The 144,179-nt window shown below is 45.5% G+C and overlaps 1 protein-coding gene across 1 annotated transcript; it reads right to left on the bottom strand.

The window, feature by feature from the left end:
• Positions 1–28,746: 28,746 nt before the first annotated feature.
• Positions 28,747–109,876, bottom strand: MELK (maternal embryonic leucine zipper kinase). The gene is made up of 18 exons (XM_073549657.1): positions 109,722–109,876; positions 106,744–106,836; positions 104,290–104,375; positions 88,277–88,393; positions 81,254–81,397; positions 81,071–81,139; positions 75,995–76,087; positions 73,989–74,087; positions 73,835–73,903; positions 73,533–73,631; positions 73,174–73,260; positions 59,315–59,443; positions 56,925–57,062; positions 56,248–56,464; positions 48,046–48,130; positions 30,700–30,868; positions 30,471–30,574; positions 28,747–29,160 (listed from the first exon to the last, which is right to left on the bottom strand). The coding sequence occupies exons 2-18, from the start codon at positions 106,805–106,807 to the stop codon at positions 28,974–28,976; spliced, it is 1,956 nt and encodes a 651-aa protein (XP_073405758.1). The 5' UTR covers positions 106,808–106,836; positions 109,722–109,876; the 3' UTR covers positions 28,747–28,973.
• Positions 109,877–144,179: the final 34,303 nt, after the last annotated feature.

Here is a 144,179-nt window from a genome sequence, read left to right as displayed (position 1 = left end):
GCCACACTGCACTCTTCCTACTTTGGCAGACATTTTGCGGCCTAGCACGCTGTGATATTTTGACCCTCTAGACAAGCTGTCCAGCAACTCTTTTGATTTTTGGAACCTGTCTTTGGAGTGCTCCGGGCCTGCCAGATAACAGCTGTTGCAATGTCGATGTCTGCTGTGGATGCTCCTCATCTGAGCTATTGGAAGCAGCACCCTCTTCCCCCAATGGATGCCAATCTGGGTCAACAACTGGGTCATCCATCAGCTCCTCTTCAATGTCATGTGCACCTTCCTCTGTGTCACCGTGTATGGTGGTATAGTGTGCGGGAAGGGGCACCTGAGTCTCATCAGGGTCAGAATCTGGCTCTGTACACTGCGAGGACAATGTAGTGCTCTGAGTGAATGTACCAGCAGAATCATCTATCAGCGGCTGTGCATCAGTGCACTCCATGTCAGATTCATCTTGGCCTGGGTAATTCACCATTTCACTTGATAATCCAGGCATGGTATGTGAAAACAGCTCCATGGAGTAATCAGTAGTATGGCCTGCATCATCCTTCAATCTTGGTTGGGGTGAAGGACATAAGGAAAGGTGTGGTTCATGAACATGAGCCTCCAATGACGACTCAGTGCTTTTTTTTTTACAACTTCAGAAGAGGAGGCGATAGAGCTGGAGGCTGAGTCAGCAATGTAAGACAAAACTTTTTCCTGAAGCTCTGGCTTTAAAAGCGGTTTGCCAACTCCTAGAAAACTAAGCCTTCGAGGCCTTGTGGAGCCAGACGATGACGCAGGCTCAACACCTCCTGCATTCGGTCCTATTTTGCTTTTGCCACTACCATCAGATCCACCACCAACACCATCATTACCAGCTGCCAACCCCCGCCCAATTCCACGGCCTCTTCCACCAGCCTTCCTCATTTTTGGTAGAAATGTAGACAAAATCCAACAAACTATATAGTAATGTAAAACAAGGTACAAGGTGTCTATAGGACAGGGGAGATTTTGAATTTCTGCAGACACTTGTGGACACTGGACACTTTTGGATTGTGAGGCCCACTGAATATCAGAGCGCTATGTCACTGGCTCGATGTCGCAGGTGTGAAAAATGGCACTAGAGGATAACGGAGATTTTGAATTTCTGCACACACTTGTAGACACTGGACACTTTTGGATTGTGTGAGGCCCACTGAATATCAGAGCGCTATGTCACAGGCTCGATGGCACAGGTGTGAAAAAAGTGACTACAGGATAAGGGAGATTTTGAATTTCTGCACACACTAGTGGACACTGGACACTTTTGGATTGTGTGAGGCCCACTGAATATCAGAGCGCTATGTCACAGGCTCGATGGCATAGGTGTGAAAAAAGTGACTACAGGATAAGGGAGATTTTGAATTTCTGCACACACTAGTGGACACTGGACACTTTTGGATTGTGTGAGGCCCACTGAATATCAGAGCGCTATGTCACAGGCTCGATGGCACAGGTGTGAAAAAAGTGACTACAGGATAAGGGAGATTTTGAATTTCTGCACACACTAGTGGACACTGGACACTTTTGGATTGTGTGAGGCCCACTGAATATCAGAGCGCTATGTCACAGGCTCGATGGCACAGGTGTGAAAAAAGTGACTACAGGATAAGGGAGATTTTGAATTTCTGCACACACTAGTGGACACTGGACACTTTTGGATTGTGTGAGGCCCACTGAATATCAGAGCGCTATGTCACAGGCTCGATGGCACAGGTGTGAAAAAAGTGACTACAGGATAAGGGAGATTTTGAATTTCAGCACACACTAGTGGACACTGGACATTTTTGGATTGTGTGAGGCCCACTGAATATCAGAGCGCTATGTCACAGGTTCGATGGCACAGGTGTGAAAAAAGTGACTACAGGATAAGGGAGATTTTGAATTTCTGCACACACTAGTGGACACTGGACACTTTTGGATTGTGTGAGGCCCACTGAATATCAGAGCGCTATGTCACAGCCAGAAATTGGCTAGTGTATCACAAACTACAAGGTGTATGTAGAATTGGGCAGAATAGGAATCTCCCTAGAGTGTAGGTCTGTAAGAACGGAACAAGTCCTCCACTTATCCTTCCACAGTGACACACAGATAGCTTCACTGTGGCCGTGATAACAGCCGTTACACGGTACTGAGAGGAGCGTGCACGTACACAGCTGTCCGGTGTACGTAAAATTGTCAAGCTCCGTGTTTTTTAAGTATACGGACTGACACACGCTGTCACTCTATAGTTTTCAATGTGATCAAACAGCAAATATATTTAACTGTTTGAAAGCTAGACAAAACTAGTAGGTGCAGGTCTGTAAGAACGGAACATGTCCTCGACTTATTCTCACAGAGTGACACACAGATAGCTTCACTGTGGCTGTGATAACAGCCGTTACACGGTACTGTGTGAGGAGCGTACACCGCTGTATGGTGAAAAAAAATGCACGCTCAGTACCTCAGCAGGACAAAAAAAAAAAATTGGGATTGCTTTTAAAAAAAGCAGTTTGCAGAGCAGTGGGTAAACAGCAATGCAGCTGTCAGGAAGCCTTAGAAGGCAGCCTAACAACCAACACCGCTGATCCACCACAATATAGCCTCCCCTTGCACTGCACACACAGTGACTGGTGTGTTGTACAGGCAAAATCGCTAGCAGCAGAAGCAGTTTTTTTTTCTTCTTCCCTGCCTAACGCTCTCCCTAAAGAATCAGCAGCAGCAACCTCTCCCTATGCTAAGATCGGCAGAAGTAAGATGGCGGTCGGCGTGCACGCCCTTTTATAACCCCTGTGATGCCCACCAAAGCAAGCCAATCACTTGCATGCCCTTCTGAAAGATGGTGGTGACCCCTGCCTATGTCATCACATTGCCCACAGTGTCCGTGGATCCTGATTGGCTGAAAAAGAGCGCAAAACAAACTTTTGAAAAGCGACTTTGGCGCGTAAGTCACCGACCTAGTGGCCGACCTCATCCTAGGGTCGGGTTTCGTTTCATGAAACCCGACTTTGCCAAAAGTCAGCGACTTTTGAAATTTTTCGACCCGTTTCTCTCAACTCTACACCTTTGTATTTGTAAGATGACATCAGGAGAGCATTAGGATCCTGCTGCTGCATGCCTGGTCCGAGAGTAAAACCCAGGAAACTGTGTGCTGGGGCCTAGTGTCTTCTGTATAGGACGCTGGGAAGTGATGATTCTAGAATCAGAGAGACTGCCATGTGAGACGCTGTGTGTGAGGCAGCTGATAAGAAGGGAGGACTCTGGACTCTGTAAAGACTGTTTGCTGTCAGCGTGTATGTGACGGTGTTAACCCCTTCCTCTTGGGAACCTGTGGTTCTACTGTGGAACAAATATGGAGCATTCATGAGTAGTGTTGAGCATTCCGATACCGCAAGTATCGGGTATCGGCCGATACTTGCTGTATCGGAATTCCGATACCGACTTCCGATATTTTTTCAATATCGGAATTCGGCATCGGAATCGGAAGTTCAGTTGATTGACGGCCTGACGTCATCATGATGCGCGGTGTGTGCGCATCATGATGCGCCGTCATTTCGGGCCTTCCGGGGGTCTCTGCCGGCCTGCCGGGGGGCTGTGCCGGCCTGCCGGGGGGCTGTGTGGACTGCCCGGGGTCTGTACCGGCCTGCCGGGGGGCTGTGCCGGCCTGCCGGTGGTCTGTGCACCCTGTGGGGGTCTGTACCGGCCTGCCGGGGGGCTGTGCCGGCCTGCCGGGGGGCTGTGCTGATGTCCGGGGGTCTGTGCAAGCATCGTCCGATGGGACTACAAGTCCCATCGGGCGATGCCTGCTACCATGACAGTGATTGACACATTAGCCAATGATGGGACAGTAGTAGTCCCATCATCCGGCTAATGTGTTAAATGTTAAAAAAAAAAAAAAAAAAATACTACATACATACTACATGCATGCTACATACATACTACATGCATGCTACATACATACTACATGCATGCTACATACATACTACATATATACTACATACATACTACATACTACATACATACTACATACTACATACATACTGCATGCTACATACATACTACATATATACTACATACATACTACATATATACTACATACATACTACATACATACTACATGCATGCTACATACATACTACATACATACTACATGCATGCTACATACATACTACATACATACTACATGCATGCTACATACATACTACATACATACTACATGCATGCTACATACATACTACATATATACTACATACATACTACATACATGCTACATACATACTGCATGCTACATACATACTACATACATACTACATACATACTACATGCATGCTACATACATACTACATATATACTACATGCATGCTACATACATACTACATATATACTACATGCATGCTACATACATACTACATGCTACATACATACTACATATATACTACATACATACTACATACATGCTACATACATACTGCATGCTACATACATACTACATACATACATACTACATACATACTACATGCATGCTACATACATACTACATGCATGCTACATACATACTACATGCATGCTACATACATACCACATACATACTACATGCTACATACATACCACATATATACTACATACATACAATACATTCATACAATACATACATAGACATACAGTACATATAACATAGAGTAACATACTTACCAATACTTGTCACATTGTTCCCCGAAGCCATTGTCTTTTCCGGGATAAATATTAACATAACAAACCACAAAAATACTCACCCACGATCCGAAGCAGTCCACGAGTGTGTCCCACGACGATCTTGGGTAGAGAACTGCAGCATCAGATGATGCTGCCGTTCTCTACGGGCTGCAGGAATCCAATGACGGAAGGTAGGTATCCTTCCGCACTGTATTCCTCCGCCACTTAAAAAAAAAAAAGTCCCTAGTCTCACTTTATGCCATTGCTGTGTGGGAATTTCCCACACAGCAATGGCATAAAGTGAGACTAGGGACTTTTTTTTTTTTAAGTGGCGGAGGAATACAGTGCGGAAGGATACCTACCTTCCGTCATTGGATTCCTGCAGCCCGTAGAGAACGGCAGCATCATCTGATGCTGCAGTTCTCTACCCAAGATCGTCGTGGGACACACTCGTGGACTGCTTCGGATCGTGGGTGAGTATTTTTGTGGTTTGTTATGTTAATATTTATCCCGGAAAAGACAATGGCTTCGGGGAACAATGTGACAAGTATTGGTAAGTATGTTACTCTATGTTATATGTACTGTATGTCTATGTATGTATTGTATGAATGTATTGTATGTATGTAGTATATATGTGGTATGCATGTAGCATGCATGTAGTATGTATGTAGCATGCATGTAGTATGTATGTAGCATGCATGTAGTATGTATGTAGCATGCATGTAGTATGTATGTAGTATATATGTAGTATGTAGTATGAATGTAGTATATATGTAGTATGTATGTAGCATGTAGTATGTAGCATGCATGTAGTATATATGTAGTATGTATGTAGCATGTAGTATGTATGTAGCATGCATGTAGTATATATGTAGTATTTATGTAGCATGTAGTATGTATGTAGCATGCATGTAGTATATATGTAGTATTTATGTAGCATGTAGTATGTATGTAGCATGCATGTAGTATATATGTAGTATGTAGCATGTAGTATGTATGTAGCATGCATGTAGTATGTATGTAGCATGCATGTAGTATATATGTAGTATTTATGTAGCATGTAGTATGTATGTAGCATGCATGTAGTATATATGTAGTATGTAGCATGTAGTATGTATGTAGCATGCATGTAGTATGTATGTAGCATGCATGTAGTATATATGTAGTATTTATGTAGCATGTAGTATGTATGTAGCATGCATGTAGTATATATGTAGTATGTAGCATGTAGTATGTATGTAGCATGCATGTAGTATATATGTAGTATTTATGTAGCATGTAGTATGTATGTAGCATGCATGTAGTATATATGTAGTATGTAGCATGTAGTATGTATGTAGCATGCATGTAGTATATATGTAGTATTTATGTAGCATGTAGTATGTATGTAGCATGCATGTAGTATATATGTAGTATTTATGTAGCATGTAGTATGTATGTAGCATGCATGTAGTATATATGTAGTATGTAGCATGTAGTATGTATGTAGCATGCATGTAGTATGTAGCATGTAGTATATATGTAGTATGTATGTAGTATATATGTAGTATGTAGCATGTAGTATGTATGTAGCATGCATGTAGTATGTAGCATGTAGTATGTATGTAGCATGCATGTAGTATATATGTGTTATGTATGTAGCATGTAGCATGCATGTAGCATGCATGTAGTATGTATGTAGTATATATGTGGTATGTATGTAGCATGCAGTATGTATGTAGCATGCATGTAGTATATATGTAGTATGTATGTTGCATGTAGTATTTATGTAGTATGAATGTAGCATGTATGTAGTATGTAGTATGAATGTAGCATGTATGTAGTATGCATGTTGTATGTATGTAGCATGTAATTTTTTTTTTTTACATTTAACACATTAGCCGGATGATGGGACTACTACTGTCCCATCATTGGCTAATGTGTCAATCACTGTCATGGTAGCAGGCATCGCCCGATGGGACTTGTAGTCCCATCGGACGATGCCTGCACAGACCCCCGGAGCCTGCACAGACCACCGGCAGGCCGGCACAGCCCCCCGGCAGGCCGGCACAGCCCCCCGGAGCCTGCACAGCCCCCCGGCAGGCCGGCACAGCCCCCCGGCAGGCCGGCACAGCCCCCCGGCAGGCCGGCACAGCCCCCCGGAGCCTGCACAGACCACCGGCAGGCCGGCACAGCCCCCCGGCAGGCCGGCACAGCCCCCCGGAGCCTGCACAGCCCCCCGGCAGGCCGGCACAGCCCCCCGGAGCCTGCACAGACCACCGGCAGGCCGGCACAGACCACCGGAGCCTGCACAGACCCCCTGGCAGGCCGGCACAGCCCCCCGAGAGGCTGTACAAGGGCAGGAAAGGGTTTTTCTTATTCCGATACCGGAAGTCCCATAGACTTGAATGGGACTTCCGGTATCGGAATCGGCGATACCGATACTTTTTTTAAAGATCGGCCGATACCATCCGATACGATACTTTGAAGTATCGGACGGTATCGCTCAACTCTATTCATGAGAGCTGTGTGACTTTGGAGCTCTGTGAAATCCCTGCTGTGCTGAGCTAAGAACAGAAGACATTGACCTTGTGCAGACCCAGGCGGATTGCTTTCAGGGAAGCTGTGACTTCTGTTGGAGAGACTGTATCCTGTATCATCCATATTGAGAGGGAACCTGACAAGTCCCGTTGAAGTGCTATCCTGGACCATATCCTGAGGCTACATAACTGTCGCCGGCGTGTGGGCTCGGCCTTGGCCGACAAGATGCAGAGCCTTGTTTTGTTGTAGCTGTTTGGCCTCCCAAGATTTTAGGACTTTCTGCAGCCGAAGCAAATTATATGCCTGAGTGGAGACTCGCCTCAGGTTAACGGTACCGTAATAATAGATACCTGGGTATCCCCAGATTAAGTGTTTAAGAGCTTCTGTTATATCTATATTTATTGTTGTGGGTTTTCAACAGTTTGTACTCATGGGACCCCCTGGGATGGCACAATAAGATCACTTCACTCGATTCACACCTGTTTTTCTTAGTACCTTGTTTTACCTTTTGGATAGGTGAATTTATTCTAAACCTCAGTGTAATATACTCGAAAAGGGATCTTTGGGATTGGCACATTGATTTCAGCTCCAGCTGAGTGAGTGTACTAAATAAGGGGATTTCAGTCTGTTTCCTTCAAATACTAAATCGCACTCCAACTGTCATTTTAGTAAAGACAATATTGGGATTTCTGCCTCAGTCTCGGTTTGTGACCCACTGAATCTTATTCAGACCTCTGGTCACTACCTATTGTCTGGTGACATCAAGCCCATGGTTTAGTAATGGAGAGGCATCTATAAGACACCTATCCATTACTAATCCCATAGTCACAATGTAAGTAAGCACAGACACCCAGAAAAAAGTCCTTTAATTGAAAGACTCACAGACTTGTTTAATAATCTTAATTAAACCATAATTACAACCTCGCCTAATCCCACCAAAGCAATCAATCTCCTGTAATAAACCAAAAATAAAAAAACAACAATATACCATATATCGCTGTCGATATGTCCCATGCTATAATCCATGTCTTTCAATTGAAGGATTTTTTCTGGGTGTCTGTGCTTTCTTACAATGTGACTATGGGATTAGTAATGGATAGGTGTCTTATAGACATCTCTCCATTACTAAACCATGGCCTTGATATCACCTGACAATATAAGGTGACATCAACCCCACAAATATTAACCCCACTTGCCACAGCTATAGGGCAAGTGGGAAGAGCAAGGCAAAGGGCACATCTAATAGATATGCCTTTGCTGGGCAGCTGCGGGCTTCTATTTTTAGGCTGGGGGGGCAATATCCATGGTGACTTAGCAGCCTGAGAATATCATCCCCCAGCTGTGATATTTAGCAAGGCTGGTTGTCAAAAACGGGGGTGACCCCACTCCGTTATTTTAATTATTTATTTAAAGAATTAAAAAACAGCATTGGAACCCCTCTATTCTTGATAACTAGCCTTGCTGAAGCCAACAGCTGAGGATTGCAGCCCACAGCTGTGAGTTTTGCCTGGCTGATTATCAAAAATACAGGGGAACCCACGCCTTTTTTTTTTTTTTTTTATATTATTTATTCACAGCGCAGTAGCGGCTGATAAATACTCCGATCCTCCGCTCCTGCTATCATTTTTATTAGGGCCAGCAGGTGTCAGATGATGGGACCTTTAGTCCCATCAGCGGACACCAGTGACTGGAGGTAAACTTATTACCTCCGATCACAGCTGAACGCTCCTGCTGCCTTTTGACAGCGTGGGAACCATGGCTCTCTGACCGGTGGGGAGGCTTTACTCGCCGATCAGAAGCGGTGTTTTCCACGCTGTCATTCCCATGACAGCGTGGCAAACACTGGATGTTCTGGCCACCCATTCAAATGAATTGGGTCAGGATTCTGGTACCCGAACTTTTTGTAACTGTTCAGCCGAACCCAAACATACAGGTGTCCACCCATCTCTATTAATGGGCAGTATTGTAGCATGCGGTCACTATGTAGTGGTAATATGTGATCTGGTCATAGTGTGGTGGTATTTGTTCCTTGTATGTGATATTATTGATCATTTTAAAAATTGAAAAATAAATAAAAATATATACCTAAAATTGTATTCAATATTTTAACAAATAAGTTACAGTAGAGTAGAGCCCAGCCAAAAGTTTCCACCTTGTCATGGTGGCAAATTAAAAAATCTTTTGGCCAAAACGAAAGCTGCTGGCTATGTATGTGATCTGGTGATGGGAACTGTTAATGTGTGATTGGTGAGGACGTGGTGCAAAAGTGGTGTTTTTACAAAAGAGGGTGGTGGGAATGTGGAAGGTTTGAGGGGTGGAGGCAGAGCTAGGGTGTAGTCTGGGTGGTTTCAAGGGCCCCCAAAAATTTTGCCAGTATGGGGCCCCAAAATTCCTAGTGGCAGCCCTGCCCTTGCAGGCAGGTCTATGAGAACCTCATTCTAGCTTTGTTTCGGCTCCCATAGACCTACATTGAGTAGTGACTTCTGGCTCACCCATCAAACACTGGGGTGATCCGACAGGTCATAAACTGCTAGAGACCAATGTGAGCGGCACTGAAAACAGATGGACGGCGGCATGAAAGAAATTAAAATAAAAACAGCTGGAGTGGTACTTTAACATGTGCACGTACCTAAAAAAGAAACCTGTTGAATTTTTTTTTTATTATTTATTTTGGGTGCGAATGTGTTAGAAAACAAAATCAGTACAATAGGAAAGAGTTGCATTACTCAGCTTTCAAGTTAAAGTGTGAAATTGTGCATTTTTATCCACAAGGGTCCATATTTGTTTATGCTTGGAGAAATAAAATTGTGCATTACTGCCAAAGCATTCTAGAAAAAAAACAGCTTAAGGTCAACAAACATAGTACCCATGATTTACCAATTCTTATCAGCGACAGTCTGACAGTATATAAAGCGGGAACAGTTAGGAACTGATTGATAAAACAGTCATAAATTCCCCTCTGGGCACTGGAGTTATTACTAAACTCTGGAGTTTTACTTCAGTAGTTTATTATAGGTTCAGAAATCCCTGATTGATTTATAGCTTGGCATTCCATCCCCATTCATTACCTATTTATAACCTTCACTCCATCAGTAATAAAGACAAGTAGTTGATGTACTTTTATTCTCTTTCACATATACACTACCTTCAAAAGGGAATAATATATGGAGCATTTAAGCCCAGGGTGTATACACATCACATTTTTTTTCCTGCATGTTGCAAAACTAAAAGACCTTTGTTTTCATAATTTACATTACAATTCCACACCAAGAGAGCAGTCAAATTCTCTCAAATACTTTAATATTACATTGTAAAATGGATGACCATAAACACCCTGGGTGGATATAACCAAAAGTAGTTGAAGGGACGCTTGGGGCAGCTGTCTACAGCCTCCAGATGCTTCATTCAAAGGTTTCTCTGCTTTATAAAGTTCCCACTTGATAGTAACTTTAAAAAAAAAAAAAAAAATTGTGAGCGCTTCTTTATTAACTTAACCTGTGTTAATATTATAGTTTGTTAATATACGCACCGATCACTGTTTCCACCTGTTTCCAGTATCGTTACAGTCCACAATTTCCCTCTTGACTATAATTCTGCCTCGCCTGATCACACTGGGGTTTACGTGAGCCAGAAGACACTTTTAGGGCGCAGTCAGAAGGCTGTATAAATCGGACCACAGTGCATGGACTGGCCAGCAGCTCTCTCAACCTGAGCTTCATTTATTTTTATACATGTGTCACGCTTCGGTCGGGAGAGCCGCCACGCAGTCCATGCACTAACTTTCTAATATACAGTATATGGCTGGCTGATTGCGCCCCAACAATCTGTGTTTATAGAGCATCAGAAACAGGCTCACATTTTAAAAGTGACCTCCGTCAAAAAAAAAAAAACCTCAGTGTGACCTGGACAAGCGGAATTGCAGTCATTTGAGATAGAAGACGACAAAGGAAATCGGGGACTACTGAAATCTGTGAGTATATTAATCTTAAGGCAAGATAATTGTGAAGGCGTGTGGTTAAAAACCCATGTTTTACAATCATCTTGCAGTGTAAACAGGCTACTGCTCACCTCAAGCAAAACATTCAATGGATGAAAGGATCTTTTGCACAGCATAAAAAAAAAAAAAACATTGTTCTCAGCGGAGCATCATTCTGTGTAAATGGGACTTAAGGCCCCATCACAAACATCGATCTCGCTACAGAGATCAGATTTTGTGACGCGCCAGCGAGATCGCTGTGTGTGACGGGGATCAGCGACCGGCCCCCCTGCCGGGTATCACACATCGTTCTTGATCAGCCTGGGCCATTTTTGATCACTGGTCTCCCGTTGGCCAGCACGCATCGCTGCGTGTGGCAGCAAGAGACCAGCGATCAACGACGCTGGTTTCTAATGTAAACATCGGGTATCCAGGAGCCATGGCTCCTGGATACCCGATGTTTTCCTTGGAAACCGGCGTACACGCTGGCTTCCAAGGTACTGTAAACATCAGGTATCCAGGAGCCGCGGCTCCTGGATACCCGATGTTTACACTAGAAACCAGCTTGCTTGCTGGTCCTGATCGCTGGAGGGTCTGTCTATGTGACAGCTCACCAGCGATCAGCCTAGCGATGTCCCAGCGATCCCATCCATGTCGGATCGTCGGTGGGATCATTGGGACATAGTTATGTGTAACGGGGCCTTTACACTGATGAGAACCATTTATTGAAGAGGAATGGTCTTCACTCAAAAGATGGAGAAATGCTGGGAGAGTTGGCTGTGAAACCAGTCAATGAAGAAATATCCACCGCACTCAAGATCAGTTGCAAGTTTATTTTATTCAATAGCGTATACACAGTAGAATAGGGTGCATCAAATGAATGTGGCGGGACGCGACTGCTCTACTCCCCAATGAGCAGATCTGATCCCGCTTCTATCAGAACATTTACCTCCAATTCCTGCATCTACGTGATTCAGAGATTCAGCGACCACTGACAGACCCGGGACAGGTCGAAACGTCGTTTAAAATTGTTTCTTTTCGTTTCATCTGATTCACCCTATTCCACTGTGTGTGTGTTATTGAATAAAAATCACCTTGTACTTGATCTTGAGAGTGCTGTGGATATTTCTCCATTGACTGTTGAGAACTAGTGATGAGCGAGTATGCTCGTTGCTTGGGTTGCCCCAAGCATGCTTTGGTGATCTCCGAGTATTTGGAAGTGCACGGAGATTTAGTTTCTGTCGCCGCAGCTGCATGATTTGTGGCTGCTAGTTTCTGTCGCTGCAGCAGCATGTTTGTTAGGGAATTCCCACATGTATTCAGGCTGTCAAGTAGCCACAAATCATGTAGCTGCGGCAAAAGAAACTAAATCTCCAGTTCCAAATACTTGGAGATCACCAGAGCATGCTCGCTCATCACTATTGAGAACCATGGCAGCTGATGGGCACTGAGCGATATAGTGTGCATCGTTTACTTTGGTCAGCCTGTGTGAGGAGACATTTCAACGTCCAACGGTCTCAGATATTTAGCAATTTACTTATAACAGTTGCAGTACTCTCGGGGTCCAATTCTCTTGTATTACAATATGACGCAGCAGCCGCAACTCAAACTTTGGTTGTGGGACGCGTTGTCATGTAGCCACAAACTAAATGTATCAAATAGGCCATAATGGACACAGAACAATACTGCTCTGTTTAAAAAAAAAAAAAAAATTAAAAAGATTGTCTGACATAAAAGGATACAATGAGATCAATTTCTTAAACTACTCCGGTAGGCAACAAATACAGGAGAATACCATTTTAATGACTTGAGCCCAATAAGCATAATACTTGTACAAGCACCAAGGGAAATTGGGTTCTGTTTTTCATGACCCTCCCTGTATATTTAAAGGGGCTTTCCACTACTCAACCTCTTTTTAATTGCTGTATCTCCCCGTAGAAAATAAAAACAGTCTGTACTCACTTCCAGTGTTGGTCCAGCGATAACGGCAATTAGTCTCCCAGGGTAATGTCACATTTTTGTCACGCTAGCCCTGCAGACTAGAGATTAGCGACTTTGCCTTTTTTTTGGGTCAAGTCGGTTTTCATGAAACCCAACTTCCGCAAAAGTCGGGTCGAACGCAATCGGCCGATTATTGTGAAACGTCGAAGGCCGACTGAAACACGAAACCCAATGCAAGTCAATGGGGAAGAAAAGTCGGCAGTGAGTGGAGGACAGGAAACACACCTAAAGTGCCCATTTTAATGCTAGAATCATCAATTCTTATCAACCTTAAATTACTTTATAAAAATAGTTAGGCGTTGAAAACTGGGGGTTATTTGACTAAAGTTGTGGGAGGGTAGGGCTGGCTCCAGATTTTCGTGGGCCCAGGGCCAAAGAGTGTCACTGGGCTCCTTTATCACATGCCACAATTCATGATCCATTGATACGGCAGAGAAATAGCAGTATAGTACAATGAAAAATACTTCCCTTCTTACATCACATGACTGATATGCATTTTAAATTCTCCAATAGCTCCAAAAATGGACAGTATATTACTCCATACAGTATTATGGTCACCGTATAGTACGCCATACAGAGTAATGAGGCCCATATATTTCTCCATACAGAATCATTGGTCCCATATAATGTTCGATACAGTATATGATGAGCTCCACATAATGCTACAGTATATGTTGGTCGCCATGGATGAAGCTCCACTGTCTTATGGGCCCAAATAATGCTCCATATATAATGGGCCCTGTAAATGCTGCTCCAGTGTCTGATGTCCCCCATTTGGAAAGCTCTAGCATATGATGGGCCTCACGGATGATACTCTAGTGTACGATTGGTCCAAATAATGCTCCATATATAATCTGCCCCATTTACAATGCTCCAGTATATGATGGGCCCCATGGAAGATGCTCCAGTGTCTTATGGGCCCAAATAATGCTCCATATATAATGGGCCCCATTTCGAATGCTCCAGTGTATAATGGGCCCCATAAATGCTGCTCCAGTGTCTGATGTCCACCTTTGGAATGCTCCAGTGTATGGTGGGCCCCATATATCATTCTCCAGAGTATAGTGCTTACCAAAAATTGCTCACAACCTTTAAAACAATTAAATAAGTCTCCTCGCTAGGGAATCCGTGTACTCTGGACTCCTCGCTGTCCCCATCTTCCATCTCTCTGCACTTGGACTGTTTAGGCAGAGGGCGTACAGACGTGATGTCATCGCGCTCTCTGACCAGAATGTCACTGTCAGGAAATGCGGAAGAAGTCATGGCGGTGGAGCAGGGAGGGGTAAGTATTTCAACTTTGCAAGTGCTGTGATCCTGAGCAAGCAGGGGGGCCCACTCGTTTGCGACAGCACTGGCACAGGGCCCATCATAGTACGGCGGTGTGTCTGACGGCGGGTCCCACCGGCAGAGACACTTTTGCGTACTATGATGGGCCCTGTGCCAGTGCCGTCGCCCATGAGTATGCACCCCCCACCAGCTCAAGAAACCTGCACTTTCATCTGCACCTTCCTCTTTGCCACCGTGTAAGGTGGTATAGTATGTGGGAAGGGGAACCTGAGCTTGATCAGGGTCAGATTCTGGCTGTGTAGAGTGTGAGGGGAATGTAGTGGTCTGGGTCAATGTACCAGCAGAATCATCTAGCAGTGGCTGGGCATCAGTGCACTTGTGGCACCCCCAGGAGCATGGTCACCACAGTGGCTTTACCTTCCTCCTAGGGAGTGTGATGTCATGCTTGGGAGCAATGAAGGATCTCACTAGCAGTTAAACCAACTCACAACACAGTTCCCACTCCAGGCCAGCAGGGAGACCTCTGAACCTGACTGCTGAGGAGCTGCTCTGTGGTCGGGAGGAGGGAAGTTAGGGCAGTCTGTGAAGGGAAGGGGAAGTGTGTGGACGTGAGAAGGGGAGCTGGAGGATGAGCAGAGTTAAGGCTCACTCCTAGCTGGAGCGCATGGTCCGGAATTCCGGTCTCAGAGTTTGTAGGGACACCGACGGTCCTGCAGCAGAAACCGGAGGAAGTAGCAGCTTTAAATGCTCTGTTCCCAACTAAGGCTCGGAGGCCCCAGTAACGACATGTGTGAGCCAGAAGGAAAAGGCTACGGCTGCCTGCCATACGAGAAAGTTCCCAAAGAGAGTCAACAGGGGGAACTTCAGTGAACTCAGTACTGCGAGTACCTCAGATAAGCGCTAGAACGGAGGCCACACTACCTATCTGCATAAGAGAATTCCTAATTTGCTTCCAGGCTAACCAACTCCTTCTCCATCTGTACTCTGGATCCTGGACGGCACTTACCAAGTACAGGTAAAGGAACTGCACGACTGTCTGTTATCTTTCTCCTGCGCCTGGCGCACAGCTCTGCTACATCCTGCACTGCACACCATCTACCAACTCTTTCATCTGCCCTGCGACTACACCAGCTGCACCACAACATCTGTCCCAGAGAAGCGACACTGCAGCACTGGTCAATCTGATCAGAAACCAAAGGTGGCGTCATGTATCATTCACCTATAAACGTTATTCACCCCTTTGCATGGACGCCCAGGGCCACGGACCGGGTCACCACCACCGTGACACATCCCTCTGAGACACCGGCCCGGTACCGATTAACCCCACTGCCCTGGCTGGCGACCCACACTCCATGTCAGATTCATCTTGGACTGGGGAATTCACGATTTGACTTGATAACCCAGGCAAGGTATGTGAAAAGAGCTCCATGGAGTAATCTGTAGTGTGGCCTGCCGCATCCTTTACTTTTGGTAGGGGTGAAGGACAAAAGGAAAGGTGATGTTCCTGACCAGGAACCTCCACTGACGACTCAGTGCTTTTATTTTTTTGAAACTTCAGAAGAGGAGGCGATAGAGCTGGAGGCTGTGTCAGCAATCGAAGCCAAAACTTGTTCCTGAAGCTCCGGATTTAAAAGCGGTTTACCTACTCCCAGAAAAGGGAGCCTTCGAGGCCTTGTGGAGCCAGACGATGATGCAGGCTCAACACCTCCTACCTTAGGTGCTATTGCCACTACCAGCAGATGCACCACCACCATCAGTACCAGCTGGCAACCCCCGCCCACGTTCACGGCCTCTTCCACCATACTTCCTCATTTTTGGGAAAATGTACCCACAATACCACCAGCTATATGGTACTGTAAAACAAGGTACAAGGTGTATATAGTATTGGGGAGAATTTGAATCTCCCTAGAGATTTTAGGAGGCTGACAATGATGCTCTCAGTCCAAGTATGGCAGCAGGCAGCCTAATAAGCAGGACTGCTGCACACAAAAGTGTGGAAAAATGAACACTTGGTAACTGTGCAGAAAAGAGGAAGAAAAGTATTTTTGCTTTTAAAAAAGCAGTTTGCACAGCAGTGTGCAAACAGCAATGCAGCTATCAGGGAGCCTTATAAGGCAGCCTAATAACCAACAGAGCTGATGCACAAAAATATATCCTCCCCTGTCACTGCACACAAAACTGTTGTGTTGTACAGTGAAAATCTCTACCAGCAGAAGCAGTTTTTTTGTTCTTCTTCCCTGCCTAACGCTCTCCCTACACAATCAGCAGCAGCTCTTCCTATGCTAAGATCGGCAGAAGTAAAGTGGCAGTCGGCGTGCACGCCCTTTCATAGTCCCTGTGATGCCACACAAAGCAAGCCAGTCACTTGCATGCCCTTCTCAAAGATGGTGGTGACCGCTGCCCATGTCACTGCGTTGCCCACAGTGTGCGTCCTCCATCATTGGCTGAAAAACGGTGCAGGAAGAATTATTTGAAACGCAACTTTGGCGCTCTGGTGGCCGACCTCACGCTATGGTCGGGTTTCGTTTCATGAAACCCGACTTTAGCGAAAGTCGGCGACTTATGAATTTGACCGACCCGTTTCGCTCAACTCTAATGCAGACAAATCAGTGGCCAATAGAAGGCAACTTCACTTTCACTTCCTTTGGACAAATCTGACACCAGCAAAAAGTGAAAGCTGCTGCTCTCAGACTTCTTCCTGATGCTGTTTACATGTGAAGGAAGCGAAAGTGAAGCAGCCGCTGGATGTCTACAGGGCTCACGTAGCATAACATCATGCAAGCCCTGGGCATCATCCTCGCTGGAATAGTGCCGATACTGGTATAGGCTGCTTTTATTTTATGTGGAGGGTAGGAAAGCGCAATTGGGGGGGGGAAAAAAAAATGGTTAAAGGGATGTTCACTTCTCGTACAATCTTCTACAGCAAAATAAGATTGTGAAAATTATGATTGTAACCCAGTAGTTTAGTGGGCACAGTTGTTTGTTTAACCCCCTTAACTGAAAGATGAAAGAAATCTACCTGGTGTTATTACTTCCTTTCTTCCAAGATTTTTATTTTTTCAAATTAACCATGGGTTAATTTTTTGCAGGATAAGTATTTTTTTTTTTTAATTAAAAAAAACAAAAAAAAAAAAAAACGTATCAGCTCACCACGAGAAACGTCATGTTTGAATGATAGGAAAGAAGACTGAGTCGGTGGTTTGGATAAGCACTGCCAAGCAGTACAGGAATGGATTCCACTGGCAATCCTAAAGGGATCGAGATAACCTTTTATTGTTGCTACGCATTTCAGGACCCAACTGGCTCCATCAGGTAAGTATCAGCCAGTTGGGACCCGAAACTTGTAGCAACAATAAAAGATTATCTTAATCAGTTTATCCAAACCACCGACTCATTCTTTTCTTATTTCCTCTTGATTTCTATCTGGATCCCTTGTTGGGTCCAGTAAGTGAGGCGGCAACAGCCGGCAGATTTCTTTTTACCACGTCTCAGTGTTCCGCATGGATTGCACAACTTACCCAGGTGAGAAACTTCACTGCTCAGACCAGCTTTGGTTTAGTTGATCTGCACAAGGCGCAGTTGCTTACCTTTTTTTCTAGAGCAACAATGGAAATATAAAGCTCTGTAATCCAGCACCGCCAAATAGTTAAAAAGACTATCTTTAATAAACAACTGTTTCCATAAATTGCAACAAAAGATTCAGTGGAAAGATAATTGGGGCGATATGATTTTCCTGAACAATGACAGCACCATATAGAGAGAGGATCCACCCTCAAGAACAGGAAACCTACAGAATAAAAAGGCAGAAGCTCTCCATATGCCTCAGTGCGTTTACATACCATCAGAGGTAGCCACACAGTTGAAGACTAGAGATGAGCGAATATGTTCGGAAAACAATCGTCAAACATAAATTCGGCACGAATATGGTACACATTCGGATTCGTGATCGGTAACACAAGCATTTTTCATAAAATCGGAAAAAGTCGGTAACATTCAGCAATCTCACAGCTTGACAGGTTAAATAGATAGGCTATATACACATAGAATACTTGTACATAGATATATAGATGGCAGTGACACACACACATATATATATATATATATATACACACACACACACACACACACATATATTATATACACACACACACATATATATATATATATATACACACACACACACACATACTGTATTACATAGATAGACAGTAGAAAAGCTGGCAATTCAGTAGCCGTGTACAGTAAATTCACTGCAGGAGCCAACAGGATAGAAGAGATGGATTACATAAGTAAACATACCTTGAAAAAGGTGTATTTATCACAGACATCTGTATATATCTGTACAATTAGTACAATGTGTGTGGAGATTACTGTACATGTATTTAATAAAAGATTATTTTTCTGAAAAAAATGGCGTGGGCTCCCGCGTAATTTTCGGAACTAGCAGAGGAAAAGCTGATGGCTGGGGGCCAATGTTTATAGCCTGGGAAGGGGGTACCACACATGGAGCTTCCCAGGCTATTAATATCAGCTCACAACTGTGTACGGTACTTAGCCTTTATTGGCTATTAAAACGGGGGACAAAAAAAAAAAAAAAAAAAGTGATGTAGAGTCCTATGATTAATAACCAGCAAAGGCTATGCAGACTGCAGCAGGCTGATATTAATAGCCTAGGAAGGGGCCATGGCTACTGCCCCCCCAGGCTAAAAACATCAGCTCTCAGCCTCTCCAGAAAAGGTGCATCTCTAAGATGTGCCAATACTGGCACTTAGCCTTGCTCTTTCCACTTGCCTTGCAGCGGTGGCAAGTGGGGTGATAGTTGGGGGAGGTTGATGTCACCTTTGTATTATCAGGTGACAACAAGCCAAGAGGATAGTAGTGGAGAGGCGTCAATAAGACACCCTAATACTAACCCCAATAGTCACATTGTATGAAAACACAGACGCCCAGAAAAAAGTCCCTTAATTGAAAGGCACAGGCTCCTTTAATAATCTTAATTAAACCATACTTGCGACCTCACCATCTGCAAAAGTTAAAAAACAAAACAAACAATATTCCTCACCTTTCCACAGAGATGGATTTAATCCATTTGTCCCACGATTGGTCTAGCTCTGCTACATCTAGATGGCAGACTGCATGGTTGCATGATGCGACCATGCAGCCTGTCATCCAGTAGACACTGAGCATTGTGCGCTCAGTGTCTCCCTGTGAACCCTTATTCCCTGTATGAGGGCACCGTGAGCGTGAGAAAGTTCTCCTGCTCGCGGTGCCATCAGACAGGTGCTGCGAGTTCACAGCCAATGAACTCACTTCACCCTTCAGATGTCAATGCGAGCGCCATGGGAAAAGTTCCCACAGCACTCGCACTGATGTCATATAGGTGAAGTGAGTTCATTGGCTGTGAACTCGCAGGATCTGCGATGGCACCGCGAGCAGAACTTTCTCATGCTTGCGGTGCCCTCAGACAGGGAATAAGGGTTCACAGGGAGACAGAGATCACGGTGATCTGCTGTGAAGTCACTGAGCTTGAACTGTGGTGACCTCATTGACTTTTTCCCATGGTGCTGAGGTCATGGCAGTTCATCCCTGCTTGGAACACAGCCTCAGTGACCAGAGGTAACCTCGATGACGTCACCGCTAGTCATGGAGGCTGAGAACGCAGCAGCTCATTCACCAGTGGTTCTCAGCCTGGACGATCGCATCTTGGCACTGTCCAGGTTGAAAATTATTAATTCCCCAGACATGGATTACAGCGTGGGGCAGAACAACTAACAGGTGAAGGATATTGTTGTTTATTATTTTTGTTTTATTACAAGGGAAAGAGGGCATCGATGGAATTAGACGTTAGGTGAGTATAGCCGTTATTTTTAAATAAAAGTGGAAAACTTTTGTTTTATCTATTATATAAAGTATGTATGTATGTATGTATGTATGTATGTATGTATGTATGTATGTATGTATGTATGTATGTATGGGATTGGCATCTGCACCGTCGCAGCTACGGCCACAAAATTTGGCAGTGTCACACGTCTGGACCCCAAGTTCACCAAACAATTTTGCCCCTATCTACATAATGGGGAAAAAGTGTGTGTGTGTGTCAAGCCCCACCCCTCATTATGATGTCACAATGGTTGCCATGGCGACGTTGATGTCATCATAGGTTGCAAGCCCCGCCGCTCATGTCATAATGGTTGACTACGAGAAGGAGGATGTGTGATGGGTATATGGGCACTGGACTATGGGATTGAGGATGTGTGATGGGTATATGGGCACTCGACTATGGGATGGAGGATATGCATGATGGGTATATGGGCACGGGCCTATGGGATCGTGGATATGTATGATGGGTATATGGGCACGGGACTATGGGATGGAGGATAATTATAATTTGCTATAACTAACCACAGTTAGTTACTATGCCCGGGCAGCGCCGGGCTCTTCAGCTAGTTTCAAATAAAAGTCTTTATTCAGGCTGTTTTTATTTACCATGTAACTATAGGATTAGTAATGGATAGGTACCTCTCCTTTACTTGGCCATGGGCTTGATGTCACCTGACAATAAAAAGGTGACATTAACCTCACAAATATGAACCCCACTTGCCACCGCTATAAAGCAAGTGGGAAGAGCTGGACAAAGTGCCAGAATTGGCACATCTAATAGATGCACCTTTTCTGGGCAGCTGCAGGCTATTTTTCGGCTGGAGGGGGGTCAATATCCATGGTCACTTACCAGCCTGAGAATGCCATCACCTAGCTGTGAGCTTTAGCAAGGCTGGTTGTCAAAAATGGGGGACTTCATGATTTGTTTTTTTAAATTAAAATACGGCATGGGGACCCCTCTATTCCTGATAACCAGCCTTGCTGAAGCTGACAGCTGAGGGATGCAGCCCCCACCTGCGAGTTTTGCCTGGCTGGTTATCAAAAATACACGGAACCCACGCAGGGTTTTTTTTTTTTAAATTATTTATAGCGCAGGATTGGCTGATGAATACTCCATCCACCGCACCTTCTCTCACTATTAGCGACAGCAGGTGTCAGCTGATGGGAGCTGTAGTCCCATCAGCTGACACCAGTGACCAGAGGTAAGCTCGATGACGTCACCACCGGTCACTGATGCTGCACTTGCAGCAGCTCAGTCACCAGTGGTTTTCAGCCTGGATGGTCGCATCTTGACACCGTCAAGGTTGAAAACTACAAGTATTAATCCCCCAGACATGGATTACGGCATGGGACAGAATGACCGACAGGTGAGGGATATTAATTTTTTTTTGTTTTATTACAGGAGAACTAGGGCTTTGGTGGAATTAGGCATTAGATGAGCATAACTGTCATTATTAAATAAAAAAAGGAAAACTGTTTAGTCTTAATTTAATAAAGGACTTTATTCTGGCTGTGTCTTTATTTGCCATACAACTATACTTTATTTTTCATTTATTTATAAAGCACCATTAATTCCATAGCGATTTACATACATTATTGGCACTGGGGCTCACAATCTAGATTCTCTATCAGTATGTCTTTGGAGTGTGGGAGGAAACCGGAGTACCCAAGGGAAACCCACGCAAACACAGGGAGCATATACAAACTCCTTGTAGAAGCTGTCCTTTAAATGATTAAAAGAATACGGCGTGGGGCTCCCTCTATTCATAATAATCAGCCTTGCTGAAGCTGATAGCTGAGGGTTGCAGCCCCCAGCTGTGAGTTTTGCCTCGCTGGTTATCAAAAATACAGGGGAACCCACACAGGTTTTCTATTTTATTTAATTTACACCACAGGGGCATCTGATGAACACTCCCATCAACCGCTCCTGCTCTCGCTGTTAACGGCAGCAGGTGTCGGATGATGGGAGCTGTAGTTCCATCAGCTGACAGTGACCGGAGGTAAACTTTAAACCTCCGATCACAGCTGAGCGCTCACGCCGTCTTCTGACAGCGTCGGAACCGCGGCTCTCTGACCGGCAGGCATGATTTCACCACTGATCAGAAGTGCTACGCCAACTTTTATTCTGTGTATGCTCGGCTATATTCGGCAATTAAAATCGGCGAATGTTGCAAATTTGGCGATCGTGAGCCGAACAGAATATTGAATTACCTGAACTCTCAAAACTCAGCAAAAACCATCTAGCAGATCATAACCTCCCCCTCAAGTCCCAGACTGCCCAAATGCAGGCTACAAACTTGAGGAATGGACCCTGCGATAGAAGAGGAGCAGAAATCTCGGGAAGTATCTCCCCCAAAAAGGTAGCAATCAGGATGACTCAAACTCCCTCCTTGCAAGTTTTCCTCCACAGCTAGAACCAAAAGGGAAGGAGGGAAAAAAATAATGCTCTTAGTTGGCCATCTTCTCTGGTAGAAAATAAAACTTTGTCCAGAAGACTCCGTGAACACAAGTCTTACTGAAGACATCCCGATTCAGAGTCGATTCCCCCTGACTGAGTAGGTGATGAATTAGCTTTCAGATTCTCAGAAGCTCTTAAGTGACAGCTGGTTAAAGATAGAATATTTTCTCCTACCAACGTCAAGATTTTTACTTTTATTGATCATCAAAAGGCCCTGACATGGCCTGGTGATTTAGGTAAGCTGTTGTTGTGCTGTTGTAAGACATATACATTACCCAGATACCCCTTTCAGAAATAAAATTTCAGGGAGCTGTAAGATCAGTCTTACTCTGAGCTCCTTTAAATTTGAGGAACTCTCCTCCATTGAAGGACCATATTCCTTGAAACAACCGGTTACCTCTGGGTCTGTTAGAACCCCCAGAATCCTTCTGAAAAGGTCCCCTGTCCTGCCACCGGGAAAAGGTGTCTACAATCCCTACTGATGTATGAAACGAGTGGACTAGATGAACCAATCTTTTGCCCTGGACTGACATGACCTCCCCTTGAAAACATGTGGTATGACCTTGGGCCCACCAGACCACAGGTATGGTGGCTATCAAGAGTCCAGAAGAAATATTTTCCCGAATCACCTGAAAGTTTAACACTTTGATTGTTTTACCCTTCCATCAAAGAGGAACACCACTAACGGGTTGAGGCTACACAGATCTCAAAAAAGCTTTACTATGTAAGGATTACAGTTCCAATCTGTCAAATCCAGACTGCAGCCTTGTTGAAAATTCATCCTTAGACCTAAAAAGGATAACAGGGGGGGGGGGGTGAAATCGACTTCTATTGGGCAACCTCCTAAGTTTACAACCATTGAAAGGCATTGAAATATGGTACCATCAGAATGTCCTTTTTTGCAAGATGACACTTGTGCATTATTTTTTGGAGAAAATAGCTGGAGAGTGACCAACCGCGTCTACCATGCATCAGCTGGCCAGCAGGGAGGCCCATTGACCTGGAAAGAATCAGAATTCCCCCTACTCAAGGCTTACCCACTTATCTCTGTTGGGTTGTCAAACAGGAATTCCTCGTTATGAGTCCTTCTTTAAATATGGCTGCCTTTGCAGATATTTTCTCTTGGATTTCTACTTCCAAAAGGACATTTTATTTCTAGAATTAGGCCAGGTTCACATTGCGATAACCCAGCCCGTTCAACGCATAGCGTTGACAGGCTGCGTTAACTGTATAGCATAACGCGATCACGTTATGCTATACCCGCTAGCACAGAAGATCCATCTGCGCTAGCGGTGACGGAGCCTCAGATGCTGCAGCCCGCATCGGAGGCTCCGTCACTGAATGACGTCACATCGCGAATGCATGCCGCTTTACGGTATGCGTCGCAAAGCGCCCGACAATGGGGGTCAATGGCAGCTTAACGGACTGCGCTACACCGCAGTGTAACGCAGTCCGTCTTACAGACTGCCATAACACAATGTGACCCCGACCTTAGAACAAAGCTTAATTTTAGCAGAGAAACTGCAGACCAAATCCAAAGCGACCTATGGCATGAAGTTTAAAGAATGCCAGATTGGGTAGAAAAACCTAATGCTGACTGCTAGCTGTACAGGTGGATGCAATATTAAAGTTTAAAGGAGGACGCTGCCGTTCTCCAAGTTTCTCTGAGGAAAACATCTGTTTTTGCGGGTTATCGCTTAATGACCTCATCAAATGGAATGGCAGTTGTTTTCTTTGCTTTTTATTTTCCAGCAATTGGTATATCAGTTCTAGGGGATTTCTCCCAAACTTAAAATATGCTAAGACGTCATCAACCTTTTCCAACATATCATGCTTCAAACAAAAATTACCAAACAAATTTTAGGTAAAGAATCAACAAGTGGGACAATTCTGAAGTTGAACGAAATTTATTGGTTATTTTAAAGTTTTGTGGCAATTCAAAAAACTGAAAAGTTGGGCGTGCAATATTATTCGGCCCCTTTACTTTCAGTGCAGCAAACTCACTCCAGAAGTTCATTGTGGATCTAAGGATGATCCAATGTTGTCCTAAATGACCAATGATGATAAATATAATCCACCTGTGTGTAATCAAGTCTCTTTTATAAATGAACCTGCTCTGTGATAGTCTCAGGGTTTTGTTTGAAGCACAGAGAGCATCATGAAGACCAAAGGAACACAACAGGCAGGTCTGTGATACTGTTGTGGAGAAGTTTAAAGCCAGATTTGGATACAAAATGATTTCCAAAACTTTAAACATCCCAAGGAGCACTGTGCAAGCAATCATATTGAAATAGAAGGAGTATCATACCACTGCAAATCTACCAAGACCCGGCCGTCCCTCTAAACTTTCATCTCAAACAAGGAGAAGACTGATCAGAGATGCAGCCAAGAGGCCCATGATCACTCTGGATGAACTGCAGAGATCTACAGCAGAGGTGGGACAGTCTGTCCATGAGACAACCATCAGTCGTACACTGCACAAATCTGGCCTTTATGGAAGAGTGGCAAGAAGAAAGCCATTTCTCAAAGATATCCATAAAAAGTGTTTAAAGTTTGGAACAAGCCACCTGGGAGACACACCAAACATGTGGAAGGTGCTCTGGTCAGATGAAACCAAAATCAAACTTTTTGGCAACAATGCCAAACAATATGTTTGGCATAAAGGAAACACAGCTCAGACTGAACACACCATTCCCACTGTTAAACATGTTGGTGGCAGCATCATGGCTTGGGCTTTTCTTCAGCAGGGACAGGGAAGATGGTTAAAATGGATGGGAAGATGGATGGAGCCAAATACAGGACCATTCTTGAAGAAAACCTGTTGGGAGTCTGCAAAAGACCCAAGACTGGGATGGAGATTTGTCTTCCAACAAAACAATGATCCCAAACAAAGCAAAAATCTACAATGGAATGGTTCACAAATAAACGTATCCGGGTTTTAGAATGGCCAAGTCAAAGTCCAGCCCTGAATCCAATCGAGAATCTGTGGAAAGAGCTGAAAATTGCTGTTCAAACGATCTCCATCAAATGTCACTGAGCTCGAGCTGTTTGCCAAGGAAGAATGGGCAAGAATTTCAGCCTCCCGATGTACAAAACTGATAGAGACATACCCCAAGCGACTTGCAGCTGTAATCGTAGCATAAGGTGGCGCAACAAAGTATTAAGTTAAAGGGGCCGAATAATATTGCACGCCCCACTTTTCAGCTTTTGAATTTCCACAAAAATTTAAAATAACCAATAAATTTCGTTCAACTTCACAACTGTGTTCCACTTGTTGATTCTTCACCAAAAATGTAAATTTGGTATCTTTATGTTTGAAGCATGATATGTGGGAAAAGGTTGAAAAGTTCCAGAGGGCCGAATACTTTCGCAAGGCACTGTGTATATAATTATATACAAGTCTGACATTGCAACATAGTAATTAAGGTGGAAGACTTAAAGTCCATCTAGTTCAACCCATATCCATTGCTCTATATATTGTAAGCATTAGTATCGTGGCATACTAGGAAGCTCAGCCTATGGTTGAGCTTCATAGGAAGACCATTGATCGTTGCCTCCAGCTGCTATAATAATCCATTGGTTCCACGAGTTCTTGTGTTACGGATGAGCACTGGCACGGTCTCTGCCATTGGACAAATAGAATATATTTACATTAAAAAAAAAAAGCCCTCATGGCGATGGGGATGAAGAATAAAAGTTATGGCTCTTGGATTAAAAGTGAAAATTTGAAAGCATAAAATGCAACAATTGCAAGGGCATGAAGGGGTTAAACAAATACAAAAGATCACAAGGCAGCCTAGCCAGGTGTACAAGCAGTCAGGCATATCAGAGAGGAGCGGATCTTTTGAAATTCAATCTTGCTGATGAAGGCAAGAGAATAAAGGGGGTTTTACACTAAGCGATATCGCTAGCAATATCGCTAAAACGTCACTGGTTTTGTGACGTTATAGCGATATTGCTAGCGATATCGCTATGTGTGATACTTACTACAGTGTGGAAATGGCGCCAGGCAAAATGTTCAAATTCGTGTGAAACTACGAATTTAGAGGGAATGTGTCTCGAACTCACAAAGTCCATCTGTGGTCATGCATCATTTTAGAAGATAGTTCAAGAGAAAAGATAAAAGGTTATCGACCCAGACATCTGAAAAAGCTAGCTAATAGGTCTGATGTTAAATCTGTCTACCAAAATGCTTTTTATCCTAAATACAGTACATTTTATAAGGGTAACTGCGTTTTCAAGTAACTTTTCAGGATAAGTTGTGCTGTGTTGTACATGAGAAATAACACATTTCTGTCTACCATGTGACGCATATCCTGCAGGCTCACCAGTTTTCCCCACTACATGTGCCATCTGCAAGTTACAATCCACTGAGAGCTGAGGGGAGACAACCTGCAGTGATTTCTCCCACAGTCAGTACAGAGAGGGGACTGCCTGCTCTTCACTCACAGAGAAAAGCTGCAGCAAGCAGAGCTCAGCTGTGTTGATCTGAATAAAGCTCAGAAGTAACCACTTGTGCTCTGCAATGTGTATCTGTCTGTGTGCCACATGACACCTGCAGTGATTTCTCCGAAGTCAGCAGAGAGAGGGGACTGCCTGCTCTTCACTCACAGAGAAAAGCTGCAGCAAGCAGAGCTCAGCTGTGTTGATCTGAATAAAGCTCAGAAGTAACCACTTGTGCTCTGCAATGTGTATCTGTCTGTGTGCCACATGACACCTGCAGTGATTTCTCCGAAGTCAGCAGAGAGAGAGGACTGCCTGCTCTTCACTCACTTTTTAGCTCACAGAGAAAAGGTGCATCAACATGGAGGACATACAGCAGAGCCGAGTTGTCTTGAGCTGCATCTAGCTCCGATATCAGGTAAAACACTTGTAAAAGGGAATCCACTACTAGATTCTTGTAACTCTGTGTGAGCATAATGTAGAGGTAGAGACCCCGATTCCAGTGATGTCACATACTGAGCTGCTTGCTGTCATTTTGATAAAATAACTGTTAAACCTGCTGAAGATCTACCAGTTCTCTGAATGCTGAGCTCCGCATAACTTTGACCACACCACTGTTAAAGTAGTAAGACATCACAGTGTACACAGAATTCTGCCAATCAGTGGGAAGGGAAGTTATACGGAGCTCACTAATATGCTTCACTACCAGGTGGAAGGATTACTAGTTCTCCAGTGATAATCCCCTGCTGATAAATCAGTGATTGTATCAAAACTACAGTTAGGAACCCAGTAAGTGACAAATGGCTGGAAATGGGGTCTGTATCTATGCGCAATGTTTTCTGTCTGTTCCCTTTTCCGATCCCTTCTACTCTCTATAGAGTACACTGGACATTCTTCAAAGTGGATAAGAAATTCAGGAGGCTGGAGGGAAAAAAAAAAAAAGTCCAATAAAGTGGGAAATTAAGCAAATTTCTCTGATATAATTGCATTTTAAAGATTTTTTTTTTAGGTTAATGTTTTGATTGCTTCTTATTGCATTTCTATAGAAATACTATATACAAGTCAAAAATGCCTCCCTGGTACTACAAGGATACTTACGTGAAGGCTTTGATGACCTTTCAAAGGAGATTAGCAATAGGCATTCAGAGTTCTGATCATTACCCGTTGCTCCTAGACCGAAGTAATGAATTTACATTTCATTACAAAGCATTCAGCTTCATCGTTGGGAGCCTGGCATTTTTGTTGACTAAAGAACACATTTATTGGAGTCAATCCTATTTTCCTCGACATATGAGCGTACAGTTTAACTCTAGTAACCACAGCTGTGGCTTAATTAACGACCTCAATAAATCCTACTTAAGAACCACAGACAGCAAAAGAATTATGCAAATTTGCCAACACCCATGTCCTAGGAAACATTCCACGTTCGGGGGGGGAATATTTGCTGCTCTATGTAGGGATGCGTGAAATGATAAAGAAAATACTCAAAAAATAAGGTTAAAATGGTTTTATTTTAAATGTAACATACAAACATTTAAAGTTCACAATTAAAAAAACAAAATGACAATTTGACTTTACAGTTATTCACATGATTATGCACCAACGGCTCTCGTCCTAATTGTTAGCCAAATCACCAATATTACTTTACAAGCTATGATACAGGACAGGAATAGTTCTAGTGAAAGTCTATGTACACCGTGAGACAATGCTCTGTAGTAGCTAGACCACCGTAACCTTGCAGCTTGAAAGAATGTCTTCTACTAGTCTCTTGTATACCCAGGCGTCACCTTTAAGCCGCTGTCTTCGGATCCCTACGAGATCTGGCTTGTTAACTTGACACACTTCTAGCTCAAACTGCATGGTCACTTTTCCAAAGTCAGATTGCGTTTTGCATTTTAAAGTATACCTGAAGTTCCAAAAGTGTGACATGTTATTGTACGATCGGTATTTCAGTATATGGCAGAAGCAGTTAGATGGGCTCTGTGGTGGCACCTTGGTATATATACACAATTCTTATGTCACAGCTCTGCTTGGGGGTGGCTTTTGGTAACGCTAGACTACTACGCTGGCTTTTCTACACTTGTATTAAAATGTCATTTCCATCTTCAGATGAGTATTGTTGGTGAAACAAGGCTTTGCAATTTATGATTATTTTTTTTCTTTACAGCTTGGTGCCTAGGTGACCAACCACCGCTGCTGTGTAGCTTTCAAGCACTGCACTGATGGCCAACACATGAAAATCACCGAAAGCTACAGTGAACCTGGTCAGCGTCCAGCTTCCAAACAGTGCTTACAAGCTCTATAAAAAAGCTACTATAAGCATAGGGCATGTTTAGCCATCGCTGCTAGACAGCAGTAGTGGACGGTCACCTAGGCAAGGAGTGGTTTTACTAATACAACAGTATTTCAAGAATTACACAACTACTTGTATTGAGAGGCAGTATCCAACAATACCCAACTATGACAATGGGAATAATCCTTTAACTACATAAAGACATAATATACACTTTATGGGTTTGATGAGCAGATAACACATTAAATGGGAGTCTGTCAACCCCAAAACTCAAAATTAGGCCACTTACACATTTCACATAGGGGACTTGGCCTCTAAATAATCTGCACAAGTATTTTTTTTTTTTTTTGCTCATTTTGATTTACATCAAACATTTTATTGGATATGGAGATGAGAGGTCCTTAGTGCACCCTTGGCATGGCCAAGGGCTCATTGCACTATTTACCGCCACCCCTTCTTCAGTTACAAACCTCCCCTTAAGTTTATGGACATTGATCTATTTGATGCAATGCTTGAATGGAACCTTCATCCCTGCCCACACTGACGCTGCAGGAGCCAAGAGCACACAGTGCATGCAAGAATGTGGTCATTCCACTTTCCTGTCTGCAACGGCCGCTCACTGCACATGGGATCGCATAGTAGCAGAAGTCATCCTTTCCTACCTACAGCGGACAAGTACACAGACTCTGCAGAAGCCAAGTGTGCGTGCACTCCTCTCACTCTCCTGACTGCATCAGGACCACACCAAAAGGTTCCACAAAGAACGAATAATCATACTATAAACACATACATCTAAATAGTAATATTAGAGAAATCTTATTTCTACACTTTTGAGTGACAAACTTTTTTTTTCTCCCATCTCATGATCTATATATGTCTCCTTTGAGACCATACTTCTCGATTTAAGTAGTTAACCAACTTACCCCTTCTGCACATAGTCTACATTCTTCTGGGGCAGCACTCTGACTATTTCATTTAGCAGCAGGTCAGGACTCAGCATATTAGTCATGGTTACGTTGTAATGGGCCTGTAAAAGTATACAACAAATTAAACATTAATTGGTGCCTTATATTTTCTATATTTATTATAATTAGAAGAAGTCAGGAAAAAAAATAAATAAATAAAATTCATATCACAAAACATAAGTTTTACCCTGAGTTTTCGAGGTCCATCTCTTGAATATCCTTTTCGTTTGCTCGGTGTTAACATAGTGATTACTTTATCAAGTCCTCTTTCCAGGCTTCCAAATACCTTTGTTCCTTTTTTCTTCTGGGCACCATCCAGGTGTACTTGATTCAAGTCCAAATCTACTGAGCGACAGCTGAAAAAGAAAAATTTATATCCAAGCAATTCAGATATCTTCATCTTATTGCCATGTAGCACCACCTAGTGGACAAATTAGTCTACTGCATGCAACCAAAAAGATTTCACATAGCTGAAAATTTAAGCCTTAAATGAACAATTGAAGGAATAATTAAAAATAAAATGTTACAGGTCTTGGAAAAAATGGAGAATAATTACGCTTTTATTTGCAAATCGTCCAAAACCTCACTAAAAAGAAAAGTCTATGCAAGTTTGATGTCGCCATAATGGTACTGAACTGGAAAATTCTTCGGAGTAATTTTACCATACAATGAATGCCGTAAAACAAAAAAAAAAAAAAAAAAAAAAAAAAAAAAAAGAAGACTTAAAGCATGGCAGAAGCCCTTTGGCAGTAATAGACATTCCGAAGTTAGTTCCTGCTGCTGTCTGACTTTCTGTGAATGTCTGGGGACCCACTGTTGTCATCACTGGAGCCGTACTGACAAAGGCGAGTACAGGTGGTTTTTTTTTTTTGTATTGGGGAACAAATTTAGCAATTAAGAAGGGGTCATCGTGTCATCGTGATTATCACAGCTGACACCTGGTACTGTGTGTCAGGTGCGGGCACGTTAACCCCTGGCACACTGCGATCAAACACGATAGCAGTGTACCAGGAGTTTAGGGAAGCATCGGGCGGGAGGGGGCTCCCTCCGTGCTTCCCTGAGACCCTCACAGCAGCGCGATGTGCAGCGCTGCTGCGGGGGCCCCTTCCCTGCAGTTCTTCGGATCCAACATGGCGACGGGGACCTTCGGGGGCCTGCAGGGAGTCGGCTTCCTCATGCCTGCCAAGTGCCGGCATGAGGAAGCCTCCAGCACTGCCTGTGACAGATCCCTGATGTGACAGATCAGCGATCTGTCACATGACAGTGATGTCCCCCCTGGGGCAACGTAAGATATATATATATATATATATATATATATATATATATATATATATATATATATATATATATATATATATATACACACATATATATACACACACACACATACACACATATATATATATATTTTCCCTAATAAATAATCGCTGTAATCGTACTGACCCGAAGAGTTAAACTGCCTTATCAATTTTACCGCACGCGGAACGGTGTAGACGCACCCCCCAAAAGAAATTCATGAAACGCTGGTTTTTGTTCATTCTGCGTCACAAAAATCGGAATAAAAAGCGATCAAAAAATGTCACGTGCCCGAAAATGGTACCAATAAAAACGTCAACTCATCCCGCAAAAAAGAAGACCTCACATGACTCGGTGGGTCAAAGTATGGAAAAATTATAGCTCTCAAAATGTGGTGATGCATAAACTATTTTTACAATAAAAAGCGTCTTTTAGCGTGTGACAGCTGCCAAAAATAAAAACCGCCATAAATAGTAAATCAAACCCCCCGTTATCACCCCCTTAGTTAGGGAAAAATAATAAAATTAAAAGAATGTATTTATTTCCATTTTCCCATTAGGGTTAGAGTTAGGGCTGAGATTAGGGTTAGGGGTGTGTTGGGGTTAGGGTTGGAGTTACAATTGGGGGGTTTCCACTGTTTGGGCACATCAGGTGCTCTCCAAATGCAACATGGCGTCTGATCTCAATTCCAGCCAATTCTGCGTTGAAAAAGTCAAATGGTGCTCCTTCCCTTCCAAGCTCTGCCCTGCGCCCAAACAGTGGTTTACCCCCACATATAGGGCATCAGCCTACTCAGGAGAAATTGGACCCCAAAAGTTGTTTTGCAATTTGTCCTGTTACCCTTAGGAAAATAAAAAATTGGGGGCAAAAATATCATTTTTGTGGAAAAAAATGATTTTTTTATTTTCACGCCCGGGCGTTATAAACTTCTGTGAAGCACTTGGAGGTTCAAAGTGCTCACCACACATCTAGATAAGTTCCTTAGGGGGTCTAGTTTCCAAAATGGGGTCACTTGTGGGGGGTTTCCACTGTTTAGGTACATCGGGGGCTTTCCAAAAGCAATATGACACCCGCAGACCATTCCATCAAAGTCTGCATTCCAAAACGTCACTACTTCCCTTCCGAGCCCTGACGTGTGCCCATACAGTAGTTTTCTCCCACATATGGGGTATCAGCGTACTCAGGACAAATTGGACAACAACTTTTGGGGTCCAATTTCTCCTGGTACCCTTGGGAAAATAAAAAAATTGGTGACTAAAATATCATGTTTGTGGGAAGAAAAAAAAAAAAAAAAAACACAGGATTTTTGGGTTGCTTACCGCAAAATCTGTTTCTCGGAGCCTTCATTGGGGGACACAGACCATGGGGTGTATACTGCTGCCACTAGGAGGCTGACACTGCACAAAAAAAGGTTAGCTCCTCCTCCGCAGAATACACCCCACCAACCGGCAGGAATTTCCTCAGTTAGTGAGAAAGCAGTAGGAGAAGTAACAGAATAGATTGAAACAGAACAGACAACTCAACTGTACATAACCAACAAGATAAGAACAGGAGTTGTAGAATATGGGAGGGTGCTGTGTCCCCCAATGAAGGCTCCGAGAAACAGATTTTACGGTAAGCAACCCAAAAATCCTGTTTTCTCTATCGCTTCATTGGGGGACACAGAGACCATGGGACGTCCCAAAGCAGTCCCTGGGGAGGGAAAACAAACTTCCATCATGCCAGAGGACTCACCACCACTGCCTGCAGGATCCTTCTACCTAGGCTGGCATCCGCCGAAGCATAGGTGTGGACCTTATAGAATTTCACAAACGTGTGAACAGATGACCAGGTTGCAGCGCGGAAGCTCCGTGGCGCACCGCCCAGGAGGCACCCACTGCCCGGGTAGAGTGAGCTCTAATTCCAGGAGGGGCCACTCGATGCTTGATCCGGTAGGTCTCCAAAATTGCAGATCTGATCCAGCGAGCAATAGTAGCTTTGGAGGCCGGCTGACCTTTCCGCGCCCCATCTGGAATGATGAAAAGAGAGTCTGACTTCCTCAAAAAGGGTCGTTCTAGCTAGGTAGACCCTTCATTGCCCTGACCAAGTCCAGCTTGTTCAAGGAGCGCTCCCGAGGGCGAGTTGGACCCAGACAAAAAGGACGGGATAACAATATCCTCATTCAGGTGGAAAGTGGACACCACCTTAGGAAGGAAAGAAGGCGGAGGCCGTAGAAATACCTTGTCCTGGTGAGCACCAAGAAAAGGGAACGACAAGAAAGGGCTGCCAATTCTGACACGCGCCGGATGGAGGTGATGGCCACTAGGAAGGCTACTTTCCATGAAAGGAGAGAGATAGGGAAACTTCCCTGAGAGGTTCAAAGGGAGGACCTTGCAGAACCTCGAGAACCAGATTAAGATCCCATGGATGTATGGGCGCGCGGTACGGAGGAGCCGCATGAGCCACTCCCTGAAGGAAGGTCTTGACCCGAGAACGGAAGGCCAACGTCTTCTGGAACAAAACGGATAGCGCCGAGACTTGACCTTTTAAAGAGCTGAGGGCAAGGCCCGCATCAAGGCCTGCCTGAAGAAACGCCAGGACAGAAGGGAGAGAAGAAGGACATGGGCGGAATGTTATTGGCCTCGCAACAAGTGAAATAGGCTTTCCAAGTACAGTAATAAATTTTGGAAGACTATGGCTTTCTGGCCTGGATCATGGTATAAATAACCCGATCAGAAAAACCTGATCGTTACAAAACCTCGGTCTCAACAGCCACGCCGTCAAATTGAGCGTCCGAGAATCGGGGTGGCAAAATCGGGCCCCGAGACAGATCTGCCCAGTCTGGAAGCTTCCAGGGGGCGTCCGTGAGAAGGTTGACGATGTCCGCGAACCAAGACCTTCTGGGCCAATTGGGGGCGATGAGGATGACTGGAATTCCTTCTGCTTTGATTTTCTTCAACAGCTTGGGAAGAGGAGGGAACAGGTAGGGGAGCTCGAACTGAGACCAAGGAATGGTCAGAGCGTCAGCGCCCACGGTGAGAGGATCTCGAGCCCTGGATACAAACTGTGGGACTTTCCTGATGAGGCAAGACGCCAGCAGGTCTACGTCCGGAGTTCCCCCAACGACGGCAAAGCAGATGAAATACATCCGGATGTAAGGACCACTCTCCCGCCGCGAGACCCTCACGGCTGAGAAAATCGGCGGCCCAGTTGTCCACGCCGGGAATGTGCACCACGGATATTGCTGGGACTGAAACCTCTGCCCAGTGAAGAGTTTTGGACACTTCCGCTAGGGCTGAGGCACTCCGTGCCCCCTCCTGGTGGTTGACATATGCCACCGCTGTGGCATTGTCTGTCTGAATACGGATTGGAAGGCCCCTGAGAAGTCTCTCCCAGTGAACGAGAGACAGATAGATCGCCCATATCTCGAGGACGTTGATCGGCATAACTGTCTCGAGTCGACCACCGACCCTGAACAGTGTGATTGCAAAACACTGCCCCCCAGCCGAGGAGGCTGGCATCCGTTGTCACAATCTGCCAGTGAATGGGAAGGAATGACCGTCCTAGGGCAATGAGAGGTGACGTCCGCCAACAAACGAGGGACTGCCTCACCCGGTATGAAAGGCGAATTCGATGATCCCGGGAAAGAACAGACCTGTTCCACCGAGGCAGTTGGAGGGGAGATGGAGATGGCCTGTTGGAGGGGACTGGAGTGAAATTGAGCAAAGGGAATCGCTTCTGTCGACGCCACCATCTTTCCTAGAACTTTCATGGTTGTCCGGAGAGATGGAAGTCGTGTGGTCTGCAGCGATCGTACATCTCGCTGCAGGGAAACTTTCTCCTCCTCTGGGAGAAAAACCCTCGATCGACGAGTGTCGAACAATAGGTCCAGAAACACCAGACGTTGTGTCGGAACAAGACAGGACTTTTCTGTTGACGAGCCACCCAAAATTGGACAGGGTGTCGAGGACGATGGTAAGACTTTGGCGAGCCTGGTGAAAAGACGGAGCTTTGATCAGAATGTCGTCGAGGTACGGAAAAAGAACGAGACCTCTGATCCTCAACAAGGCCATCAACGCCGCCATGATCTTTGTAAAAACTCTGGGTGCGGTGGCGAGACCGAACGGCAGTGCAACGAACTGGTAGTGGTCCTGGTGAATCGCAAAATGCAGGAATCTCTGATGACCGGGAAAGATGGGAACATGTAGATAGGCATCTTGAATGTCTATTGAACACATGAACTCCTGCGCCTCCATGGAAGAGATTACCGACCGAAGAGACTCCATCCTGAAATGACGCAGTCGGACTCTCGTTCAGTAACTGGAGACCCAGGATGGGACGAACTGCACCGTCTTTTTTCAGCACTACAAACAGGTTTGAATAAAACCCTGTGAAACGTTCTGATTTGGGAACGGGCACAATCACCCAGGAACTGAGGAGAGAGGCGATGGATGCAAAGAAACCCGGTACTAAGGCAGGGTCTTTTGGAGGTCGGGACTCGAAGAAACGATCCCGGGGACGAGAAACAAACTCCATCTTGTATCCTGAGGATACAACTTCCCTGACCCAAGCGTCTACTGAGGCAAGCTAGACGTCTCTGAAGAAAAAGGAGTCGACCGCCCAGTTGGGAAGGACCCTCGGGACTTCGTTGATAGTCATGCTGATGTGGACAGACCAGATCTGGACCTGGAGGATCTGCCCCGGAAGGAGTGAGATCGCCAGGAGGGAGTGGGTCTGAAGGAGACCCTCTTTCTATCCTGGCGTGCCTGCGGCCTCTGTTGGTCAGAAAAGTTTGCTGCCGTAGTGAAGCGGCGGAAAGACAGAAAGGGCCAAAACTGACGCCTTAGCGGAGGCCTACGAGGCTTGGACTGAGGGAGGAGGGAACTTGTGCCTCCAGTGGCGTCCTTAATAATCTGGTCCAGCTGAGATCCAAAAAGAAACGCGCTCCCTGAAAAGGCAGATTGGTAAGCGACTTTTTTGAAGACAAATCCACCTGCCAAGCCTTGAGCCAAATTGTACGCCGGATTGCCACAACGTTGCTGGACGCCTGAGCCGCGCAAGACACGGCATCCAAGGAGGCAGAGAGCAGATAATCCCCAGCATGGGAGATCTGGTTAGCCAGTTCGGCCAATTGCTCCGGTTGGGCTTTATCTAGGATGCCCTTGCGGAGATCCTCCGCCCAAGTAGCTATGGCCTTTGCTAACCAAGATGAAGCGAAGGCTGGGCTTAGCGCCGCCGCTTCGAATGCTGACTTTGCTAAGGATTAAATAAATTCTGGTCATTAGAATCCTTTAGCGACGCCACACCTGAAATCGGGAGGACCGTGTTGTTAGATAGTCTGGACATGGGAGCGTCTACAGAGGGGGAAGCCGACCAGTTGTCGGTGAGCTCTTTTGAAAGTGGATAGAGCACGCCGAGGTGCTTCCCTCTTTGAAAGCGTCTGGTTGGATTTTCTCTCTCCCTGGTAAGGATCTTGCCAAACTCAGAGTGGGAGGCGAAGACTCTGGAAGGGGTTTCTGCCCATCTGAACGAAACCTCCTGATCTGAGGGTTTCGCAGGGGAGTGTGATTTTGAAGCTGTGGTTAATCGCAGCAATGAGGTTCTGTACCGTAACCTTCATGTCCGCGTCCTGGTCCGAATCCAGCTCTAAAATCTCTTCGGATGACGCATCCGAGAACGCTTCACCTGACTCGGGTGAGGAGGCACGGGAAGGACTATGTGGAGAGACCAGGTCAGGAGAGGATTCCGGCCGGAGATCCTGCCTGGGTCTTTTGCGGCTTCTGCTGGCTGGCTCAGATGGAACCCCTTGCGACCTGCTGGATCCTGCAGAAGTGTCCAGGAGCAACTTATCAAGAACGGCCACTAGGGACTGAGACACCCTGGTGAGGTCTGCCACTGATTGTGATAGAGAAGAGGCCCAGCCAGGAATGGGGGGAGGGGGGGGGGTTCACTGTCACGTGGCGCAATAGATGGTTCCTGGACGGCATCAGGCTGAATGGGGATTACTGCAGTCTAAGAGGGGAGTGGGATGACTTGAGGGAAGTTTGCGATTACAAGAGGAACATGCAAAGAACTTGACCAAAGTTCCAGTGTGTGCTGGCGGACGGGCACATTCCGGCTTGGGGTTAGACATAATGAAAGAAAAGAAGAAAGAACACCGAGGAGATGCCGGAAGGGGTTGGGGGACAGAAGGCAGAGGAGGGTGTCAGTCTGCAGTTGCAGAGCTACTCACGGTCCGGTGTCCCGAAAGGCGATGTGCCCAGCTCGTCTGAGATGCAGGACCGCAATAGAGGATAACGAGGGACCGCTGTCCGGTGTCCTCAAAGGCGTCCGGCTGACAGGCTGCAAAGATGGCAGCAGCCTGAGGTAAAAGGAACGCGTGGTTCAGGAGAGAAGGGCGGAGCTAGCCGCCTGACCCGAAGAGTTTCCAAAATGGTGTCATTTGTTGGGGGTTTTCACTGTTTTGGTACATCAGGGGCTTTCCAAACGCGACATGGTGTCCGATCTCAATTCCAGCTAAAAACGTCAAATGGCGCTGCTTCCCTTCCGAGCTCTGCCATGCGCCGAACAGTGGTTCCCCCCACATATCAGGTATCAGCGTACTCAGGACAAACTGCACAATAACTTTTGCAGTCCAATTTCTCCTGTTACCCTTGGTAAAATAAAAAAAAAAATTGAATCTGAAGTATTTTTTTTGTGAAAAAAAGTTAAATGTTCATTTTTTTTTTTAAATATTCAAAAAAACTCCTGTGATGCACCTGAAGGGCTAATAAACTTCGTGAATGTGGTTTTGAGCACATTAAGGGGTGCAGTTTTTAGAATGGTGTCACTTTTGGGTATTTTCTATCATATAGACCCCTCAAAGTGGCTTCAGATGTGATGTGGTCCGTAAAAATAAAATGGTGTTGCAAAAATGAGAAATCGCTGGTCAATTTATAACTTCCTAACAAAAAAAACAAAAAAACACTTTGGTTCCAAAATTGTGCTGATGTAAAGTAAACATGTGGGAAATGTTACTTATTAAGTTGTTTGTGTGCCGTATCTCTGTGATTTAAGGGCATAAAAATTCAAAGTTGGAAAATTGCCAAATTTTAAAAATTTGCCAAATTTCCTTTTTTTCACAAATAAACGCAAGTTATTTGAATGAAATTTTACCACTAACATGAAGTACAATATGTCACGAGAAAACAATGACAGAATCACCGGGATCCATGGAAGCGTTTCAGAGTTATTACCTCATAATGGGACAGTGGTCAGAGTTGTAAAAATTGGCCTGGTCATGAACGTGCAAACCACCCTTTGGGGGTTAAGGCTACTTTCACACATCAGTTTTTTGCCGTCAGGCATGATCCGGCTTTTTTTAGAAAAAACGGATCCGGCATAAATTTTGGAGAACTGTAGAAACGGATCCGTTTTTTTGCTGGATCCGTCTCTGTTCCTGGCGGCTGGCCAATTGGATCTGAGCATGCGCAGACTTAAAAAAACCGGATCCGGTTGCTGGATCCGTCTTTTTCTGGATCCGGCGCATTCCGGCGCCCATAGACTTTCATTGTAGCAAAAAGCTGGAAGCGCCGGATCCGGCGCTTCCGGCTTTTTCGCCGGAGACAAAAAACGTTACAGTAGACGTTTTTTCAAGACGCCGGAATGAGACAAGTTGCCGGATCCGGCAAAAAACGGATGAAACGCAATGCCAATGCCTGAAGGCAAAAAACTGATGTGTGAAAGAGGCCTTATCCAGATAGTCATACCATAGAAAAACATTAATAAATGACATTTCCTTCACCTGCTTCACATCAGCACTAGGGTGATGACTATTTTAAAAAATTTTGCAAAACGAAAATGAAACCCCTTACATTGGAGGAACAATTGCATTCAAATGACATTAGTATCATCAAATTTGTAAAATATTCAAAAAAGTTCCCCCTCTTTCATTTAAAAAAAAGATTTTTCATGTTTTAATTTTAATGTATTGTAAGTTGTAACAAAAAGTGGTATTTTATTCACATCTAGAACATGCTGGAATATTTTAAAATATTTTGTAATTTAGTATTATCTTTTCATTTTCAGTGCAAAGCTTCAAGTTTTACGATCAAGAAGTGCAGGACAGGTCATTCAGAAAAGGTCTTCTAGAAATTCCAGCAACAGTGTAAAGGCAAACAGGTCTATCTGGACGAGGAATCTGCCCTCCTATTCTCAACATAAAAGGGATCCAAGTATTCCATATGTTGAAAAGCTCTCCAATCTCACGCGGATGCCAACGAACTGCCAAATTCTTGGAAACTTCAGTTTTCTGTTCAACAGCGAGAAACGGCGACTGGATCGAATAAAAAAATATGATAATGGATATAGAATTGCTCTGGAGGGAAACTCTAGACTTCCCACTTTTATCCAATGCACGCATCAGAAAGAAACTCAATCGTCTGATTGATCTAAATGACAAAAAAAAAAAAAAAAGAAACCTGATAAATTCACTGCAACACTTTCTCAGTTATTTGATGTCACCAACGTTAATGGAGAATGGAAAAACTCGGAGGATAAAGAGCTCTACCTGAGGCAAGTTGAGAGTGGAGGCAAGGTTGGTTTTTCGACGCTCAAAATAGCTCCTTTGGAATCAATTCATCCAAGAAAACGAATCCGACTATCAATATTTCAAGCTCAAGCCAGCACTTCGCAATCGCAACCCACACATGATACTGTCTCTGAATCTTTACCCGAGACTCCAAAGCCAACCTCTTCTTCCGCGTCATCTTCTCCTGAACGCACACCGAAATACAAAAGAGCAAGGACTACAACAGCGAGTTTACTGGTACTGAAAAACAACATTTCTACACATAAAGCAAATAAAGTGCTTGCAACCATTGCTGAACAAGGTCATGATATAACGGTTCCAAGTCAGTCGGGTGTCTGGAGACGAACAATCTCAGAAGGACACAAAATGAAAACCAAAATTTTTGAAAAACTTCAAAGCAAAGATCCCTATTGTCTCCACTTCGATGGTAAAAGAATCCAAGGGGAAGAGTATCAAGTAGTTCTGCTGAAAAATACCACAACCGAAATCAAACTCAGTATTCTGAAATGTGAGAATGGTTCTGCCACAGCTATTCACAAGGAACTACAATACGACGCTTGGGAAAATATTCGCATGATAATCTGCGACACGGCAGCAGTAAATAATGGCCGTTTGAACGTGATTGTAACGCTGATACAGGATGATGTCTTGAGAAAGGGCTTTCAGAAGCCACAATACATTGGCTGTCAACACCATGTACTCGGCCTCCTACTGAAGCACGTCATGAATTTCCTTATTCCAGAGTCAACGAAGAAACCAGAACTCAATTATTACTTCATTGACAAATTAACAGAAAACTATGCCTCACTTCAGATCGATTACCACCAAGTTGCAACAGATGTCAACACAGGCGAGAATCCTGGATGGCGAGATGATTTCAAGTTCTTATATGAACTATGTCAGGCATATCGTCATTACAAAACATCACGTTGGCCTCGAATCAGTTGGAAGAAACTCCCAAACCTGCACATGGCAAGATGGAACTCGCGAGCCGTATATGCTGTTATAGCATTTTTTCTGATACCAGAGTGGCGCCGCGTCCTCGGTATAGCATGCGACTTCATCTGCTATGAATGGGCAAATGCCTGGTTCCAGTCGCAACACTACAACGAAGCATCCTTCAATGAACTGTTAACCTCACTCACCAAGACAAAGTGCAAGAAGGCAATTAAGTGTTTGAAGGCGCACTGGTTGGTCGAGGAGTCATTAATTGACATTCCCAGATCTAACCAAAATGCTGAACGTGCTGTAAAACTGATGGAGGAACTACATGCGAAATCGAAAATAATTGAATTTTTGAATCTAAAATTCATAGGAAAAAATAATTTTTAAACACTTCTTTTGTACATATTGTACTTATAATTAACTGTTTTATACCGTATTTGTTAAAAAACGAATAATAAAAGTTGCTTAGTTATTACTATTATCGTTTCAATAATGCAAAATTGCATGTCCTTTTTTGGGGGGAAAAAAACAATTTTTGCCTTATTTAATTTGAATGAAAGGGGGAACTTTTTTTAAAAAAACAAAACAAAAAAAAAAAAAAAAAAAAAAAGAGCAATACTTATTCTTACATAACCCATAAAAGTTCCTCCATTGCACATGGTTTCATAAAAATAAATTTTTTGTCATTACACTAATCAGCACCACTTGTAAAATGTTTTTAGAAGGTTTAACAATGTAGCAGTAAATTTTCATTTTATCAAGGAAACTTGCAAAATTTATTTTTTAGGGATTAATTCAGTTTTATAGTGACTTTGGGGGTCCTATATATTGGATAGTGATACAGTATACTGAATAGTGATATTTTAAGAACAGCACCCCTCAATGGAATCAAAATGGCTTTCAGGTAGTTTAACCGTTCAAGTGCTTTTCAGGCATGAATGCAAAGTGGCATAACAGGAATGAAAAAAAATATTTTTTCCATCTATATGCTGATAACTTCTGAACAGGTCACTGTAGCCGGCAGACTCTTAGGCTATGTGCCCACGTAGCGATTTTTAAGCGTTTTTGACGCTATTTTCGGCGCAAAAACGTTTAAAAATCGTGTACAGAACGCCCCCCATGCATTCCTATGGCATTCCACACATGCTGTGCTAATGCTGCGCTTTTTTCCGCGGCGGAATCGCATCGCGGGAAAAAAAAAAAAAAAAAAAAAAAAAAAACTGCAGCATGCTCATTCTTTTGTGCGGAATCGCAAAGAATTGCCGCGATTCCGCACCCATAGGAATGCATGAGAATCGCTTACTTCCCGCATGTAGCTATGCCCACCATGCGAGAAGTTAAGAGTCTCATGTGCAGTTGGTACCCACGGTGTGGAGGAGAGGACTGTCCTCCAGGCCCTGGGTACCATACCCCTGAAAAAAAAAAAAAAGAATAAAAAATAAAAAAAAATAAAAATCGGGGTATATTTACCTTCCGATGTCCCGCGCTGCATTCCCGGCCTAGCGTTACCAGTAATGCCTTGCGGCAAGGCCCTGTAATGACGTGGTCTCGCGAGATCGCTATAGCAACGCGAGACTAAGTCATCACAGGTCTCGCAAGGCATTACTGGGAACGCTGAGGCCCAGGAATGCAGCGCGGGACGCCAGAAGGTAAATATACCCCGATTTTTTTTATTTTTTTTTTGCATTTTAACATTCTTTTACTATTGATGCCGCATAGGCCGCCTCAATAGTAAAAACCTGGTCACACTTGTCAAACACTATGTTTGACGAGTGTGACCAACCTGTCAATCACTTTCCAAGCGATGCTTCAAACCGCTTGGAAAGTGCTTGAATATCGCGCGGCAAAATCGCGATCATAATCGCGGTGAAATCACGCGGAAAAAAACGCGCGATTTCTGGGAAGGAGTGCGGTTTTTAGTGAGAGTTTTAAAACGCTACGTGGGCCCACAGCCTTAAGGCCATTATTTGGCCATGAGTTGCCATGGCAAATATCAGGGCCACACGATTAAGATATCAGGGCGCCGATGGGGTTAGAGAGAGAGCAGCCACACTATTAACCATCTACATGCTGTAGTCACTATTAACAGCATTTACGGGGTTAAACAGCTATAGTCGGTACCAACACTGATGTTGTCAGCTATAGTGTACAGCCAACAGCTGCTGGATTGTCACCTGTTGGGGGATGCAAGTCTCATATCACAGGTCAGTAAAAAGACATATTGGTGTTCACCAAGGGGTTAAGGATGGAGCAAAATTTCGTTAATTGCTGTCTAGTCTACCACAGAGAGTCATGCTGTATGATACATCTGACCCAGCACTACACCATCAATAGTGCAAGTGTGCACAACCTCTTAGTTGCCTCAACTTTGTGCCGAAATTTGCACCAAAATTTTGGCGCACTGGGGTGTATATTAGGCCGGGGTCACACTGGCGAGGAATACGGCCGAGTGAGAGGCGCTAAAAGCACGCATTACACACGGACAAATTATTCTCTATGGGGTCCCTCGCACCATCCGTATATTTCTCATCCGTATTCTACGGTCCGTGCCAATCGCAGCATGTTGCGATTGTCAGCGTACTACACCCGTAATACGCCAATGCAAGTCTATGGGTGCGCAAAAAATACGGATTACACACGGGCCACACATGTGACTTGCGAGAAATACACACCCGGTGTCTTTTAGCAAAGCCGGCAATTCAGTGCGCTATACAGTAAACTCACACTGACAGGTTTAATAAAGAAACGACAGAAAATTTTCTATATATATATACAGTGGGGAAAAAAAGTATTTAGTCAGTCAGCAATAGTGCAAGTTCCACCACTTAAAAAGATGAGAGGCGTCTGTAATTTACATCATAGGTAGACCTCAACTATGGGAGACAAACTGAGAAAAAAAAAATCCAGAAAATCACATTGTCTGTTTTTTTTCATTTTATTTGCATATTATGGTGGAAAATAAGTATTTGGTCAGAAACAAAATTTCATCTCAATACTTTGTGATATATCCTTTGTTGGCAATGACAGAGGTCAAACGTTTTCTGTAAGTCTTCACAAGGTTGCCACACACTGTTGTTGGTATGTTGGCCCATTCCTCCATGCAGATCTCCTCTAGAGCAGTGATGTTTTTGGCTTTTCGCTTGGCAACACGGACTTTCAACTCCCTCCAAAGGTTTTCTATAGTGTTGAGATCTGGAGACTGGCTAGGCCACTCCAGGACCTTGAAATGCTTCTTACGAAGCCACTCCTTCGTTGCCCTGGCGGTGTGCTTTGGATCATTGTCATGTTGAAAGACCCAGCCACGTTTCATCTTCAATGCCCTAGCTGATGGAAGGAGGTTTGCACTCAAAATCTCATGATACATGGCCCCATTCATTCTTTCATGTACCCGGATCAGTCGTCCTGGCCCCTTTGCAGAGAAACAGCCCCAAAGCATGATGTTTCCACCACCATGCTTTACAGTAGGTATGGTGTTTGATGGATGCAACTCAGTATTCTTTTTCCTCCAAACACGACAAGTTGTGTTTCTACCAAACAGTTCCAGTTTGGTTTCATCAGACCATAGGACATTCTCCCAAAACTCCTCTGGATCATCCAAATGCTCTCTAGCAAACTTCAGACGGGCCCGGACCTGTACAGGCTTAAGCAGTGGGACACGTCTGGCACTGCAGGATCTGAGTCCATGGTGGCGTAGTGTGTTACTTATGGTAGGCCTTGTTACATTGGTCCCAGCTCTCTGCAGTTCATTCACTAGGTCCCCCCGCGTGGTTCTGGGATTTTTGCTCACCGTTCTTGTGCTCATTCTGACCCCACGGGGTGGGATTTTGCGTGGAGCACCAGATCGAGGGAGATTATCAGTGGTCTTGTATGTCTTCCATTTTCTAATTATTGCTCCCACAGTTGATTTCTTCACTCCAAGCTGGTTGGCTATTGCAGATTCAGTCTTCCCAGCCTGGTGCAGGGCTACAATTTTGTTTCTGGTGTCCTTTGACAGCTCTTTGGTCTTCACCATAGTGGAGTTTGGAGTCAGACTGTTTGAGGGTGTGCACAGGTGTCTTTTTATACTGATAACAAGTTTAAACAGGTGCCATTACTACAGGTAATGAGTGGAGGAAAGAGGAGACTCTTAAAGAAGAAGTTACAGGTCTGTGAGAGCCAGAAATCTTGATTGCTTGTTTCTGACCAAATACTTATTTTCCACCATAATATGCAAATAAAATGAAAAAAAAACAGACAATGTGATTTTTTTTTCTCAGTTTGTCTCCCATAGTTGAGGTCTACCTATGATGTAAATTACAGACGCCTCTCATCTTTTTAAGTGGTGGAACTTGCACTATTGCTGACTGACTAAATACTTTTTTTCCCCACTGTATATATATATATATATATACATACACACACACACACTCGCATTCTATGTGTCTATATCCATTCTTTGGTTTCTGTTAGAAACCCTGTCATAGGGCTCCATTATATGTCCATTTTGCAAGCCTGCGAGAAAATCTCGCCATACGGATGCTTACATGTGCAAAATACGCGACCACACCTTGATTACGGATGACATACCGAGCACTGTTTAGGGGCCATTCATCCGTATTTTGCGTCGGTTAGTGTGACCCTGGCCTTAGGCTACAACTTTTTTCCCCCACAAAGCAAAACTCCCATTTCAGAGAGAGAGGCGCTGAACATGTGTTAGGCTGTGTTCCCACGATGCGATTTTTAAGCGTTTTTTGCAGCGACTTTCAGCGCAAAAACGTTTAAAAATAGTGTACAGAACTCACCCCATGCATTCCTATGGCATTCCGCACATGCTGTGCTAATGCGCTTTTTTCCGCGGCGGAATCACATCATGCTCATTCTTTTGTGCGGAATCGCAAAGAATTGCCACGATTCCACACCCATAGTAATGCATGAGAATCGCTTTCTTCCCGCATGTGGCTATGCCCACCATGCGCGAAGTTAAGCGTCTCATGTGCGGCTGGTACCCACGGTGTGGAGGAGAGGAGACTGTCCTCCAGGCCCTGGGTACCATACCCCTGAAAAAAAAAAAAACAAAACAGGGGTATATTTACCTTCCGACGTCCTGCGCTGCCATCCCGGGCCTCAGCGTTACCAGTAAAGCCTTGCGGCAAGGTCCTGTGATGACGTGGTCTCGCGAGATCGCTATAGCAACGCGAGACCAACGTCATCTCAGGTCTCGCAAGGCATCGCTGGGAACGGGAGCGACGCTGAGACAGCGCGGGACGTCGGAAGGTAAATATACCCGGATTTATTTTTTTTATCATTTTCAACATTCTATCTTTTACTATTGAGGCCGTATAGGCGGCCTCAATAGTAAGGCTAAGTTCACACGTACCAGAACTCTCGCGGAAATTACCGCCGGAATTCCATTCTGCGGGAAAAATCGCATTTTAAATTCCCGCGATTTTCCCGTGGAAAAATTAGCGTAATTAGCTTGCAAAATGCTAGCGTTTTCCAAGCGATCTGTAGCATCGTTTGGAGAACTGATTGACGAGTGTGACCAACCTGTCAAACAGTGTTTGACAAGTGTGACCAACTTTTTACTACTGAGGCCGCCTATGCAGCATCAGTAGTAAAAGATAAAATGTAAAAAAAAAAAAAATTAAAAAATGGTGTTATTCTTACCTTCCGACGTCCCGCGCAGCCGTTCCCAGTAATCCTTTGCGAAAAAGCCCGCGATGACGTACGTTCTCGCGGGATCACGACGTCTCACGGTAATTCGCGATGACGTCGCGCGAATGACCGCAAGGCTTCGCGATCCCGCGAGAACGGACGCCATCGCGGGCATTTTCGCAAATGCTTACTGGGAACGAGAGCGTGGAGAGAGGCGGGAAGGCTGCGCGGGATGTCGGAAGGTAATAACAATATTTTTTATTTTAAATTCTATTTTTTTACAGGGATATGGTACCCAAAGCCCGGAGGACAGTCTCCTCTCCTCCGGACCGTGGGTACCATCCACAAATGTTCTGCTTACTTTCCGCATGGTGTGCACAGCCACATACAGGAAGTAAGCAGAACAATGCATTCCTATGGGTGCGGGATCGCCGCGATTCCGCAAAATTAATGAGCATGCTGCGGTTTTTACCGCGAAGCGATTCCACCGCGGTTAAAACCGCAGCATTAGCACAGCATTGCGGAATCCCATAGGAATGCTTATTTTTCGCATCAAAATCGCGCGGTTAAAACCGCCGCGGAAAGCGAAAAATATGCAACATGTGAACTCAGCCTAAGAATCTGGTCACACTCGTCAAACACTATGTTTGACGAGTATGACCAACCTGTCAATCACTTTCCAAGCGATGCTTCAAATCGCTTGGAGAGTGCTTGAATATCGCACGCGAAAATCGCTGCATAATCGCGGTAAAATCGTGGTGAAGTCGCGCGGAAAAAACGCGCGATATCTGGGAAGGAATCCGGTTTTCAGTGTCCGGATTTAAACGCTACGTGGGCACATAGCCTTAAACAAATGTGGTACAAGGTCTGCGTTTTTTTTTTTTTTTTTGCCACAGCTCTGGGACATTTATTGTAGCAAACCTCCACCATTGTGTTCTCACTAGTTAGCAGGATTCCAACTAGCAGCTGTTCTTAATGTCAATCTCCAGTCACATATCTGCAGTCCTTCAGGGCCGCTGGGACCATGAATTACACAGCACCCACTGAACTCCATCGTATGGACAAGTCATACCTTACACATGCTGTAGCCACAAATATGTGCTCACTTACCGTCTTTCAGGACTTATCGAAGGGTTCATTTCACTGCTGGTCTCATACACTTTAATAGGGGTTTCTTTTTTGGCTGAATTTTTCTCTGTTATAATGGAACACAAAACTGAGACGTTATATTAAATCAACAACAGGTAAAAAGGTTTTTAAAGGGAAGGTGCCATCCAAAAATTTTTTTTTTTCAGCAATTGAAAAAATGTGAAGAATTAATGTATACATTTTCTTAAAAAATATCATTTGTTTTTAAATTTTGTTAAATATGAAAAATAATTTTAAAAAGTTTGGCATTTCCATTTGTTAACACTAGGGGGAGCAGCTACTGAAATTTGGCACAAAAACCTAGTGTACAACTAGCTCACATTACTGCCCTGCAGTAATTATGGGCGGAATCTGCTGACATGGGTGTGGTGTCACTCCTCTCCTCCCCTTCTGGGTGTTTGCTAAGGGAAAAAGAGAGGATGACATTAGGAACACAGTGAGCAGCCATTGTGATGGGGCCTGCAAAGTTACTGACTGTCTTTGCATGCAAAGTCTGGATCAGAACAGGCCATAATTCAGCAGAAATGTTTCCTGGATTTCTGTGGAGCAGACAGACGGTCCATCCATGTGTAAAACACAGCACTATGTACAATCCCTGGCACTGAACAGGGTGCCCCCCATAGACCAGCGCACTGCTCTCCTGAAATACTCTGTGCTGCTGTCACCCTGCTCCTTCCACCATACATCAGGCCCCTGTCGCCTCGCTTTCACACATCGCCAGGACAGGATCTGAGGAGAGGAATGGGGTCTTCGGTCACCGAGGATGGCAGGCAGCAAGGATTCTGGGAGCAGGGTGACAGCAGCACAGAGTATTTCAGGAGAGCAGTTTACTGGTCTATGGGGGGCACAGAGGGAGATATATGGTGGAGGAGCAGGGTGACAGCAGCACAGAGTATTTCAGGAGAGCAGTATCACACAGGATAGGATTAGATACACAGCTCAGCAGTCAGTATCACACAGGATAGGATTAGATACATGGCTCAGTAGTCAGTACCACACAGGAGAGGATTAGATGTCCAGCAGATTGCCAAGTGTTTTGAGACAGCAGGGAGCAGCTCCTCCTATGTTTTGCAAGAGCAGGGCCAGCAGCTGGTCAGGTGTTTTGGAAAGAGCAGCTCAGTCTCCAGGAGCTCGTCCTGTGTCCTCTCCTGCAGCTGGTATGTGCAGAGTGAACATCCAAGCCCTGTTATGGTGGAACAGTACAGCATCCAGGGCTTGCAATAGAGTGTAAATGGAGCTAAAAGGAAAGCACTGGGCTCTAATTAGATGGCGCCTGGCCACACCTACAGCTGTGAATTGAGCTGCCCACAGAGGCGTGCCCCGTTCACTCCTGATACTGCTGCAATGAAAGACATAGGGTCGGGAGCCGACTATAGCCTCTTATGCCCAGGGACTGCCGTAAATGAGCATGGAAAGGGTCGTTCAGCAGCCAGAAAGGCAAGATGGCAGCCCCCAGTGGCTGCATTAATACAGTACAAAAAAAAAAAAAAACCCACACAACATTGAGTCAAGCTTAGGGGACAATATCTTTTTATACTAATTTCTTTTTTTACATTAAATGAAAAAACACGGTACCTTCCCTTTAAAGAAGTCATTTTGAACATGGCAGCTAGTTTAGCCCACAACAGGGAAGGGAGCCTGCAGATACCCCCTTCTAAAGGAAGGTGGGCAGGAGTGAGAAATGACAGGGATGGGGGTCTCTTCATTCCAAAGATCAGAGCGGGGTCCAAAGGAAACCACATAACCATAACTTAGCACACCCAACAGATGACATGTACACAATGAGCAAGCTGAAATAAAATTTGCTTACGGTTAGGTCACATGATTAGGGTGAAGATGCTGTGTATTTTCCACATAGTGCTACAGCGTTATCAGAAAATATACATTTCAGATTTTCCATAATTCAGGGTACGTGTACACATTAGGTATTGGTTGCATACGTTTCTGCACCAAAACGCGGCATTCTATATTAGCAGCAAAACTAAGGAGATTTCAGTATTTTAACAGTTTGTCTTCCCTTCCCCATCTCTTCACTGATTTGAATGGGTGACAGTCAAAATCCCATGCCAAAAAACACATTTTGAAGCGTGTTTCCTACCAAGGGATGAGTTTTCAGGGCAGAAATTTCTGCTGCAAATACTTACCGTGGTATATACGCTTATAGGCAAAGCAAAAATAAAGTTTCAATTGATTCCTTCTTTTCCCCTAGCCTTCAGATCTATAGTGACAAATCTGCAGTTGCTGGTTTCCCTAGAGACTGCAAATCTGACTTGCCAATTTTTTAAATTCTGACCACTGTCACTTGATGAGGTAATAACTCAGGAACGCTTCAACGGATCTTTTTGGTGACATTGTACTTCATTTAAGTCATAGCAAAGAAACTCTATCATTTACGTTTATTTGCAGGAAAAAATAAACTGTTTGAAAATTTCAAAATTTTTTGACCAAACTTTAGGCCCTTAAAATTGGAGAGTCATATCACACAAAATGGTTAATAAATAACATTTCCCAAATGTCTACTTTACATCAGCACAATTTTTAAAACTTTTTTTTTGGTTAGGGAGTTAAGGGTTAAAAGTTGACCAGCGATTTCTCATTTTTACAACAACTTTTTTTTTTCTAAGCGAACACATTACATTTGAAGTGACTGAGAGGCCTATACGACAGAAAATTCCCAAAAGTGACACCATTCTAATCACTGCACCCATCAACGTGCTCAAAACATTCAAGAAGGTGCTTCACAGGAATTAATGAAATGTGGAAAAAAAAAAAAAAGAAAGGGGGGGGGAACCAAAATTTTTCCAACAACTTCTGCTTACTGTAGAAATACCCTATATATGGCTGTACAGTACCTGGCAAGCCACATGGCGAGGCTCAGGAGGAACAGAGCACCATTTGCCTCCTGGAGTGCAGAATTTCCTAGAATAGCTTGCAGACCCCATTTGCAGAGCCCCCAAGTGCTAGAGAAAAGCGGAATCGCCCCTCAAGTGACCCCATTTTGGAAATTCTACTCCTATGGGAATTTATCTACAGGTGTAGTGATGATTTTGACTCCACTGGGGCATTTTCCAGAAACAAAAGCAGCAGTGGATGTTGCCAAGTGAAAATTGCAAACTGCCATTGTAGTGTCCAATGCATTAGTGCTCAGTATGTTGTAGTGGCCAGTACATTATGACCAGCTCATGCCTCTGGAGAGGCAGGCTCTCATCACTACAGAAATGCCAAACATGTGGGCATTGGAATTAAAAGCGCAGAATTTGCTGAATTTCTTTTGGAGGGTGAGGGCCATTTAGCTTTTCCAGATTCTGTGTGCTACCAGTAACGTGGAGGCCCCTATATTTCCAGACCTGAGTGAGATTTTTTTTTTGTGCATCGAGTTGAAGCTTTTATTGGGAACATTTTACATAACATTTAGGATCACAGTTATCCAGTGCTCTACGCTGGCCACTCACTTTTGGGTTTTCCCATCTAAATCTGAGTGACGTGATTCAGATCAACCCCTCCCCCAAGGGATCCATTCACTATAATGAGGCAGCAGAGTTACTCTGGACTCAGTCTGGCCTCTTTTCAGTGGTGTCCTTTTCAGAAGAGCACAAAACTGTGGTATAGGGCACTTTAATGCACGCCTAAAAAGATGGACACCGCTGGATCATAGGCCAGAAGGCATCCACTGTGCCTCCATCTACCTCATTATAGGGAATCTTCCGCCAACGGTTCCGTCTGAATCACGTATTTCAGAGATTTACACGGAAACCCTGGTGTAAGCGCTCAGCACAGAGCAGGATAAATGTGCGCCAAGCCATACTGCAATCTTTGGGAGGCAGAATGAACACATCAAAAGCAGGTGAAGAATTGATTTTATTTTTTAACGCCATTCCTCGTGTGGTTTAAGTGAATAGGCCAACTTTATTCTTCGGGTCGGCACAATTAGAGATACCAGATTTATTTTGAGTTTTTTATGTTTGGCTGCTGTCACACACAGACGCTTTTTATTGCAAAAAAGTTTTTGCATCGCCATATTTAGACAGCTATAATTTTTACGTATTTCAGTTGACAGTTATGTGAGGGCTTGTTAATTTGCAGGACAAGCCGACATGGTTTTATTGGTACCATTTTCGGACAATATTTTTTTGATCGCTTTCTACTCCGATTTTTGGGAGGTTGAACAAAAGCCAGCAATTGTGTTATTTTTTTTTTTTTTTTTTTAATACCATTCCTCATGTGGTAAAAATCTTTGGGTCAGTACGATTACAGTGATACCACATTTATATAGTTTATGTTTTGGTGCTTTTGCACAAAACAAAGACTTTTTTTTCTATAAAATAAAGATTTTTGTATTGCTTTATTCTGAGAGACATGACATTTTTCCGCTGCCAGAGCTTTATGGCAACTTGTTTTTTTGCGGGACAAGATGACGTTTTCAGAGATACCGTTTTTACTAACATTCATCTTTTTGATCGTGTTTTATTGCACTTTTTGCTTGGCGGTATAATGATAAAGCATAGTTTTTTGCTTTAACGGTGTCCAGTGAAGGGGTTAACTAATGAAAGTTTTATTGAGTCGTTCTGGACGCGGTGATACCAAATGTGTATTGTACTTTTTTTTTTTTACATAAATTTATTGAAATAGTTTTTCTTCGTTTGGGGATTTTTAAAATATATTTTTTGCACTTTTTATTTTTTGCCATTTAACAATGGGACATCACTGTATAGTAAAAGACCGCTGATCTGATACTCTGCAATGTTTCTACACTGCAGGGCATCAGATCAACATCTGACAAGCAGGGAAGGTGTGTCAGCTCCTGCACTTAGCAGGCGCTCACAAGCCACCTTGCAGCCGGGGGTGGGGAGGGGCTTACCATAGAGACCATAAGCACAACGCGATCAGACAGAAGCACACAGGGAGCCCACTCCCTGTGTGATGCTTCTCAATGTCGCTGTCACTATTGAAAGCAGCATCAGAGGAGTTAAACATACACGAGCGGTGCTAGCACTGATCATGAGCGTTGTTGCAGGGTGTCTGCTCTCTGAGAGCGGACACCTGCACCAGATCGCAGCTGTGCTCAGCGTGATCGCTGCACCGTACATTTAGCGGCGATGGCGAGAATGCAGCTCCCGCAGAGCAGTACATGTACAGTGCATGTCGGGTAGTGGTTAAAGGAGAGTGGATTCAGAGTCGATGTCCATTTTAGTTGAGGCAGTGTAAAATGGACCAACTGACTCCCAAAATAAACAGTATAATAAATTGGGTTCAATAGTTCAGTGCTGAACATTTTCTCACAAGGATTTGGTGGAGATGAATCTGTGCTTCACTTTATGTACATGCTCAGTAGTGACCAGTGCTGTGGGGTCAGGGAAATTGAGGAGTCAGAGGTCTGGCTTACCGACTCCAAAGTGTTCAGATCTCTTTCTATCAGCCAGAATTAACTTTAAGGACTTATGGTAGCACTTTGTGGGCTTTTCTGTTGGATTAGAGCAGAGGACGACTCTGAAGCTAGTTTATAGACTTCCCTTACTCTGACTCCTTTTTTTTTTGTAAATGTGGCGCCCCCAGGAGTATGGTCGCCACAGAGGCTTTGCCTTCCCCTAGGGGAGGGTAATGCCAGGCTTGGAGGCAATGATGGGTCTCTCTCACAGTCAATCCATACATGCAACACAGTTCCACTCCAGACCTGCAGGGGGAACTCTGAACCAGGATTAAGGGGAGGAGTGCTCTCTGTGGGCCAGGAGGAGGAAGTAGTTAGACTGCAGAGGGTGAAGTGTGCAGACGTGGAGAGAGAAGCTGGAGGTTGAGCTGCAGAAGGCGAGCTCCCTCAGCTCGAGAGCGCAAGAACTGGAGCCTGGTCTCCACGGTGGTACGGATGCTAACGGTCCTGCCACAGACACCAGAGTAGGAGGCTGTAAATGCCCTACTCTCATCTAAGACTTGAGGCACAACAGCAAAACGGATAGAGAGCCGGGAGCGAAGCGTCCCCGAGATAGGCTACAGCTGTCTGCCATGCAAATAGAGTTCTAGGAACATCTGACAGGAGGAACTTCAGAGTAACTAAGAACTGGAGAGCTTCACACCACACAAGCGCTAGGAAGGAGACTGCACAGCCCATCTGTGAGAGAATACCTGAGTTGCTTCCAGGCTAGCCTGCTCCATTACCATCTGTAATCAGGACCCTGGACTGCAGTTGTCAAGTAAAGGTACAGAAATTGCACCCCGCTGTGTCTTGTCTGCTTCCTATCCTTCCGGCACTGCTACATCCCCATGCCAACCACATCTACACTGCCCTGGGACTACAGCTCCACCTGTGGGGAGCTACACCATCTTTGCTGCATCACACCATCAGTCCCAGTGGATCTGCAAGCAGCGTTGGCTTAACATCTTACTTGCCAAACACCACGGGTGGCGTCACGAACTATTCCATTAACCACCAAAACCACCACCATTGATATTGGGCGCCCAGGGCCACGGACCAGGTCACCGCCACCGCTGTGACACATACTACCCCTGACACCAGCCCGGTACCGAGTACCCCACAGCCCTGCAAAGGCTATCCATAAATAATCCCTACATACCAGGAACACACCCCACTAGACCTACTATTTCAGGGATGCTTTGACAAGTGGTTTAGTAATAGCATTTTGGCCTTTATAAAAGTGGCTCTGATACTTTGAGTTGTGAGCAGAAAATGGTCAAGCGGTGCCAAATGGATCGCATACCTTGGCAGATATCAATATCGTGAGAATGATAATTGCGGCACCCGTAGGTGGTTTTAATGCTATTGTTTTACCAGATACAGTGCTGCCACATGCTGTATATGGATTCAGTGTAGCGGAAGGTCATCACTACTTAGAATGAATGCAGTACCCAGATGCTATTAAATATACCGTATTTTTCTGACCATAAGACGCACATTTTTCCTCCAAATTTGGGAGGAAAGTGTGGGTGCGTTTTATGGTCGGAATGTAGCATATGGGAAGGGGGCAGCGGCTGAGTGGGATCGCAGGAGGCAGGAAAATGTTGCCTGCTGCAGGAATCCAGCCGCTGGGGAAACCACGTGGTCCCGATACTTAAAGTGAAGTGAATATTCATGAGCCGCTTCCCCGCTCTCCTGTCAGCTGAGCAGTGAGCAGCAAATGACAGACCCACATGGTTTCCCCAGCACGGATTCATGTAGCAGCTGGGGAGATGTGTGTCTGGTGGAGGCGGCAGGAGCAGAGTGCAGCAGGAGCGATCCATACCTGACTGGCAGCACAGCCAGGGCTTGATGCTGAATGCTCCTGTGGAGGACATGTGGTGAGGTCATGAAGAGGGTGGGCTGGAGCATCACATGACCGCACAAAGCCCTGCCTCTTCATGATGTCATCACAGGTCCTGCAGACACCGCACTACAAACAGTGCAGCATCCTCTTGCATGACCTGTGGTGAGGACATAAGAGGGCGCTGTGCGGCCATGGGATGCTGCATTACCTCACCACAGCGTGGCTTCCTAGCTGCAGGACCTGCACTGAGCACAGTGAGCAGCAGCCTGTACAAGAATAAATTATAAGGTTAGTAATTGCAGCACATAAAAATCACTGACAACCTGTGGTGAACTATAACTCCCAGCATGCCATTGGATCTGCAGGACATTCTGGGAATTATAGTTCTCCCATGGTATCTTAAAGCAGCACTCCAGTGTTATTTTTCAGTGCTAGAGTGGTGCTTTAAATATAAGCCCTGTGCCCCCATTCTTATACTCACCCTCCAGTGTCTTCATATAGTACTTTACAGACAACACACTAGTCCTGCAGACCCATCTTCTACCCTTAGCTCCCAACATGACATAATATATATATATATATATATATATATATATATATATATATATATATATATATTTTAACACCACATATAATAGTGTGTTATTTAGGTTATTAAATATGTTGACACTTTTTGGTTCAAATATATTTTTCCCTATTTTCCACCTCTAAAATCTGCGTGCGTCTTCTAGACCAGTGCGTCTTATAGTCCGAAAAATACGGTACTAATGTAAATTATATACGATGCATAAATATTAGTAAACAGCAGCAGGCATATCATCTGAAAAACATGCATCTAAGTACACAAAGCATTTGTGACTATGGCTACTTACAAGAACGAGGGGTGGAGAAAACATACAACAACAACTACCTTTTCCTAGTGGCAGAACATTGTTGTTGGGCGTGGTAAGGATTCCCTTCTTAGTACCCGGAGTCCATGGTGCTGGATGCAAAAAGGGGCCTTCATTTTTTGATAGCTTGGTGTCAGAGTTTTCTTTATCCTCCTTCCGTTTTACTTGAGCCTTTTGCTCCATTGGTGTTGAAGGCGCAGAACCCACACTATTGAATTCGGCACGAAGTTTAGTGCGCTACATAAACAGGAACAAAGTCAGCATAGGTGCAAGATACGCAATCACCCACTACACTGTTCTACATATTTTCAAAGGTTGTCAGGTTCAGTTATGAAAGGAGACATTTCTTAATGATGTTAATATGAATGCAAATCTGACATTGAGCATTCTTAGTTGGCCCTAGTTTCTGTGATTAGAGTTTTGCTTTTACTGCTACATATAAAAATTCAACACAAAACGTCCAACCATCTATCGTACTTAGTGTCACTTACAAAGTATAATTATCATAATTGGACTGAGATGTAGAGGGACACAGGACCGGCTCTGCCTGATCTATAGATGCACTATACTCCTATTTTCTATGAAGTATTCACATTAACATGCCACTGAGCTTTAGAGAAAAATGCATTTAAATGACTAATTAAAGTCTTTGTTCAAATATCTATATTTTGGGAAGGCATAACAGCCATTTCCATACCTCTTTCATGGTGACCTGTTCTACACTACTGTATGTGCAGTCTTCATAAAAAAGTTCATCATCAGAAAATTCCATGGATCCAAATACATATGGAAGGTCCCTGGTTTCCACCTCATCAAAACTCAACTTGTTCTGAGCCTGTTAAGAGAATATAAGGATTACAAAAAAAAATAAATAAATAAATAAATAATGTAAAATGATTATGACAGTGTCAAACCAAACTGTTACTTAGTCTTGATATTCTTTAACAATTGATAACATTAGTTAGGCTGGATAATCACTAACATTAGCATGGATGGGGAGACTAAAATCTGAAATTTAGCTGTTACTGTTCCGGTGGAAACCTCAGGAATACGTCCAATGACATGACAGCTGAAGACAATGACAGGCCTCAGAATTCCTTTGACAGAAATGTGTCAAATGGGGGTCCGAATTTCAGCTTACCAAGGGGGGGGGGGGGGGGGAGAAAATCAGCAACGCTGGTTGACCGTGGTCGCAGGTGGTGTTCGGTGGTCCGGTGACATGACTCCCATCCCAAACTGGTGCGGCAGGTTCGGCGGTGCTAAAGGTGCGGGGGCTCTGTCGACATTTTCTGAAAACCATCCATTGCTGCAATGCAGTGGCCTCCGGGAAAATAGCCGCCAGGGTGGCACATGCTCAGAGCGTGCACCGCCCCAGGTGGCCATTTTCCCGGGCTGTCAGAGTGCAGGCGCAGCACCCACACCACAGAGCACTGCCAAACCTGCCGCATCAGCCTGGGAAGGGAGTGTGATCATCGCCCTGCAGCGTTGGACCGCCACAGAATCGCCCGACTCCTGCTGACACCACAGTACTTGTAAGTATATTCTGACTATAAGACGCACCCTCCTGCTACCCCAAAATTTGGGGGGGGTGCATCTTATATTCTGAAATATAAGGCAATTTTCAAGCAAAATTCCAAATATGGGTTAGACAAAATTGTTGACACCTTTCCAAAATTGTGGGTAAACATTGTCTCAAGCATGTGATGCTTGTTCAAAATTCGCCCTTAGCAAGTAACAGGTGTGGGCAACATGAAAACCACACCTGAAACTAAATAAAAAGAAGTTGACTCAATCTTTGCATTGTGTGCGCCACACTAAGCATAGAGAACAGGAAGAGGAGATGGGAACCAAAAATGTTGAACAATATCAACCAGAGATCTTGATGTTCCTTTGTCCATGGTGCATACCATAAGCAAGAAGTTTACAACCCATGGCACTGCCGCTAATCTGCCAGGATGTGGGAGGGAGAGAAAAATTGATGAAGTTGCAACACTGGATAGCCCAGATGGTGCACAAGCAACCCCAATCAAGTTCTAAAGAAATCCAAGCTGTACTACAGGCTCAGGGTGCATCAGCGTAAAATATGAATTGACATTTGAATAAAATGAAACACTAAGGCAGGAGATCCAGGAGGACCCCACTGACAAAATTCTAAACTGGAGTTTGCCAAAATGCATGTGAGTAAACAAAAATCCTTCTGGGAAAGCATCTATAGGATAGAGGAGAACAAAATAGAGCTTTTTGGTAAAGCACATCATTCTACTATTTATCCAAAACAGAATGAGGCCTATAAAGAAAAGAACACAGTACCTAAAGTCAAATATGGCAAAGGTTCAAAGATGTCTTGCTGCCTCTGGCCCCGGGTGCCAGGCATTGTGAAATCTGAAGATTACCAAAATATTTTGGGTTGTAATATAGTACCCAGTGTCAGAAAGCTATGTTTGTGTCCAAAGTCATGGCTCTTCCAGCAGGACAATGACCCCAAACATACTTCACGAAGCACCAATAAACAGATGGAAAAAAAGCGCTGGAGAGTTCTGAAGTGACCAGAAATGGGTCCAGATATAAATCCCATTGAACACCAGTTTAGAGATCTTAAAATTGCTGTTGGGAGAAGGCACCCATAAAATGAGAGACCTGAAGCAGTACGCAAAAGAGTGGTCAAAAATTCCAGTTGAGAGGTGCAAGAAGCAGTTGATTGTACTTGTTTATTCCACAGCGTGTGCAACTGAATATTAGGTTGAGGGTGCCAACAATGTTGTCCAGCCTATTTTTGGGTGTGTGTGTGACATTATGTTCCATGTGCCCATTTCCCCCCCCCCTCATTCTCCAATACATACAAAGGAAATAAAATATGTAACAAAATTTGGAATTTCAATAATTTTCTGTGAGACACATTATTTTAGTACAAATATAACTTGGCTTAGTGGGCAGGAGCACTCCTCTCCTGCTTTTAGTGAATTCTCAAAAAAAAAAAAAAAAAAGTGTATGGATTAATAAGTGTGGAGGGGGGAGGGGCAAGGAATTAAGAGCTATAATATCCTTCATATCACATACATATTTTGTATTACATCTTATCAGACATACCCGGAGCTCGTGAAAACTTGAACCAGAGGGCTCCACAGCAGCTAATGAGCGCACCAAACGAACAGGCTTTCCTCTGATTTTCTTAGTTTGGAGTAGCAGATAGGTGGCAGTGGTGTGATCATAATTCCACTAGAATGAAATTACCAAATCAAAATAAGTACCAATATGGATGATGCTGAAAGACTGAAAGGGAAAAAAAAAAAAAAAAAAAAACCCACACACAAACACCTTCTTAACCACTTTGCCCTGAAGCCTGTCTTCAACTTCATGACCAGGCCAATTTTTACAATTCTGACCACTGTCACTTTAAGAGGTTATACAGTTGTGGCCAAAAGCATTGACCCCTGCAATTCTGTCAGATAATACTCAGTTTCTTCCTGAAAATGATTGCAAACACAAATTCTTTGGTATTATCTTCATTTAATTTGTCTTAAATGAAAAAAACACAAAGAATTGTCCTAAAGCCAAATTGGATATATTTCCACACCAAACATAAAAAAAAAAAAAAAAAAAAAAAAAAAAAAAGAGGGTGGACAAAAGTATTGGCACTGTTCGAAAAATCATGTGATGCTTCTCTAATTTGTGTAATTAACAGCACCTGTAACTTACCTGTGGCACCTAACAGGTGTTGGCAATAACAATCACACTAGCAGCCAGTTGAAATGGATTAAAGTTGACTCAACCTCTGTCCTGTGTCCTTGTGTGTACCACATTGAGCATGGAGAAAAGAAAGAAGACCAAAGAACTGTCTGAGGACTTGAGAAACCAACTTGTGAGGAAGCATGAGCAATCTCAAGGCTACAAGTCCATCTCCAAAGACCTGAATGTTCCTGTGTCTACCGTGCGCAGTGTCATCAAGATGTTTAAAGCCCATGGCACTGTGGCTAACCTCCCCAGATGTGGACGGAAAAGATTGACAAGAGATTTCAACGCAAGATTGTGCGGATGTTGGACCCTCGACTAAGGGTACCGTTACACCTAGCGACTCACCAGCGATCCCGACCAGCAATATGACGCGGTCAGGATCGCTGGTGAATCGCTAGGTGGTCGCTAGTGAGCTGCCACTCAGGCAGATCTCACCAGCGACATCGCTAGGGACGGGGATCGCTACTTACCTGTCAGACGCGGCGATCCTGCGTCCTCCCGCCCGGCTCCACGCGTTGCTCGTCGTCACAGCAGGAAGCTGACGACGAGAAATGGTCCAGCAGCTTCTCGCGCGATCAGCGATAAGCAGCGGGGGAGCCGGTCGGAGGTAAGTATCACATGCAGCGATATCGCTGCAACGTCACAAAATCGGTGACTTTACAGCGATATCGCTAGCAATATCGCAATGTGTAACGGGGGCATAACATCCAAACAAGTTCAAGCTGCCCTGCAGTCCGAGGGTACAACAGTGTCAACCCGTACTATCCGTCGGCATCTGAATGAAAAGGGACTGTATGGTAGGAGACCCAGGAAGACCCCACTTCTTACCCCGAGACATAAAAAAGCCAGGCTGGAGTTTGCCAAAACTTACCTGAAAAAGCCTAAAACATTTTGGAAGAATGTTCTCTGGTCAGATGAGACAAAAGTAGAGCTTTTTGGGCAAAGGCATCAACATAGAGTTTACAGGAGAAAAAAAAAAAAAAAAAAAAAAAAGGCATTCAAAGAAAAGAACACAGTCCCTACAGTCAAACATGGCGGAGGTTCCCTGATGTTTTGGGGTTGCTTTGCTGTCTCTGGCACTGGACTGCTTGACCGTGTGCATGGCATTATGAAGTCTGAAGACTACCAACAAATTTTGCAGCATAATGTAGGGCCCAGTGTGAGAAAGCTGGGTCTCCCTCAGAGGTCATGGGTCTTCCAGCAAGACAATGACCCAAAACACACTTCAAAAAGCACTAGAAAATGGTTTGAGAGAAAGCACTGGAGACTTCTAAGGTGGCCAGCAATGAGTCCAGACCTGAATCCCATAGAACACCTGTGGACAGATCTAAAAATGGCAGTTTGGAGAAGGCACCCTTCAAATATCAGGGACCTGGAGCAGTTTGCCAAAGAAGAATGATCTAAAATTCCAGCAGAGCATTGTAAGAAACTCATTGATGGTTACCGGAAGCGGTTGGTCGCAGTTATTTTGGCTAAAGGTTGTGCAACCAAGTATTAGGCTGAGGGTGCCAATACTTTTGTCTGGCCCATTTTTGGAATTGTGTGACATGACCAATGTTTTGCTTTTTGCTTCATTCTCTTTTGTGTTTTTCATTTAAGACAAATTAAATGACGATAATACCAAAGAATTTGTGATTGCAATCATTTTCAGGAAGAAACTGAGTATTATCTGACAGAATTGCAGGGGTGTGAATACTTTTGGCCACAACTGTAGCTTTGGAACACTTCAATGGATCCTGCTGATTCTGACAATGTTTTCTCGTGACATATTGTACTTCATGATAGTGGTAACATTTCTTTGATAGGACTTGCGTTTGTATAAAGAAAATGGAAATTTGGGGAAAATTTTACAATTTTCCAGCTTTGATTATTTAAGTGCATAAAAATAAGAGTCATATTGCACAATAGTTAATAGATAATATTTTGAACATGTCTACTTTACATCAGCAAAATTTTTTTTTTGCTAGGAAGTTATAAGGGTTAAAAGTTGACCAGCGATTTCTCATTTTCACAATAAAATTTGCAAAGCCATGGGATTTTTTTTTGGGACTACCTCACTCTTGAAGTGACAAAGTACTCAAAACCACATTCAAGAAGTTTATTAACCCTTGAGGTGATTCACAGCAATTTTTGGAATGTGGAAAAAAAAAAAAAAAAAAAAAAAAAACACCATTTACTTTTCTTTCACAAATTTTCCTTTAGACTTAATTTTTTTACTTTTGAAACGGCAACAGGAGAAAATGGACCATACATTTTGTTGTGCATTTTTCTCCTGAGCATGCCAACAACATCCCATATGTAGGGGAATACTACTGTGGGTGTACGGCAGGGCTTGGAAGGGAAGGAGCGCCATTTGACCTTTTGAATGCAAAATTTGATGGAATAATTAGACACCATATCGCGCTTGAAGAGCCCCTGATGTGTTTAACCCCTTTCCTACAATGGACGTAATATTCCGTTCATGTGACCCTGGACCTAATTCCCATGGACGGAATATTACGTCATAGCGATCAGCGGTGCCCACGTGGTGAGCACCGCTGATCGCGGCCGGGTGTCAGCTGACACCTGACACAATGTGTCAGGGGCGGTCACGGACCGCCCCCGACACGTTAACCCCTTGCACACCGCGATCAAACAATTGCGGTGTACCGGGGGTTAAAGGGAAGCATCGGCAGGGAGGGGGCTCCCTCCGTGCTTCCCTGAGCCCCCCACAGCAGCGTAGCTGCTGCGGGGGGCTCCATCCCTGCAGGTCCCCGGATCCAAGATGGAGACGGGGACCTTCAGGGAGCTGGCTTCCTCAGAGCCTGTGACAGATCGCTGATCTGTCACAGTGATCTGTGATGTGACAGATCGCTGATCTGTCACATGACAGTTATGTCCCCCCTGGGACAATGTAATAAAGTAAAAAAAAAAAAAACACACCCACACACACACACACACACACACACACACACACACACCACAATAAAAGTACACATTTGGTATCGCCGCGTCCGTAACGACCCGCCCTATAAAACTGTCCCATTAGTTAACCCCCTTAAAAAAATAAAAAAATGCAGCAAAAAAATAGGTATTAGACCTACCGGTAATGATGTTTCCAGGAATCCATCCTGACAGCACCATGGAGGACATCCTCCTCCTCCTTACAGGGACAGGAAAAGCACACGAGAGGTTAAAAGGTCATGTCCCACCCCCTTTCCCTCAGTGATTTAACAAGTATCACAAGGTGGATGATGCTAGTAACAGTTTAATGAAACAATCATATTACAGTATATGACATATCATAATACAACGTAGTATAACATAACAGGGAGGGAACTACCCGTGCTGTCAGGATGGACTCCTGGAAACATCATTACCGGTAGGTCTAATACCCATTTTCCACGACGTCCACCTGACAGCACCATGGAGAGTACCAAAGCACCTCCTCAGGGTGGGATTACCACCTGGAGAACTTTCCTCCCAAATGCGGTCTGTTGACCAGCTAACACATCAAGCTTGTAGTGCTTGCAGAATGTATTAAGGTTGGCCCAGGTTGCTGATCTACAGATCTGATCAACCGAGGCCCCCGCCCGTTCCGCCCATGAGGCCGATACTGCCCTCGTAGAGTGGGCCTTTATGGAATCTGGCGGGCTGGCGCCTTCGGCTTGATAGGCGTCAGAGATTACTGAGGTAATCCAGCGCGCGATAGATGCCTTATAGGCCTTTTCCCCTTTATTTTACCTCCAAAAAGGATGAACAGGTTTGGGTCGATGCACCAGCTATTGGTGGCCTCTAGATAGTCTAGAACTGCGCGCCTCACATCCAGCGAGTGAAGACGCCGTTCCTTTTTATTACAGGGATTGTCACAGAACGATGGTAACACTACCTCTTGGTTTAGATTCTTTGCGGAGGCTACCTTTGGGGTAAATGCCGGTTCTAACCTTAGGATTATACGGTCATCTCTTATCTGAAGATATGGGTCCTTAGTGGACAGGGCCTGGATCTCCCCTATTCTTTTGGCCGTGGTAATGGCTACTAGGAAGGCCGTTTTACGAGTCAGAGCAGGGATGGTTATTTTCTCGTTGAGGGCGTAGGGTTCTGTACAGAGGAACCTGAGTACCAGGCCCAGGTCCCAAGGCGGGGTGAGCTGCCTAATCGTGGGGCGCAGGCGCTGCGTGGCTCTTATAAATCTGATTACCCAGGGATGTGAAGCTAGCTGGTAATCGAAGAAGGCGCTTAAGGCTGAAATCTGGTCTTTCAGAGTGCTGGGCTTAAGGCCTTTATTAAAATCTGCCTGCAAAAAAACTTAGTATACTAGGGAGGTCGGGGGTGCCCGCCCCGAGATCGGACCTGCCACCTTCCAGACAGAATCTTTTCCATATCTTTTGGTAGATTGCGGATGTCACCGGTTTCCTACTGGCCTGTAGGGTGGATATGACCTGATCCGACAATCCCTTTGCCTTCAGGATGTCCCTCTCAGGATCCAAGCCGATAGGTGGAGTCTTGCTGGGTTTGGGTGGTAGATCGGGCCCTGGTGGATGATGTCCTTCCGCAGGGGTAGCTCGACTGGGTTTCCTACTGCCATGGCTCCTAGAAGGGGAAACCAGCTTCTCTTTGGCCAGTATGGAACGATCAACATCACTCTTAAGTCGTCCTCACGTATCTTCCTGAGCACTGCCGGTATGAGAGCCAGTGGTGGGAATGCATAAGCGAGGGATTCTCCCCAAGCCTGGCTCAGGGCATCTACGCCTTCCGGGTGGTCCGTCGGATTCAGGGAATAGAATCTGGGGACCTTAGAGTTCTTTCGGCTTGCGAAAAGATCTATACTGGGGGTCCCCCAACGCTGACAGAGATGGTCGAAGATCTCTTCGTTCAGTTCCCACTCTGTCGGGTGGATCCGTTGTCTGCTCAAGAAGTCTGCTACTTCGTTCTGAGAGCCTTCTAGGTGTACTGCGGTCACAGATCGGACTGTTCATTCCGCCCACGCGAATATCCTTCCCGCTAGGGCCTGTAGTGGTTGATGTCTGGGCCCTCCCTGGTGCTTCAGGAATGCCACTGTCGTCATATTGTAGGATAGTATGCGGACGTGACGATTCTTTAGTACCGACTGGTTTCTCCGCAACGCTTCCCAGACCGCGAAGAGCTCTCTGAAGTTGGAGGATCTGGTCCTGATGTCTACTGGCCATCTCCCCTGGAAGATCTTCCCTTCTATGTGGGCTCCCCAACCCCACGCGCTGGCGTCTGTGGTGACTACCACATATGGAGAGGTTGTCCATAGTACGCCCACCTGAAGGTTTCTGGACTGTGTCCACCACCGAAGGGACTCCCTTACTCTTCCTGGCAGCCTTAGGGGGTCTGTCTAGCGATTCCTGACTTCTGTCCCACCTCGCGAGGATCTCTTTCTGTAATGATCTCGAGTGGAATTGGGCCCATCGGACACACTGGATGCAGGCCGTCATGAGGCCCAAGACCTCCATTGCCTCTCTCATGGAGCATTGACCCCCTCAACAGGTCTCTGGTTCTGGCCTGAATGGTCCTCTGCTTCTGCTCGGGTAGCCAAGATATTCTGTCGGCTGAGTCTAGAAGGACTCCAAGAAATACTTTTCTGGTCTCTGGCCTGAGGTCCGACTTCTCCCAATTGATCACCCAGCCAAGGAACTCCATTACGGTAATTGCTCGGTTTGTGTCGCGAATGAGCTCTTCTTTGGATCTTGCCACCAGTAGGAAGTCGTCTAGATATGGAATGATCACGATACCCTGATCTCTCAGGTAGGCCACCACTTCTAACACCAGCTTTGTAAAGATTCTGGGAGCTGAGGCCAACCCAAATGGAAGACACTGGAACTGGAAGTGGCAGGTCTGGGCCGGTAAACTGACCGCGACCCTTAGTAGCCTCTGGGATGAGGGATGGATAGGGACCTGGTAGTAAGGCTTTTTTAGGTCTAGGGTACACATGACGGCGTCCCTGTCTATTAGGAGGATTGCGGATCGGATCGATTCCATCCGGAATCTCTTGTACCTGATCCAGGCATTTAGCGGTTTCAGGTTTATGATGGTACGAGTCTTGCCCAATGGCTTTGTGATCGAAAACAGGGAAGCGTAGTGCCCTCTTCCTCTCTCTGTCGGGGGGAACTGGTACTATGACCTTTGAGTCTACCATGTCCTGTAGATCCGTCCACATTGCGGAGTCCTCCAGGACAACAGTCGGGGCATATATCTCTCGGGGGGAGGAGAATAAAGCTCTATGCTGTAGCCTTCCGCGATGGTTCTGAGGACCCATTGATTGTGGGTGACTCGGGACCAGTTTGTTGCGAAGTGGCGAAGTCTTCCCCCCCCAATACCTATGGCGTCATTGCCTCCTCGATCTAGATGTTGATGTGAATGGGGGACCCTTGTTCCTCCCACCTTGGCTGAAGGAGCTCCTATAGGAGCTTCTATTGGACCTTGCCCGACCCCTGAATTCAGTCTGTCTCCTAGAAAAGGAGCCTCTCCGAAAGGGCTGGGGCCGCCTGGGTTTTTCCTCTGGGAAACCCTTATTTTTATCAGACACCAGCTCTAGAATGTTATCTAAGGCTGGCCCGAATACCCTCAGGCCCGAGAAAGGGATGGAGCATAGCTTAGTTTTAGAAGCGTTGTCCCCCGACCAGGATTTAAGCCAGACTGCTCTTCGGGCCGCATTAGAGAGGGAGCCGTTTCTGGCTGCAAACCTTACTGATTCGGCCGACGTATGCGATAGGAACGCCGTGGCCGATTTCATGAGAGGAAGAGACGTTAGGATCTCTGATCTAGGGGTCCTGTTGGTTAGGCGTTCCTCCAACTGCCCCATCCACAAAAACATAGACCTGGCCACCGAGGTGGCTGCTATGTTGACTAATAAGAGCCGCCGACGTCTCCTATGCTCTCTTTAACAAGATGTCCGCCTTCCTATCCATCGGGTCTCGGAGACCTGATGAGTCTTCGAATGGGATGGCCGTCTTTTTGGTAACCTTGGCGACTGGAACATCTATTTTAGGGATTTCTTCCCATGCCCGGGTTTCCTCGGGATCAAAAGGCAGTCTATTTTTAAAGTCTCGGGAGAGTATCAACTGACGCTCTGCCTCCTTCCACTCCTCCTGGACCATCGTTTTGATGTGTTCACTTACGGGGAACACTACCTGTTTCCTGGCCACTAGTCCTCCAAACATGAAGTCCTGTCTGGACTGTGGTTTAGGGACTTCTATTTGCATAGTGTTCCTGACTGCCTGGACCAACTTGTCCGTGTCCTCCAGTCTGAACAGGTACTTCCTGCTCTGATCCTGTCTATCCCCCAGGATCTCGCCTTCTTCCTCCTGATCCGAGTCCCGGAAGTCAGACTCCTCACTAGGGCTTGCTTCCGACTCTGTGTCTGCCTCCCACCTTGGACGTTTGCGACTCGGCCCTGGGCTGGGGGACCGACGACGTGCGCGGCTGGCTGTAGAGGCCCGGACTTCCTCCCTTATCGGCCATCTCATTTCAGCAAGGAGGGATGGCTGTTCCTCGCCTATGACCCTTGAGGTACAGGGTCCGTATAGGGTCTTGTTATAGGTGTCTGGCAGCTTTACCCTGCATACGGGGCATCGGACTGATTTGGAGGTGGCTTTTGCCGGGTCCTTCACCCCCGAGGGGGATTCTGCCGGGGTTCCCTTCTCCTAATACAGAAGGGGCTCTACTTAAATCTGGGTTGTGGGGATGGATGGGGGAGGGTGGTCTGCGCTATGCGCACTTACCCCTCCACCTGCTGGAGCGTTTCCTTCCATCCTGGCGCGGTTCTGTAGAGCTCTGTGGACCTCAGTAGCACGCTCTGTGGACCTCAGTAGCACGCTCTGTGGACCTCAGTAGCACGCTCTGTGGACCTCAGTAGCACGCTCTGTGGACCTCAGTAGCACGCTCTGTGGACCTCAGTAGCACGCTCTGTGGACCTCAGTAGCACGCTCTGTGGACCTCAGTAGCACGCTCTGTGGACCTCAGTAGCACGCTCTGTGGACCTCAGTAGCACGCTCTGTGGACCTCAGTAGCACGCTCTGTGGACCTCAGTAGCACGCTCTGTGGACCTCAGTAGCACGCTCTGTGGACCTCAGTAGCACGCTCTGTGGACCTCAGTAGCACGCTCTGTGGACCTCAGTAGCACGCTCTGTGGACCTCAGTAGCGCGCGCTGAGATTCAAGGCCGACGTGTGACGTCACCGGATGTGACGCGCGACCTCTCGCGATAGCCCGCCTCCTCCACTTCCTGCCTGGGCTGACCTGCGCGCGGCCCCCGCCTGCTATGGCGGCCTGTTGGAGCCGTCGCTCCCCTCCCGGCGCCGATATCCTGTCGGTGCCCGCCTGGCCTGCCGCCGCGGGGAGTCGACCTCCGTCTGCTGTGTCCTCCTGTCACGGGGGCCCAGCCTTCGCCCGATATGGCGGACTGCTGGAGGCCTCGCTCCTGCCTCCCAGGGCCGACCGCGCCATCCTTTCGTCGGTGCCGGTTCGGCCAGCCGCCAACGGGGAGCCGACCATCGCCTCTATGGCGGTCCGTCCTGGAGCAGAGAGCCTCCCCTAGGGAGGAACGGCTCCCTCCAGGAGCGTCGTCCTGCTCCTGGCCTTTGGGGCAGAGGGACTCCCCCTCGGAGAGTTTCGGCCCCGGGACCTCTTGACAGGGGAAGGCTTGGACTGGCCGTACGATCCCCTGAGCCCCTCCGGTAAGTCTCTCGTGTGTCCCTCCGTGCAGGGACAGGAAAAAACACTGAGGGAAAGGGGGTGGGACATGACCTTTTAACCTCTCGTGTGCTTTTCCTGTCCCTGTAAGGAGGAGGAGGATGTCCTCCATGGTGCTGTCAGGTGGACGTCCTGGAAAATAATGATTTATTATCATACAGCCAAATAAAAAGGTGCAATAACGCGTAATCAAAAAGATGCATATAAATGTCCATGGTACAGCATCATCAGCAAAAAAATGAAAAAAAAAAAAAAAAGTTATAGCTCGCAGAATAAAGCGATGCAAAAATAATTTTAATATAACTGTTTTCATTACATAAAAGCGCCAAAACATAAAAAATACCCAAATGAGGTATTACTGTAACCGTACTGACCCGAAGAATAAAAGCGCTTTATCAATTTTACCGCAGGCGGACCGGTGTAAACGCACCCCCCAAAAGAAATTCATGAAACGCTGGTTTTTGTTCATTCTGCGTCCCAAAAATCGGAATAAAAAGCGATCAAAAGATGTCACGTGCCCGAAAAATGATACCAATGAAAACGTCAACTCGTCCCGCAAAAAATAAGACCTCACATGACTCGGTGGGTCAAAATATGGAAAAATTATAGCTCTCAATATGTGGTGATGCAAAAACTATTTTTACAATAAAAAGAGACTTTTAGCGTGCGACAGCTGCCAAATATAAAAACCGCCATAAATAGTAAATCAAACCCCCCGTTATCACCCCCTTAGTTAGGGAAAATAAAATTAAAAGAAAATGCATTTATTTCCATTTTCCAGCTAGGGTTAGGGCTAGGGTTGGAGTTATAATTGGGGGGGGGGGGGGGTTTCCACTGTTTGGGCACATCAGGGGGTCTCCAAATGCAACATGGCATCTGATCTCAATTCCAGCCAATTCTGTGTTGAAAAAGTCAAATGGTGCTCCTTCCCTTCCAAGCTCTGCCATGCGCCCAAACAGTGTTTTACCCCCACATATAGGGTATCAGCCTACTCAGGACAAATTGGACAACAACTTTTGGGGTCCAATTTCTCCTGGTACCCTTGGGAAAATAAAAAATGGGGGATTAAAAGATCATGTTTGTTGAAAAATACGATTTTTTTTTATTTTCATGCCCGGGCATTATAAACGTCTGAAGCCCTTGGGGGTTCAAAGTGCTCACCACACATCTAGATAAGTTCCTTGGGGGGTCTAGTTTCCAAAATGGGGTCACTTGTGGGGGGTTTCCACTGTTTAGGTACATCAGGGGCTCTCCAAACGTGACATGGCGTCCAATCTGAATTCCAGCCAATTTTGCATTGAAAAAGTCAAACGGTGCTCCTTCCCTTCTGAGCTCTGCCATGCGCCGAAACAGTGGTCCCCCCACATACCAAGTTTCGGCGTACTCAGGACAAACTGCACAATAACTTTTGCGTCCAATTTCTCCTGTTACCCTTGGTAAAATAAAAAAAATTGAACCTGAAGTATTTTTTTTTTTGTGAAAAAGTTAAATGTTCATTTTTTTTTTTTTTTTTTTAAATATTCAAAGAAATTCCTGTGACGCACCTGAAGGGTTAATAAACTTCTTGAATGTGGTTTTGAGCACCCTAAGGGGTGCAGTTTTTGGAATGGTGTCACTTTTGGGTATTTTCTATCATATAGACCCCTCAAAGTGGCTTCAAATGCGATGTGGTCTGTAAGAATAAAATGGTGTTGCAAAAATGAGAAATCGCTAGACAACTTTTAACCCTTATAACTTCCTAACCAAAAAAAAAAAAAAAGTTGGTTCCAAAATTGTGCTGATGTAAAGTAAACATGTGGGAAATGTTACTTTATTAAGTTTGAGTGCCATATCTCTGTGATTTAAGGGCATAAAAATTCAAAGTTGGAAAATTGCAAAATTTTAAAAATTTTCGCCAAATTTCCATTTTTTTCACAAATAAACGCAAGTTATTTGAATGAAATTTTACCACTAACGTGAAGTACAATATGTCACGAGAAAACAATGTCAGAATCACCGGGATCCATGGAAGCGTTTCAGAGTTATTACCTCATAAAGGGACAGTGGTCAGAATTGTAAAAATTGGCCCGGAAGTTAACGTGCAAACCACCCTTGGTAGTGAAGGGGTTAACAGTGGAAACCCCCACAAGTAACACCATTTTGGAAACTAGACCCCTTTGGGACCTTATGTAGATGTGTATTGAGCACCTTGAACCCCCAGGTGCTTCACAGACGTTTATAACATCAGGCAAAAAAAAAAAAAATAAATAAATAAATAAAACCACACACACACACACACACACACACACACACACACACACACAAACACATTTTTCCCCCCACAAAAATCTTTTTAGCTACAAATGTTGTGTTTTCACAAGGGCAAAAGGAGAAAATGGACCCCAAAACTTGTGCTATTTCTCCTGAGTTCATGATACCCAATATGTGGTTGAAAACTACTTTTGAGGCAAAGTGCAAAGCTCAGAAGGAAAGTAGCGCCATATTACAGTGTAGATTGTTGCACTTGTTTGAGGGTGCCATGTTACATTAACTGAGCCCATGAGGTGCCAGAACCCCTCATAAGTGACCCCATTTTACCAATTAAACCTGAATGAATTCATCTAGGGGTGCAGTGATTATATTGACACCACAGGTGTGTCACAGACTTATAACATCGGGCAGTGAAGAAAAACGATTTACACTTTTACCACCAAGAATGTGTGTTAGCCCCAAGTTTTACATTTTCACACTGGGCTATAGGTAAAAATGGTACCAGAATTTGTCCCACAATTTCTGCTGAATGTAGAAATACCTCATATGTGGCTGTACAGTACTGCTTTGCCATAAGGAGAGTCAGGAGGGACAGAGTGCTATTTGCCTCCTGGAACGCAGATTTTACTAGACTAGTTTGTGGATTCCATATGAAGAGCCCCTGCGTGCTAGAAAAGCAGAATCACCCCATAAGTGACCCCATTCTGAAAATTATAACCCTTTGGGAATCTACTGGAGTAGTGACGATTTTGACTCCATGGATATTTTTCCAGAAACAGGCAGAAGTGGAAGTTGCTGAGTGAAAATTGCAAACTACCGTTGTAGTAACCAGTAAGTTATTTCCAGCCCGTGCTTCTGGAGACATGCACCTGTAAATTAGGCAGGCTCTCTTCACTACAGAAAAGTCATTTCGCTTTTCCATAGCCTTTGTGCTACCAGTAACATGGAAGCCCCCCTATATTTCCGTTAACAAATGACAGACCCGAGTGGCAACTTGCCTTTTTTGTGGATTTAATTGAAGCTTTTATTGGGAACATTTTACATAACATTTGGGATCATATTTATCTGGCACTCTATGCTGACCACTTACTTTGGGGTGTCCATCTAAATCTACGAGTGATGTGATTCAGATGAAACCCTCAATGCATCCATTCACTATAGTGAGGCAGTAGAGATAGTGTGGACCATCTGGCCTCTGTTCCACGATGTCCTTTTTCAGAAGTGCACAGAACTGTGACCATAGGCACTTTTACGCAATCCTAAAAAAATGGACACTTCTGGATCACAGGGCCCATGGTGTCCACAGTGCCTCCATCTTCCTCATAGGGAATCTTCAGTCAGAGGTTTGGTCTGAATCATGTACAGTGCCTTGTGAAAGTATTCAGCCCCCTGGAACTTTTCAACCTTTTCAGTTTTTGAATTTCCACAAAAATTTTAAATAACCAATAAATTTCATTCAACTTCACAATTGTGTCCCACTTGTTGTTGATTCTTCACCAAAAATGTACATTTGGTATCTTTGTGTTTGAAGCAGGATATGTGGGAAAAGGTTGAAAAGTTCCAGGGGACCAGAATACTTTCGCAAGGCACTGTATTTCAGAGATTTACACGGAAACCCAGGTGTAAGTGCTCAGCATAGAGCACAGGATAAATGTGCGCAGAGCCTTACTGCGATCTTTGGGAAGCAGAATGGAAAAAAAAAAAAAAAAAAAAAAAAAAGGGCCTAGCATGTGAAGAATTGGTTTTATTTTCACACCGTTCCTCATGCGGTGTAAGTGATTAGGTGACTGTTCTTCGTGTTGGTGCGATTACAGTGATACCAGATTTAGATCGGGTTTTTATGTTTGGCTGCTGTCACACACACTAAAGGACGCTTTTTAGTGCGAAAAATATTTTCTTCATCACATTTTGAGAGCTATAATTTTTTTCATATTTCGGCCGATAGGCAAGTGAGGTCTTGTTTTTTGCGGGACGAGCTGACATTTTTATTGGTACCATTTTCGAACACATGACATTTTTTGAAATAAAATATTATATATAACATACACACACTTTTTTTTTAATAAATGGACAAGTCTTAATTTTGTGACATCTGTATAAGCCAGTGCCAACTTTGGAAGTCCAGAGTGTATGAAAGCCCTACGGAACATTGATAATCAGCAAATCTAGTCCTACTGTGATACAGAAAGTGAACCCAGCACAGTACATCTATAGCAGAGGATTATTCATGGACACAAGATGAGAAGTTCCTGAAAAGCAAGGAAATACCTCAGAGATCAGTTGAGACATGCCTTCTTTATGGAGCTTGAAATATACAGATAGCTCTGTAATGCAATCTTCATCCATGTATCCAAGCTAAGGACAGAACAAACAGATAAATCATTTTAATGACCCATTTGTGAGAAAGTTTGATATACAAACCAACAAGTGTTGAAAAAAAAAAATAAATAATAAAACGCATCCTAGGTTAATATTGGGAGACTGCCAGGTTTAAAGGGATCTGGATATGCCATAACCTTATGATTAGTGGGAGTACGACAACTGTTACCCCGATTTAATAAATCTAGTTAACAGCCACATAACTGGACATTAGCAGATGCCAGAAGTTGTTCAATAGGAACACTCACAGGGCATTTACTGTACCATTCCACAGGACAGGGGTAACCTTGAAAGAGCCATGGGTGTCTCAGAAGATGCTTCACAGAAATCCTTTTTTTGGGATCCACCTACAGATAAAAGTACTTTAGGTGTGACACTAAAGACATACAACAACCACTTATTGTCATACAATATTCACTGCCAGACGGTGGCCAATAGCTGCAAGACTCTGCAGGTAAGCCAAGATCTTACCACCTCATGCAGGCCTCATCTTGGCTGCTGCAAGGTGTAAAATCTAGCCTAAAATCATGTGAAAAGATCCCGTCATTACCTGAAGCATTTGACTGAGCAGAAGCACACTTCCGGGCGAAAGCCATTTTGGGATTTCATATTTACCTCTCTACAAAAGAGGAAAGAAAAACAGAACCTTAAAGAAATGAAACACAAGTTAAAAGTGGACTAATACTTATAAGAAAATAGCTTACCATTATCTTTTTATACAAGAGCATCACATTGTCATTGTCAAATGGTAGAAAACCGCACATTAGTGCATACATCAGCACTCCCATGCTCCATATGTCCGCCTGGAAGCATACAAGGTTATTAATGCGTGCCATGCTATTGGCTCCACAACATCTAGATCTATGGCATGGTGTATTCCAACCACATTAAAAGGGAAACTATCAGTGAATTCATGCTGCCCAAACCACATTCAGCATGAATCAGAGCTTGATTGCACAATTGCAGCTAGGTAGATTTATTTTCTACTAGCTGAAGAGCCCAGCTTTGCCTGGGCATAGTAACCAACTGTGGTTAGTTATAACAGTTATATTGCACATAAAAATATTTCACATCATATATTCAACACTACAGATTTGCAACACAAATTAACTAAACAATTACCCAAGTATTGATAGTATTTTATTTTCAGCTCATTCACGATTTTTCCTTTCGGTGCAAAGATGAACAGATTTTTAGCAGTTCCAACTCTTGAACAAATCACGTAAAGTTGACCATGAGAAAAGCATGGAGATTGCAAATCGATCCCTACTACTTTCAAGGACTGTCCCTGAGCATTGTTAATGGACATTGCAAATAGCAGTTGAACTGGAAACTGGAGGCGTTTAAAATAAAAAAAACAAATCAGATGGATGGAATGAGTGGAATGAAAATGTCCTGTCCTGTGTGATAATGACTGCTGAGCTGTGCATCTAATCCTATCCTGTGTGATAATGACTGCTGAGCTGTGTATCTAATCCTATCCGGTGTGATACTGACTGCTGAGCTGTGCATCTAATCCTATCCTGTGCGATACTGGGCTCCCCCTGCAGTCTGTGTCAGAGGGTGGTTTGTGTTGGCACGGTAATAAATTGTGTTATTTCCAGCTTTACAGAAGGACAATAACACCATAGAAATAAGAATAGTAGGCCTCAGTTACCACAGCTGTCTACAAAGAAAACTGTTACTGATAGCAACCAATCACAGCTCATTTTTCATCTTTTAAACAGGTCTGGGACAGCATGGCGAGTTTTGAGTGGCGACTTTTGTGTTTCGACTTTTACGTGGCGAAGTTGGTGTATGTGTGGTAAAATGTGTACTAAGGGTGGTATATGTGTTGAAGCACGTGGTAGTGTGTGGCGCATTTTGTGTGTGTTCATATCCCATGTCAGGGCCCCACCTTAGCAACTGTATGGTATATACTCTTTGGCACCATCGCTCTCATTCTTTAAGTCCCCCTTGTTCACATCTGGCAGCTGTCAATTTTCCTCCAACACTTTTCCTTTCACTTTTTCCCCCCCATTATGCAGATAGGGGCAAAATTGTTTGGTGAATTGGAACGTGCAGGGTTAAAATTTCACTTCACAACATAGCCTATGACGCTATCGGGGTTCAGATGTGCGACTATGCAAAATTTTGTGGCTGTAGCTACGACGGTGCAGATGCCAATCCCGGACATACATACACACTGAGCTTTATATATTAGATAAAACGCCCCAGTGTTTCAGAGGAAACAGTTTGAAAAGACAGCCAGGTACATAGTGGGAGATGTGACTAATCCACTATTCACAAGTTTTTGTAATCACAGTAGATTCCATCAGTGAGATCAATGAAAGAAAGCAAGATGTGTGTCATGATCTAGGAGAAAGTCTGTCCTTCTCACGAAGGGGGAGTGTCTGCCTTTTTTTTTTTTTTTTTTTTTTCTCCCCTGCATGACAGATCCAGTTTATGATTGGTCAACATTATGTAGGGGGGAAAAAAAAAAAAAAAAAAATCCACACCTCCACTGAAGAATCTGTTAATGCACACTTTGTCTTAGTATAAACCAGAATCTAAACTTTACAAGCAAATATCTCCACAGCAAAGAAAAAAAAAAAATTGAATAGAATGTCGTTTTTAATTAATCTGTACAGCCAGTGATAGAGGCAAATTTAAAGAGGACCCGAGTGGTATTAACGTTGATGACTTCCAATGTTTATGTCCCGTGACCTACCTCAGATCCTATGTAAGCTTTTCCCTGTACAAGTTCTGGAGCTGCATATGCTGGGCTGCCACAACAGGTCATCAAGTGATAATCCATGCCACCCTATACATGGAAGATGAATGCAAAATGAAAATCAAAATTAAACACACTTTAAAGATGGCAGTGTTCCTTATATTTCAAATGGGTTGTCAGTTTTTTTTCTTGCTAGTAGTCTGCAGACTTCTGAATCCTCACCGCACACAAAACACAGTTAAACCCCTTTAGTGTGTGTGATTGCTCAAGAAAAAAAAAAAAAGAAAAAAAAAAAAAAAAAAAAAAAGTAAATGTGTGGTTTAAGGACTACTTGTGAAAATATCTTTGCCTGGAAAAGATAAACATGGGAATGTACATGGAAAGACTTGTCCTTGGAAAAACTTTTCCTTTCCACCTGTGATTGAGGTTATTGTATATATGAACTACTGTATGAATTAGACATGAGGCATCATGTGCAGTAGAGCCTCTGACACCCTTTGATTCTAGTAGTTCGGAATCCAGATTGGGGCAATATATAATATATACACACCTAACAGATTTGGGCAGATTTCAGACAATTTAGTTGCAATCATCTTGAGTAGCAGTAGAGGGTGCAAGTGTTAACAGAAAAATATATATTGCTAAAAGAAAAAAAAAAAAAAAAAATATATCACATACGGAGAAAAGCGGTATTTCAAGGTTCTAATGAGGAGTCGTACCGACGTATCTCAAGCATAGGTGCTCCTCTTTAGTCAGTTGGGAATGGAAAGTAGCTGGGAGCAGCCGTAGCATTACACCTTGACCCGTGCTGCCAACTCAGGGGAAGACAGTCTCCCATAAGTCTGCTGGATTGTCATGAGATGCAAAAGTGTGAAAAGCAAAAGAAATTAAGTTGGGGCAATCCGTTTAACGAATCCGTTAAACGGATGCGCTAACGATGAGCCCCAAATGGTATATTTTTGCGATCGCGTTAACGCATAGTTGCATTGCGTCTGCCTGCTTTAGCAATAGAGTTCTATGCAGAATGCTTCCATTCGCCGTAACGACCCAAAAACGTGGTAGTCCATATTCGAAGGTGCGTCACAAAATAACGAGTCATCGCTAACGCATGCAGATTTTGACATTTGTTATGCTAATGGAAGTCAATGGATGCGTTAATGTAGTGACCCGGTCCAGACTGGGTATGTCCCTTTAAGTAACCCTGGACCGCGAGTAGCTTTTGTACACCTCTACTCACCCCTATGTTATCCTTTTACTGTTATATGGTTTAAATGAATCCATTACTCACTAATCCCAGGATGTACAATACAAAATAAAATTGTGGTACAGTGTTAGCCACAAAAATAGATGTAAATACTTATGTCTCCCAAAAAAATTGAGAAAAGTATTCAAGGTGTGATACCTTTATTGGCTAACCAGAGAAATATTTGCAAGCAAGCTTTCAGGGCTCAAAAGTCCCCTTCATCAGGCTAGATTACAAGCGTAATCTAGCCTGATGAAGGGGCCTTAATCAGGAATGTGTTTAGAGCCATTAGCCTGCACTGCTGGGGAGTTGAAAAGTGAGCAGTGCTATACTGTGGGGGAGGAATAGCATCTTCGTGCTGTCACAGAGCTGCTGGAATAGTTCGGCTCCCATTTTCGACAGGGTCATGGACGCAGACGTAAAGCTGAAGAAAGGAAGTCGGAACATGGGGTTGGCAGTGAGACATTAGTGAACCAGAGTTGTGACTGGATGTGGTCCTAGACGGATGAGGATGAACACAAAACTAAAAAGAACTGGGATACAAACTGGTGTGCATACAGCATGTAAGCGCCTGTTTACACTGATCACTGAACAGAAAAAAAAAAAAAAAAAACAACAACACACAAGACAAACATAAGTAAATACTGTTCAGTAAATAAAAAAACAGCAACAGTGCATGAAAGTGATTGATGACTTTTGCATTTTTTTAATCAAAATTAGGTAAACTAAAGTACCCTATATTGTCATGCACTATTGCAGCTTATTTACTTCAAAGTATTTACTTACTATGGTTTTTTTTTTTTTTGTTTGTTTTTTTTAGTGGAACAGGAGCTGAATAAGCATAGCATAGCCTCTGGCATTGCAATCACCCCCTGGAGGGTATCGAAAACAGTGCCACCCCTTGTTCTGGAGCGGTCCTTTTGCCAGAAAGGTCCACAGCCTGAGAATGAGGTGCGCCCGTGTGGTCTGGCAAAGGCAGCCAACCTTTTCCCTGGAAAAGAGCAAGATGTGGTTCCACAGACAGGCCCAGACTTTGTTCTCTGCCCTGGGAAGGGCAAAGAGGTTAGCTACCCTGCTAGCAGATCTATCAGTATGCCATCAACTGACTCCTCCATCTTCTCTTCTAGAAAGATAGTGATCACAGCCATTGCCAAGTTGATCGCTGAAGTGGTAGTAGTAAAAAAAAAAAAAAAAAAAAAAATATAATAATAATAGATGAGGAGTGGCCAATGGTCTGTAGGGACAGCATGAAATTGGATGACATGGACCACCAAAGACCCATGGGTTGGTCCCGTCATTTGATAATGAGGTGGTGTATGGATTCATAAAAGAATGACATACTAGACGCATTGTCTATATCAGTCTCTCTGTCAAGCAACGCTACCTGCCCTCTCACCTGCATAGTCTACAGCCGAATGAGTGAAGTTCCTAAAAGAAAAAATGGGCCCATACAATGGTATGCGGTGGACGTTTCTTGTTTGAACCTGTGGTCCAATAGAGCAGGGATGACCCGGGAGGTAAAATCCTTGCCTCAGAGGGTTGTCCCCTTCTGCTGGTGTCCAGGATGGTGACCAATGCCACTATACCAGGATGTGGGCCCAGAGGAGTACCCTGCTGAATAGAGGTCAGACTCCCGTTCCTCTAATCGAGGAGCTACTGGAGGGGTACACCAGAGTTTACCTGTCCCAGTAACCAACCCTGTGTTTTACATGGCTCAGGGCACACATGCAGCGGTGTACATCTGAGAGGAAGGGCATGAATTTAGAAGACACCTGGGAGCGAGAAACTAAATTGAGGCAGAAGCGAAAGGAGCTAAATGTTGCACCCCATGCCTCAAGTAGTTCAAGGCTCCAAAGGAGCAAAAACCAGCGAGCCCAAAACCAAGTTTTTTTTGCCGCTTTTTCTCCTGGATTACGAGGTGTACGGGTCCCTACACCCTTCTTTATGAACTGAGCCATATCCAGGGATAACACTGCATTTTATGTATTGTGCTGCTGTCCTAAAGGACTGTTTATGAGCAAATGGACTGTGCTTCTAACCTATGGACAATCTTCAAATTGATAGACTGCATTACTCTTGTTCCGGGGGTCCTTACAGAAAGGACCAGACCAATCCTATGGACTGTTATCGGATTAACATACTTTGAATATTGCTGTACCAGGGTCGTTACCAAGAAGGATTAGGCCAACTATATCTTAAAGGAGAAGATGTTCCAGAACTTGAGTTTTTTTAAAAAAAAGCATTATATATTGTGTTGAAGGTTTTGATGGCTGAGGACGACCATCATTAAAGAATGGATAAGTGTAAGGAAGTAGAGGTGCTGACCACAACCACCCTTAAAGATGTGCTATGATATAATGCAATTGCACTGCTTAGATATGACATTTGCTATTTAGTAATTTGCACGTACTTCAATGGGGAATATACAGTTAACAGTTGAGACTAGCCAAGAATAGGAAAGGCTATGAGCAAGGACAAAAGACTACTTCCTGATAGTGAGTTAGATAGAGTCCAGTGTTCAGCAAAGACACGCCTAGCCTCTGACAGTTGGCAGACTAAACATGTGATAGTATGTTGTGTGTATAGAGGAAAGCTCACAGGGCACTAAATAATAAAGTTCTAAGGATTACGAAAACGTGAGGCGCTATATGACAGCCCAGGTGATTTCTCTGGCCTACGTTCCAAATGGTACGGAACTTAACCCAGGGAAAGCAGAAGGGCCACTTAAGGAGACCAGATTGTATCAGCATGACTTTAGCAAACAATTATCTAGAGTGAAAAGCTCAAGTGTGTATGGATGGTCACCATATTAGTACTAAAAGAGAACCTGAAGCAGGATTGTGCACAGTAACCTACAGATAGGTCAGTGCAGTTATACTGATTAAAATGAAAACTTTGTTAATGAAATCTGTCTTGCGGTTGTTTAATCTTCAGTTTTGAGTTAATGATATGCTCGTGCTTCGGGGCGGCCTGTGTGGGGGAGAAGTGGGGGGTCCTCATGTGATGCCTGCGCAGTAGCAGCTATCGGCATTCTGATAGATGCAATGGCGCCCTCTTGGAGGAGGCTCCTCCCCTTTATGGATTCATGCGTTTAAGGTGATATGGTGAATACCTAAGCATAGCACCACATAAAGATGGACCCCCACAGGTCTGCCCCAAAGCACGGGCATATCATTAACTCAAAACTACAAATACAGATTAAAAAAAAAAAAAGCCACAAGACAGATATCAACCAAGGTATCATTTTAATCAGTATAACGGCACCATCCTGACACTGTCAGTAGGTTACTGTACACAATCCTGCTGACAGGTTCCCTTTAGACTCTTATGGAGAACAGGGAATCTTCAATGTGAAGAGTCGTACAGACGTATCTTAAGCAAAGCGGTCCTCATTAGTCAGTTGGGCCGCGTGGCCCTCTCAGTCTCCCATAACAGTCTGCTGGATTGTCATGAGATGCAAGACTGTGAAATGAAAAGAAATGAAGTATTATTAAACGCAACTATGAAGTGTCCATACCTGCATAAAGCAAGAGAAACCTTTGTGAAGAAGTGTGCCTATTATCTGACGTACATAGTTATCAAGTTCATGTTAAGTAAAAAGACTGTTGGAGTGTCCTTCAATTCATTCCCTAACATCTGGTCCTGGCTTGTCTTATTTAGCAGCATCATGCAGTCTGCAGAGGCATATCGCCAAGGTAACAAGAGCGTGCACCCACTCACAACCAGGACCCCCCCCCCCCCATTTTCAAGTAGCGTGCCGGGGCATGAAACACGAGTATCTACCCTACTGCTTCCACCTCACACCATGATGCAAAAAGACATTTGCATACCTTTGGCCTTGCGCAAAGTCCAAAGTCTATTAGTTTCAAGTTCTGATCCTCATCAATAAGAAGATTTTCCTACAGAAGAAGAAATAAGAATGGAGAAGTGCAGAATAGATACCCTCCTAAAATGCTATAATATTAAATACATATACATACGGTAATTATATAAATTTTCAATTACACACTCACTGGTTTTAGATCTCTATGCGCATATCCTTGGCTGTGAATGTATGCAACAGCAGACACGATCTGCCGGAAAAACACCCTTGCTTCATCTTCAGAAAGACGGTCTTTTGCAATAATGTAATCAAATAATTCTCCACCAGGACAGTACTGCAATAGAAAACAACTAGTGATTCAATGGTCATAATGTTGGCATACACACTAGGAGTGCACAACTTTTTCGGTCTGAGGGCCACAATGTCATATTTAATGAATTCAAAGGGCCGCAGTAAAGCTTAAAGATGCACTACCTTTTGAGAGGTTTAATGGCATATCTAAAGTATAAGCCATAAATGAGATGCTGGTTGCAACCCCAAGACTCCAACATATCTGGAAAATTGTGGTGCTATCCCCCCCCCCCCCAATCAGTACTCTAGCAAAGAGGTGACCTTGCACACGTGTAAATTCTCTCCATTGAAGGTGATGGGTGTTGTAGCTATTTTAATTTCACAATTCCCTTAAAACAGAGTAAGTGCTGCATGTATAGGCAGTCAACACTAACCCACATATGCCTGTGCGGTGCTAAACGGGGGGGAGAATGATAGTCTATGTCTGCGGGACTCCGATATGGGTACTCTGTGCTCAATTTCAGCTTATCCATACATGCGCCCAAGAAGGGTGCCATGTTCCCCCCCCCCCCCCCTTACATGGCCACTCTGTTTTACAGAAGGCTAGTGCCACATAAGCAATGGAAGAGGGGTGGGGGAATACATACTGAAGACAAAATAGACGCCACGAAAGGACCAGTGCATCCGTCCCAATGGCCTCTGGATCCCGGGACTGATTTATGAACTCAGGCACCTTGGCGTTTAGTATTGAAGCCATCAGATCCACATCCAGAGTCCCCCAGCGATAACAAATCTGTTGTAAGACAGCTGGATGATGTGATCAATCTCCTGAGGCAAGGCTCCGACGGCTGAGGAAGTCTGCCATCCAGTTTTCCACACCCATGATGTGAACCGCTGAGATGATTGAGTGGGTCATCTCGCCCCATCGGTTTATGTATTCCACCTCGCACATCACCACCTTGCTGCGGGTGCCCCCCGACGATTGATATACACCACAGCCGTGACAACCCGCCAGGAGGTGACGTAACCGCCGCAGGGTCAACCGAATCGCCTGAAATCTATATGGAGTTAATTGGAAGCCGCAACTCCCGAGGTGACCAGCGCAAGCTGCAGAGGACGGAGGTGTAGATGGGCAATGGGAACAGCTTCCATCGCTGCCACCATCTTGCCAAGGACCCGCTAGACGAATCGATGAGTGAGGAAATTGGCAGGAAAATTGCCTGGGTTTTGCGAATTCCCTTGCTCGGACTTCTGAGCCGGAGCTCCCTCTTGTGGTTACTGGGAGTATTGGAGCTGGCCAGTTTGATGGAAGTTTGCCACCTGACGATGATGATTGGGAATCTGGGATTACTAGCTGGGAGCATACAAGTGAGCAGGCTTCCCTTAGTGGTTGCTGGTGATTTCCTCCTGGTGCATTTTGAGTTCTTCTGTCTCCTGCCTGATCTGCATGGTTCAGTTAAGCGATTCTTTTGCATCTGATCTGGTTGTGCCTTTTTTTTTTTTGCTTTCTGCTTTGTTGCGAGGGTTCAGCGTACTCCCTGCTGGGGGCAGTGCTGGGCCCCACTCCATGTGTTACAGCTTGTGTCAGTTTGTTCAGTCCCCTGTTATGTTAGGGGGGGGGGGGTCTGCAATCCACTGAGTTACCAACCTCTCTGGCCTAACCTGTTCCTGCCATCCTCCTCGGTGACCCGTTCATAACACCCAGGCTCCCGGTTGAAGGGCTATGACCTTGTCTCAAGGGAGAATCACCAACCCTCAGGACATGTCCAGGGTCATTTCAAAAAGGGGATATCTGCTGGGCTGGGACAGGAGAAGATTTAAGTTTATCAGCCAGCCCAGGTGAGAAAGTGTATCCAACGTGATACGGACATACTCCGTGCAGGCTTGGAAAGATTGGCCCTTGATTAGAAAGTCGTCCAAGTATGGCAAAATGACCAAGCCCCGAAGAGTGCAGAATGGACATGATGGCAGCCATGACCTTTGTGAACACTCTAGGAGAGGTGGCAAGGCCGAAGGGCAATGCTGCAAGTATTCCCCGTGGGACGTCAAAACATCCCAGATATCGATGGATGCTAGGAACTCCCCCCTTCTCCATCGAAGTGATGACAGAGCGAAGAGACTCCATCCTGAAGTGCCAGACCTTGACAAACTTGCTTAGGAGGTTCAGATCCAGAATGGGCCGCATCGCTCAGTCCTTCTTCGGAACAATGAATAAGTTTAAGTAGAACCCTTCGAACCTCTTTCTAGGACCGGAATAATGACCCCGTCTTGACGGCTTGGTAGAAATTCGGGCTGGTGCCCCTGCCTCAGGAGGGGAAGAGCCGAGCCGGAGGGCAGGAGAAAAAAAAAAAAAAAAAACCCACACACCACCACCTCTGTTGTATCCAGAAGACACCAGGTCTGAGTCATTAGTCATGGACGACAGAGCCAGATATGACGAAATAGGAGTAGGTGACCGCCTACTCTGCTGGTGTCGACCGGATAATTCCGCGAGTCATAGGGCCAAGAATCCATGGGACCTGGATCCCTTAGACCTAGATTGCTTGGGTCAGCTCTTCCATGACTGGTTGATCTCATATGAGACCTGGGGACCCCTGTCCCCCCTAGAGGGAAACGTTCTGATCCGGAAGAGGTGGTTGCATTGAACCAACCAGGATTGCTGCAAACGTGTTGCTGGCGAAAAGGCTGCCTAGTCTTCTGCTGGGGGAGAAATTTACATTTTCCCCCTGTGGAGTCTGAGATATGGCGATCCAGCTTCTCTCCAAATAAACGACCGCTCTTGTACTGTACTGCAGAGAGGTTAGGGACTTTTTAGACGCAGAGTTCCCTCACTATTCCCTGAGCCAGTCTGATGGTGATGGAGTTTGAGGCTGCAAGTGCAGCACAATTAGCCGAGTCCAGGGAAGCGTGCAACAAGTATTCCCCAGCCAATGAGATCTGATTGGCCAGGTCTGCTGCCTCTGGCGGAAGGTCACTATCCTGACTAGTTTTGGTCAGGGTATTAGCCCTAGAGACCATAGCTTTAGCTACCCAGGCTGTGGCAAAAGAAGGAGAATGCGCCAAGCTTGAGGTTTTGAGAAAAGCGAACAGGCAAGATTCTGACGGTCCATGGGGTCTTTAACTGAGGACCTGTCGCTTAAGGACAGGAGGGTTTTGTTGGCCAGGCAGTAGACAGGTGGATCAACTGGAGGGAATTTGGCCCATTCCTTCTGCAGAAAAAGGATATCTAGCCTCAATAGGCTTCTGACCTGCGACACGTTTGTCTGGTCGCTCTCTATGCCGTCGAACTATGTCCTGGAACTCAGGATGGTTGGAGAAAACCCTATGAGGACATTTAGTCCTCTTGAAGGACACCGCAGGATACGGGACCGAATTAGACTCCTCGTCAACCTTTAAAGTCTGATTGATGGCCGAAATGAGACTGTCCACCATCGCCTGATAATCCGGTGAGTCTAGAACAAGGGGCATGTCGGAAATCGTACTCTTAGTCATGATCACTGCAAACCAGAGGTGAGGGAGCGGGAAACTGAGCCCACAAATGTCAAGGTGCAAGAAGGCCTGGGAGACGTGCTATAGGCCCGTTTCCTAGATGCCTGTGGAGTTTTTGACTGAGAACGGCCCCTGCTGGCTGACAGTTCCAGTGAAGTAACCTTCCAAGACAGAGGGACCTTGGAGAGACTATTGCTTTGGCTAGTGATGCCATGGACTGCGACAATGACGAAGCCTACTCAGGGGGACTAGGTACACTGGGTTCAGTAGCGGCAGAGGGCTCCTGAACGCATTTGGGATCACAGGCTTTACAGAGTGGTGTACTCTGTCCCTATAGCAAAGAAGTCTGACAGGTGATACATGAGGTGAAAAACACTGTCTTGTTAGCTTTCTTGGATGTCTTAGAGACATGACGTACCCCACTGTATGTTCTTGATCCTGCCGATATGCTCCAATAGGGAGGACCGTGGCTTGTAAGCCTCTAGTGACTACTGCAAAGAAGGGCCAATGAGTGTTTCTGCCGCAGCTGAGATCTTACCCAGGTCCTGTGTCCCAGTGATAGCGGTCCTCCCGATGCGCTGTGCTGCCCGCACGTGTAGCGAGCCAGCCGGGTGGATAAAGATGGCCGCCGGCGTGTGACGTGCACAGAGAAGTCTCGCAGTATGCAAGAAGCACCAAGTCGTGGGCGGAGGTACTGCCGCGACATCACAAAATGGGGGGCACTTCTGGATTACAGCCAGCAATAGGCTCAAGCCAGGAGGCTAAATTTCCGCCGACGGCCAGAACGCAGCCGGGTGGAAAGGACATGCGGGAGCCCTCCGCCGGCGATACTGACCCGTTTAACCAGACGTTTGTGGCCCGGACGCACACCCAGCCCATTTTACCAGCGGTGTGCGTCCCGGCATGAAGCCACCGCAGGAAAGAGCTGAAGCGCAGGACCAGGGCTCCTCTCCCAGGTCAGCTGCTCTAGTTTGGACTTTGCAGGGATCCTCCATCCACGACTCCGTTGTCAGGGAGGGGGAGAGGGACCATCCGCCTTTCTTCCATTGCCGCTGTTTATCGGAGCGATGCAGTAGGGACCGCATGGATGCCGTTAAGTGCCTCTGGACATCCACGGGGTTAACGCCACGAGGATGGGTCAGGGATGTTGGTCCAGCACACAAAAAAAGCCGGTCGAGCCTGGATGCAGAGGTGAGGGGGGTGTACATGGAGGCGACACTCCATGTTCCCATCTGTTGCCGGAGTGGGGAAAGCGGACCCGTTGCCCTCTAAAAAAAAAAAAAAAAAAAAAAAAAAAAGAAGATCTCAAGTCTACCGAAGACAAATGATGCAGGAGGGGGGGGGGGGTACGTGGAGGCAACACTCCACATTCCCGCCTGTTGTAGGTTTGGGGAAGAGCGGCGACCTAAAGGGATCCATCACCCCTGTAATCCTTGAAAAAATAAAAAATAAAAATTAAAGAGAAAAATAAAAAGCTATAGATGTGATCTGAAAGTCAGAGCTCATGCGCCTCCTACTGACACCAAGCTTGAACTGGTTCGGCTGGAGCCAGTGTGTGGGTGTATACCGCAGAGGAGCTAATCTTTTAGTGTTTACTTTACTGTGTCAGCCTCCTAGTGGCAGCAACATAACAGCCATGGTCCTGTGACCCCCAGTGAGGCGAATGAAAAAAAAAAAATATAACTTATTTTCTAACTGGTGGAATGGAGGGTTTACAGTCAGCTTCTGTGGCGCCCCTGAGGCTCAGTCGCCACAGAGGTACTGCATCTTCTCCTAAGGTGTAGTGCCCCACCGTCCTGGTGAGTTGGGAGCTCCTTTCCGCACTCCAACACCTGCATCGCACACACAGGATAGTTCAGCACTGATCACATTGCGGCTCATGCTTAGAGGGTAGCAGAGCACCTCTGGTGATTCCTTGCTTCGTAACACGAGATGTGCTGGGAGGTGGGTGGAGTTGAGATTCATATAGAAGAGTGGGAAAGTTTAGAGTTGAGTTCAGTTCAGTCTGACAGAAGGTCAGCGGAGTAGGAAGCCACTCAGAGAGGAGTGGGGGATCCCTGGAAGAAGGGATGGAGGAAGGAGTGCTGCAGCTGCCTCAGTGACCTGAGCCAGCTGGCACGGGAAAGGAAGGAGAGACGTAGAACTGCAACCTAAGCTTCCATAAGAGAGAGAGAGAAGGAACAGCGTGGAACGAAGGAGTAGGAGAACAGAGAGGAGTGGGTTGGATAGGAACCCTGCCTATAGGTTCTCAGCGCAAGGCTGGGGCCCGGTCCCCGAGGTTGTATGGACACTTATGGTTCTGCAGCAGACACCGGTGGAGTAGTTGGCTGTAAATACACTACTCCCATCCAAGACTTGGGACACAACAGCAAACTGATAGAGAGCCGGGATCCAGGAGCATCCCCGAGCAGGCTACAGCTGTCTGTCATACAAGTAGAGTTGCTAGGAACATCTGACAGGAGGAACTTCAGAGAACCACAGTACTGGAGCTCTTCACACTAAAAGGCGCAATAGAGGAGTCGTTCAGGAAAGGTACATGTCGGCGGAGTGTGGGAGAGCCCTGACTTGCCCGGGAGGTTGATTGAGTCTCTACCCCGGAGTACACGGCATGGAGGCAGGCACCAGTGTGTACCACGAACTGAGTAAAGCTTTGAAACTGCAAGCTCTGGTGTCCTCCATTCCTTCGTTGCTAGCACCTTCAGCGCCGCTACATCTGGGTACCAGCATCCACACCATCCTGCACTTCTCCAGATCAATTGCACCTACACTGCCCTGGGACTACAGCTCCACCTGTGGGGAGCTACACCATCTTTGCTGCATCACACCATCAGTCCCAGTGGATCTGCAAGCAGCTTTGGCGTAACATCTTACTTGCCAAACACCACTGGTGGCGTCACAAACTATCCATATAAACTACATCATAAACATCACCCGCCATTGTTATTGAGCGCCCAGGGCCACGGACCGGGTCACCGCTGCTGTGACATTCTCCCCCCGACACCGGCCTGGTACCGAGTACCCCACAACCCTGGGAGGGCGACCCACTTCCATTCTCTTTGGATTTGTTATGTAAACAGATTATAAAAACAGAATTATCTATGGAATTATATTATTCACAGAACTGTGCAATATAAGAATGCTTTCACAATGGAAGGGTTGATAAAAATAATCAATTCTTCTAGCTACTGTATATTTACAAAGTTATTGGAGGAATTTGTCAAGGCGGTTTGAAGGCAAAGGGTGATCACAACAAATACTGATTTGATTATGGTAATCTTTTGCTCATTCACTTTACGATATCATAAAAATAAACTATTTAACACTTCAGCTTGTAAAAGCATTCTTACCTTGCAGATGATTTTTTCCCCCCACCTTTCCTACAACTTTTGCACAGTACTGTCTATAGTGAACATATACAAGAAAGGGAGCCAACCTCAAGAACCATAAAGATCTTCTTTGGGGTTTCAATAACATGATAAAGTCTACAAACATGCTGATGACTTAGGTTCTTCATTGCTTCAATTTCTGTTTTGACACGAGGCAAATCATCCTTAAAAAAAAAAAAAAAAAAAATTAATAAAAAAAAAAAATGTAAAATATATATATATATATATATATATATATATATATATATATATATATATATACATACATACACTTAGGTCCATATATATTTGGACAGAGACAACATTTTTCTAATTTTGGTTCTAGCCATTACCACAATGAATTTTAAACAAAAGAATTCAGATGCAGTTGAAGTTCAGACTTTCAGCTTTCATTTGAGGGTATCCACATTAAAATTGGATGAAGGGTTTAGGAGTTACAGCTCCTTAACATGTGCCACCCTGTTTTTAAAGGGACCAAAAGTAATTGGACAGATTAAATAAAATGTTCATTTCTAATACTTGGTCTTGAACATCACCAGTCACTGGGTTTCCTCCTTTTTGATGCTCTGCCAGGCCTTCACTGCGGTGGTTTTCAGTTGATGTTTGTTTGTGGGCCTGTCTGAAGTTTAGTCTTTACCAAGTATACGGCCATGTGCACACGATGCAGATTTGCAGCGTTTCCGCAGCGGATTTTACCGCGCAGAAACGTTGCATATCCGCATTGTGATGTACAGTACCTTTAAAATGGAAAAAAAAAAAAAAAACGCTGTGCAGACGCTGCTGATTTTTCCTGCGGTACAAAATCCGCAGCATGTTACTTCTTTTGTGCGGTTTTCTATCTCCCCTGTTACCAAATCCGCAGGGGGAAGACCGCAATGGAAAACCGCACAAAAACCGCGTGAAAAATGGAAGAAATCCGCAGGAAAAATGCAGGTCATTTGACCTGCGGTGTTCTTCCATTCTGCACGGAAAAATCCGCAGGGCTCAAAACTCCGTCTGCACTCAGCCTACATGTGATTCGAACTTTGTAGTGTACTTGGTTAAATGCCCTTGTGGCCTCTATGTAGGGGAAACAACCCAACATGTTAAGGATCGTATTGCTAGTCATAAGTCTACAATTAGGGTATGTGCACACGCTGCGGATTCTGCTGCGTTTCCGCAGCGTTTTTGGCTCTGCAGAAACGCTGCAGATTCTGCTGCGTTGTACAGTACCTTTATTTCCTATGGAAATAAAAAAAAGCTGTGCACATGCTGCGGTTTACAATCCGCAGCATGTCAATTGTTTGGTGCAGAAACGCTGCGGTTTTACACCTCATCCATTATGAGGTGTAAAACCGCAGGGCAAAACCGCAGAAAAAACGCAGATAATCCGCAGCACTTTGTCCTGCGGATTTCCTGCGGTTTTCTCTACAAAATCCGCAGAGACTAAAAACTACGTGTGCACATAGCCTTAGGTGTAAAAAGAACTGGTTACCCTTTACCTGAACACTTTTCTAAATTCCGACATTCAGTTGCACAGCTGAAGTACCAAGTAATTGAGCGTGTACCCCGTCCAAGAAGGGGTGGTGATCATGTTAAGCTCTTGAGGGAAAGGGAAACATTTTGGATACATAAATTGGACACTTTAGCCCCTATAGGGCTTAATAGAGAGATAGATTGGCTTGTGTGAATATTAACTTATTTTCTGTTATTTTGCAGACTCGCTAGTATGCTATTACCTTAGGTGAGTTTGTTCCGCCCCTTGGACTTGGTCATAAACCCAGTCTAATATATCCCCAATAACCTCTCCTTCCATTTACCCCTTAAATTTATCATTTTATATGTGTCAATAACCTCTCCTTTATCTCTCATTAATCTCATAAGTTTATCAGTACATACGTGTCTTCTATGGCTTCTTTCTAGTTGCTCTATATATGTATATGCCCATCCTGCATGAGCTTCCTAATCAAACGTATGCTGTGACAGTCCTACAACCATGACGCTGCTTTGTTTATTATCCTGACAACTTACACACTCATTCAATCCAAGGAGACGCTGCCTTGCCTGTTACCCTGACAACCTACACACCCATTCAGTTCAACAAAAGTCTTTTAGTCTGCGCAGTAGAGACATAACACTGCGACGTCACTTCCGGTCAGACACTGCCACCGGTACATGTATAAAAACCGCTCAGTGCTGGGAGCGGGTGTATGCTGTCATTGCAGCCAGGCGCGGGAGCGCCGCTCTACAACATATCACCAGGTATTTTGTACACTGTGGGTAGTTACTCTATTAAACAGTGCTATATCGAACTATGAGAGCGCTGCTCCATAACATATCACCAGCCATTATATACACACTGGGTAGCGTTTGTATTACTCCACCTAGTAGCGCTATTTTTAACCATATGTGCACAACGTGACGATGGCGTTCCTTTTTCGCCTATATATCTTTTTTGCATATTCGGGGCAACAATAGTGTATTACCCACTTTAAGGACAGCGCAGCAACACTATGGCAATCCGTTACTTTTAGATACCTTTTCACACTGTCTACAGACTCCTAGCAACATTAGTCATTCATTACAATGACAGCACGGCGATGTTATAGGACTAGACATATTGTATAGTCACTACATATAAGCTGAATATGACTATTCCTTTCAGCCACCTCTCTTGGGCTTCTTGTTTGGGGGAGTTCTATTCTTCTCTGCACCTTATGTCAAGATCCAATTCTGGATTAAGGTGATCCCTTCTCTCATTTTCAACTCAATATGGTGCCAGTTTACAAGGCTGTTTTTCATATTACTATAAAAAACCGGATTACTTACCGGTAATACTCTTTTGTAGACCCACGACAGCACCCGCTGAGAGGGGATCCGCCCCTAGGAACAGGAAACCTACAGAGATAAAAGGGACGGTCCCCCTCGCTCCCTCAGTTGGATTACAGAGAACAAGAGGAACCGCCACACATGCTTTAGTCAATTTGCTCAGTAAGCGAATATACTGTATATTTTACTACATTTCACATTTATATACAGCTTCTATCCTTCACCCACCAGAGTGAACCAAGTGTAGATATACCAAGGGAGGGAAGTGAGCTGGTGCTGTCGTGGCTCTACAAAAGAGTATTACCGGTAAGTAATCCGTTTTTTTTCTCTTCGCCACAGCAGCACCCACTGAGATTTTCAGAGATAATCACCTGGGAGGGCCCACCGTGTTAAGGACAGATCTACCAAAGGCCAAGTCATCGGAAGACGACAAATCTAGCCTGTAGTGATTATAAAAGGCAGAAGGAGAAGACCAGGTTGCGGCCTTACATATTAGCTCAATTGGGACATCCGTCCTTTCAGCCCAGGAAGATGATATGGCTCCTGCAGAATGTGCCCTCACGCCCTGTGGCGGGCCTTCTTTTTGCCGAATATGACAATGCGTTTCTGATCCACACTTCGTTACCCTGGAAAAAAAAAAAAAAAAAAAAAAGCCCTGCTCTGCCTCCAGAGCCTAGAGTTATCTATATAGACTAAGATGGCCCCCTTTACGTCTAGGCCATGCCGTCTTTCCTTCTCTGGTGTTGCCGGGCTATCATAAAAAAGAGGGAAGGTAGATTTTTTGGATCTATGGAATTTAGCAGCCTTTCTAGGGAGGTAGGACGGGTCCGTCTTTGACACTATTCTGCCCTGAAATATTGTCAGGAAGGAGCATCTATTGACAGGGCCTGGAGATCATGCATCCTCCTTGCCGATAGAGCTACTAATAAGGCGGCTTTCAATGAAACGCACTTTATTGAGGTCAAGTGTATGGGCCCAAACGGTCGCTGTGTGAAAGCATCTAGGACTAAGCTAAGGTCCCAAGGCGGTTTTTGAAGAATGTGAACCGGGTTTGCTTGCTGGCAAGCAGAGAAAGATCGAGCCACCCCTTCGTTGCCCGCACGTTATAATTATACTTGGCCTCCAGAGCCAAAACTTGGAATTTTAGGGTGTTACCTGCAAGTCCGAACTCAAGCCCTTCCTCCCGGAACTCTAATATGGCAAGGATAAAGACCCTCCCTGGAAAGGTCTGCTCAATGGAAAGTTAGTTTTTCCTGCAAGAGGGTGCCAATTAATTCATCTGAGAATCCCCTTAGCTTCAGTAGCTGCCTCTCAAATTACATGCCGTGAGGCGTAGACCTTTGACCCGAGGGTGGTAACAGGGTCTTTGTGAGCGCAGGTCCCGATCCAGAGTGAGAACCCATGACATGGCTCTCAGCCATGAAACCCACGGCTTTTTGGCCCTGCAGGCTATTAAGAGGACTCTCGCTCCTTATTTCCTCATCATCCTGGTAACAGCTGGCGACCATAACATCGGAGGGTCTGGTGAACCGTCCAAGGGTTTAGAAGGGCGTCGACTACATCCAAACTGTCTTGTTCTGTACCTTTAGACCCGCCTACTGTAGCGAACAGATCTCCGGCATACCCCATATAGCTGCTATCATCCTGAAGATGCCCCGGCTGAGCACCCATTCCCCTTGATGCCGGGTAGGATGGCTGAGGAGGTGTGCTCCGGAATTGTCCACTCATCTGACATGGAGAGCAACCAGGAACAGGCTCTGAAGTTGTTTATTACCCTGACAAAACAGGTCAATGGGAACAACAGGTGTGTTTTGGCTCTCTGCAGGATTCTCTCTGCGGTAGATATCAGAGTTCTTGACCGTATTCCTCCTCATACTATGAAGGTACCATATCATACCATGAAGCATCCTGAAGTGATATGAGGTCCTATGAAGTACCATGAAGCACTCTGAAGTAATGTGAAGTACCATGAAGCCATATGAACCACCATGAAGCAATGTGAAGTACCATGAAGCAATGTGAACCACCATGAAGTACTATGAAAGGTACTATAAAGTACCATGAAGTAATATGAAGCACTATGATGCAATCTGAAGTACTATGATGCAATACTAAGTATGACGTAGTACTATGAAGTACCATGAAGTAATATGAAGTATTATGAAACAAAAAAGATGCACGATGCAGCACTATTCAGTACTATTATGCCATCTGAAATACTATGATGCAATACTAAATATGATGAAGTACTATGAAGTACCCTGAAGCAATATGAAGTACTATGACTTACTATGGTGCAACAAGAAGCACAATGAAGTCCTATGACATACGATGGCGTACTAAAACATATCATGAAGTACCATAGAGTACTATGCAGCAATATTATGCGCTATGACATACTATGATGTACTATGGCGCAACAAGAAGTACCACAAGGTACTATGACATATCATGAAGTACCATGAAGCAATATGATGAGCTATGGCACACTATGATGCAACCAGAAGTACTATGAAGTACTATAACATATCATGAAGTACCACGAAGCAAATATGACGTACAATGAATTATATCATTAGCTGCGTGTGCATCACTATTTGCGCTTTTTCTGATTCATCTTTGGTGCATGTTTGCACCGGGCCGTAGTATTTGGTAATTTATACAGTGGTGTCCACCTTTCACTGCATATCTTTCGTACTATGAATTACCATGAAGTATTCTATGATGCAGTACGATTCATAGAGGCGCTATGATGTAATACGATACATCCAGACTCTATTATACCATATGATATACATAGGCCCCATGGGGTACAGATACTTACGGCCCCGCTTGAAGGTGCCAAACAAGAGACCAGGCCCACAGTTACATTCAAGGGAGCACCTCTCAGAGTTCCAGATAACCTCCACTCTGAATGGTGCATCTCAATTGTGAGAGTGACCTCACCCGAAGGAGCCAATTAACGAGCCGCAGCTGGCAATCTTCACGGAGACAATGCGCTGCTCAAGTCCACCATAAGGTTCTCAGCACATGAAATGGTGTGTGCCCCTAGGACTGCTACCAGTATGCTGCTGTTTACCAGGATCTATGACTGGTATTCCATTCTGGTACTTGCCTGGCTTCCAGCTACTTAGCTGCTGCCATCTAACGAGAGCAGTCACACTCGGACTGGAATGGCTGCCAACCCTCGGAGAGCAGGAAGAAGAGTGAGTGAACTCCTGCACACTGCTTCACAGTCCCCTGCCGGGTGCTGTAGCCACCAATTGCAAGCCGAGGGTCCAGCTATACTGAGCTTCCCCTCCAGGGAGCAGGGTGAGGTTAGTGCACTCCCACACACACACACACACACACACACACACACACACATCAACCAGACTAGGGATCTTCAGCTAGTCTCCCACTCTGGTAATTGCCCAGCCTTCATCTGCTCAGCAGCCACCTAAAGAGAGCAGCCCAGCATCTCCTTGATGATTAACACATGGTACCGGCTGTGGAAACTCAGCCTAAGATGTGGTCTGCTTCACCGTGTACCACCTCTGTCTAGAGCGTCCACTCTTTCTGCTGCTCTATGGTAGCACCTCCACCACTTCATGTGGGTGTACCTTGCACCGCCATACGAGGCGTTCTGAGACGTGGTTCGCTTTCCCGTCTACCACTTTTATCCGTGGCCATACAAGGCCTTCAACTGCAGACCCTCTGCGCAAACGCGCACCTGTTACATTCCAGCCATATCGTGCTGCATCCGTGAGCGAGGATGGCCTCACCTGGCCCCTACCTCACGCAGTCATTATCAGCCGAGGGGAGAGTCAATCTGCCTCGGCTCTCATCGTCCCTCTGGGACTCAGGCCCACCATGCCAAGCCCCCGGCTGTTGGCCTTCTGCGCCTCTCATACGCGCCAGGACGGCCTCTCCCGGTCTACGCTGTCGGACTGGAGCCAGTTCTACTCCAGCCATATGCTGCATCAACCATGCCAAGCCCCCGGCTGCTGGCCTTCTGCACCGTGCTACGCCTCTCATACGCGCCAGGTCGGCCTCTCCCGGTCTACCCTGTCGGACTGGACCATACCACTGACAATCCGCCAGGAGTCAGGTATGGAATCAGCGTTCAGCATCTTACCGCATTCCGCATCATACCTGGGGGTGCCGGTAGCCTTGACACGGAGTCGCGCTCTTACCCTGAGCCAGGACACTCTGGTCCGTAATGCTGCGTCCCGTCCCCCAAGGGGAGTCTCCATAGGTGCCGGCTCCTGCCGCTCTATGCACCGTATGTGAGCCAGGCACATCGTTACCAGGCCTCACGCTGCATTACCAGCAGAGCGGGGAGTTGAATATCAGATCTCCCCCGAACGCTGCTTCCAGCTCTGGGGCCACTGCAGCTCATATGGACGCTGTACAGGCGGCAACCAGGCCAGGTATCCTCTTGCGAGCTTCTCTCTATGGATTCCTTCTAGGAACAGGAAACCAACTGAGGGAGCAAGGGGGACTGCCCCTTTTATCTCTGTAGGTTTCCTGTTCCTAGGGGCAGATCCCCTCTCAGAGGGTGCTGTCGAGAAAATATATGTGTGTGTTTTTACCACTATGATACACTGAGAAAGTCATAATTTTTATTGTGTTTTCATTTTTGTTTTTGTCTTCTTTATGTCTGATATATTTTATTTCTTTTGTATTTTCAGTGATAAAGGCTCTGGCTGAGCCAAAACGTCTTGTTTAGATCGCTTCTGCTATATTCTTGTTTGGCTCCCACATATTCTATTTATAATATAGTGAGCATTTATTTGCATGAAACCTGAGTGTGAGGTGAATTATACTATTTCACCAAGTGAAATGCATGCTCAATTGGGTTGAGATCAGGTGACTGACTTGGCCATTCAAGAATATTCCACTTCTTTGCTTTAATAAACTCCTGGGTTGCTTTGGCTTTCTGTTTTGGGTCATTGTCCATCTGTAGTTTGAAACGATGACCAATCAGTTTGGCTGCATTTGGCTGGATCGGAGCACTCAGTATGGCTCTGAATACCTCAGAATTCATTCGGCTGCTTCTGTCCTGTGTCACATCATCAATAAACACTAGTGACCCAGTGCCACTGGGAGCCATGCATGCCCAAGCCATCACACTGCCTCCGCCTTGTTTTACAGATGATGTGGTATGCTTTGGATCATGAGCTGTACCACGCCGTCGCCATACTTTTCTCTTTCCATCATTCTGGTAGAGGTTGATCTTTGTTTCATCTGTCCAAAGAGTGTTCTTCCAGAACTGTGCTGGCTTTTTAAGATGTTTTTTTTTTAGCAAAGTCCAGTCTAGTCTTTTGATTCTTGATGCTTATGAGTGGCTTGCACCGTGCAGTGAACCCTCTGTATTTACTTTCAGGGCTGTGGAGTCGGTAAGCCAAACCTGCAACCCCGACATTTCCCTTCCCCCGACTCCGACATATATTGCTTATATTTAAGTGAAAATTATTGTAGTACAATGTGAACATCAGACATTTAATCATTTTTTATGATACAATAATCAAGACATTTAGATAGAACATAATATATTTATTGGAATACAACTTTAGAACACAAAAAACTAATAAATTGTAAATATGTAATATCGATAGTGTGTGAAATATATATATATATACACACACACACACACACACACACTAATACTATGTAATAAACTATGTAAATGGCAAAAAAAGTTTAACAAAAACATACTAAACATTTGTGCAGTCTATGAAATTGTTCTAAGAAATAGAATTGCCTCCATCAGATCCTCCTTCATAGATGACCTCAAATCTGACCTAATAATTTTAAGGCCAGAGAACAACCTCTCTACACTACCTTGGGTTGGAGGCAAAGCCGTAACCACATGGGCAACATCTCTAACAATTTCCAAGTATAAAGGAATTGCCTCATGCACAGTCAGTTTTGATGAACGGTTGAATTTTTCTTTTTGAGAGCAAGTGAAACATTTTGCTGCTCCATATCATCCAAATACTTGTCAAAGTCAAACTCCTCATCTGTTGAGGATGAAGATATGACAGTAGCACTGTCAGGACCCAAGTCCTCTTGCGCCTGGCAGTCGTCCTGTAGGCCACTCATCCTAACTGCTACCTCAGTCAGAGCTTCTTTTCCTTTAGTAAGCTGTTGACCATCAAGCAATATACGATGACTTGGGTCCACATAAACAGCTGCCAGAAAATTTTTATTTTCCAATAGCCGTGTCTCTCCGTTTCATTGAAGCAGAAATGCCATCTGCGATTAAATCTCCTCTTTGGGACAGGCAAAATAGCAAGTTCTTCCACTCCCTTATGAAAATGCCAGGAGTTAAATCCTCAGCTTGTAATTTTTTAGTCACGGTAAATAGGTGATTAAGCAATTCCTTCAATTCAGCCACCTGTGTCCATTGACCTTCATTTAGGGTTACCTGAGGGTTCGCCATATCTATAAGAAACGGTTTTAGCCAGGATCAAAATTAGGGGGGGGGGCAGAACCTCATACTGCACACCTCAGCTGCTGCAGAACCTTATACTGCACACCCCTACACTTGAAAATAAAGCCTGCACCTTAAGATGTGGTGAATGCAGTCTGTTTATTCCAACTATCAATTGATGTTGATGTGTTACTGAAGACGAGCAATGCCTGTCCTGAGCGTCCTTTTGGGCAGCTATGAGGTGTACCCGACTGGTGCTTAAAAAAAAAAAAAAAGTGTTAAGGCCCTTTTACATTTAGCGATGCACCAGTGATCCGACCCGGTCAGGATCGCTGGTGCATCGCTAAATGATCGCTAGTGAGCTTTCATACAGAAAGATCTCACAGCGATGCAGCAGCGACGCAGCGCACGATACTTACCATTCACACACAGCGATCCTGCGTCCTCCCGCCCGCCTCCATGCGTCGCTCGTCATCACAGCAGGAAGTCTCAGCAGGAAGCGCCCGACGAGAAATGGAGCCGGACATTCTCGCGCGATCAGCGATGGACAGCGGGGGAGCCGGTCGCTGGTAAGTATCACACATAGCGATATCGCTAGCAATATCGCTATAACGTCACAAAACCAGTGACGTTTTAGCGATATTGCTAGCGATATCGCTTAGTGTAAAACCCCCTATAGTCTGTGTGCTACCCGGCTTTCATTCTTTTTGGTACAGATAAGATATGGATAAATGGATAGATAGCAAAAGCAGATTAGAAATCTGCTCTATTGAAAACATTATCTATGAGCTCAAAAACCTTTCAGGTGATGCAGTTTTTTTAAAAAGATGATCAGCTTTTGCAGCTGAAAAACGTATCCTCAAAAAACGCAACAAAAACGGTGTGTGTGAATGTAGCCTTAGATCAGGAATAGAACAGCCATTTATAGGACATTTCATAACTTTCCCACATTCCTATGAAAAAATAATCAGCACATTCTGCAATGAACTACTGTACCCAATTTTTACATATTTTAGGAGTCGAACCATTTTATTCCGACTCCACAGCCCTGTTTACTTTCATGCAGTCTTCTCTTTATGGTAGATTTGGATATTGATACACCTACCTCCTGGAGAGTGTTGTTCACTTGGTTGGCTGTTGTGAAGGGGTTTCTCTTCACCATGGAGACTATTCTGCGATCATCCAACACTGTTGTCTTCCATGGGCGCCCAGGTATTTTTGAATTGATGAATTCACCAGTTTTCTCTCTCAGGATGTACCAAACTGTAGATTTTACCACTCCTAATGTTGTAGCAATTTCTCGAATGGGTTTTTTTCTGTTTTTTTGCAGCTTAAGGCTAATTTCACACTTGCTTTTTTTTTGCAGCGCGTTTTTCCCGCAAAAAAACGCATTGAAAAAACGCATACAACTGCTGCGTTTTTTTCAAGCAATTTTATGAGCATGCATGAAAAAAAAACACAGCGTTTTTATGCGTTTTTAGCGCGTTTGCGTTTTTTCCAAACATTAGGTGGCCCCTCACACTAACCCAAACCATGACTTTACTAACCCTGACCCTTAACCAAACCATACTTAACCCTAACCCAAACCCTAACTAACCCTAACCCTGACCCCAACCCCAACCCTAAACCCCCTTAACTAACCCTAACTCTAACCCAAACCCCTAAATTCCATGGTTAACAAAAAAAAAAAAAAAAAAACGCATGTGCAAAAAAACGCATACATAAGCATGCCTATGCGCACCCATAGACTTATAATGGGTGTCTTGCTGTAAAAAAACGCATTGCTCGCGCATGCGTTTTTTTGAGGCAAGTCAGACGCCAAAAAAAATGCAACAGGATGCATTTTGTGCGCCCGAGCGCATACCGCAAAAAAACGCATGCGTGGAAAAACGCGTACAAACGCATGTGTATGCGCACATAAGAGCATCCCATGCAAAGTATAGGGAAAAAAAACGCATGCGCTATTTAGCGCTAAAATACCGCGAAAAAAAACGCAAGTGTGAAACCAGCCTAAGAATGGCTTGTTTCACCTGCATGGAGAGCTCCTTTAACCGCATGTTTCCTTCACATCAAAACCTTCCAAATGCAAGCACCACACCTCAAATCAACTCCAGGCAATTTAGCTGCTTAATTGAGAATTACATAACAAAGGGATTGCTCACACCTGTCCATGAAATATGCCATACAAGGCCTATGCAAGACTTCCTATTAACTGAACTTCAAACCAAAAAATAAAGTATAAATCACAATTCTATAATAGACATTCAATTTGGTTAAAACCAACATTTATTTGGTCATAGATAAAATACATACTCCTTGTATACATCACAAAAAATAGAGATACACGGTGCACAATATAACCACCAACAAGGGTATCACAATAAACAGAATTCAGGGAAGAATGTAATTTTGTATAATATTGCTGTAGTGCACAGGATTATGTCTACACAAATTATATACCAATATTAACATAATGCAGTATATTTATAACATCTGCGCACCTCTTAGGCTATGTGCCCACGTAGCGTTTTAAAACGCTCACTAAAAACCGGACTCCTTCCCAGAAATCGCGCTTTTTTTCCGCGCGATTATGATCGCGATTTTGCCGCGCGATATTCAAGCACTTTCCAAGCGATTTGAAGCATCGCTTGGAAAGTGATTGACAGGTTGGTCACACTCGTCAAACATAGTGTTTGACAAGTGTGAGCAGCTTTTTACTATTGAGGCCGCCTATGCGGCATCAATAGTAAAAGATAGGATGTTATTAAAAAAAAAAAAAAAAGTGTATATTTACCTTCCGGCGTCCCGCGCTGCATTCCCGGGCCTCAGCGTTCCCAGTAATGCCTTGCGAGACCTGTGATGACGTAGTCTCGCGTTGCTATAGCGATCTCGAGAGACCGCTAGAGTCACGCGAGACTACGTCATTACAGGGCCTTGCCGCAAGGCATTACTGGGAACGCTAGGCCGGGAATGCAGTGCGGGACATCAGAAGGTAAATATACCCCGATTTTTTTTTTATTTTTTACAGGGGGATGGTACCCAGGGCCTGGAGGACAGTCTCCTCTCCTCCACACCGTGGGTACCAACCGCACATGAGACGCTTAACTTCCCACATGGTGGGCATAGCCACATGCGGGAAGTAAGCGGTTCTCATGCATTCCTATGGGTGCGGAATCGCGGCAATTCTTTGCGATTCCGCACAAAAGAAGGAGCATGCTGCGATATTTTCCGCGATGGAGAAAAAAAAAAAAAAATCGCAGCATGCTCATTCTTTTGTGCGGATTCACAAAGAATTGCCGCGATTCCGCACCCATAGGAATGCATGAGAATTGCTTACTTTCCGCATGTGGCTATGCCCACCATGCGGGAAGTTAAGCGTCTCATGTGCGGTTGGTACCCACGGTGTGGAGGAGAGGAGACTGTCCTCCAGGCCCTGGGTACCATCCCCCTGTAAAACAAAGAATAAAAAAAAAAAATCGGGGTATATTTACCTTCTGATGTCCCGCGCTGCATTCCCAGCCTAGCGTTCCCAGTAATGCCTTGCGGCAAGGCCCTGTAATGACGTGGTCTCGCGAGATCGCTATAGCAACGCGAGACTACGTCATTACAGGTCTCACAAGGCATTACTGGGAAAGCTGAGGCCCGGGAATGCAGCGCGGGGCGCCGGAAGGTAAATATACACCGATTTTTTTAGCATTTTAACATTCTATCTTTTACTATTGATGCCGCATAGGCGGCCTCAATAGTAAAAACCTGGTCACACTTGTCAAACACTATGTTTGACGAGTGTGACCAACCTGTCAATCACTTTCCAAGCGATGCGTCAAATCGCTTGGAAAGTGCTTGAATATCGCACGCGAAAATCGCGGCAAAATCACAATCATAATCGCGGCGAAATCACGCGGAAAAAAGCCGCGCGATTTCTGGGAAGGAGTCCGGTTTTTAGTGAGCGTTTTAAAACGCTACGTGGGCACATAGCCTAAATGTGTAAATAAATAACATTGTCCCCAGATACTGTAATTAGCCCCCCCTATTGAAGAAGCTCACGCGAAACGGCTGCCACTAACAGATCAGGTATTCACATTTTAGCTGCACTTTAAAAAGATTATATATATCTTTTTAAAGTGCTATGTGCAAAATGCGATAAGATATAGATATCATTTACATAATTACATGTAAATTGCCAAGTGGCAGTGTACAGATAGACAGCCTCAGAGTCAATGAAACTCAATCATCTCCAACCATAATGAAGCATATCTCTATGTGGAAAAACCCATAATCACAGTGAAGAGCCAATACATAGAATACACATGGCAGCTAAAATGTGAATATCTGATCTGTTAGTGACAGCCGTTCCCCGACGCGCGTTTCGCGTGAGCTTCTTCAATAGGGGGGGGGTAATTACAGTATCTGGGGACAATGTTATTTATTTACACATTTAAGAGAGGTGCACAGATGTTATAAATATACTGCATGATGTTAATATTGGTATATAATTTGTGTAGACATAATCCTGTGCACTGCAGCAATATTATACAAAATTACATTCTTCCCTGAATTCTGTTTATTGCGATACCCTTGTTGGTGGTTATATTGTGCACCGTATATCTATTTTTTGTGATGTATACAATGAGTATGTATTTTATCTATGACCAAATAAATGTTGGTTTTAACCAAATTGAATGTCTGTCCATGAAATAGCCTTGGAGCGAATTGTCCAGTTACTTTTGGTCCCTTTTAAAACAGGGTGGCACATGTTGAGGAGATGAAACTCCTAAACCCTTCATCCAGTTTTAATGTGGATACCCTCAAATGAAAGCTGAAAGTCTGAACTTCAACTGCATCTGAATTGTTTTGTTAAAAATTCATTGTGGCAATGTCTAGAACCAAAGTTAGAAAAATGTTGTCTCCTTCCAAATATATATGGACATATACACATATATATATATATATATATATATATATTTATTTATTTATTAGTTGCAAACATATACTTCCTCAAGCTCAATGTGGACAAATCTGAACTCATCATCTTTCATCCATCTCACAGATCTTCCTTACCTGACCTATCATGCTTTTCCCAGTACCAGAAGTCCGCTGCCTCGGAGTAACCCTTGACTTTGCTCTGTCCTTCAAACCACACACCCAAGCTCTTTCTCCCTCCTGTTGCCTCCAGCTCAAAAATATTTCAAGAATCCGTCCTTTCCTCAACCCTCAATCTACTAAAATGCTTGTGCACGCCCTCATCTCCCGCCTCGACTACTACAACATCCTTTTCAGTGGCCTCCCTGCTAACACCCTCGCACCTCTCCAGTCCATCCTTAACTCTGCTGCCCAACTAATTCATCTCTCTCTTCGCTACTCCTCCGCTTCTCCCCTCTGCAGATCTCTTCACTGGCTTTCATTCCCTCAGCGTATCCAGTTCAAATTACTAATACTGCCCTATAAGGCCATCTATAATCAGTCTCCGCCATATATCTCTGAACTAATCTCCCAATATCTTCCCTCACGTAATCTCCGGTCCTCTCAAGACCTCCTTCTCTCCTCCACACTTATTCGATCCTCACCCAACCGCCTCCAAGACTTCTCCCGAATAGCCCCATCCTCTGGAATTCTTTGCCCCAACATGTTCGACTATCAATCACATTCGGATCCTTCAAACGGAACCTGAAAACCCACCTCATCATGAAAGCTTACAGCCTGCAATGACCCCACTACCGGAGATCTCACCTCAACCAACACCGGAACTGTTGCAACCTCCCCAACCTACTGTCTCCTTCCCCACCATCCTGTAGCATGTAAGCCCGAAAGGGTAGGGTCCTCTCCCCTCTATATCAGTCTGTGATTGTTAGTTTGTTTACTGCAAGTGATATCTGTATTTGTATGTAACCCCTTCTCATGTACAGCACCATGGAATTAATGGTGCTATATAAATAATTAATATAGACACTACATTTGTTACTCTAAAGGGTTATCCAGGATCTCTAATAGTAAGGAGTGTTATGACCAATTCTCAGGTGGTCCCAAACAGTTACTGTGCTGCGTTGAGCAAGTTGTGTGTTTCAAGATGATCACTGTAGGGAAACACACACAGTTGTGCTTCTGGTTTCTTACAGCTGAGAAAAAAAGAACTTTCCTGAATGACAAATTGATAGGTGATAAGTGTCTGATCACTGTACGTAGAATTGAAATGCCCATCTATTGTTCCACGAGCTCTTTGCTGCTAACAGCAGTCAGGATCAACACAAGGGAACCTGTCACGAGGTTTTCCATATGGAAGTAGTGCTACAGATGCCGCTATAAAAATGACACTTTTTTTGCAGAGATTAGTGATGAGCGAACGTGCTTGGATAACGTGTTACCCGAGCATGCTCAGGTGTTGTCTGAATATCTTCGGCATGCTCGAATAATATGTTCGAGTTCTCACGGCTGCAACACATGCAGGGATTCCCCAAACAGGCAGTCCCCACATGTGTTACAGCTGTCTTAACAGCTGCAAATCATGCAGCCTCGGGGACTTGAGCACATTATTCTAGCACGACCAAGATACCCAGATATCCAATGAGCTCAGATATTGTTTCTCTACTAGTGATGAACAAATGTGCCAGTCATGAGAAATCTAGCATAGAACCCATATGGAGATCAGGCTAGAAGTGCAGAGACGTGGTCCGAGTGCATTGACATGACCCCACTGCACTTCAGGCCAGATTATATATAGCACTTTCAAAACCTTTACCTTATATTTTTCTTACCTTGGTATCAGTTCTTCAAAAAAGTAGGAGGAAAAAACACACACACCACACGACTTTTTGATATATCAAAACACAAGCATACCCCTAGGGATTCTTTGTCCATGATCTTGATTGCCACTTTCTCACCAGTCAGAAGATGAGTTGCACGCTTGACTTTAGCAAATCCCCCTACCATAGAGACAGAAAATGGTTGATATCATGATTGTAAGGACAAGAAAATGGTAGAAGTTAGCACATGAGACTGAACTGTTTCACCACTAAAGGATCAGACAGTTAAACTTATAATTGTTATATTTTGCAGTGTTCATTAGTTTTTAGTTGGTCTTGAATTTTTTTTTTTTTTTTTTTATAAAGAGCTTGTTGCATAGGTGTCTGACAACTACCATTGTTGTTTAGCAGTGATGGTTGAATACAGTGCTTATAAGCCTTTCAACTGAGCTTGAATTCACTGCATTCAAGCAGGCAGGTTTGAACACTTCTCTCTCAATACCTGCAAGCTTCAGTGCAGGGTTTACAATCTAGACAGCATTGGTGGTCAGTCTCTCCAGCAATGAGAACCAAAATTAGGCCCGGGGTCAGACTTGCGAGAAACTCGGACGAGTCTCACACGTCAATACCCGGCACTGCCGCTGGCACTCGGATCGGAGCGTTCAGCTGAATGTATTTCTATGCTGCTGAACGCCCTATGCCGAGTGCCGGGTATTGACGTGTGAGACTCGTTCGAGTTTCTCACAAGTCTGACCCTGGCCTTCGAGTCATTATCTCAACAAGTGTTGTAAATTTTAATAAACACAGTAAAATTAAAAAAAGTTTGCTCATAATTGCACTATCCAACAACACTCATTTAGGAGACTGAAATAACCCTCCTGTGCCATCTGCAGCAGGAGACAACTTATCCACAGCTAAGCTCCTGTAGTGTGCGCAGAGACTGATAATGGTGCCAGTCTCAGCACTTTAATCTCTCAGACGACATTGCCAATGGTGATAGAGGCATGTAAAGAGTCTTATAAAGGGATATTGCTCAGTTTGTCAGCCCATTGGCTGCCTCACAACACGTATACAAAAATGGCAAACAAAATTAATAATGTTCCAGTACCGAGATAGTTGCATCTGACCGTGCAGGGACATGGTCTGATCATACCACATTCTTCCTCGTCTAGCCAGGAAAGATTATACGGACGACATAGCAGTGGTTTGCAGCTGCTGCCTTCTGTGAGAAAAGATTTCCTTGCCAGTTTTAATCACATGATAGAGTGTGGCTTCCACGTCTCCCGGCCTCTGAATTCTTCATAAATTAAGTCAGTGACCAACGAGTTAGTCAGCAGCTGGAGCTCCTACCTCACTGACTTGATTTAGGATGAGATGATGGGACTGGAGACACAGAAGAAACACTCGCTCCTGTGATAAAACAGATAGGGTCAAGTTTTAGCTCTCAGAAAACAGCTGCCTGCAAGTCATTGCAATGCTCATTTAGATAATCACATATTCTTCCTCTCTTGGTCAGGAATTGCAGTATGTGCAGTACATGTCCCTGTACAGTCAGATACAGCCATTACACAGCACATAGCAGGGGCATGTTTATAAGATCTCAGCAGAGGAAATATATATTTTTTTAAAACACATCCAATTGTGGAACTACTTGTTCCAAGAGCTAATCCTTAACATATTATTGTCTGTGAAACAACTTCTTTAAGTTATATGTACCCCAACATTTTACCACTGGGGGGGGGGGGGGGAATAAAAGGGCATCACAACTCATTTAGTCAAGAGGCTAAAAGGAATCCTTCACTAGGTTTTTGCCAAGTATGAGAGCAACATGCAGTAAAGGCAAATACCACAATTCCAGTGGTGTATCACTTACAATTGCTGAACGTGGCCTAAGCAGCAAAGTAAGTCAAAGCCAGGAGTGAAAAATACTGGCCATGTGAATGCAGCCTTACAGTAGTTTTCATTAAAAAAAATAAAATAAGTGTTGCTATCAGCAGGAGATAATAACTAGAGGACTAGTAAAACTGCTGCCTGCTAGTCCAAATACACCCCAGTGATTGGCAGCTTTATGTGTACATTGTACGTGGGAAGAAAGCTGTCAATCAGCGGGGTTATACAGAGCTCAGCATTTAAGGAACTGCTAGATATGCAGCAGATGCTACTGATTTTATCAAAATGACAGTGAGCAGCTCAGTAAGTGACACAGCTCTACAGTCAGGGCCTCTGCTTCTACATTATGCTCCTCTCCCATGGAGTAACAAAAACCTAGTGACAGATTCCCTTTAAGGCCAGGATCACACATGCGAGAAACTCGCACGAGTCTCTTGCATCAACACCCGGCGCTGCCACCGGCATTCGGATCAGAGTTGAGATCCATGCATTTCTATGCAGCCGCATGCTCCGCTCCCGAGTGTAGGCGGTAGCGCTGGGTATTAAGATGCGAGACTCATCCGAGTTTCTCACATGTGTGATCCCGGCCTAAGACTTCACTTCTGGACTCTTGTTTCCCATTATGTAAAGCAGGCATGATACAAAAGTCAATTGTTACCTGTACCGATGGTCTCATGTAGCTCATAATACTTGAGCAGTTCTTCATAATCATGGACCACCATGTTTGTAACTTCGTATTAGCACACAGGTCCTGCAAAAGTAACAACACGTCAGAATACTGCCCCACAAACGTCACATTGTGCCTCTGTGGAAATGACACACAGGCCGATTCCATCATTAGTTACCGGAGGTGCTAACATTTTCGGCCCGTCACCCAAATGGGGAAATTACGGTATGTCAATTTCTGGGATTTCCAGGCACTAATATCACACACCATGCTACATTTCATATTCATGTGAGAAAACAGAAGGTGGAAACCGCACAAGTGTCCTAGCACTGAGAGTCCACACCTTTTTCTACAGGACCCATTTGCCTCGAATCTAGGCAAGTAGCCCATTAATTTAAGAGTAGCCAACTTTCTCATGATTTGCCGGTTACCATTGTCACACAGTTGTGTATAATCCGCCTACAATACATCACATAAGAAGTACACAATGAAAGAACGGCTTCAATAACGTTCTGATTAATCAGCGCCACATAACAGCATTATACTAAATATAACCTTCTAGCACTGCTCTACTGTTAGACTGCTGTGCAGTCTATGTAAGTGAAGGAACCCTGCCATAACAACAAAGACTAGCTACAAGTAGATCACACCTGTTGCCAAATGCGTAGGATATTTCTTTAGGATGGCAGCTAAAAAGAAGTTTCATCTTAACGCTTTAGTAACCATTTAATCCACGTGGAGTAATGAACACAGCATTTTATGCGCCCTTTTTGCAAAGGATGTCATGTAGTGTAGCAACCTACCTCTCCCCTTCTGAGCTTCGTACTGTGCCTCAAAAGTAGTGGTCGACCACATATGGGTTATCGGCATACATCGGAGAAATTGTGTACTGTTCGTTTTCTCCTATTAACCCTTTTGAAAATTGCAAACTTGGGGTCAAAGCAACATTTTAGTGGGGGGGGAGGGGGGTTATTTCATTTACTCAGCCCAATGTTATGCAAATGTGTGAATTGCGTCGTTTTCCAACAAATATGGGGTACTGGCGTCAGGAAAAATTGGACAACGAATTTAGTCAACCATTTTGTCCTGTTACCTTTGTGAAAATGAAACAAAATGGGGCCAAAGACAACATTTTTGTGGGAAAAATGTTTGTTTTTTCACAGCTCCACATTATAAAAGGTACATCAAGGGCTCTCCAAAGGCAACATGGGGCCTGCTATCGATTCCAGCCAATTCTGCATTCCAAAAATCCAATGGCGCTCCTTCTCTTCCAAACCAGTAGTTTCCCTCCACATGTGGTACTGGCGTATGCAAGAGAAATTGCAAAAGATATTTTGGGGTCCATCATTTTTTCTTGTTACCCTTGTAAAAATAACAATTTTGGGGCTAAATCCCCCCCCCCCCCAAAAAAAAAAAAAAAAAAAAAAAAAACTGCGTCCAAAGCGCTGCCGTTAAAGGGAATCTGTCAACCCATTTTTCGAGTATCAGCTGCCAGCACAGCCATCAGGGGGCTTATCTATTGCATTCTGTAATGCTGTATATAAGCCCCCGTTGTAACCTGGAAGATAAGAAAAATTAGTTATATTATACTCACCAGGGGGGCGGTCCGGTCTTGGTCCGATGGGTGTTGCGGGCTGGTGCCTCCCATCTAACTGTGACGTCCTCTTTGCCTGTTGTGGCTCCTGCGCAGGCGCACTGCTCTGCCCTCAGACCATCGGACCAAGACCGGACCGCCCCCCGGTGAGTGTAATATAACTAATTTTTCTTATCTTCCAGGTTACATCGGGGGCTTATATACAGCATTACAGAATACAATAGATAAGCCCCTGATGGCTGTGCCGGCAGCTGATACTCACATTATAAATTCCCTTTAAGGACTGGAAACATACCCATAAAGTGTTCAAGAGCCATTAGCTCATAAAGTGACTGGTCAGAATTGCAGATACTGGCCTGGTCAGGAAGGGAAAAAAAAAAGGCTCTGGCACAAAAGGCAGGGCTATGGAGACAGTAAGCCAAACCAACGACTCCTCAACAACCTTGACTACCGACTCCACATGCCAGGCAAAAGGGTGAGGGTTTTGGTCCTTCAGGAAAGGTACTTCTGTGCCCTGTTGAGGGCCGAGCAAAGTACTGCAGTGCCCAGGTGCTGGGGCTCTTTGACCTTTTCCGGCACTTGTGCACTGCCGACGTGCGCCAAACGCACCATATTGCATTTTGGTGCGCTCAGTGCACCGTCAAAAGGGCGCATGCACCGCCAAAAGCATACCAGCGCATGGCCAGTATACCCAATGCTAAAGATAGGGTACATAGGTCACATGCAGCATCATGCGCCCATAGGAGGAGCTGACCAGAGGGGGCAGAGCTGCACGGCGGCCGTGCGCTGCGCCTCCTAACGCTAGAGTGAAACTAGCCTGAGCAGTGAGTTTGTCAGCAAAATCTCCCATGCTTTCCTACCCTCTGAATCCATTAAAATCTGCCTTTCTGAAGGTCGACCTTAAAGTCAGAGTCCTCACTTATAGTCACACCGCAGTCAAGGAAAACAAAACACCATGGAAATAAGGACATTATTATAATTCAGCAACAATGTCAATAACATTAAAATAATGTCAAATGGCCACAGAGTTCACTGAACATAAAACTGTACCATAAAAAAAGGTGGAGGATAAAGGAATGTGCAGTTTTCAGAAATTAGATTACCAGGTTTGAGTCTCTTCTTGCAGGTGTCGCTTATTGCCCATGGCACAGATGTCACAGACAGCGCTGCAGCCAATCACTGAACCCAGCGTCCACTGGGAGAGGGTCACCGAGCTCAGCGCTACGGACAAACAGACATAGGCGGCCACACTATCTATCTATATACACACAGGGCACATGGACTGCGAGGCTAACCCATCAAACTGCTCACAAAGATGAAGCCATGCCAGGAGCTAGAGCACTGCACAATGGCTCCCGTCCTGCCAGTAACCAACCTGTCGCTCCTTGCTTCTCACAGTCGACCGCCCGCAGAACACTGGGCACAGCTTACGTCTCCACTCTCCAGGAATCAACATTTAAATTTACCGGCGAACAAAGACAACTTCCGGCTGCAGAGCAATAACCAATGGAATCAAACCTCTGGAACCAAGAGCTGGTCTGCGCGCTGTGCATGCCGGGAGGGAGGTCATGTGGCAGTGTGCCGGCGCCGAACGCCATGATGGTGGAGGAATAGCCTCCTAACATGCAGATCTAAAATTTCGTGTTACTTTCAATGAGCCAATGTAGCATGTGCCCGGGCGCTGTACTGCGCTGTGATGTAAGCATGGCTTTGTTACTGAGTAATATGTGCTGTTCATTATAGTGAGCTGCTGAGTATTGAAAGCTTATTGGTTGCCTTGCACCTCTATCTGTCACATCTGCCCCCACAACAGTGTATGCCTGCCAACTGATATCCCCCCCAACAGTGTATGCCTGCTAACTGATATTCCCCCACAACAGTGTATGCCTGCCAACTGATATCCCCCCCAACAGTGTATGCCTGCTAACTGATATTCCCCCACAGCAGTGTATGCCTGCCAACTGATATTCCCCCACAACAGTGTATGCCTGCCATCTCATATTCCCCCACAGCAGTGTATGCCTGCCATCTGATATTCCCCCAGCAGTGTATGCCTGCCAACTGATATTCCCCCACAACAGTGTATGCCTGCCATCTGATATTCCCCCACAGCAGTGTATGCATGCCATCTGATATCCCCCACAACAGTGTATGCCTGCCATCTGATATTCCCCCACAGCAGTGTATGCATGCCATCTGATATCCCCCACAACAGTGTATGCCTGCTAACTGATATTCCCCCACAGCAGTGTATGCCTGCCAACTGATATTCCCCCAGCAGTGTATGCCTGCCATCTGATATCCCCCACAACAGTGTATGCCTGCCATCTGATATTCCCCCACAGCAGTGTATGCATGCCATCTGATATCCCCCACAACAGTGTATGCCTGCCATCTGATATTCCCCCACAACAGTGTATGCCTGCCATCTGATATCCCCCACAACAGTGTATGCCTGCCAGATGATATTCCCCCACAGCAGTGTATACCTGCCAACTGATATTCCCCCACAGCAGTGTATGCCTGCCAACTGATATTCCCCCAGCAGTGTATGCCTGCCATCTGATATCCCCCACAACAGTGTATGCCTGCCATCTGATATTCCCCCACAGCAGTGTATACCTGCCAACTGATATTCCCCCACAACAGTGTATGCCTGCCAACTGATATTCCCCCACAGCAGTGTATACCTGCCAACTGATATTCCCCCACAGCAGTGTATGCCTGCCAACTGATATCCCCCCCAGCAGTGTATGCCTGCCAACTGATATCCCCCCCAACAGTGTATGCCTGCCAACTGATATTCCCCCAGCAGTGTATGCCTGCCAACTGATATTCCCCCAGCAGTGTATGCCTGCCAACTGATATTCCCCCAGCAGTGTATGCCTGCCATCTGATATCCCCCACAACAGTGTATGCCTGCCATCTGATATTCCCCCACAGCAGTGTATACCTGCCAACTGATATTCCCCCACAGCAGTGTATGCCTGCCAACTGATATCCCCCCCAACAGTGTATGCCTGCCAACTGATATTCCCCCAGCAGTGTATACCTGCCAACTGATATTCCCCCACAACAGTGTATGCCTGCCATCTGATATTCCCCCAGCAGTGTATGCCTGCCAACTGATATTCCCCCACAACAGTGTATGCCTGCCATCTGATATTCCCCCAGCAGTGTATACCTGCCAACTGATATTCCCCCACAGCAGTGTATGCCTGCCATCTGATATTCCCCCAGCAGTGTATGCCTGCCATCTGATATTCCCCCACAGCAGTGTATACCTGCCAACTGATATCCCCCCCAACAGTGTATGCCTGCCATCTGATATTCCCCCAGCAGTGTATACCTGCCAACTGATATTCCCCCACAGCAGTGTATGCCTGCCATCTGATATTCCCCCAGCAGTGTATGCCTGCCATCTGATATTCCCCCACAGCAGTGTATACCTGCCAACTGATATCCCCCCCAACAGTGTATGCCTGCCATCTGATATTCCCCCAGCAGTGTATACCTGCCAACTGATATTCCCCCACAGCAGTGTATGCCTGCCATCTGATATTCCCCCAGCAGTGTATACCTGCCAACTGATATTTCCCCACAGCAGTGTATGCCTGCCATCTGATATTCCCCCACAACAGTGTATGCCTGCCATCTGATATTCCCCCAGCAGTGTATACCTGCCAACTGATATTCCCCCACAGCAGTGTATGCCTGCCATCTGATATTCCCCCAGCAGTGTATGCCTGCCATCTGATATTCCCCCACAACAGTGTATACCTGCCAACTGATATTCCCCCACAGCAGTGTATGCCTGCCAACTGATATTCCCCCACAACAGTGTATACCTGCCAACTGATATTCCCCCACAGCAGTGTATGCCTGCCAACTGATATTCCCCCACAACAGTGTATGCCTGCGATCTGATATTCCCCCAGCAGTGTATACCTGCCAACTGATATTCCCCCACAGCAGTGTATGCCTGCCATCTGATATTCCCCCAGCAGTGTATGCCTGCCATCTGATATTCCCCCACAACAGTGTATACCTGCCAACTGATATTCCCCCAGCAGTGTATGCCTGCCAACTGATATTCCCCCACAGCAGTGTATGCCTGCCATCTGATATTCCCCCAGCAGTGTATGCCTGCCATCTGATATTCCCCCACAACAGTGTATGCCTGCCAACTGATATCCCCCCAGCAGTGTATGCCTGCCAACTGATATTCCCCCAGCAGTGTATACCTGCCATCTGATATTCCCCCAGCAGTGTATGCCTGCCAACTGATATCCCCCCACAGCAGTGTATGCCTGCCAACTGATATTCCCCCAGCAGTGTATGCCTGCCAACTGATATTCCCCCACAGCAGTGTATGCCTGCCATCTGATATTCCCCCAGCAGTGTATGCCTGCCATCTGATATCCCCCCACAGCAGTGTATGCCTGCCAACTGATATTCCCCCAGCAGTGTATGCCTGCCATCTGATATTCCCCCAGCAGTGTATGCCTGCCATCTGATATTCCCCCACAGCAGTGTATGCCTGCCATCTGATATTCCCCCAGCAGTGTATGCCTGCCAACTGATATTCCCCCAGCAGTGTATGCCTGCCATCTGATATCCCCCACAGCAGTGTATGCCTGCCAACTGATATCCCCCACAGCAGTGTATGCCTGCCAACTGATATTCCCCCACAACAGTGTATGCCTGCCAACTGATATTCCCCCAGCAGTGTATGCCTGCCAACTGATATCCCCCCACAGCAGTGTATGCCTGCCAACTGATATTCCCCCAGCAGTGTATGCCTGCCATCTGATATTCCCCCACAGCAGTGTATGCCTGCCAACTGATATTCCCCCAGCAGTGTATGCCTGCCAACTGATATTCCCCCACAACAGTGTATGCCTGCCAACTGATATTCCCCCAGCAGTGTATGCCTGCCAACTGATATTCCCCCACAACAGTGTATGCCTGCCAACTGATATCCCCCCACAGCAGTGTATGCCTGCCAACTGATATTCCCCCAGCAGTGTATGCCTGCCATCTGATATTCCCCCACAGCAGTGTATGCCTGCCAACTGATATTCCCCCCAACAGTGTATACCTGCCAACTGATATTCCCCCAGCAGTGTATGCCTGCCAACTGATATCCCCCCCAACAGTGTATGCCTGCTATGTGATATTCCCCACAGCAGTGTATGCCTGCCATCTGATATCCCCCACAACAGTGTATGCCTGCCAACTGATATTCCCCCACAACAGTGTATGCCTGCTATGTGATATACCCCCAGCAGTGTATGCCTGCCAACTGATATTCCCCCACAGCAGTGTATGCCTGCCATCTGATATCCCCCCCAACAGTGTATACCTGCCAACTGATATTCCCCCAGCAGTGTATGCCTGCCATCTGATATTCCCCCCAACAGTGTATACCTGCCAACTGATATTCCCCCAGCAGTTTATGCCTGCCAACTGATATTCCCCCACAGCAGTGTATGCCTGCCATCTGATATCCCCCACAGCAGTGTATGCCTGCCAACTGATATTCCCCCACAACAGTGTATGCCTGCTATGTGATATACCCCCAGCAGTGTATGCCTGCCAACTGATATTCCCCCACAGCAGTGTATGCCTGCCATCTGATATCCCCCCCAACAGTGTATGCCTGCCAACTGATATTCCCCCACAGCAGTGTATGCCTGCCAACTGATATCCCCCCCAACAGTGTATACCTGCCAACTGATATTCCCCCAGCAGTTTATGCCTGCCAACTGATATTCCCCCACAGCAGTGTATGCCTGCCATCTGATATCCCCCACAGCAGTGTATGCCTGCCAACTGATATCCCCCACAACAGTGTATGCCTGCTATGTGATATACCCCCAGCAGTGTATGCCTGCCAACTGATATTCCCCCACAGCAGTGTATGCCTGCCATCTGATATCCCCCCCAACAGTGTATACCTGCCAACTGATATTCCCCCACAGCAGTGTATGCCTGCCAACTGATATCCCCCCCAACAGTGTATACCTGCCAACTGATATTCCCCCAGCAGTGTATGCCTGCCAACTGATATTCCCCCACAGCAGTGTATGCCTGCCATCTGATATTCCCCCAGCAGTGTATGCCTGCCATCTGATATTCCCCCACAACAGTGTATGCCTGCCATCTGATATTCCCCCAGCAGTGTATGCCTGCCAACTGATAATCCCCCACAGCAGTGTATGCCTGCCATCTGATATTCCCCCAGCAGTGTATGCCTGCCATCTGATATTCCCCCAGCAGTGTATGCCTGCCAACTGATATTCCCCCACAGCAGTGTATGCCTGCCAACTGATATTCCCCCAGCAGTGTATGCCTGCCAACTGATATTCCCCCAGCAGTGTATGCCTGCCAACTGATATTTCCCCACAGCAGTGTATGCCTGCCAACTGATATTCCCCCAGCAGTGTATACCTGCCAACTGATATTCCCCCAGCAGTGTATGCCTGCCAACTGATATTCCCCCACAGCAGTGTATACCTGCCATCTGATATTCCCCCACAGCAGTGTATGCATGCCAACTGATATTCCCCCACAGCAGTGTATGCCTGCCATCTGATATTCCCCCACAGCAGTGTATACCTGCCATCTGATATTCCCCCACAGCAGTGTATGCATGCCAACTGATATTCCCCCACAGCAGTGTATGCCTGCCATCTGATATTCCCCCACAGCAGTGTATGCATGCCAACTGATATTCCCCCACAGCAGTGTATGCCTGCCAACTGATATTCCCCCACAGCAGTGTATGCATGCCAACTGATATTCCCCCCACAGCAGTGTATGCCTGCCATCTGATATTCCCCCACAACAGTGTATGCCTGCCATCTGATATTCCCCCAGCAGTGTATGCCTGCCATCTGATATTCCCCCAGCAGTGTATGCCTGCCAACTGATATTCCCCCACAACAGTGTATGCCTGCCAACTGATATTCCCCCAGCAGTGTATGCCTGCCATCTGATATTCCCCCAGCAGTGTATACCTGCCAACTGATATTCCCCCACAACAGTGTATGCCTGCCATCTGATATTCCCCCAGCAGTGTATGCCTGCCATCTGATATTCCCCCAGCAGTGTATGCCTGCCAACTGATATTCCCCCACAACAGTGTATGCCTGCCAACTGATATTCCCCCAGCAGTGTATGCCTGCCATCTGATATTCCCCCAGCAGTGTATACCTGCCAACTGATATTCCCCCAGCAGTGTATGCCTGCCAACTGATATCCCCCACAGCAGTGTATACCTGCCAACTGATATTCCCCCACAACAGTGTATGCCTGCCATCTGATATTCCCCCAGCAGTGTATGCCTGCCATCTGATATCCCCCCCAACAGTGTATACCTGCAACTGATATTCCCCCAGCAGTGTATGCCTGCCAACTGATATCCCCCCCAACAGTGTATGCCTGCTATGTGATATTCCCCACAGCAGTGTATGCCTGCCATCTGATATCCCCCACAACAGTGTATGCCTGCCAACTGATATTCCCCCACAACAGTGTATGCCTGCTATGTGATATACCCCCAGCAGTGTATGCCTGCCAACTGATATTCCCCCACAGCAGTGTATGCCTGCCATCTGATATCCCCCCCAACAGTGTATACCTGCCAACTGATATTCCCCCAGCAGTGTATGCCTGCCAACTGATATCCCCCCAACAGTGTATACCTGCCAACTGATATTCCCCCAGCAGTTTATGCCTGCCAACTGATATTCCCCCACAGCAGTGTATGCCTGCCATCTGATATCCCCCACAGCAGTGTATGCCTGCCAACTGATATTCCCCCACAACAGTGTATGCCTGCTATGTGATATACCCCCAGCAGTGTATGCCTGCCAACTGATATTCCCCCACAGCAGTGTATGCCTGCCATCTGATATCCCCCCCAACAGTGTATACCTGCCAACTGATATTCCCCCACAGCAGTGTATGCCTGCCAACTGATATTCCCCCAGAAGTGTATGCCTGCCAACTGATATCCCCCACAACAGTGTATACCTGCCAACTGATATTCCCCCAGCAGTGTATGCCTGCCAACTGATATTCCCCCACAGCAGTGTATGCCTGCCATCTGATATTCCCCCAGCAGTGTATGCCTGCCATCTGATATTCCCCCACAGCAGTGTATGCCTGCCATCTGATATTCCCCCAGCAGTGTATGCCTGCCAACTGATAATCCCCCACAGCAGTGTATGGCTGCCATCTGATATTCCCCCAGCAGTGTATGCCTGCCATCTGATATTCCCCCAGCAGTGTATGCCTGCCAACTGATATTCCCCCACAGCAGTGTATGCCTGCCAACTGATATTCCCCCAGCAGTGTATGCCTGCCAACTGATATTCCCCCAGCAGTGTATGCCTGCCAACTGATATTCCCCCACAGCAGTGTATGCCTGCCAACTGATATTCCCCCAGCAGTGTATGCCTGCCAACTGATATTCCCCCAGCAGTGTATGCCTGCCAACTGATATTCCCCCACAGCAGTGTATACCTGCCATCTGATATTCCCCCACAGCAGTGTATGCATGCCAACTGATATTCCCCCACAGCAGTGTATGCCTGCCATCTGATATTCCCCCACAGCAGTGTATACCTGCCATCTGATATTCCCCCACAGCAGTGTATGCATGCCAACTTATATTCCCCCACAGCAGTGTATGCCTGCCATCTGATATTCCCCCACAGCAGTGTATGCATGCCAACTGATATTCCCCCACAGCAGTGTATGCCTGCCAACTGATATTCCCCCACAGCAGTGTATGCATGCCAACTGATATTCCCCCAACAGCAGTGTATGCCTGCCATCTGATATTCCCCCACAACAGTGTATGCCTGCCATCTGATATTCCCCCAGCAGTGTATGCCTGCCATCTGATATTCCCCCAGCAGTGTATGCCTGCCAACTGATATTCCCCCACAACAGTGTATACCTGCCAACTGATATTCCCCCAGCAGTGTATGCCTGCCAACTGATATTCCCCCACAGCAGTGTATGCCTGCCATCTGATATTCCCCCAGCAGTGTATGCCTGCCATCTGATATTCCCCCACAACAGTGTATGCCTGCCATCTGATATTCCCCCAGCAGTGTATGCCTGCCAACTGATAATCCCCCACAGCAGTGTATGCCTGCCATCTGATATTCCCCCAGCAGTGTATGCCTGCCATCTGATATTCCCCCAGCAGTGTATGCCTGCCAACTGATATTCCCCCACAGCAGTGTATGCCTGCCAACTGATATTCCCCCAGCAGTGTATGCCTGCCAACTGATATTCCCCCAGCAGTGTATGCCTGCCAACTGATATTCCCCCACAGCAGTGTATGCCTGCCAACTGATATTCCCCCAGCAGTGTATGCCTGCCAACTGATATTCCCCCAGTAGTGTATGCCTGCCAACTGATATTCCCCCACAGCAGTGTATACCTGCCATCTGATATTCCCCCACAGCAGTGTATGCATGCCAACTGATATTCCCCCACAGCAGTGTATGCCTGCCATCTGATATTCCCCCACAGCAGTGTATACCTGCCATCTGATATTCCCCCACAGCAGTGTATGCATGCCAACTTATATTCCCCCACAGCAGTGTATGCCTGCCATCTGATATTCCCCCACAGCAGTGTATGCATGCCAACTGATATTCCCCCACAGCAGTGTATGCCTGCCAACTGATATTCCCCCACAGCAGTGTATGCATGCCAACTGATATTCCCCCCACAGCAGTGTATGCCTGCCATCTGATATTCCCCCACAACAGTGTATGCCTGCCATCTGATATTCCCCCAGCAGTGTATGCCTGCCATCTGATATTCCCCCAGCAGTGTATGCCTGCCAACTGATATTCCCCCACAACAGTGTATGCCTGCCAACTGATATTCCCCCAGCAGTGTATGCCTGCCATCTGATATTCCCCCAGCAGTGTATACCTGCCAACTGATATTCCCCCACAACAGTGTATGCCTGCCAACTGATATTCCCCCAGCAGTGTATGCCTGCCATCTGATATTCCCCCAGCAGTGTATACCTTCCAACTGATATTCCCCCAGCAGTGTATGCCTGCCAACTGATATCCCCCACAGCAGTGTATACCTGCCAACTGATATTCCCCCACAACAGTGTATGCCTGCTTTGTGATATACCCCCAACAGTGTATGCCTGCCAACTGATATTCCCCCACAGCAGTGTATGCCTGCCATCTGATATTCCCCCAGCAGTGTATGCCTGCCAACTGATATTCCCCCAGCAGTGTATGCCTGCCATCTGATATTCCCCCAGCAGTGTATGCCTGCCAACTGATATTCCCCCACAGCAGTGTATGCCTGCTTTGTGATATACCCCCAACAGTGTATGCCTGCCAACTGATATTCCCCCACAGCAGTGTATGCCTGCCATCTGATATTCCCCCAGCAGTGTATGCCTGCCAACTGATGTTCCCCCAGCAGTGTATGCCTGCCATCTGATATTCCCCCAGCAGTGTATGCCTGCCAACTGATATTCCCCCAGCAGTGTATGCCTGCCAACTGATATTCCCCCAGCAGTGTATGCCTGCCAACTGATATTCCCCCAGCAGTGTATGCCTGCCAACTGATATTCCCCCACAGCAGTGTATACCTGCCATCTGATATTCCCCCAGCAGTGTATGCCTGCCAACTGATATTCCCCCACAGCAGTGTATGCCTGCTTTGTGATATACCCCCAACAGTGTATGCCTGCCAACTGATATTCCCCCACAGCAGTGTATGCCTGCCATCTGATATTCCCCCAGCAGTGTATGCCTGCCAACTGATATTCCCCCAGCAGTGTATGCCTGCCATCTGATATTCCCCCAGCAGTGTATGCCTGCCAACTGATATTCCCCCAGCAGTGTATGCCTGCCAACTGATATTCCCCCAGCAGTGTATGCCTGCCAACTGATATTCCCCCAGCAGTGTATGCCTGCCAACTGATATTCCCCCACAGCAGTGTATACCTGCCATCTGATATTCCCCCAGCAGTGTATGCCTGCCATCTGATATTCCCCCACAGCAGTGTATGCCTGCCAACTGATATTCCCCCACAGCAGTGTATGCCTGCCAACTGATATTCCCCCACAGCAGTGTATGCCTGCCATCTGATATTCCCCCACAGCAGTGTATGCCTGCCATCTGATATTCCCCCAGCAGTGTATGCCTGCCATCTGATATTCCCCCAGCAGTGTATGCCTGCCAACTGATATTCCCCCACAACAGTGTATGCCTGCCAACTGATATTCCCCCAGCAGTGTATGCCTGCCATCTGATATTCCCCCACAGCAGTGTATGCCTGCTATGTGATATACCCCCAACAGTGTATGCCTGCCAACTGATATTCCCCCACAGCAGTGTATGCCTGCCATCTGATATTCCCACAGCAGTGTATGCCTGCGATCTGATATTCCCCCACAGCAGTGTATACCTGCCATCTGATATTCCCCCAGCAGTGTATGCCTGCCAACTGATATTCCCCCACAACAGTGTATGCCTGCCATCTGATATTCCCCCAGCAGTGTATGCCTGCCAACTGATATTCCCCCAGCAGTGTATGCCTGCCATCTGATATTCCCCCAGCAGTGTATGCCTGCCAACTGATATTCCCCCACAGCAGTGTATGCCTGCCAACTGATATTCCCCCAGCAGTGTATGCCTGCCAACTGATATTCCCCCACAGCAGTGTATACCTGCCATCTGATATTCCCGCAGCAGTGTATGCCTGCCAACTGATATTCCCCCACAGCAGTGTATGCCTGCCAACTGATATTCCCCCAGCAGTGTATGCCTGCCAACTGATATTCCCCCACAGCAGTGTATACCTGCCATCTGATATTCCCCCACAGCAGTGTATGCCTGCCAACTGATATTCCCCCACTGCAGTGTATGCCTGCCAACTGATATTCCCCCACAGCAGTGTATGCCTGCCATCTGATATTCCCCCACAACAGTGTATGCCTGCCATCTGATATTCCCCCAGCAGTGTATGCCTGCCATCTGATATTCCCCCAGCAGTGTATGCCTGCCAACTGATATTCCCCCACAACAGTGTATGCCTGCCAACTGATATTCCCCCAGCAGTGTATGCCTGCCATCTGATATTCCCCCAGCAGTGTATACCTGCCAACTGATATTCCCCCACAACAGTGTATGCCTGCCATCTGATATTCCCCCAGCAGTGTATGCCTGCCATCTGATATTCCCCCGGCAGTGTATGCCTGCCAACTGATATTCCCCCACAACAGTGTATGCCTGCCAACTGATATTCCCCCAGCAGTGTATGCCTGCCATCTGATATTCCCCCAGCAGTGTATACCTGCCAAGTGATATTCCCCCAGCAGTGTATGCCTGCCAACTGATATCCCCCACAGCAGTGTATACCTGCCAACTGATATTCCCCCACAACAGTGTATGCCTGCTTTGTGATATACCCCCAACAGTGTATGCCTGCCAACTGATATTCCCCAACAGCAGTGTATGCCTGCCATCTGATATTCCCCCAGCAGTGTATGCCTGCCAACTGATATTCCCCCAGCAGTGTATGCCTGCCAACTGATATTCCCACACAGCAGTGTATGCCTGCCAACTGATATTCCCCCAGCAGTGTATGCCTGCCAACTGATATTCCCCCAGCAGTGAATGCCTGCCAACTGATATTCCCCCAGCAGTGTATGCCTGCCAACTGATATTCCCCCACAGCAGTGTATACCTGCCATCTGATATTCCCCCAGCAGTGTATGCCTGCCATCTGATATTCCCCCACAGCAGTGTATGCCTGCCAACTGATATTCCCCCACAGCAGTGTATGCCTGCCAACTGATATTCCCCCACCGCAGTGTATGCCAGCCATCTGATATTCCCCCACAACAGTGTATGCCTGCCATCTGATATTCCCCCAGCAGTGTATGCCTGCCATCTGATATTCCCCCAGCAGTGTATGCCTGCCAACTGATATTCCCCCACAACAGTTTATGCCTGCCAACTGATATTCCCCCAGCAGTGTATGCCTGCCATCTGATATTCCCCCAGCAGTGTATGCCTGCCATCTGATATTCCCCCAGCAGTGTATGCCTGCCATCTGATATTCCCCCAGCAGTGTATGCCTGCTATGTGATATACCCCCAACCGTGTATGCCTGCCAACTGATATTCCCCCACAGCAGTGTATGCCTGCCATCTGATATTCCCCCAGCAGTGTATGCCTGCCATCTGATATTCCCCCACAGCAGTGTATGCCTGCCATCTGATATTCCCCCAGCAGTGTATGCCTGCCAACTGATATTCCCCCACAACAGTGTATGCCTGCCATCTGATATTCCCCCAGCAGTGTATGCCTGCCAACTGATATTCCCCCAGCAGTGTATGCCTGCCATCTGATATTCCCCCAGCAGTGTATGCCTGCCAACTGATATTCCCCCACAGCAGTGTATGCCTGCCAACTGATATTCCCCCAGCAGTGTATGCCTGCCAACTGATATTCCCCCACAGCAGTGTATGCCTGCCATCTGATATTCCCCCAGCAGTGTATGCCTGCCAACTGATATTCCCCCACAGCAGTGTATGCCTGCCAACTGATATTCCCCCACAGCAGTGTATGCCTGCCAACTGATATTCCCCCAGCAGTGTATGCCTGCCAACTGATATTCCCCCAGCAGTGTATGCCTGCCAACTGATATTCCCCCACAGCAGTGTATGCCTGCCATCTGATATTCCCCCAGCAGTGTATGCCTGCCAACTGATATTCCCCCACAGCAGTGTATGCCTGCCATCTGATATTCCCCCAGCAGTGTATGCCTGCCATCTGATATTCCCCCAGCAGTGTATGCCTGCCATCTGATATTCCCCCAGCAGTGTATGCCTGCCAACTGATATTCCCCCACAACAGTGTATGCCTGCCAACTGATATTCCCCCAGCAGTGTATGCCTGCCATCTGATATTCCCCCAGCAGTGTATACCTGCCAACTGATATTCCCCCACAACAGTGTTTGCCTGCCATCTGATATTCCCCCAGCAGTGTATGCCTGCCATCTGATATTCCCTCAGCAGTGTATGCCTGCCAACTGATATTCCCCCACAACAGTGTATGCCTGCCAACTGATATTCCCCCAGCAGTGTATGCCTGCCATCTGATATTCCCCCAGCAGTGTATACCTGCCAACTGATATTCCCCCAGCAGTGTATGCCTGCCAACTGATATCCCCCACAGCAGTGTATGCCTGCCAACTGATATTCCCCCACAGCAGTGTATGCCTGCCATCTGATATTCCCCCAGCAGTGTATGCCTGCCAACTGATATTCCCCCAGCAGTGTATGCCTGCCAACTGATATTCCCCCACAGCAGTGTATGCCTGCCAACTGATATTCCCCCAGCAGTGTATGCCTGCCAACTGATATTCCCCCAGCAGTGTATGCCTGCCAACTGATATTCCCCCAGCAGTGTATACCTGCCAACTGATATTCCCCCACAACAGTGTATGCCTGCCATCTGATATTCCCCCAGCAGTGTATACCTGCCAACTGATATTCCCCCACAGCAGTTTATGCCTGCCATCTGATATTCCCCCAGCAGTGTATGCCTGCCATCTGATATTCCCCCACAACAGTGTATACCTGCCAACTGATATTCCCCCAGCAGTGTATGCCTGCCAACTGATATTCCCCCACAGCAGTGTATGCCTGCCATCTGATATTCCCCCAGCAGTGTATGCCTGCCATCTGATATTCCCCCACAACAGTGTATGCCTGCCAACTGATATCCCCCCAGCAGTGTATGCCTGCCAACTGATATTCCCCCAGCAGTGTATGCCTGCCATCTGATATTCCCCCACAGCAGTGTATGCCTGCAAGCTGATATTCCCCCACAACAGTGTATGCCTGCCAACTGATATTCCCCCACAGCAGTGTATGCCTGCCAACTGATATTCCCCCACAGCAGTGTATGCCTGCCAACTGATATTCCTCCACAGCAGTGTATGCCTGCCAACTGATATTCCCCCACAACAGTGTATGCCTGCCAACTGATATTCCCCCACAGCAGTGTATGCCTGCCATCTGATATTCCCCCACAACAGTGTATGCCTGCCAACTGATATTCCCCCAGCAGTGCATGCCTGCCATCTGATATTCCCCCACAACAGTGAATGCCTGCCAACTGATATTCCCCCACAGCAGTGTATGCCTGCCATCTGATATTCCCCCACAACAGTGTATGCCTGCCATCTGATATTCCCCCACAACAGTGTATGCCTGCCAACTGATATTCCCCCACAGCAGTGTTTGCCTGCCATCTGATATTCCCCCACAACAGTGTATGCCTGCCAACTGATATTCCCCCACAACAGTGTATGCCTGCCAACTGATATTCCCCCACAGCAGTGTATGCCTGCCATCTGATATTCCCCCAGCAGTGTATGCCTGCCATCTGATATTCCCCCACAACAGTGTATGCCTGCCATCTGATATTCCCCCACAGCAGTGTATGCCTGCCATCTGATATTCCCCCAGCAGTGTATGCCTGCCAACTGATATTCCCCCAGCAGTGTATGCCTGCCAACTGATATTCCCCCACAACAGTGTATGCCTGCCTACTGATATTCCCCCACAGCAGTGTATGCCTGCCATCTGATATCCCCCCACAGCAGTGTATGCCTGCCATCTGATATCCCCCACAGCAGTGTATGCCTGCCATCTGATATCCCCCACAACAGTGTAGCCTGCCAACTGATATTCCCCCACAGCAGTGTATGCCTGCCAACTGATATTCCCCCACAACAGTGTATGCCTGCCAACTGATATTCCCCCACAGCAGTGTATGCCTGCCAACTGATATTCCCCCACAGCAGTGTATGCCTGCCAACTGATATTCCCCCACAACAGTGTATGCCTGCCAACTGATATTCCCCCAGCAGTGTATGCCTGCCATCTGATATTCCCCCACAACAGTGTATGCCTGCCAACTGATATTCCCCCACAGCAGTGTATGCCTGCCATCTGATATTCCCCCACAACAGTGTATGCCTGCCATCTGATATTCCCCCACAACAGTGTATGCCTGCCAACTGATATTCCCCCACAGCAGTGTATGCCTGCCATCTGATATTCCCCCACAACAGTGTATGCCTGCCAACTGATATTCCCCCACAACAGTGTATGCCTGCCAACTGATATTCCCCCACAGCAGTGTATGCCTGCCATCTGATATTCCCCCAGCAGTGTATGCCTGCCATCTGATATTCCCCCACAACAGTGTATGCCTGCCATCTCATATTCCCCCACAGCAGTGTATGCCTGCCATCTGATATTCCCCCAGCAGTGTATGCCTGCCAACTGATATTCCCCCACAACAGTGTATGCCTGCCAACTGATATTCCCCCACAGCAGTGTATGCCTGCCAACTGATATTCCCCCACAGCAGTGTATGCCTGCCATCTGATATTCCCCCAGCAGTGTATGCCTGCCAACTGATATTCCCCCACAGCAGTGTATGCCTGCCATCTGATATTCCCCCAGCAGTGTATGCCTGCCATCTGATATTCCCCCACAACAGTATATGCCTGCCAACTGATATTCCCCCACAGCAGTGTATGCCTGCCATCTGATATTCCCCAACAACAGTGTATGCCTGCCAACTGATATTCCCCCACAACAGTGTATGCCTGCCAACTGATATTCCCCCACAGCCCCACAGCAGTGTATGCCTGCCATCTGATATTCCCCCAGCAGTGTATGCCTGCCAACTGATATTCCCCCAGCAGTGTATGCCTGCCAACTGATATTCCCCCACAACAGTGTATGCCTGCCAACTGATATTCCACCACAGCAGTGTATGCCTGCCAACTGATATTCCCCCACAGCAGTGTATGCCTGCCATCTGATATTCCCCCAGCAGTGTATGCCTGCCAACTGATATTCCCCCACAGCAGTGTATGACTGCCAACTGATATTCCCCCAGCAGTGTATGCCTGCCATCTGATATTCCCCCAGCAGTGTATGCCTGCCATCTGATATTCCCCCCAACAGTGTATGCCTGCCAACTGATATCCCCCCACAGCAGTGTATGCCTGCCATCTGATATTCCCCCCAACAGTGTATGCCTGCCAACTGATATTCCCCCAGCAGTGTATGCCTGCCAACTGATATTCCCCCACAGCAGTGTATGCCTGCCATCTGATATTCCCCCACAGCAGTGTATGCCTGCCATCTGATATCCCCCCCAACAGTGTATGCCTGCCAACTGATATTCCCCCACAACAGTGTATGCCTGCCAACTGATATTCCCCCACAACAGTGTATGCCTGCCAACTGATATTCCCCCACAACAGTGTATGCCTGCTATGTGATATACCCCCAACAGTGTATGCCTGCCAACTGATATTCCCCCACAGCAGTGTATGCCTGCCATCTGATATTCCCCCTGCAGTGTATGCCTGCCAACTGATATTCCCCAAGCAGTGTATGCCTGCCAACTGATATTCCCCCAGCAGTGTATGCCTGCCAACTGATATTCCCCCAGCAGTGTATGCCTGCCAACTGATATTCCCCCACAGCAGTGTATGCCTGCCATCTGATATCCCCCCCAACAGTGTATGCCTGCCAACTGATATTCCCCAACAACAGTGTAGCCTGCCAACTGATATTCCCCCACAACAGTGTATGCCTGCCAACTGATATACCCCACAACAGTGTATGCCTGCCAACTGATATTCCCCCACAACAGTGTATGCCTGCCATCTGATATTCCCCCAGCAGTGTATGCCTGCCATCTGATATCCCCCCCAACAGTGTATGCCTGCCATCTGATATCCCCCCCAACAGTGTATGCCTGCCATCTGATATTCCCCCACAACAGTGTATGCCTGCCATCTGATATTCCCCCACAACAGTGTATGCCTGCTATGTGATATACCCCCAACAGTGTATGCCTGCCATCTCATATTCCCCCCCAACAGTGTATGCCTGCTCTGTGATATTCCCCCAAAACAGTGTATGCCTGCCATCTGATATTCCCCCCCAACAGTGTATGCCTGCCATCTGATATTCCCCCACAACAGTGTATGCCTGCCATCTGATATCCCCCCCAACAGTGTATGCCTGCCATCTGATATCCCCCCCCAACAGTGTATGCCTGCCATCTGATATTCCCCCACAACAGTGTATGCCTGCCATCTGATATTCCCCCACAACAGTGTATGCCTGCTATGGGATATACCCCCAACAGTGTATGCCTGCCATCTGATATTCCCCCACAACAGTGTATGCCTGCCATCTGATATTCCCCCACAACAGTGTATGCCTGCCATCTGATATCCCCCCCAACAGTGTATGCCTGCCAACTGATATCCCCCCCAACAGTGTATGCCTGCCATCTGATATTCCCCCACAACAGTGTATGCCTGCCATCTGATATTCCCCCACAACAGTGTATGCCTGCCATCTGATATTCCCCCCCAACAGTGTATGCCTGCTATGTGATATACCCCCAACAGTGTATGCCTGCCAGATATGCAGCGCACCAAAAAGGACATAATAAACATTACAGATATAGTCAGTTATATTTACCAGCACAAGTCCTAATGCTCTACAGTATGGAGCTGCCCCCAATAATAAAGGCGGGGGAAGCACAGGTGCACAATACTGATGAAACAACCACTCACGCACCTAGCCTTCATGGAGAGGATAGTTACCTAGTGTTACACTGGAGTAACACTAACCGACGAGAAATACTGTCCGTACTTTCCATGCATAATACGGAGAAATGTCACCTAAACAGTGCTCCGTATGTCATCCGTAATCAAGGTGTGGTCGAGTATTTTGCGCATGTAAGCATCCGTATGTTATCCGTATGCCATCCGTATGGCGAGATCTTCTCGCAGGCTTGCAAAATGGACATATAATGGATCCCTATGACAGGTTAAAACCCAAACGAAAGAATAGATATATACAAATAGAATACATACTGTATATATATATATATATATATATATATATATACATGTCATTGAGACACATATGTATATATATATATATATATATATATATATATTTACATTTCATAGAGTTCTACATAGTCGCTATGTATGTAGCCGCTAATTCAATTGCCGGCTTCTCTAATATCAAAACAAAACCCAACATGAAATGACACATGGTTTACATACAGTAAACCATTTCATTTCATGTTTTTTTTATATGCCCCTGTCTAATAATTAGATTAGGGTTTGTGTGTAAAATTTGGGACGTCTAGGTGTTAAATTAAGGGGTTAATTAGTTGGGAAAAAAAATGTGTGGGCTCCCGCGGCAAAATCGCAACCAGAGAGGTAAAGCAGGTGAGTGAGGGCAGATTTTAATAGCCTTGAGAGAGACCATTGATTTTGCCCCCCCCAGCTACAAAAATCTGCCCCCAGACACCCCAGACAAGGCGCATCTATAAGATGCGCCTTTTCTGGCACTTGTCCTCTCTATTCCCATTGCCCTGTAGTGGTGGCTAATGGGTTAATAATAATGGATTAATGTCACCTTGGAATTGGAAGGTGACAATAAGCCGATTAATAATGGAGAGGTGTCAATTAGACACTTATCCATTATTAACCCTAGACTATTAAATGGTTAGAAAACACACAGACATTAATTAAAAATAATTTTAATGAAATAAAGACACCTAGTTTTTGACAAGATTTATTGCTCTGGTAATCCAAAAATTAAACATCGACCCTTAACAAAAATAAAACAAAAAAGCAACACTATCCTTACCTCTCCGCTGCTCAGTCAGGTCCCCTGCTGCAATCCATCAGAAAGAGTTAAGTGGGTTACACAGGGACCGGTGCTAATGCGACCAGCCTGATGTAAACCACTGCCAGAATCAATTATTTCAACTCTGCGCAGCCTCCCTGGCTGCCCTGAGATGAATTAATAAGCGTGGGAAAGTTTCTGCATTTTTCCCCATGCCCATTAGTTCACCTCAGGTCAACCAGTGACGTCAGTGAGGGCGGTTTCACACGTCCAGATAATGCCGGTACCGGAAATACCAGTACCGGAGCTATCCGTGTCCGTGTGGACACGTGGTACCTCCGTGTGGCACACATGTGACAACCGTCTGCCGCACGTGTGCCGCATCAAGACCACACGGACGGTGCCGGGAAGAAGCGCTACAGTAAGCGCTGTTCCCAGCGTCTGGTGCTGACCGCGGCTGTCATTCTTCTCTCCTGCTCTGCCGGCAGGAGAGAAGAATGAATGAAAACCCAACGTGGGGTCCCTCTCATTTTCTGAACCAACCAGATGAAACTGCGACCCTCAGCTGTCAGCTTCAGCCAGGTTGGTTGTGAAGAATAGCGGGGTCCCCACTCTGTTTCTTTTTAATTATTTAAAAAACTGGCGTGGGGTCCACCCTATTTTTGACAACCAACCTGACTAAAGCCGACAGCTGAGGACTGAGGGCTGATATTCTCAGGCTGGTAAGTGGCCATTGATCTTGCCCCCCTCAGCCTAAAAACAGCAGCCCCCAGCTGCCCAGAAATGGCGCATCTATTAGATGCAACTATTCTGGAGCTTTGACTGGTTCTTCCCACTTCCCATTCTTCCTTAGCGAAGTCTTCGTTCTTCTGAAAAAAAATTGAAAATAATATAACAAATCTATTCATTACCTGTCCGGCACTCAGTCACATCCCACGGCGTAAATCCATCTCGGGGGTTAATACATTTACAGTCAGAGCGCTGCTAACACAGCCTCTCACGACTGTAAATGACTGGGGAATGAATGGAAGCAGCCGCAACATGCTCAGTAACTACCGGTGACATCACTACTCATCACTGAGTTCGCGCTCTGCTTCCATTCATTCTACAGTCATTTACAGTCGGGAGCGGCTGTGTTAGCAGCGCTACAACTATAAATGTATTAACCCCCAAGATGGATTTACGCCGTGGGATGTGACTGAGCACCGGACAGGTAATGTATATTGTTGGTTTATTATGTTCACCTTTTTTTCAGAAGATCGATGGCTTCGCTAAGGAATTACCAGTGTAATAAAGATTATAAAAATGTGTGTGTTGTATTCTTTCATTAAAATAATTTATTCTTATTGTGTATGTGTTTATTTAGCCCTTTATTTACTGTAGGATTAGTAATGGATCGGTGTCTTATTGTCACCTCTCCATTACTAATCCGGGCTTAATGTCACCTTATAATAGAAAGGTGGCATTAACCCCTTTACTATTACCCCACTTGCCACTGCTACAGGGCAAGTGGGAAGAACTGGGCAAAACTTCAGATTAGGCGCATCTAATAGATGCACCTTTTCTGTGCAGCTGGGGGCTGCTGTTTTTAGGCTGGGGGGGCAAGATCAATGGCTCCTTACCAGCCTGAGAATATCAGCCCTCAGCTGTCGGCTTTAGTCAGGTTGGTTGTCAAAAATAGGGGGGACCCTGTTTTTTTTAAATTATTTATTTAAATAATTAAAAAAACAGCGTGGGGACCCCTCTATTCTTCACAACCAACCTGGCTGAAGCTGACAGCTCAGGGTCGCAGCCCCCAGCTGTAAGTTTCGTCTGGTTGGTTCACAAAATGAGGGGGACCCCACGTCGGGTTTTCATTCATTCTGCTCTCCTGCCGGCAGAGCAGGAGAGCAGAATGTCAGCCGCGGTCAGCTCCAGCCACCGGGAACAGCGCTTACAGTAGCCGCTTCTTTCCGGTGGCCGTCTGTGAGCACGGAGGACTATGTGAACAGTTCTCCATGTGAACGTGTGCAGCACGTGTTGCGGGCTGTGTGTCCGTGTTAAAACTGACATGTCTCCGTGTTTTGCACACGGACACACGGTCCGTGAAAACACGCTGACATCTGCATAGACCCATTCATTTGAATGGGTCTACGTGTGTCAGTATCTCCGGTACGGTTATAAGGATACATAAAAGTATGTACCTACCACATGTGCCTCAATAAGTGTGTGCCTGCCATACCTTATGCCCCCATAACAGTGTGTGCCTGCCATCTGATATTCCCCCCCAACAGTGTATGCCTGCCATCTGATATTCCCCCACAACAGTGTATGCCTGCCATCTGATATCCCCCCCAACAGTGTATGCCTGCCATCTGATATCCCCCCCCAACAGTGTATGCCTGCCATCTGATATTCCCCCACAACAGTGTATGCCTGCCATCTGATATTCCCCCACAACAGTGTATGCCTGCTATGGGATATACCCCCAACAGTGTATGCCTGCCATCTGATATCCCCCCCAACAGTGTATGCCTGCCAACTGATATCCCCCCAACAGTGTATGCCTAACATCTGATATTCCCCCACAACAGTGTATGCCTGCCATCTGATATTCCCCCACAACAGTGTATGCCTGCCATCTGATATTCCCCCCCAACAGTGTATGCCTGCTATGTGATATACCCCCAACAGTGTATGCCTGCCAGATATGCAGCGCACCAAAAAGGACATAATAAACATTACAGATATAGTCAGTTATATTTACCAGCACAAGTCCTAATGCTCTACAGTATGGAGCTGCCCCCAATAATAAAGGCGGGGGAAGCACAGGTGCACAATACTGATGAAACAACCACTCACACACCTAGCCTTCATGGAGAGGATAGTTACCTAGTGTTACACTGGAGTCACACTAACCGACGAGAAATACTGTCCGTACTTTCCATGCATAATACGGAGAAATGTCACCTAAACAGTGCTCCGTATGTCATCCGTAATCAAGGTGTGGTCGAGTATTTTGCGCATGTAACATCCGTATGTAATCCGTATGCCATCCGTATGGCGAGATCTTCTCGCAGGCTTGCAAAATGGACATATAATGGATCCCTATGACAGGTTAAAACCCAAACGAAAGAATAGATATATACAAATAGAATACATACTGTATATATATATATATATATATACATGTCATTGAGACACATATGTATATATATATATATATATTTACATTTCATAGAGTTCTACATAGTAGAATAGCCGCTAATTCAATTGCCGGCTTCTGTAATATCAAAACAAAACCCAACATGAAATGACACATGGTTTACATACAGTAAACCATTTCATTTCATGTTTTTTTTATATGCCCCTGTCTAATAATTAGATTAGGGTTTGTGTGTAAAATTTGGGACGTCTAGGTGTTAAATTAAGGGGTTAATTAGTTGGGAAAAAAAATGTGTGGGCTCCCGCGGCAAAATCGCAACCAGAGAGGTAAAGCAGGTGAGTGAGGGCAGATTTTAATAGCCTTGAGAGAGACCATTGATTTTGCCCCCCCCAGCTACAAAAATCTGCCCCCAGACACCCCAGACAAGGCGCATCTATAAGATGCGCCTTTTCTGGCACTTATCCTCTCTATTCCCATTGCCCTGTAGTGGTGGCTAATGGGTTAATAATAATGGATTAATGTCACCTTGGAATTGGAAGGTGACAATAAGCCGATTAATAATGGAGAGGTGTCAATTAGACACTTATCCATTATTAACCCTAGACTATTAAATGGTTAGAAAACACACAGACATTAATTAAAAATAATTTTAATGAAATAAAGACACCTAGTTTTTGACAAGATTTATTGCTCTGGTAATCCAAAAATTAAACATCGACCCTTAACAAAAATAAAACAAAAAAGCAACACTATCCTTACCTCTCCGCTGCTCAGTCAGGTCCCCTGCTGCAATCCATCAGAAAGAGTTAAGTGGGTTACACAGGGACCGGTGCTAATGCGACCAGCCTGATGTAAACCACTGCCAGAATCAATTATTTCAACTCTGCGCAGCCTCCCTGGCTGCCCTGAGATGAATTAATAAGCGTGGGAAAGTTTCTGCATTTTTCCCCATGCCCATTAGTTCACCTCAGGTCAACCAGTGACGTCAGTGAGGGCGGTTTCACACGTCCAGATAATGCCGGTACCGGAAATACCGGTACCGGAGCTATCCGTGTCCGTGTGGACACGTGGTACCTCCGTGTGGCACACATGTGACAACCGTCTGCCGCACGTGTGCCGCATCAAGACCACACGGACGGTGCCGGGAAGAAGCGCTACAGTAAGCGCTGTTCCCAGCGTCTGCTGCTGACCGCGGCTGTCATTCTTCTCTCCTGCTCTGCCGGCAGGAGAGAAGAATGAATGAAAACCCAACGTGGGGTCCCTCTCATTTTCTGAACCAACCAGATGAAACTGCGACCCTCAGCTGTCAGCTTCAGCCAGGTTGGTTGTGAAGAATAGCGGGGTCCCCACTCTGTTTCTTTTTAATTATTTAAAAAACTGGCGTGGGGTCCACCCTATTTTTGACAACCAACCTGACTAAAGCGACAGCTGAGGACTGAGGGCTGATATTCTCAGGCTGGTAAGTGGCCATTGATCTTGCCCCCCTCAGCCTAAAAACAGCAGCCCCCAGCTGCCCAGAAATGGCACATCTATTAGATGCAACTATTCTGGAGCTTTGACTGGTTCTTCCCACTTCCCATTCTTCCTTAGCGAAGCCTTCGTTCTTCTGAAAAAAAATTGAAAATAATATAACAAATCTATTCATTACCTGTCCGGCACTCAGTCACATCCCACGGCGTAAATCCATCTCGGGGGTTAATACATTTACAGTCAGAGCGCTGCTAACACAGCCTCTCACGACTGTAAATGACTGGGGAATGAATGGAAGCAGCCGCAACATGCTCAGTAACTACCGGTGACATCACTACTCATCACTGAGTTCGCGCTCTGCTTCCATTCATTCTACAGTCATTTACAGTCGGGAGCGGCTGTGTTAGCAGCGCTACAACTGTAAATGTATTAACCCCCAAGATGGATTTACGCCGTGGGATGTGACTGAGCACCGGACAGGTAATGTATATTGTTGGTTTATTATGTTCACCTTTTTTTCAGAAGATCGATGGCTTCGCTAAGGAATTACCAGTGTAATAAAGATTATAAAAATGTGTGTGTTGTATTCTTTCATTAAAATAATTTATTCTTATTGTGTATGTGTTTATTTAGCCCTTTATTTACTGTAGGATTAGTAATGTATCGGTGTCTTATTGACACCTCTCCATTACTAATCCGGGCTTAATGTCACCTTATAATAGAAAGGTGGCATTAACCCCTTTACTATTACCCCACTTGCCACTGCTACAGGGCAAGTGGGAAGAACTGGGCAAAGCTCCAGATTAGGCGCATCTAATAGATGCGCCTTTTCTGTGCAGCTGGGGGCTGCTGTTTTTAGGCTGGGGGGGCAAGATCAATGGCTCCTTACCAGCCTGAGAATATCAGCCCTCAGCTGTCGGCTTTAGTCAGGTTGGTTGTCAAAAATAGGGGGGACCCTGTTTTTTTTAAATTATTTATTTAAATAATTAAAAAAACAGCGTGGGGACCCCTCTATTCTTCAGAACCAACCTGGCTGAAGCTGACAGCTCAGGGTCGCAGCCCCCAGCTGTAAGTTTCGTCTGGTTGGTTCACAAAATGAGGGGGACCCCACGTCGGGTTTTCATTCATTCTGCTCTCCTGCCGGCAGAGCAGGAGAGCAGAATGTCAGCCGCGGTCAGCTCCAGCCGCCGGGAACAGCGCTTACAGTAGCCGCTTCTTTCCGGTGGCCGTCTGTGAACACGGAGGACTATGTGAACAGTTCTCCATGTGAACGTGTGCAGCACGTGTTGCGGGCTGTGTGTCCGTGTTAAAACTGACATGTCTCCGTGTTTTGCACACGGACACACGGTCCGTGAAAACACGCTGACATCTGCATAGACCCATTCATTTGAATGGGTCTACGTGTGTCAGTATCTCCGGTACGGTTATAAGGATACATAAAAGTATGTACCTACCACATGTGCCTCAATAAGTGTGTGCCTGCCATACCTTATGCCCCCATAACAGTGTGTGCCTGCCATACCTTATGCCCCCATAACAGTGTATGCCTGCCATACTTTATGCCCCCATAACAGTGTGTGTCTGCCACATATGCAGCTCGCTAAAAAGGACATTGGGCCCAGCAAAAGCTTTTTCATGAATTAGGAGCGCCGAACGAGTGTTGTGCGCCTCGCCACAAATCCTACACCATCCCCTGCTGGAGTAAGAATTGTCAGAGAAAAGAGGGAGACACAAAAGCGCAAATAGGGTCTTATCAAACGTTACTGTTATGAGCTCATTTTCTGCTCCACCAGTTGCGATTTCTCCTTCCGTTCTCCCTCTGGTGGTGACAGGAGGTAGTGAGGTTGGTTTAAGTGGTAGTGATCTGCCACCTGATGAGGAAGATAACGATTGGATCTCTGGAGTATCAGACTGGATATAAGACAGCCGACGCCCTATCCTGGCACTGGTGATTCAGTCTGCTTCTCAGGTCTTGGACTTCAGCTCTCTTCCAGTCTTCTCAAGTTAAGTTTGTTTTTTGCTAATGTTTACACTTGCGCTTGTTGGTCAATTCAGTTTCTTGTGTGGTCAGCTTGCCCCTGCTGGGGCTATGCTGAACTTCCACTCCTATTTATCTGTATTTGCCAATTTGCCTTTTTGTCCCTTATTAGATTGGCCTCTTTTTGCTCTGTTTCAGAATGTTTCAGAGTGTTGAAATAGTGGGAGAAGTCTAGTGACTTCAGGGTTAATTTTGCTATCAGACGTGTTGGACATTTTTTTGGTAGGGTTTTTTGGCAGATTGCAGACAGTGGCTTTCCTTTCCAGTCCTTTCTAGTTAGTCGGGCCCCGTCGTTTGTTCAGCCTATTTTCCCGCCTGTGTTTGTGTTTTCATCTTGCTTCACTGTCAATACATGTGTGGGGGCTGTCTTTTCCTTTGGGGTCTGCTCTGGGGCAGTTAGTTTTCCCTTTTCTTGCTTTAGGTTTATATAAACCTCCGGCGGTGACAAGGCGTCTAGGAACAACGTAGGAACACTCCACTGCTACTGTTAGTTGTGTGGTTAAGATCAGGAATCTGCAATCTGCATAGTTACCAACCTCTCTGGTTTTCTGGGACTTAGCTTTTTGTTGTTCCTCCTCGGTGACCCATTCATAACAGAATCACCAACCATACCGCAGATTCTAGGGTACTCAAAAGCAGGGAAAAATTGTTTAAGCGAAAAAGAAAGGAAAAAAAAAGTGTCCGAATTTTTTTTTTGTGTATATTTTTTCCTTTTTTTTTTTTTTCTGGGGCTGTAGGAGGATTTTTTTTTTTTCCTAATGGAGATTAAGCAATTGTCTGATCATGTGGAGAACTTGCTGCTGAAGTGCAGGGAATTTCCACCTACCTCATTCAGTCACATGCTGCTAAACCTAAGATTCCTACTCCTGATGTGTTTTCTGGGGATCGGTCTAAATTTCTGAATTTTAAGAATAATTGTAAATTATTTCTTGCCTTGAAGCCTAATTCATCGGGGAGCTCTGTGCAGCAGGTTAAAATTGTCATCTCCTTGCTGCGCGGCGATCCCCAGGATTGGGCTTTTTCTCTGACACCTGAAAATCCTATTTTGACTAATGTGGATGCATTTTTTCATTTGGGGTTGTTGTATGATGAACCTAATGCCGTTGATCAAGCTGAGAGAACCTTGTTGGCATTAGACCAGGGTCAGGATCCTGCAGAGTTGTACTGTCAAAAATTCCGAAAGTGGGCGGTCCTTACTACATGGAATGATAGTGCATTGGCAGCTCTCTTTCAGAAAGGTTTGTCAGAGACCGTAAAAGATGTTATGGTGGGATTTCCTGTTCCTTCTGGTCTGGATGGCTCTATGTCATTAGCCATTCAAGTTGATCGGCATTTACGTGAACGTAAAACTACACGGGAGGCGCTGCCACCTTTGGAACAAATGTCTGAACCTATTGAATGTGATGGGATTTTTTTCTAGGGCGCAACGTTGGGAGTTTAGAAGGCGTAATAAGCTGTGTTTTTTCTGTGGAGAGTGACGCCTCTCATACTATTTCTGTCTGCCCTAAACGAGAGAAACGTTTTGCACACACATTTGCTGTGGGCAGTATACAACCTAAGTTCCTTTTGGCAATTACTCTTATCTGCTAATTGTCCACATTTTCCACTAAGGCTTTTGTGGATTCAGGAGCAGCTCTGAATCTGATGGATTTGGACTTTGCTAAACGTTGTGGTTTGTCCATGACGCCTCTGCAGATGCCTATTCCTTTGAGGGGTATTGATGCCACTCAGTTTTGGACCCAGGTGATAATGCGAGTTGCCCCAGACCACCAAGAAAATTGTAAATTTCTGGTGCTGCATAATTTACATGATACTATAATTCTGGGATTCCCCTGGTTGCAAACTCATAACCCAGTTTTGGATTGGAAATCTGTCTCTGTGGTGAGTTGGGGTTGTCAGTGTGTTCTTAGGGACGCTCCTGTTTTCTCCACCTCTCCTTAGTCTCATGATATTCCTGATTATCTGGCTGATTTCTCTGATGTATTTAGTGAGAGTAAGTCTGCGTCTTTGCCTCCTCATAGAAGTTATGACTGTGCAGTTGACTTGATGCCTGGGTGTAAATTTCCCAAGGGTCGGCTTTTCAACTTATCTGTACCCGAACATGATGCTATGCGATCCTATATTAAGGAGTCGTTGGAGAAGGGTCATATTAGACCATCCTCATCACCTTTAGGTGCTGGGTTTTTTTTTGTGGCCAAGAAAGATGGTTTATTAAGACCGTGTATTGATTATCGTTCCCTTAACAAGATAACGGTTAAATATCAGTACCCATTACCTCTGATCTCTGATTTATTCTCCAGAGTTAAGAGTGCCTGCTGGTTTACTAAGCTTGACCTCAGGGGGGCGTATAATCTTATTCGCATCAAGCATGGGGATGAATGGAAGACGGCGTTTAATACTCCGGAGGGACATTTTGAGTAACTGGTGATGCCTTTTGGGCTCTCTAATGCCCCTTCTGTCTTCCAGTCCTTTATGAATGATATTTTCCGAGACTTCGTGGATAAGTTTTTGATCATCTATCTGGATGATGATATTTTGATCTTTTCTAGTGATTGGGATTCCCATGTGGAACATGTCCGGACTGTGTTCCGGATTTTGAGGGAGAATTCCCTGTTTGTTAAGGGATCGAAGTGCCTCTTTGGTGTACAGAGGATTTCATTTTTGGGATTTATCTTGTCTCCATCGACTATTGAATTGTACCCGGCCAAGGTACAGGCCATTTATGATTGGGTTCAGCCTACGTCTTTGAAGGCTCTCCAGAAGTTTTTGGGTTTTTCTAATTTCTATCATAAATTTATAGGTAATTTTTCTAGTATTGTCAAACCACTGACTGATCTGACCAAGAAGGGAGCTGATGTGCTGAATTGGTCTCCTGAGGCTGTCTCAGCATTTCAGGAGCTTAAGCGGAGATTTACTTCATCTCCAGTTTTACGGCAACCTGATGTCTCACTTCCATTTCAAGTGGAGGTAGACCTTTCTGAGATTGCTGCAGGAGCTGTTTTGTCCCAAAAAGACCCTGTGACTTCTAAGATGAATCCCTGTGCCTTCTTTTCTTGAAAGCTTTCCCCATCTGAACGCAACTATGACGTGGGGAATCGGGAATTGTTGGCCATGAAATGGGCATTTGAGGAGTGGAGACATTGGTTGGAGGGAGCTAGACATCAATTTGTGGTCCTCACCGATCACAAGAATCTGATTTACCTGGAGTCTGCCAAACGCTTGAATCCTAGACAGGCTAGATGGGCCTTGTTTTTCACACATTTTAATTTCATGGTCTCTTTTCTTCCGGGCACTAAGAATGTTAAGGCAGACGCCCTTTCTAGGAGTTTCTTTGCTGATTCTCTTAATGTGACCGAGCCTACTACTTATCTTAGGTGAGGGGGTAGTTCTTTCTGCCATTTCACCCGATTTGAGACGCGCCCTGGAGAAATTTCAGGAGGATAAACCTGAGCGTTGCCCTATGGGAAGATTGTATGTCTGAAGTCCATTGCTCCGCATTGGCTGGTCATCCGGGTATTTTTGGTACCAGAGATTTGGTGAGTCGGTCGTTTTGGTGACCTGCCTTATCTCGTGATGTCAGGAATTTTGTACAGTCCTGTGGGACTTGTTCTCGGCTCTGTTCTCGTTCTAGTGGGTTGCTGATGCCCCTGCCGGTGCCCAAGAGGCCATGGACCCATATCTCAATGGATTTTATTTCTGATCTTCCTCTCTCAGAGAATGACTGTTATCTGGGTGATTTGTGATAGATTTTCGAAGATGGTCCATCTTGTACCACTCCCAAAGTTGCCATCTTCCGCTGAGTTGGTGCCCTTGTTTTTACAACAGGTGGTTCGGTTACACGGGATTCCTGAGAACATTGTGTCCGATAGAGGGGTCCAGTTTGTTTCCAGATTCCGGAAAGCCTTTTGTTCCAATCTGGGAATTCAGTTATCCTTCTCCTACTCATTTCATCCCCAGACCAATGGGCAGACTGAGAGAACAAACCAGACCCTGGAGTCTTATTTAGTATGTTTTATATCTGCTGATCAAGATGATTGGGTCTCATTTTTGCCCTTGGCCGAATTTGCGCAGAACAATAGAGCTAGTTCTGCCACTCTGATGTCACTCTTTTTCTGTAATTTTGGGTTTCATCCTCGATTCTCTTCAGGGCAAGTGGAATCTTCGTCCTGCCCAGGTGTGGATACTGTGGTTGTGAGAATGCAGCAAATATGGGACCAAGTGGTCGATAAGTTGTCACTCTCTCAGGAAAAGGCCCAGCGTTTTTCCAACCGGCGTAGTACCATTGGTCCTCGGTTTAAAGTGGGTGATATGGTTTGGTTGTCGTCTAAGAATATTCCTATGAAGGTTGCATCTCCAAAATTTAAGCCAAGATTTATTGGACCTTATAAGATTTTGGAGATTCTTAATCCTGTTTCTTTTCGATTGGCTCTTCGAGTTACATTCAAAATCCATAACGTATTTCACAAGTCACTGTTGAAGAGGTTTGTTGAGCCAGTAGTTCCTGTGGCGGCACCTACTGACCCTGTATTGGTTAAAGGTAATGTGGAATATGAGGTAGAGAAAATATTGGATTCTCGTTTGGTTAGATGGAGACTCAAGTATTTGGTCAAATGGAAGGGTTATGGCCAGGAGGATAATTCTTGGGTCTCTGCCTCTTATTTTCATGCCAATAAATTGGTTCGTGCTTTTTACCGTGCCCATCCTGATCGGCCTGGTGGCATGGATGAGGGTTCGGTGACCCCTCCTCAAGGGGGGGTACTGATATGAACTCATTTTTGGCTCCACCAGTTGAGAGTTCCCCTTCCGTTCTCCCTCTGGTGGTGACAGGAGGTAGTAAGGTTGGTTTAAGTGGTAGTGATCTGCCACCTGATGAGGAAGATAATGATTGGATTTCTTGAGTATCAGACTGGATATAAGACAGCCGACGCCCTATCCTAGTGCTGGTGATTCAGTCTGCTTCTCAGGTCCTGGACTTCAGCTCTCTTCCAGTCTTCTCAAGTTAAGTTTGTTTTTTGCTATTGTTCACACTTGCGCTTGTTGGTCAGTTCAGTTTCTTGTGTGGTCAGCCTGCCCATGCTGGGGCTATGCTGAACTTCCACTCCTATGTATCAGTATTTGCCACGCTGCTTTTTGTCCCTTATTTGATTGGCCTCTTTTTGCTCTGTCTCAGAATATTTCAGAGTGCTGATATAGGTGTAGAAGTCTAGTGACTTCAGGGTTAATTTTGTTATCAGAAGTGTTGGACAATATTTTTGTAGGGTTTTTTTGGCGGATTGCAGAGAGTGTCTTTCCTTTCCTGTCCTGTTTAGTTAGCCGGGCCCGATCGTTTGCTCAGCCTATTTTCCTGCCTTTGTTTGTAATTTCATCTTGTTTCACCGTCAATACATGTGGGGGGCTGTCTTTCCTTTGGGGTCTGCTCTGGGGCAGTTAGTTTTCCTCTTTTCCTGCTTTAGGCTTATGTAGTTCTCCAGTTGTGACGAGGCGTCTAGGACCAGCGTAGGAACGCTCCATGACTGCTGCTAGTTGTGCGGTTAAGTTCAGGGATCTGCAATCTGCATAGTTACCAACTTCTCTGGTTTTCTGAGACTTAGCTTGTTGTTTATTTTTTCCTCCTCGGTTACCCATTCATAACAGATGCTGCTATAAAGGGTTCTATGCGCTAGTATAGACTGAAACTGTGTGTGCGTGGATGCGTGTATGTTATCTGGTGACTGACTCCTTAAGATTCCCTCCCTCTGGTTGGTTGTGTATGTTATAGGGTCTTGGAGCTAACTAGTGCCAGTCTGGGTCATCCTGCACCAAGCACAATTATACTGCGTCAAGTAGCAGCAACCGCCAGATCGGCGCTGTGTGCATTTAGTGTGCTTTCTGAGCCCTCAGTCTGGGTGGCTAGTGGCGTCCACCAGAGCGGTGCTATGCGCACTTAGTGTGCTATATCTTCTGTTTAGTTTCTTCCTGGCACCGCAGTTGTGGCACCAAGCACTAGTGGTCTAGAAGGACTCTAACCCAGCATCTAACCCATCTCTGCACAGAGGACCCCGGGTTGCGATCACACTTCCTTATATTTTATATTTAGTGCGATCTGCAACCCTAACACCCTGTCCTCAGCTGAGCTCGGTTACCACTCCTTTTCCCTATATTATCTGGTCTCTGCTACTAATCCTCATCAGATTAGCTTTATTGCTGCATGGCTAATGTAGGGAAAGGAGTTGGTATGAGAAGGAGAGTTGGAGGATTAATTAGTGACTGTTGTTTGGTTTGTATGCGTGGTTATTCCTTATCTTTCTCTATTTTGTTTTTTTCCCCTTTCTGCACACCCCGGTGCATTCTTCTGTTATACGTGTGTGAATATTTTGTATGCCTGGAGTTTTCTGTTAACCCTTGTTTGTGTTGCCTTGTTTGTCGGGTTGGTTTACTGCAGTGCACAGTAGCGCCCCCTCTTCCCTGGGTGGGGGAAGAGAACAGATGGATGGCTAACCAAGGAGATAAGGCAAGGGTGGAGGCCCTGGCATCTTCACCATCTAAAGTATCCCGAGGAGCAGGGTGAGCAAGGGCGCCCCCTAGTGTTAGGGACAGGAAAGGAGCCCCTGGACCCGGATCACCTGACAGCTGTGTCGTGACAGGCTCAAAGCTTTTTCAAAAGTTTTTTAAAAAATAATAGTGTTAGATTAGGTTAGCTCTAGTTCTGTGATTAGGTTTAGGTTTTTTGTCAGGTAGGCATATAAAAAATAATAAAGGCCCACAGAACATTCACCATGGAGCAGGCGTTCACCCTATCTTGCTGTGACACAGAATCTGCCTCTGAAGCCAAGCAGTTTTCAGCCAGTGACGACGACCCATCCTTCACAGGATCTAACAGCCTGATGATTGTGGAGTCGGTCGTCGCTGCTGAAGCATCAGAGGCAAAACCAAGTTCTGCAGATCCTCCTTTACTTTGGTATCCCGACAATTCCTTTTCCCCACACAAATTCACCCTTTTTTTTAGCAGCTCCTGGTATGCAAGTTGATGTAACTAATTTTACCCCCTTTGATTTTTTCCAAATTTTCATTACACTAGAAGTCCTACAATTGATTGCCCATGAATCAAATTTATATGACCGTCAAAACATTTCCCAAAAACCCACATCTTTTCATTCCCGTTCCTGGATCCCACAAATGTCCCCGAAATAAAAAGGCATTACCCTGAACATGGGTTTAATGAGAAAAAAAACACACTCCGCTCCTACTGGGCAACAAAATCTGTCCACAGCACTCTTGTATTAGCAGCCGTCATGTCCTGAGCCCATTATGAAACACTAATGAGATTTCTTAATTTTAGTGATAATTCCCAAGCCCACTCAAGAACTGATCCCAATTACGATAGGCTGAACAAATTGAGACCCATAATTTCACATTCGCAAAGATTTATTTTTAAAGTCATACACCGCTGAGCAAAATGTTACAGTTGACCAATCCTTGATCAGTTTCAAGGGCCAACTGTCATGCCGCCAATTTATCCCCTCCAAGCGAGCCAAATACAGCGTAAAGCTATGCAAAATGTGTAGTGTAACCCACTTGCACACCACCTCCTCACCTCGCCCCTTATCTGTCGGGAGTCTCGCAAGGTTCAGTCTTAGGGCCCCTGCTCTTCTCTATTCACACCTTTGGCCTCAGACAGCTCATAGAATCTCACGGCTTTCAGTATCACCTCTATGCTGATGACACACAGATCTACATCTCTGGACCTATGACCTCCCTACTAATCAGAATCCCACAATGTCTGTCTGTTATTTCATCCTTCTTTGCCGCTAGATTTCTAAAACTTAATATGAACAAAACAGAATTCATCATCTTTCCCCCATGTCATTCGACCCCCCTAACAGACCTATCCATTAAAGTAAATGGCTTCCCACTCTCCCCAGTCCCACAAGCTCGCTTGCCTCCGGGTAAGCCTTGACACTGATGTCACGGAGTGACTGACCCTGTGTGACACGACCCAACGGTTAGTCGGTCACTAAACAGCACAAAAACACCTGGGAACACCAGGGAAACAATAACAATGGTGGGCCCTGTTGATAGGGAATGGGGGAATGGACACATCCTGCACTCATCTGAGGATGTGCCCTGATCTCACTATCATCCCTATATGGGTTTTTCACCCCATCTCCGAGCAGGATACTGTGATGACCCTTGACAGGATAGTTCCACTTCCATCCTGGTCAGATCAGGGTTAACTTCAGTTCACCTCTCTTTGGATCTGGGGCGGCTATTTAATGCCGGCAGTTACTGGGTCTGGTTTCGGTGATACTTCCGTATACTCGGCTAGTGGTTGCTGACCCAGGTTACTTCCATAATTGTTGTGCCTCTGTGCTTGTGTGCCTTGCTGTGGTATGACTTGGTTCGTCCTCTGACTCTCGCCTCTGTACCCTGCTTTGTACTGCCCTGTCTCCTGGTTATCTGACTCCCTTAGCTTGTTTCCGTTTACTCTTTGTCCCTAGGTACGTAGCAAAAATTCACCACACACTCTAATGGAATAATTTGCAACCATCAGTGGAATTTTATTTTAGACAAAAAGATAACTGCCAAGTTACAAAAATTGGTCCAAAACCCAGTAAAATAGAAACACCACAGGGTGTTGATCGGTTCTTCGAGGCCTTGGGTCTTATTTATGATGAAAAAAATCCTACATAGAAAAGAAATACCAAAAAATGACCAATAAATAATAAATTAATGAACATAAACTTTAAGCATAATCCCCCCAAAAAAATAATTTAACATATGATAAATTGATAATATCGCTTTATTAATACATACAGCAAAATGACACAAAATACCACTAAAAACAAGGAATTTTATTAAAATAATTTAAAATCACAATATAAAAAGAAAATTAGAAAATAAAATTCCCTGATGAAGCGACAGCAAAACGCGCATTGGAGTGGTGTGTGCGGGGGCAGTGGTGTGTCACACTGATTGGTATTTGTGGCTTGTGTTTGGGCATCTATCTATTTATTTATTATCAGTTTTGTCCGTTTTTTCTCCTTGTACTTTTATACCTGAATCAAGTTCTGATGATTTGAGCACTTTGCACTTTATAATGAATTTCATCTGATTTGGATACACACTATTGATATTTTGTGTATTAGAACCCCTATTTTTTATTGTTGTTCAAATTTATTATCTTGGGATACCGTTATGTGGCACTTTATTTAATTGAATTTATATTGCATGAATTTTAATATATCATTGATTATTTATTTTTCTGGGGTTTATATTTATATATTTAACTAGCTGAAGAGCCCGGTGCTGCCCGGGCATAGTAACTAACTACGGTTAGTAATAACAAATTATAATGATTCTATCTATCTACTGTGTATATATATATACATATATAAAAAGCTGAGTGTATAGCCCCACCTACTCCGCATAGC

Source organism: Dendrobates tinctorius, unplaced genomic scaffold (genome assembly GCF_039654945.1).
Source record: "Dendrobates tinctorius isolate UK_male_01 unplaced genomic scaffold, ASM3965494v1 ptg000160l, whole genome shotgun sequence".
NCBI lineage: Eukaryota > Metazoa > Chordata > Amphibia > Anura > Dendrobatidae > Dendrobates > Dendrobates tinctorius.
The sequence above is the reverse complement of the archived record's forward strand: the minus strand, read 5'-3'. Positions and strand labels throughout refer to the sequence as shown.

Bases quoted from the DNA above. Each gene is read 5' to 3' on its own strand.
- MELK (XM_073549657.1), bottom strand. From the start codon at position 106,807: ATGGTGGTCCATGATTATGAAGAACTGCTCAAGTATTATGAGCTACAT. The intron at 76,088-81,070 runs GTATGCAAATGT...TTCCATGTATAG, and splicing joins GACTTTGCGCAAGGCCAAAG to GGTGGCATGGATTATCACTT. The intron at 48,131-56,247 runs GTAGTTGTTGTT...CCATTATAACAG, and splicing joins TGTTCTGCCACTAGGAAAAG to AGAAAAATTCAGCCAAAAAA.